A 122,497-nucleotide genomic window follows, 5' to 3' on the forward strand; every position below is an offset into this window, starting at 1 on the left:
CGTGTATACGAGCCAGTTTTCCTTAGAAAGTCCTCCACGAAGGCATCCCTCCTCATAGGCAGATAGCCCTAGTGTGCTTTGCCATAATTAAATAAACCAAACCAAACCTTTCTGAAAAGAAAAGGATAAATGTAATTTTTATGATTTATTTCTTGCGTAATGTAAACAAGACAAGCGTCCCGTAACAAATCCTTTGCGAAAACATCCCTTTGCACTGGTATAAACTCTTTGCTTGCTTTCCCTTAATCTTGTAATTTAAGTTCACATGTATATCGAAGATCATAAACATACATATTTGCTTACTAACGTTATGTGCATTTCGGTCTATATAAAATATTTCCTTTAAATAAACTCCTATTTATGCTGGTACCACAAACTACAATATATGTAAGATGATTCAGAAGACATGACAGAAAATATTAATATTTTTCTTATAGGTGATTATCCCGTTGTATTATTTAAAAACTCATTATCCAAAATGCAGAAACATTTTGAATATAATATTATTGACTGCAATTTTCAAAAATTATCACGATTTCCTTAGCCTATGTCACTGAAATTATAAGGGGCAGTTGTTTTTCTGATTAAATAGTTACAATCATCTGCTGCGCAATTTTAATTAAGAGGTCATTACAATTGCATTGTAATTTTTATTAGATTATATAATTACAGTTATACTGTTTATTCAATTAATTTCACAATTAAAATGCAATTATAATTAAAATGCAATTATAATTAAAATGCATATGAGTAAATTGTATATGTAATTAAAAATTGTTACATTGTAATTGCAAGATAATTGCATAATATTATTCCAATTACTATGTGTTTTCAACTGCATTCTGTAATTACATTTGCAATTAAGATCATGATTTTCCTGGGCTACGTAACTGCTTTTATCAGAAACAATTGCTATCCTAATTACATTATTATAATTACTTACTGAAGTTACAATGACAGTCTAATTGTAATTAGATTATATGATTGCAGTTGCATTGAATATGAAATTCGATTTCACAAATATAGAGTAATTGTAATTTAAATGAAATTACGTAAATTGTAATTGTAATTAAAAAAACAGCTACTTTTTAACTATAACTACTTAGTAATTGCATAATTTTATTACAATTGCATACTACACTTAGAATTACAATTATCATCATAATTTCACTATGTTAAGTAATTCTAATTATCAGAGACAATTACTTTCCTAATTACGTAGTTATAATTACCAACTGCAATTGCAGTTAAAATTACGTTATAATTAGCTAATATTACCGTAGTTGTGATTAGATGCAATAAAATTTTTAATTGTAATTAGATTATATAATTATAATGTTTGTGATTATCATTGCATTGTAATTGTAAGACTTAAGAATTAAAATGCAATTACATACATTATTGTTGCATTTAAAAAGTACTTACTTTCTAATTGTAATTGCGAAACTAATTACAATTGCAATATAATTGAAATCACATATTTCAAAATATTGTTTCAGTTTCTTGCAATTTTAATTTTAATTCCAATTACATTTTGCCAAACTACATCTAAAATTTGGAGAATAATTAGGCTGGAAAATGAAAATTCTCTTTACATTTATATATAAACATTTAAGTTTACTATAGCTGGTATAAGCACAGAACAGCTGGAAGTTTTGAACGAGCTATTTATTTCGAACTGTTATTCAAAACCTAACGATGAAACCCATTTGCCCCTAGCGAATAGATAGTTTCCTCTCCTCAATTACCTCCCGCAGAGAAAAATTATCACCTGTCAGTTTACATTAAGAGCAATGAGGGGAGGGCATTCTGAGACAGGCCGTATATATGCTGCTTTGCCGTTTCGTGCCAAAATTTAGGTTTACGTATATATGCTGCCTTGCCGCCATGAGGGCCAAAATATTTGGACGCATATATGCTGCCTTGCCGCTATGAGAGCCATTATTTTCGAACGCATATATACGGCCTTGCCGCCTGGAGGGTTAATGTTTGCTTACGTTGCAGCGGCTCAGGCAGGGGAGGCATAGATCATTATTGGTCTTATGACTCAGAGATAGATATGCTTTTTCTTGCCCAAGTCCAATCTTGAGTATTTACCTAGTAGTATACCATAGATCATTATTGGTCTTATGACTCAGAGATAGATATGCTTTTTCTTGCCCAAGTCCAATCTTGAGTATTTACCTAGTAGTTGAGAAGGCAGTGGAAAACATAATTAGTTTCTTCTTGACATGTTGAATGTGATTTCCCCAGGTGAGGTTGTCATTAATTATGATTCCGAAATATTTTGCTCGTTTGATTTTCGGGACCGGCTCGTTACAGATGAGAAGTTGTTTCCACGTAGGTTGGGACTTTTTCTTTTGTCTAATGATTAATAGTTGGGACTTTTGTGCGTTGATGCAAACTTTCCATCTCCGGCACTAGTTTTCAATTTGAGGGATGAAATCCTGAAGTTTGCGAATAGCGTGTTTGGTGTTTGCCGACTTGACCGCAATTGCGGCATCATCCGCGTAGCAAGCAAGCATCGAATTTGAATTTGTAGGAGTTGGAAAGTCGGCAATGTAAAAGAGATATAAATATGGGCCCAGGATACTGCCTTGGGCTACTCCTCTCAGGATAGGTGTTTTCTCGGAAGTGTGCGTACTCACAGATACACAGAAACATTGATTTCGATGAGACGAGTGGATGAGCAAATGGATTCTCTTGGGAGATGAAAGTCAACGAGCTTTGCTATAAGCCACTCATGCCAGACCCGATCAAAAGCTTTCCCTACGTCTAGCATAAGGAGTGCAACATTCAGCTGTGTCGTGCTGCACCGATGATTCTCGCGAGTTGCTTGGTGGTTGAAAAGCTGTTGTCGGAAGCCAAATTGTTACGGCGGTAATTTCGTGAAGTAGCACTTTATTCTATCGAGAATAATTCTTTCATAAATTTTTCCTAGTCCTGAAAGAAGGCTGATGAGACTATATCCGTCAGGCTTAGTGAGATCTTTTCCAAGTTTGGGCAGCACAATTACTTTTCCGTTTTTCCAAATATTGGGGAAATCTGAGTGCGTAAGGCAGGCATTTAGGTTGGAGGTGAATTTAGCGATGATATTATTAGGCAGATGTTGGATGGCGGAATTTACTACCACAGCAGTGCAAAAAGCAGAGTAACTGAGTTAGCGCGTCTTAAGGAAACAGCAAGTAGTGCAGTAATCTGCGCAGATGTTCAGGGAGGAACCGGGTGGAAACTAGCATCTGGAGTGGCTTAGACGCTTGTTCCGCGCGGCAACGCTACTCCCTCCGTGATACTCTTTATACTCCACACACTCTGCATACTTTGTTTTATATTTTAACTCATTTTTTATCTAGCCTTTCAATATTGAATCAGATGACACGAAATGATTATCAGATATATTACATTATTGGATGAGACGAAAAATTACCTATTTTCCTTCTTTTGCCCTGCGAGCAGAAAGACGAACGCGAAAAATGTACGTTTTTCGTCGGTCTTGTTTGCAAACATGTTTTAAAATTTCGACGTTTTTCTCGATACGATGCAAAATTTTCCATGTCCTCCAAATCATTTGAAATTCTTTCAAGTGGATAGGGAAAATATATTGAAGAATTATGATTTATTTAATAGTTTCCCTATCCATTCCGTAAGTATCTTCTGTTTTTTTTTTTTTTTTTTTTTTTTGGAAATATTTTAATTTGGAAAGGAAAATGCGAAAGATTTAATCATCAAGTATAGTTTTATTCAAAATATCGATATTTTAACATTAAACTGAACAGTCGTTGATAAAATTCTCTATTTTTAGCCTAAAATTTAGCTAACTATACATGAATTTGCATTATGATGGGATATTTTTACTTTATTGTTACCGAGTAAAGATAAAATTTTTGTTCTTAATGATTATCTGCATTCCCGGTTTCAAAATTTTCTGAAATTTCCATATTTTGCGTGAATTTTCGAATATTTTGTTTCTTTCAATGGTCAAACATCTGCATTTTTATGGATTCGTTGAGAATGGCGAACACTCATCGGTCACTTTACCGTCTTATCATTAAAAATGTTTCTTAAGATGCATCTCATGGAGCGATAGTTTTATACGCAGGAAAACGGAGAAATTCTTTCCCAATTTTGATGGATAATATCCAGGGGAAATATTCAAGGTCTCCCACAACTCTTCCTATATCACCAGTATTTTAAGTGCCTCCATGCTGCACAGACACTATGCAATTACAAATATCTAAGCCATCTCTAGGATTAGATCCTGTTTTCCAAAGAAATGACAGCCAGCGATTCTAACTGTTATACCAATCAAGATAGTATTTTTGAATATGTATATAATAACAGCCAACCATACATACACATACCACCCATGTGGATTTATACACTTTATATTTAACCATCATTTTGCTAATTAATATCTGTCTTTTAATGCAATTTTTTGGTTGTAAAATTTATCATTGGATCTAATGTAGAATTGGGTGCTCTTTCGATTAGCGACAATTTTTTAAAAATTTTGGCGATGAAATCTCACTTCTGGTTACCATGAGAGTTTTAACTTCCTGATTTTATTTAAATGAAAATAGATTCATGTGTACATTTACAAATTTAAGGCAGTGCGCAATGCCTAGTATGTGCAATTCTAGGAATTTTTTTTAAAGTGAAAACAGATCGATGTGTACATGGATGGTGTTTATGCAATTCTTTGACTTCTTATTTTGGTTTTCTGTAGTGGCCATCTTGAAATCGTGCCTTCCTGGCGCCGATCTTTATTATTATTATTATATATGAATATTTATTATATATTTTTATTATTATGTATTATCTGTGAGCAGTAAAGATGTACAAACAAATGTTTTTTTTTCCAATTTACTAAGTCACCAATGAGCTACAGACTTTTCATGGAGGTCAGGATAATCAAAAAATATCTAAATTTCTTTGTTGATATGTACATGTCACAGATATTCCTGTAAATTAACATAAATTTAAAAAATTAATCGATTGTATTAAATAAAACCAATGTAGTCTGTTAAGTCTTATCCTTGTTAAATGGATTATGAAGCATTTTTTATATATTTTAACTGAGATTTCTGTAGCGTTTGTCTTAAATGAGGGGCCAAAAGTGCTTGCATTAAATTTGGCTGTAGAGTCATTAGGTATTTTTGAAGCAGGAAAGATAAAAAATGAGCAGTGTGCTCCCCGGGACTTGAACCCCTGACCTTTCAAATATGTGCCGAGTGCTGACCACTACACCACGAAGGCATGCTAAGAAGGCGGGAGAAATATACCTTATGTACTTTCCCTTTTAAAGGGCAACTGGGATTAGGGGACCCAATTGCCAAATCCTGGTGGTGGAGAATCATCATCCACCACCTTTTTTAGTTTGAGCACCACTGTAGAAACATTAGGTTTTTTTGGATGCAGGAAATGTGAAAAATGAACAGTGACCGCCGGGACTCGAACCACGGACCCTTCAACTACGTGCCAAGCATGCTGACCATTACACCATGAAGGAATGCTAAGAAGGGAGAAGAATTTACCTTATATGGGTGCTTACATATTATTCCATTGACCATGAAAGTTGGCTACCATTGAACTATGGTTATTGGAGATCCCACCAAAGTTGCAGCAGTCATCCCCGTGGAATTGTGAGTCCCTTTCTACAGCTCTTAAATAAGTTTCTTTGCACAATCCACTGAATAGCCACTGCTGTGGAAGTATTTGACTCACTTTTTAAAAAAGGGGTAAAAATGTATTTACGGGTGCCCTTTAGCATAATTTGCAATTTTTGGTGGTACATGAGTTTGTGCAATTCTTTGATTTGTTATTTTGGCTTTGTGTAGCAGGGATTTTGCGCCAAAAATCGCCGCTTCACAAATACAAAATAACAAGTCAAAGAAATTGCACAAACTCAGTATCCATGTACAAATCGACCTATTTTCACTTAAAAAACCATCAGAGATTTGCACAAACTTAGGCATTGCGGTCTCCTTTGACTTTTTCCATGTACACCTCTATCTATATTCATTTAAAAAGTCAAAGGAGCAGCCAACAAAAAATAAATAAACTACATTTTAAATCAAACAATGAAATAACATAAAAACGGAAATTCATCTTAGCACTACACAAAGGAAATATTCACTTACCTTATTTACCAATTTCCATGTCTTCAGTCAAACAAAATTCCTTAACTGCATCCAAAAACTTCCTAAAATTATCTGAACTATAATCTGTATACTGGCATTGCCACATAAATTCACAGAAACAGGAGTCAAATGTATCTTCCGTAATGTCGGCATTCTCCAACATTCAACCGTATGCATTTCCTTCCTATGAACAGGACACTTATATTGGCTCCTAAGTAAACCTCCGTTAACACACGAGTCAATTAATGTTTTTTCCTGTTTCGTTCCAAATCGTACGGAGACTTCAAATTAATCTTACCACATTCAGCCATTTTACAACTTAGCGATAATCCAAGGGGCACCCTTAAATCCTCTCGAACCAAAAAAGGTTTTTGTTGGTGTCTACTATTTTGTTAGGTCCTTCGACTTTATCAGAAGCTCTGTTTAGAACAAACACTATGACAACAAACTTCCCATATGTGATTATTCCAACCTATTTCTGTTTTGTCAGCCATATCCAGCTGTTCCTTCCCATTCAACAAATGTGAATTTATTCAATCAGCAGTAAACGAACCAAGTGCAGTCACAAATGTTATTATACAGCCCTCAGACTCATTTGTATCAAAATGTAAGAAAAAACATTCAGCAATAACAGTTAATTAATATTCTTGTTCATGAAAGCAGAAGTGGTTTGTCAAAAATTAGTCTTGGTAGAAAGCAAATGTTTTGAGTGTAGAATAGAAGAGAAACACGCCAATGTGACAATCAAAATCGGAATAACAACCTTGTATTTAGCGTACATATATTAAAACACTCAATCGATTTCGAGGGCAGCTAAAAGTCTCTCCTCATCAGGAGAACGAAATTACTAGAAAGGGGAAAAAGGAAGAAAAATAAAGCATTGGTTCAAAATCCGGTTACGACCACGTGCAGTGCTGATAAGAACCACATGTTTCTGAGACTCCTTTGCCAATGCTTTATTTTTTTTTCCTTTTTCCCCTTTCTAGTAATTTTGTTCTCCTGATGAGAAGGGACCTTTAGCTGCCCTCGAAATTGATTGTTTTAATATATGTATGCTAAATACAAGGTTGTTATTGTGATTTTGATTGTTATGAATGTGTTGTGATGTCATGCATCTCCATAACTAGCCCAAAATTGCACTACTTGGTGATAGTTTCACTTTCAATGGGACAGTACATATATGCTTAAATCTGTTGTCAAGAAATTTGTAAATAGGATTGAGTAACTAGAAATTGTTTCCATGAATAAAAATATTTTTTGTCTTCAGTTTGATTTGGAAAGCAAATTCAATGTTATCCTGTAAAGAATTTACACATTTTATGCTAAAGAGGTTTTCGGCTGATTTTCATAATGTTTTAAAATTAAATTTTTAATCACTTCTCAGCTCAATTAATTAATTTTAGAAAACTGTCTCAAAATTGTGTATTTATTTTATTACATAATGTGAAAAAGATTGTATTTTTAGATGAACTATATGTGAAAAATCGCTTGAATGGCAAAAGTAAAGTATAAAAATAGAGAGATTATAATTCCCTCTCTAATGTTGGTTTTTTGCACAAACATAAATATGTTAGTAAGCTTATTTTACATAAAATATCCATGTAATGTTGCCATTTTTAATGGATGCAAGTAGTAATAAACATTTTACATAGCTTTATATTTCATATTTATTACACAGCTGGAAATTTTAGCTATTTAGCTTAGTATTTCATCTCGGTAGGATCAATTATAAAACAAAGAAAAGCACAGGAAGGAAATTTTGTGTCCACTGCTAATTAAACTCATCTCTGACTTTTATAAAACTCAAACTGGCAAAAGTCTCATTATTGAGATCTGGAATAAACTGTTTTTGGTTGATAAAAGCTGTTTGTAGTTCATTCATAGCTATGTAGTTCTTCAATGATATGGGTTTAGCAGAAATTTAAGCCAGTGTAATTAGAACCAAGACTCTCTGGGATGTTGGATACACTTCCATAGTTTCTGTCAGACATTGTTTTCAAATCTCTTAATTGAGGCTAAATCTGAGACCAACAGAGTACCTTTATCTTATGATTAACAAAAGCAGTCCTCTAGAGGCACTGTAAACAAGTTCTTTGATAATAAATGAATGAATGTTTCCCAGAGATAAAGAATAAATAATACTTAAGTGAACTTTGGTTCCCTTTTTTGAGCATCATTGGGGATGGACGTGTGTACACACACTTAAGTTTGCAGGGTGTTTCTCAGAAAACATCATGGAATGCTTCCTTGCATTATCATACATTATTATTCTTTTATTAGAAAAAAGGAGTGGTCATTGTAGACTGAAGAAAAAAGAAAAGAAAGCATTGATTATGCATATAATAACCATGAAGTGCCAGGTTGACTTGACAGACAAAGGTGCAATCAAATCTTCCTGCTGGCAAGAAATAGGAATTTTGAATTTGAGCAAATCATTGGGAGAAACATCTGTTATTTGCTGTTAGTGTGGCTTGTAACATATGTAAAATGGCTAAATAAAATGATTTAAGCCTTTAAGAATAAATTGCTGAAAGATTATATGTTTGGTAAATGCAGCCGAAGTGCAAAAAAGACGAAAAATCGAGAAACATTGAAACCACTCTTCTAGAATGGTTTCAAGCTATGGAACTAAAAAATGTTCCAATTTCCAGAGCTCTTTTGACCACAAAAGCTGTAAAATTTGCCAAAATAGCCAATTTTTATAGAGCATTGCTAAAGCACATATTAATGTTTAAATATGAAAGAGCAACTGGTGTTAAGAAATTAAAAGAATGAGTTACTGTATTATTAACATGCAATATGGTTACAACAATTAAGAAGATGGCAGTGATTATTGGAAAGAGCAGAAAACCTCAATGTTTAAAAGGAATCAAGAGAACCCTTAACTCACCATCATAACAAGAGCTTATGGATGATAAGCAGTACTTTTACTGATTGAACTTTTACTGATTTGAAATAGGACAGAGAACTGAAAAACGAAAACATAGCTTTACTGTTAGATAACTGTGCTGCCTACCCCTCTGATATCGTTCCAAAAAACATTAAATAAGTGTTTCTTCCTGTAAATATGACTTTTCTCATTCAGTCCAAGGTATTATAAAAGCTTTCAGATTTAATTACTGAAAAGATGTCATTCAAAGCAAAGATAAACAAAATTGAATCTTGTAAAAATGTGAGCCCTTTGAAGATGTTTTTGCTAGAGACTATGCACATTGTTACGAAATGTACAGGCATGGTAAGATGGCTTCCCCACAAAGCAGGTTTAGTGTTGCCACATTTGGCAAGAAATTGCCCATTTGGCGACAAAATTGGCAATATGCCATGGACTGAGGGAGAACTTTCTGGAAGCCTAGAATGTTCTCGAACACAAGCCAAAAGCTATATAAACCCTGCTGGTACGACGGAGAGTTAGTATCAAGTCAGTTAGTTAGTCCGTGCAGAGTCCATCAAGTTGAAAGTCAGTTACTGAGTGCTGAGTTGGTTGTCGAGTGCACTGAAAGAGTCTCTCAGTGTATCGAGATTAGTGCATTGTCGAGAGAGTGTGTTGAGCTTCGGGAATGACTGAACTGAGGAGACGGGAGCTGTACTCTAGTGTAGCGTTGAGTGTATCGCGAGTTGTAGCATGGAGAGTCTCGAGAGTATGTGGAGTTCCAAGAATGACCGAGCAGAGTCGGGGGCTGTGCTCTGGTGCTTTGCAGTGAAGCTGTCTTCACCGTGATAGCCTGAAGGCTGTGTCGCTGATTGTTCCAGCGTGTTTATAGTAGATCTTCGACGAATATAAAACATGTTATGGAAGCTGTTTTGAATAATACCAGCTAATAAACTGCATTTAGGTACTTGTCATTATTTGCTCCAAATCCACATGAACCCATACCATATGAATGTAAAAGAAGAAAAATAATGTAACAATTGGTGTCGGAAGTGCGATTTGCAATCAAATGCCAGTGACCCGCCTGCAGAGGAAAGCAGTGGCGGAGGAAACGAAGACTGATGGTCTTCTTAGCTGAGATAAGGGCTGAGATAAAAGCTGGATAGGAAGAGATGAGAGCTGAAATGAAAGCCAGAGAGGAAGAGGTAAAGGCTGAGATCAAAGACCGACTGAAGGAGATGAAAGCCATACTGGAAGAGAACGCTGGATGAAAAGAAATAAATGTCGGCCAAGAAAAGGTGCAAAAGCAACTCCCACGGATGAAAGTGGAGCTTACGGAAGAAAGGAGGAGACGGGAGCTGTACTGTAGTGTATCACAGAGTGCATCGCAAGTTGTAACGTGGAGAGTGTCGAGAGTATGTGGAGCTCCGAGAACGACCGAGCAGAGTTGGGGGCTGTACTCTGGTGCTTTGCAGAGAAGCTGTTTTTACCGTGATAGCCTGAGGGCTGTGTCGCTGATTGTTCCAGCATGTTTATAGTAGATCTTCGACAACTGTAAAATATGTTATGCGAGCTGTTTTCAATAATACCACCTAATAAACTGGGTTTAGATACTTTATCAAGTGCTGATGTCATTATTTGCTCCAAATCCATATGAATCCATAACGTATGAATGTAAAGGAAGAAAAATAACATAACAATATTATAATCAATGTATGGGAAGCAGTCTCCCAAAACAAAAGAAACTGCTTTAGAAAATGGAGTTTATATTTAGAAGAAGCCACAGAGAAATTGCAAACTGTTTCTAATATTTTGGCCATCAGTTAGGGAAATTACAAAGATTTGTTTTCAGAATATGTTGCAATTGATGATAATATTGAGTCACCATGGGAAAGGGTTGAGCACGATATAATAAAAAGTGTTAAAAGAGCTGTAGAAACTAAAACTGACAGTGAAAGTGATAAGGAAGAAAGTGATTATAAGCCAACTCAGTTGAATCAAAAAATGCACTGGAAACTTTAAGAAGAACTTGTGAATTGAAAGATGAAGATAAAAAAAAAAAAAAAAAAGCAATCAACAAATTTAGAACTTCAAAGCACAATTGAAAGACTTCTGAAAACAAATAGAAGTAGAATAGTTCTTTGCAAAAGTTTAAAATTTTATCAGGTATATTATTATAAAATTTTGTCATGAAAATTAAAAAAATAAAATAGTAATGAATAGTTTAATTTTAAAATTAATTTGTATTTAGTAACTTAGGTATTAATTATTAGATTAATTTTTAATTATTTTGTTACTAAATAAGTTCTTGCCTGAGTTTATACCGTAACCTGCAATACTCAAATTGCCATTTATTAAACTCAACCACTTAATAAATAAATTCAAATATACTTGGAGCAGAAGTGATTTTAATATGTGGCAAGCACTAGGAACTAGTAATTTTAGAACTGGGAACAAATTATTTAAACATGCAAATTACTGTAATCTAATTTAAAAGCTATTTTATATATTTTAATAACAAGAATTTAAAAATTTATAAAGAGATATGTTTAGCAAATGCAATGCAATGTATCTCTGAGGAGAAACAAAACAAAACAAAACAAAAAGTTATTTCACTATAAAAATTATAGCCCCCCCCCAAAAAAAAACACAACTTAGAAACTTGTTTTTAAAGTCAGCTACTGCACAGGGGGAAAAAAAAAAGTCATCTAAAATAAGTAATATGGGTTAATCCAAAGCTAAAATTTTGGAAATGAGATGCTCATACCATGTACAAGCAAATCTGGCTGCTCAAAAAAGGGTTGTCTGTATGACAGGGCAAAACTGGTAAGTGATTAAGAAAAGTTTTGTATTTTTTCAGCCGTGTCTTCAAATCAATTAGCATAACTTTATAAAATGTAAATTCAAAGCAAGTTGCCCTGTTTGCTTGGTTGGGGGGGGGGGCAAGGAAGCCCAAATTTGAATCACAAGAAGTAATAGGGGAAGATGGGAGGGAGATTCTTGGTTCTCTTCTCAGGAGTGTTCCACATCAAAATTGGGACAGGACTTCTCCTTCTTCCCAGGTATGATTATTCACCTCCTGGACAATGTTCTCAGTGATGAGATGACTAAATGAGTGATAGTTTTGCATTTCTCAATGAAATGTTGATTTGCAAGTATCTGGCTTTTTGAAAGAAGAGCATGTTTCAAACATTGCATTTGAATGAATTAGTTTTTATGTTAATGCAAATTGCAAACATCTAGCATTTCACATTAACACTATTATAACATATTACAATGAAAAAGCACACACAGAAGCACAAAAGAAAGGTATAATCATGAAAACATTATGCAGACAATGTGTTTTGGTATTTGTAAGAAATTTTGCATGACAGAGACTATGGGTGTTTTCTGTTATGCACCTGCCATATATTTTGGCTGGTTTTTTAAGTGTATAGTTTATAGATACACATGCTGCCCAGATGGTAAAGTGGTTAGGGGAGGCTACTGCAGTACCGAAGGGCACGGGTTCGGATCTCGGAAAAGGCCGGGAAACATACCAGGTTCTGTATGTTTGGAAATGTGTAGTATCTTTGCAGGCATGGAAGCACTCTATTGTGAGCCGAAAGACCTCTCAAGTAGTTTGGTGGTAGGGAAGAGGGGTGGGAGACCTTTGGACCACACTTTAGGCTGCTCTTCATCAAAATTGGGGTGGAAGTAGAAGTCCAATCTCCTTGAGGCTCTGGCAAACATTCTTCCATGAAATACATGGACAAGACAACAACAACAACATAGATACACACCCATCTATGCAGCAATTGCACTATTGTTGGGTCTCTGTGTTTTTGGCTTCTCCTTCACAAGTGCCAAAAAGCATGATAGTTGCATAATGGAAGGGTATCATATGAATCAGGTTATGATAATCGAATTAGTTACACTTGCTTATAAGTGTCATGAATAAAAAGTAATGCACTTATGCAAAATGACTTTGTTATGAATCAAAATTATTGATTCATAACAAAGTTTTAATGTTGGTAAAAGCAATTAATTAGGTTTAAATAGAATCTGAGATTGCAGTTTTAAACTATTCCTTTTTTATTTAATTGGTGTGCATCTTTTATTGCTACATACTGTTTTTAAAATAGATGTTTGACTGTCAATTTTTATTATTAGAGCATTCCAAATTGATTTATTGATTCATAACAAAGTTATAAAATTATTTTGTTTTAGGTACATCTTCTAATTCCTGCACCAAAAAGTTTCATTGAGAATTATGAGGGAGTACTAAACTCGGATGATGCTATTTATTTTCTAGCAAAGCAAATTACAGCTGCATCTCTTATTGAAGAAGTATTTCTAATGCATTTTATTAAAAATGGTATATTTATTTTACTCAATCAGTGATCATTTATTGCTTAAACAGCACTATGAATTTTGCTTTTAAAACATTTTTAATGTACCTTTTTTAAGTTTGTTGCTTACATTACATGAACCTCTTAGTTCTGAATTAGTGACAGGTAGATGTTTTTGAAAATATTTTAAAATCTGAGTTTATTTTCTGTCAGCTGACTTGCTATAATGAATTTCAGCATTTTTTTTTTTTTTTTTTTTTTTTTTTTTTTTTTTTTTTAATTTTTGATTAGGCCTTGGTATTGATTTTTGGAGTTGGATTTGCATTACCCATCATTTTGGAGTTGGATTTGCATTATCATCATCTTTATCTGATTTTGCATTACCCATCATTACACCCACCATATTTGGCAGTTTATTTTAAGAAATTTAGCGAGTTTTAACTTTATTTTTCCTATGTTTTCATGACACACAGAAAGGTTTTAGTTTTGAGAAAACTGGTTTTGAAATTATATTATTTAATGCAGAAGTTATTTATATACCATATTTCCTACTGTATTTTTCCCTTAAAAATTATTGTTAAATTGTATTCTGTTGATTATTTTTATTTTTATTTAGTATAGTATTCAATTTGTATATGCATTTTTGTATCAGCATTTCATTCATTTTATTTTCCCATGCATTTATTATTTGAAACATATTTTGTGCAGATTCTTTATTGAGATAGCTAGGCATAGCAGGTGTTCTCACACTTAAGAAACTTTCCAAACATATGATTTCACCTTACTTATTTTATTTACATTTCACCTCACCATAGCCTTATTTGTTGTTAATGCATTTGATCCTTCAAAATTCAGGTCTCTTTATTTGGCCCCGTATTCCGTTGTTGTTCCTCCTGGAAACTATGGTCAAGATTCATTCATGTGAAGTGCTCCTGAAGCATTGCAAGGTAATTGAGCTGAAGCACGTGTATCGAGCTCAATTGCCATCAGATATTGTAATGTTAATATTACTTTGTATTCTTATTGGGATATAGGTTTATTAAAAAAATAATATTGCAATAGTTACCAATAGTTTATCTATGAGTGCTTTCATTTGTCATGTTCTTATTGTAATGTCATTCTTCAGGAATTAAATTACTTGCAAAATCCCCCTCTTGATTTTAGATGATAAAATTAATTAATAAAAAGGGAGGCAATTACGTATTTTAATTGTTACTTTAAAATTATGTGTGTTCTTTAAAAATTCCAAACGAGTAGCGACATGTTTCCTTGATCTGTTTAATGAAGAACAGTTATTATTCAGCATAATTTGCTCTTACTGAAATCTCATCATAAAAAAAGAATTTTACTCATATAAATAATCTCCAAAAAATAATCTTATATATATTTTGTTTTTACTGGACTTTGCTTTTTAATATATTATTTTGTGGGGACTTTTTCTTCTTACAATGTAACCTCTATATCATAGGGTATAATGATAAATCTCATTCCTCCACACTTTTAGAATTTAACTATTATTGTATAAAAAAAAATTTTTGTTAAAACCTTCTCAGAAATTGAATTAAGTAGAAGATTTTTACACATTTGTATTAACATTTTGAATGTATGCACTTTGCAGTTTTTAATACATTTTTGTATACCTTTCTACATAAAATATTAAATGCATCCAGCAATCTGTTTCTGAATTCAGATTATTTTATACTAATGCAGAACTGAGCCATTTCTTTATCCTTAGCTATCACCAATATTTTTCTTGAAAATGTTAGAACCATGCATTCCTTGTTCTTAAGATCAAGATACCATCTGTGTTTACATAAACTTTCTTGACAAAATGTTGTAGATATTGCTGTTTAAATAAATTAGCAGTACATTTAAATGCTTATGAACAAATGTTTTGTATTTAGTTGTGTTCCATCAGCATGTCTATTTAACTTCTGCACCAGGCATCTTTCAGATTATCCAATGAATGTGTTTGCATAATTTTTCACATTTAAACATGCATAGAATGCTGAATGTTATGTAATTCATTTCATGCTTCTTAATACATATAATGGTTATTTACATGTATTTTTGCAGAAATATTCATTGCTGCATTTTATACACAAACATTCATGCCGCCGTGCACATTTTACCCACACTTTTGTATATATATTTTTTTCACCGAAGACAACACCTCTTTTCTACAACATTTTTCTCTCTATTGTGGAATTAGTACTAAACAGAGCTGAACATTTATAATATTTTCTTCTGGATAAAGTTTACAGAGTTTCAGTGTAACACTCATTTGAAATCTATTTCAGAATTTTATTACAGCATTGAATAATAAAATCTAAACATGTAATTTTTTTCCCTCATTACTTTCAAACAAAAGTTTGGCAAAAATGTTGAAGCAGTTTTTGCACACATAAAAGGAATTTTTAAGAAAATAAGTTCTTAATTTCTTGCATGAATGAGGTTGTTTTAAGGTCCCAGCAGTTTTGATGACCTAGGTGATGTCTATAGCATATACTCCTTATGAATAAAGTGTATGATTAATTCAAAACAAAATATACCTTTATTCAGAGGCGTAGCTATGGTTTTCAGCGCCCGGGGACAACTAAAGAATTTCCGCCCTTTCTGTACCAAGAATGGAAAATATTTTGTTTTAAAATTTCATAACATAAATTTTGCATCCCCTGGGTGCTGCACCTGGGGACAGATGTCCCCCTTTGCCACAGCCTAGCTACAACACTGCCTTTATTTAATTCTCATTAGCATAAACAAGCAAATTAAGACCTTCCAAAAGTTAGCACCCTAATCAGCTATCTGAGTTGACTAAACTTGGAGCCGGCCTTGACTTCCTTTCTTCACTCTCTTAAACCAAACATAATTTCAGTAAAATATTTAAAATGAAAAATAAAAGTCTGAAATAAGAAGTAAAAGTGCCAAGTGAACAAATGTTTTTGAAAGTGAAAAAGAAGCACAAGTAATGCAATATTAATATGAAAATGTTGTTTATTAGTACTACCATCTAATAAGCTAAAAAAATTGGTATATGGTATTATTATATTACAGTGCCCCATACAAATACAGTATTCTTATCCCAACTATCAGACAAAAGATATTAGATGTCTGTGTAACATCTTTAAATACTTGCATATTATTATTCAGATGTATCGGAACATAGCTTTAGCATTAGAGTTTCTCCTTTCTGATGGTATCTTTCCTGTAAAGAATTTCCTTTAAATTTACCTTAACTGAATCAATTTATCTTGAGAGTAGTTGCTCAAGTTTAGAAAAATGACTGTGTATGAATACATGTGTATTTACAATTTAAGGAATTTACAGAAAATAAAGGAACATTGGGAAAAAGTGTAAATAAAATGACAGTAATTATAATAAGGCAAACAAAGTATATAATTTTTTTTTTCAGAAATGAAACTTTTCTTTAAATTAAAGTTATAATTCCCTAGTGTGTTTAGTCTGGTGTGGAAAGGGTTAACGTATTTACTTCTGTACAAATTTTGCTACTCCTAATGAAATATATCATAGTACATTTCCAGTTTGATTTACAAACCATTATTCAGTTTTTTTTTTTTTTTTTTTTTTTTTTTTTTGTTTCTGATAATTTAGTCTTGCTGTCATTTTTTATATGTTGATGAATGAAGGAAAAGAAGCTAAGTGCTGTGTTAAATATATGTTTTATTTAAATTTATATAATAGTAAAACTCATCATAATTTGTAGCTAAAGATTAGAGAAGAAATTTAAACAATAAATATGAAATGTTACCCATAATTTTGATTAGTTTTTATTTTCTTTTTATCCAAATTCTAGCAAAATTATGTCAAAGTTGGTAAAAGTATAATATTTGTTTGAACATTTGTTATTTGAACTTATAAGATTTGTAGAATCATCATCTAAATTTAAATTGGCTGAAAATTGAAATAATAAGATTCTGCTTTTTATATTTCAGGTGTCCTCCAGGCTGTGCCACATAATATTAGAGCTGATAATAATTTTATTTCTATTACAAGCACTGGTCAGTATGTTTCCACAATTTCCATCTCAAATAAGTAGTGCATTTTAAAAATTAAAAGCTGTTTTAGGAATTAAATCCACAAAAACTTGAGTGATTTAGTATTTTATCTTAAGACATCATTTTAAATGTTGCCTATATTTCTGCGCTCATCATTTTATCTGTCATCTAGCCCTTGGATTTGTGGACATTTTGCAGAATTTGAATATCATAAGCAATTTGATGTTTAATGTCTATAATTTGTTTAATGTATGTTATCACATTTATTATATTTGTTTTATGTACTGCTCTGGTTAGTATGATAGTTACTTTGTTATTATATTTGTTTTATGTACTGCTCTGGTTAGTATGATAGTCTGTTACTTTAAAATAGGTATTTTAAGGCTGTTGTTACCCAACCCCCATCCCATTTGTGATTATAACTCATGTCATCATTACCACACAGGATTTATTTTGTCTGCTTCATTTGAGACTGTAATTCAAGTCAACCTTCATTCATGAGCTTTTCATGAAGCAAAATGCATTGAACAGAAATCAAATGAAAAAAAAAAATTAAGCGACTTGACCTTTTACCTTTAGTTGTTGTTCCTATAGTTATAAATTAAATCAGACTGAATAAACGCAAATTAATAAAACTTTAGAATGGAATCATTAATTGAAAATTAAAATGAAAAAAGAAAATTTTTTTAAATTGCAGAACATTATACATTAAAAAAAACAAATACCAAAATTATTTTTTATTAATCTGTTCTGTTTAAGGCTTCAAACAGAACTTGTAAGGGAAAAGTGTTTTGAAGCCTTGAACCAAGTTGATTAATGAATTCCAAATACATGTTTTGTTTCTCTGAACCAGTTTAGAGTTAAAACTGCTTTTCATTACCAAACCTCCATTTTAAAACAAATTTCTAATTGGTTTCAAATCCTTAGATCTTTTCCCTACATGCATTTGTACTCAAATTAAACCAAAAATTATATACAAATGCTAAAAAATACTACAAAAACCTTAAAATAGGCAAAACCCAAACTAATTACACAGAACTAAATTAAATCAAAGAAAATTCTAAAATGAGAATTAATGAATCAATTTGTTATTCAAATTTGAAAAATGAATTGTTCGGTTCAATTGCATGTAACCTAATGCAAGGGTGGCCCGATTTCCCGATAATTTTACGTTTTTGTGAATTTCAATTTGTACCAAAACAGAATCAATAAAATATACTCCTGACGTGATCAAAATTAATGAAAAATATGAAAAACATGCCTTTCCTTAAACCTCCATTCCAGGAAAACATTTCAGATGCTTAAAAGAATGGATGCTGATAGAGTTGCTAGAATTTTAACGATCCCATCTTAAGGGCTTACCAGAAAAAGGGGGAAAAGTGTTTGTGTGTAAGATATGAAAATATGAAGGAAAATTATTAACAAATATCAATATGAAGGAAAATTATTAACAAATATTTAATTTAATTGCCAATAGCACTTTAAATTCCTATTTAAATACAACCCCATTCAAAGGATCTGTATTTTGTCAATTTTGTCATTGACATAGTCTTTCCCTTCAGTAAACTGCAGTATGAAAGCTCTTGCCCAATCATCATTTAAAATTCAAACAAAGAATTTCCAACCTATAAATAATCTAATACTTTCTTAGTAAATAATCCTGCTAATACTTTCTCCTCTGCTTTCATTTCACAATCACATAATTAATTCTAATTCAGAAGTCAAACAACAATTGCGGTTTTGCAGCTGAGGATGATGGTTCAGTAAAAACCATCGAAACTAGTCCTGCGAAAATTTTGAAAATATAACGCTGATTTTTGTTGTTTGACTTCTGAATTAGTATTTATTCGGCGTGTTATTGTGTCTTAACATAATTAATTGCTTGGCTCTTTTCATATAGTGTTTTTAAAATTTCATGCATCTTGTATAAAATTGTGGGTGTTTATAACATCCCTAATTTTGTGCTAGTTAAGAAGGTATGTGTAATGAAATTTGTCATCCAGAAATAAAAATGATATTTTAACCATAAAGCTAGGTAAGTCTTTTTTTTTTTTTTTTTTCGAAATTCCGGTTTACTATGCAATCAGTATTTGTGTGCACGCTTCATCTCTCTAGAACATCTAAGCCATGATTAAAAAGTGAGTTGGAGCCTTCCCTTATCTAGTTCTCATTTAATGTCAAGTGATCTACAAATAAATAAATCATCATTAATCTGTTTCAACTGCATATCTGAAATCCCTTTGAAAAAATTTTTGTACTTAGTAATTTGTGAATGAAATATTTTTTGTAACAAAAAATTACTTTTTTTCTAGAAATTATGTGGAATATCCCAATCTCTAAAACGTTCACATCACTAATACTTGATGACCTAATTTGAATCTTTCTCTTTAAAATTTGTAATAATTTGTTATTGACTCACATACTTGTGTCAGGAATAAAAATATCCCACTTTAATTATGTTACATATCTTTTTAACAGGAGTAGATTCCATATTCAGATATAGCATGTTAAATCTTATATTTATGCATCATGCTACCTTTGCTTAAATTATGTGCTAATATTATAATTAAATGTAACAGAACAAGGTTGAACTTATCACGAAAAAAATCCTTACATTAATTGTATTGGAAACGTATAGAGTTATTAAATAAAGTAAATGTGCTATATACAATGCATGGAACATCTGTAATTTTCTTATATAATGTAATTGTTAATATGTATTAATGAAGATCTTTCTGAATTGTGCTGAATTGTATGATTTTGAATGAAAAATTCTCATTTGAAATATAAATTCATAATAAATTATTTTTAAAAAAACTTTATCTTATTCTAATCATTTCTCAAGCATAGCCACTTTCATCTACTATTCTATTATTTATTCTTTAAATGTAGTTTTGGTAAACTAGAATTTCATCTATGTTTTCTTGACGTTATGAAATGAAGTTGTATGATTACATTTATTGTCTCTGTTAATAATACTCATATGGATTTCTTTTAAATTTATATTATCAATATAATAAAAATTTTAAAATCTTATACTGCTAATCATTATATAACTATTATATATATATATATATATATATATATATATATATGATTTATATTAAGTTTCTTTATAGTAAATTAACAAAGAAACTCTTTTGATATAGAAGAGTTTGGAGTTTTAATTTATGTTCATCAGTTTTCGTACTAGCCAACTCCCAGCTACTGTAAATGTGTGGTTTGTGAAAAAAATATATCTTGAATTGAAAGATGTAATTACTTTACACATTTATAAATGTAATCAGAGCTACTCATTGAGTTGGTGATTTAAATTACACAATTAAAACTGTGCTTCATAAATGCATCCATTGATAAATTAAATGTGGAACTAATAATTAGAAATAACCAAAAGTATAGTAAATTAGTAACCAAAAGTATAGTAAGTATAGTAAATTCATAATCACTGACCTTTTTTTCCATAATAATATACAAATTTGTGATATTTAATTTTTATAACAACTCCTACTATTATTACATTTTGCCTAAAAAATATTTGGCTTTTAATGTTCTGTTTTGTGGGATATGTTACCCTATGTGAGTTTAATTTTTGAGCCTGTGGTTATTAAACAATATGTGTATACCATAGCTATCATCACCAAACTTTCTACAATTCTTTTCTGGGTTCTCGAAAAGGTCAACGTCCACTTTTTCCACAAAAAAATTAGCTAAAATCAGAGGTATTAAATGAAAATGCTTAAAACACTAGTTTTTGCCCTGAGTTTTCTGAGTGGCAACAGTGCTGGCTGTTATGGACAACAATGGCAACAGTGATATATCAGCAACAATGGCTGCATGCCATTTTTGCTGATATAATTAGTTGCTGATATAATATTTTTCTATCAAAATTTTTATGTGGATTCCATATCACACAAAATAATTCATTTTGCTCAAAATAATGATCTATTTGTTTTTATTTTTGCTGACCCAAATGGCAATTCCATATCTCATATTTGTATATATATCATATGATTCTATGATTAAGTAGTCTGTTGTGGTACATGTATTAAATATTACTTTGTATCTTTGGCATTTTTTATGCATTACAATGATACATCCCTTATGATGTGTAATATGCTATTATATGAATTTTCAAATGATGTCATGAGTAAAATAATGTATTACTCTCATTCTAACTTAACTGTTATGGGGCACTTCTGCTAGTACTAAAATAAATTGATGTGGTTATATGGTAGTTCATAGCCTGTAAATATCATTCCAAAAGAAATTATTAAAACTCTGTGACATTTCACAATTTTCCTGAAAAAATTGGTTAATGATTTATTATCTAATAAAAATTATTTGGGCAGATAAAACACGTATTAATATGATGAGAGCAAGTTTTTAGTTCCCCAAAATACTAGAAATTGAACTTTTGGAAGGATGTAATTAAATAAGGGGAACTAAAATCTTCACTTGCGCAGAAGCTCACTTTTTTCTCAGTTTACAACTTGCACTTCGGAGAGCATTTTTTTACCCTTGTCACATTCTGCTTGGTAGCTAGAATTATATCGGCTGACATCATGTTGCATATTTTGTATTTTCTTGCATAATGAGCTTTTCTTACTACACATTTGTGTTAAAATTCCCCATGCTTTTTCACTCCAAAATTCCTTCCCCCTTCACATATAAGCCATTGCGAGTCTGCTATCAAGTCTGGTGATTCTTTATCCCTTCAGTACTCCACCCAAATTACTTTTAATTTCTCCTCACCCTCCAGTTAGGGGATATCCCTCCAATAATACCTGCTTCCTCTCCAGTTCTTGAATTCAAACGTATCTGGTTGGTTTTTCTGAATAAAATATTCTATATAGCAATACAGTGTAAATAAGAATATTCTATTTTGTATTATAATGTGCTGATATGATTATAACTGAACTCTATAAAACATGCGTAATATTCAAAATGCTAAGTTATTTGATAACTATCTGCCCATATAAATCATTTTTACAACTTTACAAAATAAAGTAGGATTATACAATGTTATTCCCTTCATTCATTAGCAATTTACACAATATAATAATAATGATGAATGCTTAGAAAATGTCAAATACAGAACTTTCCAGTGAGGTTAAATTTCTGTTTCTGATTCATTTTCTATGATGCAATATTTTTTTTTCGTTTTAATTCTGTATTATACCCATTGCAATGGAATAGTTTCAATTGTAATGCAATCTTATTGCTACAGCATTATTTATCATGTCCCTTGCGAATCATGATTAGAATTTATTATATAATCATTTGCATATTGTATTACTTTTTAATATTAAATTTAAAAGAAAATATTTTTACATGAGCCACCAAAAATGAGCTTATTGGTTGCTCACGATCAAAGTTTTGGTGATCCTTATTCTGTATATTACTTTTCATAGCTTGAACAGGAAAAGTTTTGTTATACATATTTCAGAAACTTGAATCTTGGATGGTGTTCAGGCTTTCAGCTGAATTGGTCATTACCTGTAATTGGGAGAATGCTGTTGGCATACAGCAGTACTTTGAAAAAAGAATAAAAAAAGCACACAAGCACCACCGAAATCAGCAAAAATTCTGGGCTGTTTGAGCTAAGATAATAAAGAAATAATTGAGAAGACCTTTTCGAATCTGATTCATATTTAATATAAAACTGAATTTTAATTAAATAGTCATATTTTTGATTGTACTGGATTTTGACTAATACCAGAGCAGACAAAAATTAGGAGCCTAGCATAAAGGTTGTCTGGACGGAATTTTCTTTACTGACTCATCATCAGGAGCTGACTCATCTTCACATTATACATGTGAAATATTTTGAGTAGAGACTCCTTTGGTTAAGAGGTAACTTTACATGGAAATATGCTAATTTTTCAAAGTAAGGATTTTAAAATTATTATTGCTTTGAACTCTGACAGGTGGAAAGAAACTCTTAACATTTTAGTGCATTATTAAGAGTTTTAATCAAAATTATATTTGTTTAGTAAAAAGAATTTTTTCCCTTTACATGATCAAATTGAAAAACTTTAAAAAGTTTTCCCTGTTGTTGTTGCTGTCTTGTCCATATTATATGGAACAATGGTTGCCAGAGCCTACTCTTAAAAGAGGTTGGACTTCTATTTTCCACCCCCAGTTTTGTGAGAGAGCACCGAGGGGGGAATACAGGGGTATCCCACACCTCTCCCTTTCCACCAATCCACACAAGAGGACTTTCAGTTCGCCGCATATTTATGCACCATGCCGCACCGACACTATACATTTATAAACATCCATGTCTTCTCTGGAATTCGAACCTGGGCCCTTCAGTACAGTGGTAGGCTCCTCTAACCACTATACTGTTTGGGCGACAAATTTTTCCTTACACCTATCAAATAGTTATCTTCTTCCTCTGTAAGCATTTAAAATAACCATTCCCTAAACATTACTCTTCACTAATCGGGTTTGACATTAAAAAGAGAGAAAATGGGAATGAAAAATAAATAATGTCTTGTTACTCAGTGAAAGTTAGCATTGTTTTTTCCCATGTGGAAGTTATAAAAATGATGACATTATTACATTTATTTAACTATCATAAGGAGTAGATGCTTTTGTTACTATTTTTTGTGATTTAAAATTGTGTATAATATGTAAATATATAAGTAACTAAATTAAGATTAGTAAGTACATTTAAAAAAGAAGCTAAGGAAGAAATTTTAATAATTATGAATCGAAATTCATATAAAAATAACTACTAATGATTGTAGATATCAATATAAGCTAGTGATGTGAAAATAGAGGCAGGAGTTAAGAGATGTGGCTGAGAAGAAATTCGCTGAACACTGATAGTTTGACCTGGGTTTGATTCCAAGCAAACGGCTGGCTGCATGTGCATTTTCATGATTTTCCCCATATTTAATGTAGTTACGAGCCAGTTTCTTTTAGAAGATCCTCTGCAAAGGCATCTCTTTCCATAGTCAGATATCCCAGCATGCTTTTCCATAATCAAGCAAACCAAACCCATTTCACTCCTTCTTCTGGCACAGGTTACTGAGATTAAGGGAACAATAGAGGAAATGGTGAAAGGGCACTCCTCTGCAAGTGGGAAGGAAAATTAGGTGAAACGTAATTTTGATGAAAGGACAAAGGAACCATATTTCCTTCCATATGTTATTACTGTTTCTAGCATTCTTTCTATTCTTACAATGGTGCATTAACCATTTGACCTTTTTTTATTCAATTACTGGAAAATGAATGGTCTATTTTTTCTATCATCCTTTGAAATACTGTATTATACTGTTTATTCATGGCTTAAATTACACCTTAGTTTTGGCTAAGCTATTTCTTAGTTTCACTTGTGAAATTGTAATTCCACCCACGGCCCCAAATAAGACAAGATCTGGTATTTTATTTTTTATTCAACTATTCATCATAAATTTAATAATTTATTAAAATTTTGTTTATGTCAGTACATTTTATTGAGTTTTAATTTTAATTATAAATTATATTTATTTATTTTTATTTAGTTATTTAGTTGTTTGTTTTTCTTTTCTGTTGGCCTTCTGTAAGGCTCGGATACTTCTGATTTTAGAAATTAAGCCCTTCTTCAAAGAGATAGCCCAGTCTTCCCGCCCCCTTTAAACTCATCCACACTTAAAAATTAAGGTAAATTTAAATTTGCAATGGTTGTAATTGAATGTTCTCTGCATTTTAAAAGATAATCTAATGTGGACTTGAAATGCATAAGGCATTAATTCATTGTCAGTCTGAAATTTAATTTTGATTCACTTTAAAATTATATGGCATTTTTTCTATTTCTGTTATTATTGCATATTTTGGGATTTAATTTAGCTCTACTTCTTTAAATATTGTCGGATCCTTTTCTGAAGCATATTTGCAATACATCTTTCTGTTAATGCGCAGATTAAGATGAGTTCAATCAATCAAATTTAAAATAAAAATTAAGAATAGAAAAATAAAGTTAATTATCACCAAATGTAAAAAATTAAGTAAAATGTATTATCAAATTATGTATTTTTTGGCAGAGCTTCCAGTTTTTCTCAATTTCTTTATTTCTGCTTTTATGTATGCTTTTCTGATTTTGCATTTTCGTTTTTGTTTATTAAAATATAAGAGCATAACAAGCTGTTTAAGTAGAATAAATTTAGTAAATAATGATATTAAAATTTTGTTTAATATAAAGTTGAAAATTATTTTCAGGGAAACTCATTTTATCATTAAGAAAAGACATTGCTAGTTGCCTTTCTTTAACAAACGTACACTCTGGTAAACACAAGAAGAATGTAAGGGAGGATTTTCAAAGTATGCTGTACTATGATTTCATTTGATTTACTTATAAATATTGTCATTAGTTGATTATATTTTTTAATTTGTATTCATGTAACAGAATTTACATGAATTGGGCAAAAATTAAGTATCTAAATTTAACTGCAGTTTAATATATCACTCGTGAAAGGAAAGTGATCTAAATATAATTATTTTTGTGAACTTTTAAAATTTAATGATTTAAACAGGTTTTTATTTTATTTCCATTTATTATATGTTACTTATATATCAGTGCAACCACATTAAATGTAAAAGCCACATGTTCTCTGGCTATCTTTTATAGAAATAATAATAATAATAATAATAATGACTTTTAATTGCAAAAAATTATTTTAAATGCATGAATAGTGTGCTGTACTATATTGTATTGTACTATAAATACTATTACTTACATATTTTACATTTTAATTAAGTGTTTATCCCAAAAACCAATCAATAAATCTCTTTACAAGCCAGTTTTTGTTTCTTTTGCTCGGGTGAGATTTTGCAGAAAAATATATTTTTGGAGACATTTTACCACAGTTTCTTGCACTGCATACAAATTTGGCAACTAATTATGTGTTATTTATGATTGAATATAATTAAAAAAAGTAGCATACTTTGTCTACAAAAATCCTTTGGAAACTTAAATAAAAATAATAATAATGATAACAAAATTTAAAAAAAAAGAATGCATGTGAAAATGGTATCATTGGTTATTAAAGCCGAAGAATTGTTATGCATTACCAGAATTTTGTTACAGAATTTAGCAGATTCCAAGTATTCCGAATGCATTCAGAATACTTCACAATTTCTATCAAGACTGTTGCACTAACATGTAAATACCATTTAAAATTTAATTTATTATTATTTTATTTTATTTTTTTCTGACTTTAATTTGTATAAAAGTTAAATATTTTTCTCTTTGCTGAACCTCTTGACTTTCCTGTTAACTGCATTGTTGTCTGCACTTCAAAAGTTTAAAAAAAAAAAAAAAAAAAAAATGTGTGTCTCAAGAGAGGGACCTATGTCAGATTGCTTTTAAAATTGGCAGAGTTTTGTTCAAAATCTGTACCAGTTTAAAGTTGTCTCCACCCCTTTCCCTGATAATAAATTTTACAGTGTAACATTGTTGTGTAAATTTCAGGTTTACATTGTTACATTTCCTTTCAAGCAGTAGTATGGTGTGTTTGTTACATTTTCTTTCAAGCAGTAGTATGGTGTGTGGGTGCATTTTTTTTTTCTTTATTAAATACAATATAATGATGCTGCAACTGTGGTTGAAAATCTGCATACATATGTGTGAGTGAAATTTTTGTATATGTACATATATGTGTGTATATATATAATTTCTGAAGTTTTACATGTTATGTTTATCACATTGATTCAATACTTATGTTTTGTTCTAAAAGTATATTTGCATTCAAATAAGGTTTTTTATTCCAAATAATCTAAATTAATTTACATCACATAGGGAAATTCTTGATATGCGTATGGGTATGCTAAATTTGGGGAATTAAATATTTACATCTAATTTCATTTCTACTTTCGATTTGCATATGCATAGCAAGGATGAAACACGATGTTTGAATGATTAGGGGGAGTGTGAAATAAGCTAATTCCCTCTGAAGAATTGGTATTATTTCACTGTCTAATCGGTTGTTTATTTTTAATTATCATTAACATATTTTTATTACTAGTATTTTATATTTATTGGCCATTGCTAGTAAAGCAATTTTTCCATACCAGTTTAACTTTTACTATTTAATACTTTAAAAAAATTAATATTACTTTAAAAATAATGAATTTGTAAATTGGAATTTAAACTTCAAATTGTAATTCTCGTAATTTAAAATAATAGAATTTTAATAAGAGTATTCCCCCTTTAATTATAATTTCACTCGAACAGTTTATATATATATATATATATATAGTAAGAATCCTTAGAGTTATGAAGTTTCAAGAGAAAGTGATAGAAGGAGATTAAATCATAATATTTTGCGATAACCTTTTTGTGGTAAAAATCTGAAATATTCTGCATAATTTCTACTATAGAAGGTTTTTGTCAACAAAATGGACTTCTTCAATTCTGTATTGATTTTCCCTCTTAAATACATTTTCAATGACTAAACTATCCTTAATGTGATTATTTAAATAATTATATGTTAAAATTACCATTTTGAAATATATTTTATAATTGGTACTTTATCATTGAAATTTTAATGCTGTATCAAGAAATTAAAATTATATCTGTTTGAATTTTTTTATTCTTTTGAAGATGCTTATGTATTTATATCTGCATATGTATTGTTTATGATACCCTGATTTTATGTAAATTATAGTTTTATTTATGGTTGTTCAAATATTAGCTGATGCTGTTAGATTCTTTATTTAGTTCTGAATGTTCTTTAGTATCTATTTAGTTCTGTTCATTACCTTCATATCTATATTGCAAGTTTTATTTTTATACTCAAAATTTCTATAATTGTAGTTTATTCATACATTATGCTTTTAATTTAAAAACTGAGGAATTCAAATCTGTACAAAACCATCAATTTGAGTCTTGCAAAGTTTTCATAACCCAAATAAAGGAGTAAGTTTTAATTATTGAAAGTTACTTTTTAAATAATACACTTTACTGCTAATAAATATTTAAAAGTATCAGCAGAGATGAGACTTCATAGGCATAATATGAGCATTTTCTGTTGTCTAGTGAAATATAGTATTTAATTTCTTCTTAAATCTCAAACTCTTTGAAAAGTTTTTTAACACCCCATAAACTAATTACTTTTCAGAATGTTTGATTGTATATTTATTAGTTAATTATAATTGTTTAATTGTGTTCATGTATTATTTTTCTTAATGATTCAGCTATATTTCAGAACTTAAAAAGAATAAGAAAGAGAATGTATTTTCTTGCTGTCAATTTCCCCCCCCTCCCCCAAAAAAGATATAATAATTAAAAAAAATAAATAAATAAAATAAAAATTGCTGAAATGTCTCAGAAGATTCCTTCACTTAGGGCCTTTGAGTTAATCCTCATGATGCATGTATCGCAGTTAATTGTTACTGTCAGGCTCAAGTGTAAGGAAATTTTAAGACTGAAGAGAAAATTGCTGTCAGTGTGTAATCAAGATTCAGCCAATTGCTTTTGGTCATTCTGGATTCTGAATTATTCAGTACTGTCAGACCAAAAATAGTGCAATCACTTCTTTAATAGTTAAATGTAAAAAAGGATTCGTTTTTCACTATGCATTTTGCATGCAAAATATATATAAGGTGTAACCAAATTGATGATCATAACTTTGAATATGACAAAGTAACTTTCATGATATAGTATGCGATGAAATGTGGAATCTGAATGTGGAAACAATATGTGTGAAGAAAATGGGAAACAAAAAGTTATTTTACTCATGGATATTTACGATAAATAGTGTTTGATATTTAAAAGCTTGTTCAAATGGATGACTAACAACTGTAAAACACAGTGACAGTTAAGAGCTGCAGATTGACTCTCCTGAAGAACTTGTCACCAGAATTAACATCACTGCTGCAGAAGTACCTGATATACTTGACATCTTCCGAAATGTAAGCTAATCACTTCATCATTATCATGATGCATGTACTGAAGTTAGTGGTTATTCATTTGAACATGTCTTATAAATATTAAGCATTATATATATATTAAATATTGAACATTGTTTCTTGCAAGTATGCATGATTAAAATAATTTTTGTCATTCTTCATGTTCTCTCTTATGTGTTCCTGCTTTCAAATTTTACCACAGATTGTATTATGAATATTGTTCCTTTGGTAATCTTTATCAACCTTGAAGCTGTTATCATCTGTTTTGTTACATTCTATATGCATGTATCTTGAAACTTTTTTTCTGCAAATGCGAAAAGTAACAAGAGAAATAAAATGCTGATTTAGTACTGCATTTAATTAGAGAAGACATCACTTAAAAATATCTGAAATTCAGATTTTTATTCAGCTTTAAATCCCCCCCCCAGTGTTTATGCCACTGTATTATTTGATTGACCTTTGTAAACATTTCTAATACATTTCAGTACTAAGAAAACGTATATCATGCTATTCTTATAGCTTAACTTTTTTTTTTCTAGCATGTGTAATTGAAATGAAAGATTCAAATTTTTTCCCTGGAAAGAAGTTGTATAAATCAGTTTTACATGAGCTTACTAAAATAGATGATCTTCGTTTTGATTTACTTCTTAGTTGGAAATCAAATGGTAATATTTGGAAAAGCCTGTTTATTATTTTTTTAACATAATTTAAAATTTTTACTATTAATTTTTATTTTTAGTAATGCTTTAATAAAGAATATGCTATTTTTCCAGTGTTGCATAGCTGAGAAATAAACAGCTGTTTTGTTTTGCCTAAGTTAGTTATTTTTTGTTTTGTTGTGCAAGTTAATCAGTCTTCATTTTTTCTATCTTTCATTTGTATGAACACTTTGTTAAACTTTCTCCACAGTTGATTACAGAATTAGCTGTTAAATATAGAAGGAGAATGTTTAAGAGCTTGCTTGATTAATTTTTGTCATTCTTTTTAGTTTCAAAATAATGTCAGGAAAACATGCTTCATTTTATAAGTACAGGGTATTCCATAGAAAACCTTATTTTTATGTATGTTCCATAAAATATGAAATTATTCATATAAACAGCTTTGTTTAACGTTAAAATTGAAGGGATGTTGCTAATGGAAAGACTGTCAATGACTAATCTACTCAGGTGAGAAGGCCTACATCACCAGATACACATAAAATAACAACATTGTCCTTTCACATAAACAAAAACTTTAAGGGCAGGGCTAGATTAACTATGAGGCAATATAAGATGTGCTTAATGCATCAAGGAAAGGGAACACCACAAAAAGGCCGTTGGGTATTCAGGTAAGGGGGCAAAAAATTTCTCATTGCCCTTTTTACCATGGAGTGCATGGTACAGCTAAACTAAAACCTAGAGAGAGAATGAATGAAGAAAAAACTGGTGTAAACATATGTGGGGTCACCAAAATGTTTTAAGTTCTTAAAGCCTCTAAAAATCAATCTGTAAGAAGAAGCTTATTGGTTGATAGATGGATATCAGTCATATTCTTGATATTCAATAAACTGAAGAGTGGCCATTACAAATGCTCATTTTGCTGATGTTTCTTCTTATGAGCAATAAATTGATCACAGTGTAATTTTTGGTCAATCATCATAGTTCAAATAATACTTTAAATTGTGGCAGCAATATATTAGTTATTTTTTCCTTGCTGCTTGTTGATTACAGTCTAGCAGAATGGAATTCCTCCATGCTTTTAATATGTGACCATAATTTTTCTTTTAGTTAATATACATTTTAGAGAAATAATTTCTACTGATTTCCACATTTATAATCTGTTATTAGTTTTAATGTAGCTTTCCTTTTTCACATATCTGCTTCAAACATATGCATGTTCTTTTAACATAGCTACAAGACTGCCTTTACATTTCAGCTGACAGAGCTTCAACCATGCATGTCTGTTTTTTAGTCTTTTACAGGTTTAAATTACTCTTTTTCTGTGTTCATAAAAAACTTTATTTTGAGTTGATATTCATATCACAATAGCATAAGCATAGTTTTGTTATTAATATAGAATATTTTTATAGAAGATTCAGTTAGTTTTATTCTTCATTTATATTCCCCAGTCATCAATAAGCATGAACAGCTTCAATATATTCAGTTTTTAATTTGATTAGTAGAAAATATACATTATTAATTTATACTTAATGAACTAGAAACATTTAAAAATTAGTCACATCTCCAAATATTTCAGTTATCTTCAATGACTGTTCAGATTTCATAACGTTGAAAGAATATTTTTAAATCTCGCATTTTTGAGTTATTGAACAGTGGGTTGCAAAATTTGTGCAAATCTTTGAGAAAATTGAAGTGAAGTTTTGTAGTAAGTTTTTCATTCTTCTAATTAAAAAAAAATCATCAGGAAATGACAATTTTGGTTACATATTTGAAATTTTTTATATTCAGTTTAATTCTTTGATTAAAATTGTGTGGTCTTGATTCCATCTTCTATGTAGCTTATTTTAAAATTATATCACCTTCTCAACCCCCTCCCCAAAGTATAAACTAGATTCCTATTAAAAGTCCTGCACAAAGACATATTTTTTCCTAAGCAAATAGCCTTCATGTATCTTGTCATATTTAATTAAACAAACAAAAGAACATAACTTTTTTCCTTGCTTGTATTTATTGTAATGAAGTAACATTTCTTGATGCATATATGTTCCTTTATAAATATAATCAATTTTGAAATTTACTGTAATATTAATTGTATATTTTATTATGTTAATTTATTTATTAATTTGCATTATGTATTTATTTATATTAATTTATATTTTAAACAAAAGCATTTTTTTAAATTTTATATATAGTATGCAAGAAATATTTTTAAAAAATCTCATTTTAAAATTTATTGTGAAATTTATTACAGGTGATATATGTTCTCAGTCATTAAAAAAGTATTTTGAAAATCAAGGTTATGAATGCATTGCTTTTGAACCCACTTACAGACAGTCATGTAAAATTTCTGTCTCTGTGCCAATAATAAACTTTGAATTATTCGAACCAAGTGTATTGGAAGATGTATTAGAATGGATTGGAGCACACATTTGTGAAATTGATTTGTAAGCAGTTTTTAATATTTTTAATATTGATATTTTTATAATGTAGTTGTTTACATAGTTAATGTCATATTTGTTTTCTACCATATTTTAATATTTATTTATTCGAAAAGATTAAATCATATTTTATTTTTGTATTGCATAAATATGTTGAACAAAAAAAATTTTAATATTTCAGAAATTGTAGAAAAGAAGCATTGTATTATTCTTTTCTTTTGTATGGGCCAATTTAAGATAAAAATATATTTTATATGCTTTTGCAACAAAAAACAATGTGATTTAATTAACAAGGTGCTTCAAATGTCATTATTAAAAACATAAATGTTTTGCTATTTTCATTTTCTTTATTCAACTTCTTTTAGTAGATTTCAGTTTTTGACAATGAACCTGCATTCTGAAACACATTTTTTGTTAACGTTTTAAAAAATTCAGATGATTAGTAAATGAAATCCTTTTGATTTTTTGTGTGAGTGTCTGAAAGTTTAGCTTAATCATTGAAAATTCAGGATAGAAAGTATAACTATTAGGACAGCAGAAAATTTTATATTAATTAGTCATACAACTTAACTGATCACTGTATGTCTTCAATTATCATCACTGCATGTCAAATATGAGATTATATTGTATGTCTATATATTCTACTGTTAATTTTTTATTTTGTTGCTTGTATGGTAATCAGAAGCATTGGAGAAACACAATTAGAAGCTGGAATATTTGTAACACTAAATATTTTGCAAACTTCTATCTGTAGGCTTTTCAAAAGAATACAAAATCTAGCAGAGATTGAATGTCAGCTAGTATGAGTGTGACTGAGCCTCGTAATCTTCAGTAGAACCTGTGAATTGTTGCACTGACTTTGTAGCAAAGGTGTGAGACAACTGTGGGCTGAAATGACTACTGTTTTAAGAATGAAAGTTTATTTGAATGTAGAACATCTAATGTGCAAGCGAAATATTCAGCAGTTTTTGACTCATTCTTTTCTGTGAACAGAAGTCCTGTTTAAATTTATTTGCTGTCAATAAAGTTAAAAGTAGATTTCAAATTAATAAATGAATTATTCACTGAAGAGTCCAGATTAATTTAATCATTGGATGATCTTTTTAAGGAAATGGGGACCTGTTATAATACCAGTAACAGTAGTAAAGGCAAAGAGGCCAATCTGATGATGGTGGAATTATGGTATGGGAATTATCATGCTAAATGGATGCACAGATCTTCACATGATTAGCCATGATAATCCTCCTTCATTAATTCTAGGATATTTTTATAGAATGATTATCACTTCTCATTATTCGTATTGCACTAACTTTTATTCTCTTAAAACAAAAATCAGATTTTATAAATATTTTTATTTGTCTAAATAATGTGATATTCTCTGCTTTTTTCCTTCTTTTTGTAGTAGCAATATTTTTTTCCTTATCAAACTGAGTTTCACTCCATTCTATTTAATTGTTTATGAACTGGTCACCTCTTTATTTATGCTTTACTTTTCAATATCTGCTTCTTCATTGGCTTGATAACACAGGGTGGGGCTTGGCATTCTCCAGGCATCTCTGCTTTTGGTAACTACTTTCAGAGGTGTATTTACTTGTATGCTTTAAATATGTAAAATAAAGTATGTTAAAGCATATCTATTTATAATTTTGGAATGTCCAATATTTATCTTTCTGTAAAGTGTTACCAACAATTGACTTTTAGAATATTTAGGTCATTTTCAACACAGTCAATCCATCTCACTGCAAAGTCTACCATGAGGTCTGGTTCCCATGAGCTCTGCCAGAAAGATTCTCCTATAACACCATTCTTCATGCATTCTGACTAAATAACAAGCCCATTAAAGTCTCTGTAAAGAATTTTACTACATCAGGTTGTCTATAGATCTTGTATAGATCTTATTCTCCATGTTCCATTTACATGGATCCTATCAAGTATGATATGCAATATCCTCTCAGAAATCCCAAAAGGCATCCTCATCACAAAAATTTAGCACCCAAACTTCCAAGACGTAAGTCAGTACAGATGTTATAAGTCTGTTGTAAAGAAGCAGTTTAGTTCCCAACTTGAGAAAGCTGGATTTAAAATAGCTCTTCAGACATTTTGAATTAGAAATGAATATTCATTTAAAATAGCACTTCAGACATTGTCTCATTTTTACAATTCATCTCCACTTTCAGATAAGTGAAACTGAAGACTTTTTTAAATCTGTAGCTACTAATTTCTAAATGACTAAGTGGTCAGTCAGATTTTAAATAAGGCATATATTTAGTTTTATTTTTGGTAACAGAAAAGTTAAATCTTTTTGCACTTTTTTGAATGCCATGAATTAACAGCAGGAACAGTATGGACAACAATGCACATATCAGCTGCAAATGCCGGTAATTGAGTCATTATTAACAATATTTTCTGTAGTATTGATCCTAGAATCTCTGACTGCTTCCTACTATCGCTGCTACAAGACTCTGTGCTGCTCTGTCCATCTTTCTCCCCTTTGTTAGAATATTTATGACATCAAAAGCCTAGATTTCATCTTATTTAGTTTAAAACACTATTTGATTTGTAATTTGGAGAATTTCATCTAAAACAAAAATGATCTGCGACAAGAACTGAATAAAGGTATGAATCTATAAAGTTAAATTCTTCTGTGTCCTCATTTCGCTACACCCCACTCCGCCAAACAATGCCCAGACTGTGATGCTAAGCTTCGTCATTCTTGTGCCTATCTGCAAAATCATCGCACTATATTATATATATATATATATATATAATAACTTTTTCGAGTGCAGAATTAAACAGGAGTCATGCCACTGCATTCCACTATCTCACTCCATTTTTGACTTCAAGTTGTTCTGTAAGCTCATCTTGAAAACGAATTTGTATCTTTGTTTCCTTAAGAGTCAAAGCCAACAGTGCAATGCATTTTGCTAGAATATTTAGATCTCGAATAGCCTCAATGAGTAATTCCCTATTAATGTAATCATATGCAGTTCTGAAATTGATAAAAAGATTGTGTGTGTTTCTATTCCAAATTATCTGTGTTTTTCAAAAATCTGCCGTAGGCTAAAAATCTACTGAATAGTAAATCTTTCCCTCTTAAAGCCGCAATGATTCAATATCAACATCAGGTAAAAGTATGTTTAAAACATTATAGGAAAGTATTTTATAGGATGTGCACAGAAGACTAATTCCCCTACATGTTTACTGCAATCAAATACATATCGCTTTTTGTGTATCAGACAAACGGCACTAAGTTTCCATTCCATTGGGAGTGTATTTTCAATATCAGTAATGTAAAATCACATTCTTTAGTTTCAAAAATTATTTTGTACAAAGTGTTATTGTAATCAAAATTTCTAATTTTTTTTAAAGTATGTAAAATAAACTATTTTAAAGCATATCTGTCTATAATTCTGGAATGTTTAATATTTATCTTTATTATTTTTAAGTGTAGTTTTTAGAAAGCAGATTGTTGATTATATAGTAATTAAATTTTACATATCAAAATAAAATTTAAATAACAGTTTGTTTAAAATTAAATATAAATATTTAATGTATATATATATATATTTGTGTGTAAAATAAAAAGTGTGAATGAAAACTATACTGAAATGAAAATCTCATAAAAACTTTTGTACTAATAGATTGATTTTTTAATATCACAGCCCTGATGATGCAGATAGTTATGTAAGCAAATTTGCTGTCCCTAAACCATCACAATTAGTTGATAGATTATTTACTGCATCTTGGAGAGGTTTTTTCTCTGCTCATCAAGTTTTCCGCCTTATGGAGGAAATGAGGTATGCTAATATAATTATTTTATAATATATAAAAATAATTTTACTCTTCTTGTTGCTGATGATACTTGAACATCTAAGGTATTTTCACGTAAAGTAATGATAGTATAAATAGAAAAACATTCAACTAATATGAATTCTGTCCAGTAATACCCTGATTTACATTTCCTCAATTTATGTCATCTGTCTCAAACCGTAACAAAGGTAATATTTAATCAGTTATGATATTTGTTCTCAAACTGGAATAAAGGTCATATAATTTTATCACATGTAACAGAATTTTTTTGTATATGAATTAATAACATGGTCATAAGTTCATTTATCTTCTAGAATTTGAGAACATAATTATTTTTGAGGAAAAGGAAGTTAAAGAACCTGATCAGTTTTAAAGTTATGCAGATGGTTAAATCTCATTCAAACTATTACAAACATCATTGGAAAACTGATTCCTATGAGCTGCAGTTAGCAATAGCGAGGAAAAAAATAGAAAGCATTCAAAGCAATCTGGAAAGAAGGCTGTTGAAAAGTTTGATATGAGGTTGTTTTAAAGGCAGCTCAGACTTTGGTGAATTTTCAAAGATTAATCATAGTAAGAAGATCATTTAATTTCATATCTGTTATGTAAGTTACATATATATGTGAATTAATGTTTTTTAGTTTGAGGTAAAAATTAATACTCTGGGATGCCCCTCTGAAATATAATATTGTATGTATGATAATATTTCTCTTGACATAACATAACCTTGAATTCTGCCATTGGTCTAGAAATAAATTAGTCAAGTGGAACTGCAGGGACTCACATTATGAGAGCTCTATGAGCATTTTGTTAGAGGGGACAATACTCTCTAGTCTCCTATTTTATTTGATGTTCCAGTGTTTGTTTCGCACCTTACTGCACTGATGAGCTTTAATGCACAATAAGGTGTCGATACTATGAATGTTGTATGATATATTTTTTGTATTAATCAACTTACATCCATACCCAATTTCACAAAAATTTATTATATGGTTCCCGAAAAATAATTCCAGAAATTTCTATAATTTCCGGAATTTTTATAATTTATTTTGTTAATAAAAGTGTCAGTACTTCAGATACAAATCTGCAAATAACACTGATTAAGGTATAAATATATGAATATGAATGTTTAATTATATACGAGTGTATAATAGTTTAGAGATCTATAGCAAATTTCCAGGTGTAATTTTCATTTGCCTGGAACCCTTTGTACCCTCCATGTGGTGCAAACAAAAATTCGTATGAATCTATTTCTCTTAGAAAAACCTCCATGAAGGCACCTTTTATTTTAGGCTGATAGCCCTTTACTGCTTTTCTATAAATTCATAATCTGTCAGATTTCCAGAACAGTTTTTTTTCCTTAATGAAATTTAGCAGACTTTGAAAATATGTATTTCAATACATATTTTTATTGATTTGTTTAAAGAATGTGTATTTATAAAAAGTGTACATCAAAATAGAGTCCATTTTAAAAATTACTTTTGTTTAGAAATTAATAAAATATTTTCTCTTCTTTCTTAATCTTAGTTTCGAAAACTTGCAGTTTTAAGTTAATGCAGCACAGTCAAAAGTCTTTAATCCGGACTCGTCAGGGCTTCGGCGATTCCGGATTATCGGTTTTTCTGGATTATAGATCATCAGTTTAAATCTGGTAAGATGGCATGCAGAAATTATAAAATTAAAAATATGAAACCGTAATTTATGAAATAAAAAGCAATTATGATCTAAAGGGTATCAAAGTGTACAAAAAAAAGCTTAATATTTATTTGTTTATTTTATTAAAAATTTCTTTTAATGCACGCATGCGTAAAGCATACATTACGCATAGTTGAAATTAGAAATTTCAACCAGAAAACTATTTGATGTGTATTCGTGATATTTATAATGACGAGGAATTTGATTTAAATCATATCAAAGACGGAGTACATTGAGAGGAAATACTACATTTAGTAAGGAATTATAAGCCGATTAAAATAAAAACATCTGCCTTGAAGATAAGGATAGTGCTGACAGATCAACTTCTAGTGCATTGCACGCCGGAAAGGTTAGAGAAACAAAGGATATGCCTTTATCCATTTTTTGCAGCAATTCCACTTTTTGTTTGATGGACATCGAAACATGCTTTCGCTTTGTAGATCCTTTGGCAGCTTCAGAATCGGAAATTCTTTTTGACATAATCGAAAGTTCAAGCTTACTTTTATAAAATTGCTCTAACAGTCTGCAAAAAATAATAAGCCGGATCCAATTAGAAGATCCAATTAGGAACAACGCAATCTGCAACATTAACTGTAATAAATAATTAGATAATTTTAGCTTAGCTTATACTGTCTGTTATACATTAAACACGCATGTGTAAACATATTATGTGCATGCATAAATGCATATGCGTTTACGCATGTGCAGAAAGTTTGTAGCTTTGAGGTTCGGATTATGGACGTCTGGATTAAAGACTTTTGACTGTATTTTAAATAATCATTCTGTTTTTAAAATGTTTGGAATTCAGTATGTTAACTTTTCTTAAAGGTTTGTTGCAAACATCATAGAGTTGTGCTCTGTTTTCTTTACTATTAATTCTTTATTCTAAGTAATAATAATAAAAATTCAAAATAATCTTTCATATATTCAAGAAAATGGTTCCATAATTTCTTCTGAAAGAAGCGTGTATGAATAGATAAAACGAATTTTTTATAATTTTTTTTAACTGTGTCCCCATCTTTCCACATGCCTTTCTGGTATAACTGGATAACATATTCCACAAACGGAGATGCCCATTGTTTGATTTCCATCAAGGATTTGCATGGTTTTTACATTTCCTGCCTCAATAAACCTATAAGGACTTATTTAGTTTTATTAAGCAGTTATGTTAAGTTAATTTATTTTTACATTCTTTACCACTTTCTGTTTTCCTGCCAGAATACTAATTTCAAGTTCATGCACATTCAGATGAAGTAGAAAGAAATACTATTTAAAGGAAGCTTATGGATAGTAAAATCAAAACATGTTCCACCTACTGAAGGCCAAGTTACTCGTTGAATCTCTTGATAGCAATTTATATGCGGCTTTGTGTTACTCTTGCCATTAGGCCTGCCACACCAATTTTAGGTCTCGGCCAACTTGCCTGTGTAGGCTTTGGGCTAGAGTTACAATTACTTAGTTAAGTAAATTCTTTATATAACTTATTTTTATTCTTTTAAATTGTAATTTGCCATAAATGTTGCCCAGCTTTGTAAGCATAAGCTATGCCTTCTGTTAAATAAAAGGTTCTTTTACAGCTTTTCCACATCTATGTTATAATTTTCAAGACATGACGATGAGTCCCTTACATCTTACAGAATTCTCGTCTAATTTATATTACTGAAGAGAGTGAGACTATATAAACCTAATGACAAGTGGTGCCCAAACTAAAAGGTGATAAATGATAATTCATCACCACCAGGATTTAGCAACTAGGTCCACTCATCTTCAGTCACACTTTAAAAGGGAGAGTGTATAAGGTATTTTCTTCCTCCTTTCCATGTGCCTTCATGGTGTAACTGAATATCATGTCCAGTTAGCAATCGGGAGGTCCAGTGTTCAAATCTCGTTGAGGGAATTGCACATTTTCCATGTTTCCTGCCTAATGACTTAAGTCTAATGTATAAACCTTCTGACTCATATTTTGTTGCTCATCTTCATTATAATTGTATTTATTTAGAGTATTTCCTCATTAAAGTGCCTGGAATCAGAATGTTAAGTGTTTAGTGATGTTTGAAATTTGCTTGTTATAGATTGGGGGATTTAACTTTCCAGTTAAGCATGGCAGCCATTAAGGAAATAATTTTTAATGCAGATAAATTACTTAATCATCTTAAAATATGTAATTAGTAAATATCTCTATTAAAAACTGTAGATTTGTTATGGATTTTATAAAATTTCCATCTAAATAAACAGTTGCTCGTAAATAGTAATTTTTTTAATCATACCATTAAACTGTCTTATTTATTTAATATTAAGTGAATCAGAGGCTGTAAAGCAATTTAAAAGATGAATTTTTTTTCACAGCTTCCTTATTTACTTTTTATAGCTCAGAATCATTTGCATGTCTTGCATTGTTGGTTAATTTATGTTGTTTCAAAATTAGGTATCTTTTTTATTAACCTTTTAACTGTCATGCCTGAGATTGGTATTTCAAAATGTCATGCCTGAATATTACTCGGGCTAATTTTTTTGGAGGGGTCCATTGTATTGTTATACTCGAATGTATATCGTGAGAAGTTTATTTCGGCTTCAATTCAACAGATGGCAGCATTTTACTGATGGTTTCAAAGGATAAAGTTTAAAGTTCAAAGTGCACGGCATTTTTTTGATTGTGAGGCAAACATTTCATTTTTGGAATAAAAAAAAATTGACAATTTATGCATCTAAATCATCAAAATAACTTGACAGTTAAAAGGTTAATAACTAGCTGCTAGGCTGCCAACTTTTGACTGCCTTTTAAATGTACCATAAAAACCGAACATTAAATTTAAAACCTGCACAGAATTTTTATCAAACAACTTTATCAAAAAGAAATTCAATAAAAATGTATCACATATTAAAAATATTACAATGAAATAAGCAATATCCCTTAATACAAATATTAGTTATCCTAATAAATAAATTAACCAACTTTCCATTGCAAAATCTTAAGAATTCAAATGTATAAAGGAAATTAAGAACTTTATTTCCTTTAAAAAAAAAACATGCAGAATGTTTTATATAATTAAATAAATTTTATATAAAAAATACAATCAAAATAAGCAATAAATCTCATATTTTCAAGAGAAAACAGTCAGCAGTCCAATATCTGAAGTGATTAATGAGAAACTGTTGCAAAACCACATTTCTAAAAGAATGAAACTATCATCAAAAAGCAATAACCAATCAAAATTGTGCTTTGTGGATGACATAATTCAAAATATACAAACCTCTTTGAGAGAAAAAGAGGGGGGAAGGAAATTTTTTCTGCTGTGCCTTGCGAGACACATGCACGTCAAAATAAGAAGATTGCAATGTGTGTGTCGTATGTCCAAAAATCAAAAGAAAATAAGCAATATTTTATCTCATATTTTCAGTAGTCAGCAATCCAGTATACAAATCATTGAATGAAAAACTGTTGCCAAAACCACATTTCTAAAAGAATGAAACTATTCAAAATGATGCAATTTCATCAAAAAAGATAAAATTAAAAAAAAAAAATCTCTTTTAAATTTTGAAAAAAATCACTTCGAGGTGCACTGGTTCTTGTCTAAATGCCAAATTTCGTAGCTCTGAGTTTGTTAGCTTATGTGCAGCACAAACGAAAAACACACAGACAGACTCTTTCTTTTATTATATGTAGAGACAATAATAATAATAAAATTGCCATTTTCTAGTAATAATAAATTAAAATATTTTTAACCCAGATTCTGAAAACATTTTTGAGCAAATTTTTATTGCTTATTTAACAGTAGAATCATACTTACTGTTGTTAGTTGGAATTTGAATAATGTTTCTGTATAAACTATTGTTCAACATTTTAGATTACTTCAGGAGAAAATGGTTATCCTTAAGACACATAGGTAATGCACAGAGTTTATATGTAGAATTTTAGTTCATTAGATAAACATTAAATTCCGACTTAAATCCGTTTATTGGGAAAATTTAAATCATTTATGAAAATGCTTTCATTTATTTCCATCCTCAGATTGAGACTATAGAAATAAAAAATGTACTAATAAAAAAGCTGTAAAGGTGGCATTATGAAGTCAGTTAACACAAAAGTTTTCTCTTTTGCTGCAAAGTTAGGCATTTTATGCTTAAATTTTTATACCAACAGAATGTTTAAATTTCTGTTTATAATTGCAGATTTAAAGCTATAGTTTCAGAAAAACATGCAAAACAAGTAATTAATTAAAAATTAGATAATTCTTCTGTAAATTAAATTTATCAGTGTTGAAAATCTTTTGCATAAACTCATTCCTGTTTTTATTTTTAGATATATAAAATTTTTAATGCTTTTTTGAATTCTGAAAAATAATATGTTCAACTCACATCAGGTATTTAATTGCCTTTTTACTTTTTCAGAAAAATTCTGGAAAAGAATCCTTATTTGCCATTTGTTGCTTCACTTATTAGTGGATTTCAAGACTGTTATGTAATGTACAAAGGATTTGAACATTTAAGTTCTGCTGACAAATTGATATGTCTTATTCTTTCACGACAGTGTAATTATTTTGTTGCAACCCTCAATATTTCTTGATTAGCTTTTGTAAATTTAATAATTTTTGTTATCAATGAATAATATAAATATTTCATTTTGATTTATGGTCTGAAAAATTTTAATTCATTTGAGAAGTAACAACACTTATTATTTTAGGTATTTCTGTCTAATGTGTGATTTATAAAAAATTCTTTTAGAACTTATTTAAAACACTATCTATTTTTTTAAAGAAAATTTTCAGACATTAAATGAGTGTTTTGAAAATATTATTTGACATATGGGGTATAAATATCAAATTAAATAATAACTATTGCTGCTTTCCAGTGGCAGATAAATTCATTATGTAGAGTGAAGAAATGAGGAACAAGAAAGAAAGGGTAAAATGTAGTATGATATAATTTCCAAATAGGAAAATAGACAGTCGGTCTGAGAAAGCTGCAAGAGAAGTTAACATAATTTCAAACATGATTTTAATTTTATTATTTAGGTTGAAAATGCATGCCATTTCTAGCACTAAAATTATACACTTTTCAGACTGCTTAAAATACTAGAATTTTTTAATTGGTGTGATTATGAAAACTTTGTTATTATCAACAGCTTCAAGAATCTGTTAAGAACGTTTTACTTTTGTATACAATTACACTGATGAGCGATGTGCCAAAATTTTATGACTTTTATGACCATCCCCACATTTTTTAATGAACTTGTCTGGAGGGCATGTGATTAAGTGGGAATAGTATTTACTGCTGCTTGGAGAAGGTAAGGAAGCATTCTTTCACTTTTGCGAGTGATGGGAAGGCTGCTAATCTAAGTGAATTTGATAGAGGGCAGATTGTAATGGCCCTAAGACTTAAAACAAGTATCTCCAAAATTGTACGACTGGTAGGTTGTTCAGAAACTGCCTTTGTAAGTATCTATATAAAGTGAATAAATGGTAGCGAAATCAGCAGTAAATGCCAATGTATTGGACAGCCACACGTCATCAAATAAAAGAGATGTCGGAGACTGTCCCGCTTGATACAGCAAAATCGGCACCAGATAGTGACTTAACTGACAGCTCAATACAGTGCAAATGCTTTGGAACACACAGTTCAGCGGACACTGTTGGAAATGGGACTGCACAGCAGATGTCCCACTCATGTGCCTCTGTTGACCAAGCATCATTGTCAACTACGCCTACAGCGGGCCTGAGAACATCGAGACTGGACCATGGATAAGCAGAAGACAGTTGCTGATCCGATGAATCACAATCTCTCATTTATCGCATGGATGGGTGTGTCAGGGTACACCACCTTCCAGGCAAACAGTTACCCCCTATACAGCAGATTATACACAGGCTGATGGTGGTGGTATTTTACTTTGGGTAACCTTCTCATGGGCAGCTCTGTGACCCTTAGTAGTGGTAGAACAGACCATAAAAACTGTGGATTATCTGAACATAACTGCGGATCAGTTGCACCCTTATGTGGCATCTGTCTTCCCAACTGGAAGTGGAATCTTCCTGCAGGACAATGCCCCATGTCGCAAGGCTCAAATTGTGTCTAGTGGTTCGAGGAGCATAAAGATGAATTCCAATGAGCCTGGCCAGCTAACTAACCAGATCGTAACCCAAGATCTCCAAGAGAGGACATATGGGATGTCATGGAGCTGAAGCTCAAAGCTCAAACACCACCATGTCAGAATATCTTGACTTTGCATGACCACTGCTAAGACATTTAGTACAACCTGTCAACAGTTATCTACCAAGACTTGTGGCATCCATGCCAAGGCAAACTGCAGCTGTTTTGCAGGGCAAAGGTCGCGCAACAAATTATTCAGTAGGTGATCATAATTTTTTGGCCCTACAGTGTATTACATAATATAAATTTATTTTTGTGATACGTATATTTATAATTCATTTAGTACTTTTTTAATTGATATACTTTGGGCTAAATAGTAGGCAATAATGCTCTCCATTTGGCATTACAAGAGGTACTGTATTTAAATTATTTTAAGGATATCACAGTTAAAAAATATTTTAAAATCTAATTCTTCATAGGGACTTTAAATGGATTTGGATGTTGAAAATTACTCATTTTGAAACAAATTCATGAATTATATGTTGCATATGTTTTGATGATGAGCCTTTTCAGCTTCACTACATTTAAAACTATCTGAAAGGAGTCAGTCATCTTTGCATTTTAATAACATCTTTCTCTGTGTTAATATGCATAAACTCAAGTGAATTTAAAACAAAACTGATTACCGTATACTTCCACTTTAAAGCCTAGAATTTTTAGCAAATATTTTACTACTGAAGTTTGGAGGTAGGCTTTATATACAAATTCAAATTGGCTGATAAATAATTCAGTCACAATAAATAATTGTAAAAATATTAATAATTGAAATAAGTTACAAAATTACTTTATTTTGTTTAATCCTTACATACATTATTCATATTTGTCAATTTTAGTATCTAACTCGAAATTTATATCAATTCTCAGAATTTCTGTGCTGTTCCATTTGGCAAGCATGGCTAGAGTTTGAGTGCCCAGAGATAACTGAAGATCTCATACACTCTTCAGTTTGGCAACATGCAATGAGGAGCATCAAGTTGGCACCACTTGGATGCCGTGCCAGAGGACACTCCTTCCCCCCCCCCACCTAGCTACCCCACTGTTTGAATGATTAGATGATCATTTCTGGCCTATTTTTGCAATTCATAAGAACTTGGCACTCACTTTCAGCTTTATGTATATCTAATTAAGTTAGATGTCTCAAACTTTTGTGTGTGTAACTGGATTTTTAGAGTAATTTTAAATTCAAACTCTGGTTTTCAATTTCAGCTAAATTTTTGTAGTGAAATCTTTACTCTCAGCTTTCAGTTTATATACAATAATTGAAGTTTCAATTTATATACAATAATTGAAGTTTCAGTTTATATACAATAATTATATCAATTCTCAGAATTTCTGTGCTGTTCCATTTTGCTATTAACATGGTTGTCATCTAGCTGCTATGTAATAGCATCTTAAATTATTTCCATATCACTGTGTGATATAACATTATTTGAATGCAGAAGCATGGCTAGAGTTTGAGTGCCCAGAGATAACTGAAGATCTCATACATCCTTCAGTTTGGCAACATGCAATGAGGAGCATCAATTTGGCACCACTTCGATGCTGTGCCAGAGGACACTCCTTTCCCCCCTTAGCTACCCCACTGTTTGAATGATTAGATGATCATTTCTGGCCTATTTTTGTAATTCATAAGAACTTGGCACTCACTTTCAGCTTTGTGTAGATCTAATTAAGTTAGATGTCTCAAACTTTTGTGTGTGTAACTGGATTTAAAAGGTAATTTTAAACTCAAACTCTGGTTTTCAATTTCAGCTAAATTTTTGTAGTGAAATCTTTCCTCTCAGCTTTCAGTTTATATACAATAATTGAAGTAATGTATAATTAAGGAAAATATTTAATGAATATATGCTGTCTATATTGCATAATGTATTAAATCAAAGTTTTTCAACAACTTTTTTGTTCATTGCCCTCTTTTGAATTTTTTTTTTTTTTTTTTTTTTTTACTTAACACGCCCTTGGGACGCACTATATCTATTATCAAGATTTTGAAAGGTAGTTTAAAAATAAAGTAATTACAATCTAAATTTAAGAGCTGTTTATTAAAGCAGATAAACAAAGTGGAATTACACAAAATCTAATAAAAATGTTGAAAAGAGCTTATTAAACAGAATTTCAAGCCTAATGCTACCAGATTCATCTGAATTAAGGACATGCAAGTTTTATGCATATAGTATATATATATATAAAAACTGGTTATCATTAATTAAGGAAAAATCACAAAAATGACCAATTACTCAAAATGTTACATATAGAAGAATTTAATCAAACTGACTCAAATTATACAACACATAGTAAAGTATAAAATAACTTGAAAAGAAATTGCTAGATAATTATGGTGTTATAGATATTAGCATATGTATAAAGTGAATCAATCGGATGGGTCAGTTTGGAATCAGAAAATTACCTCCAATATGGAACATGATCTCTCCTAGAAGCAATAAACCACGTGCAGCAGCGATGTGCGATGCTGTCACTTATGCAGTCTTTCAGTTCCATAGGAAGTGAGAGCCATTGTTCTTGCAAAGCAGATGCAAGCATGGCAAGGGTCTGAAGAGGACTATTGAGAGCAGCTATAACTCTTCCTAAGGCATCCCAAACATGCTTGATCCAGGTCAGGTGATTGAGCTGGCCCATCCATGTACTGAATTGTTTGCTGCTGAAGATAATCATCTACTGTGCAAACCTTCTGAGTTCTAGCATTGTCGTCTTGTGGCAGGAAATTATCACCTATTGTCCCAACATAAAGGTGAGCATAAGCATTAAGGATGTGATCTCATAGGCTTGAGTATTCATGGTTCCACGTGGAAAGACATGGAATTCTGTGCGTCCACCTAAAGAGATAGCATCCCAAACATTGGCACTGCTCCCTCCATATGCCTCTCACTCACGAATGTTTGATTAATGATAATGGACTCCAGGCTCTCTACAAATCAAATAATGCTAATTGTGCAGATTTTTGACTCACAACTTTAATGTGTCCAAAGCACTAGGTGAATGTACATCATTGAAATAATCTCTGTTTAATACAAGAACAAAAATAAATGAAATGTACATATTATTGTTAGAAGTATGATAAGAAAAAATAAAATTGCATTACTCATGTCAAAGGATTCATACTCATAATGAAACAATGGGTATAAAAGCAAAGTATATAAGCACATAAACACGATAACATAGGTTCAGAAAACATTATGCTAAAATCCACTTACATATCCGTAAGTTACACTTAATTATTAAAATGAAATTTAAATAAAATAAAATTTACTGCTCAAGTGAAAAGTCATGCAATATTAAAAATAAAGTTGTAGTTAAAATTAAATGTGAAGTAAATATAATTAAATATAAAGCTTATTATAAAAATACACACCATACTAATGCTATGAGGCAATGATTTATGGTGATCATATTCACTGTATTTTCATCTAAATTGTACAAGATTTATTATATATATCATTATTCATGTATTTTCTATCGAAAGAGGTAATATTTAAAATGTCATTTTATATTTTTTATGTGGAGGAAGAGTGAATCTCTTCTCTGTTTCTGAATCCAGTTTACTATTAATTGTTACTTTAGAACAGGCAATTCAAGGTCATTTTGCCCACTTGACTTACTTTGTAATCATGGTAATGATAGCAGATGAGATTAGGTCTCTTAATTATTTTTTCCCACTTCATTCCCATTTAGCATGTTTCTTTTTGTAAAAAGTGCATGAATGAAGGCTGACTTGAACTCGTTTCTCAGATGAGGTGAAGAATATTAAGTGTTGTATGGTGACCATAGCATCCATTATGATCGTAAATGAAGAGAAATGTAGAAAGATCTTGAAGTGCCTATTTTAAAATAAAACACTATAAATGAGCATTTTTCTAGACTGAAGTTGCAAATCAGAAAGGTGTATTTAAAAAATCCTGTTTGTTTACAGATTGTTGCTAAAGAATGCCATGCACAAGAATAAAATTTTATAAATAGGGCATGGCATTAAAAGAATAACTAAGGGATAAATGCTGATGTCTAAGTACAGTGTTATTCAAAGTATTCTACATGCAGACTTAACACTGGACATCTTCTAAATGCAACATAGCAAATTCTCGTAGGTTGTTTGTGCACAGGATCAGCTTCGATAACGCAACATAACAGCTAATAAATTACATAATTACAGTCGAATTAGTTGTCTGTAGATGCTTAATAATAAACAAAAATTTTAAGCAGGTTAGAATTCTTTTAACTTTTATTTTTAAAATGTTGGGTCACTGGAAACTTTCTGTCTGTCTTAGTAGACTTAGTAAAAAAACTAAAAGTTGATTATTATAAATTCCAGACCCTTCATTGACTGTGCGACGTTCGGAATCCTGCTGGCCTGTGACTGTTCATTCTGGATCATGCTTACAGTTTGCTCTTAGATTGCGGCCATGTTGGATAAATGCCAACTTCTGCCCTGCTTGATCCCGTACCTCTATAGAGGTCTCTTTTCCGGTGTTGAACACCTGCCGCTCATTTCTGACATACTAATCGATATGTCATGCTGACTGTCTTACCAATCGGTCAATGGGTTTGATTCCCAGAGAAGGCGGCATTAGCCAGCTCGATTAGGGGGATAGAGGTGATGGTAGGGGAAGAGGAGTGGGAGACGTTTGGACAGTCCTCCAGGAGGTTTTCCATCAGATTGTGATTCCTTAGCATACCGCCACATATTCATGCAACTCTTAGCTGGGTACCTGCGAATGTAGGCAATTTAAGAAATGAAATAGCAGATGATATGGCAAAGCAAGCTGCTTTTGGCATTGAATTAAAGGAAATTTTGCCTCCATTTCCAGCTTCACTTCTAAAAAAGAAAAACTATGAAACTCTAATACAATAGTTGCACTGTTGCATGAAACGCGAGCATTAAGTTTCTAAACATTTACTGTATTTAAATACATATATGATAACCTTCTTAACCGGAGATGGACCTTTCCCAGAGTACACTGAAGATTCAAAACATTATGACCACCTACTCAATGCGTTGCGCGACCCTTTGGCCTGCAGAAGAGCTGCAACTCGCTGTTTAATTTATCCGAATTTAGTTTCTAGATTTTCGGCTTTAGAGTTAATAACTCTTACATTATAAAAATTCAGTAGAATTAAAAAAAGTAAAAAGCATTTTCCCTAGAAATTTCATCGGGGGTTTCCTTTGATGTTAAAGCATTATTTACCTATGCTCTAGTGGAAGGGGCAGGGGCGTAGCTAGAGGGGGGTATCTGTCCCCGGGCGCAGAATCCAAGGGGCGCCAAACTGATGTTAGGACATTTTAGAATTAAATGTTTTCCATCCTTGGCAAGCAGTAGGGGGCGTGAAACCTTCAGTTGTCCCTGGGCGCTGAAAACTCTAGCTACGACTCTGGGAAGGGGCACTTCGAGTCTTCGAGAGTTTAATTTCTCGTATACCGAAGCTGATGAGTTAACTCGTGTAATAATTCGGGCACTCGTTTTCTTGAGATGTTTCTTGTTATGCATGTGTATATACTTTTTTCTGCTTGTTTTAGATAAAAATGCAGAACAAGAATAATCGTCCGCATTTGGAAATTATTACTTGTTTTGGCAAAATACATTAATAGTTCCATATCTGAAGTGAACATGGCAAGACACTACAGATTAATGAGAAGTTCTGTTAGAAATTTAACTGTTCTTCATTGTAAAGATGGTAAAATCGCTGGAAATATCTAAAACATTTTTGACGCAAAATATTCAGCCATCTTTGACGCTAGAAAAGGATTATATATTAGGTTATTTGAATACGGCAAAGCACACAATGTTTATTTCCCTGAGGGATGCTTTCGCGTAGGAACTTTTTATTGGCAATTGACTCGTATTCAAGTTATGCATGGGGAAAACAACGAAAATCAGCCATGCAACCAGTCCATTCTCCTGAAAACGAACCCAGATCGAAGTCCCAGTGTTTAGCTGTCTTAATGGCTACTGGTGGTGCCATAAAATGATAGGAATTGTTTAAAATGTTCTGAAGTCCAGATAACTTTTTAAACAAGCATGTAGAAGTTGGATATTTATCCTGAGAAAAATCAAACAAAACCCAAATATTAGTGCTCTAAAATTTACAGGGAATTTGAGAGAATGATTTTCAATGAAAGTTAACTTTAAACTATTACAGCAGTTATTAGGACACATGGATACAATCGGCAGTTAGCAAGAAGAACAATTTTCGTCAACAAAAAGCAAAGAAAATATAGCTAGCTTTCGCAAACATTCACGATAAGCAAAGATTTATCATAATGAAGCAGGTACTTTCATAGACGTAGCCAGCAGGTTTGGAGCTAAAAGGGTGCAAGCGAGAAAACGAAATTTTGATATGACACGAATTCGTCAGTGGTAGAGTAGATAAAATTTCCGAGGACTAATAATTCGAATTGAAAGCGATGTTGTTTTTTTTTTTTTTTTTTTTTTTTTTTTCTTCTTCTTCTGAATACGAGCCAGCTTACCTCAGAAAATTCTCCTCTAAGACAGCTTTCCTTCAGGATAGCACTCATATGCTTTACTGCAGTCGAATAAACTAGCAAATAAATAACAAAACTGTAAATACATGAGTTTAAAACAGATCGTTGAAATATGGAAGATAGGAATAAAAAGACTTCTGAATTTTTTTTTTTACTTGGGCTTTAATTTATATTACAACAATTTTTCTGCTATTTGAACTAAATCGTTCAAAAACTTCTTTTATTTCTATTCTTATTTCTTGAACAAGCTTTCGATGCACACTTAACATACACACCCCATTTAAGCGATTCTCGGCAATTATAGAGCGCCAAGCGCAGGGTACTAAATGAGCGCTCAATACTAGAATACTAGAATGTTGAACTGCGGTGCTTAACGACCAGGGTGCCTGGGCGCCATAGCCCTACCCTCATCGAATAACATGATAAAAGTTTCGAATTATGAGAATTATAACTGAATGTGCTAAATAATTAAATGAGCAAGAGTTTAAATTCATAATTGCTAATAGATAAATACATATTTTTTCCCTTAAGTACCTAATTACTAATCCATACATAATTAACTATTTTTTTAACAACTATTTCACAGAAGAATACATGTACACACAAGAGAAACAAAATACGAAGTGCGACGCCTTAGTGCCACTAGAAAACAAAAAGCAATCAGGAGGAAAAAAGAACAATATACAATAAAGAATCTGAGAAACAATTTGCATAACACATATACAAAATTACACATTACTAACATTTAGGATCGCCCTTGGGCGCTTACTGAAATTGGGGTCCCTAGTATCATAATAATAGTTAACAACCACAGGATTGTCCAGAAGTTCCTGTTTATCATAAAATGCCCTAGATAGGCGGCAATAAAAATCACAAAGATCCTCTATTCTTAACTCTTTACGAATTTGGCTATTCCGAATGTACCAAGGGGCATTACATATCATACGCAATACCCCGTTTTGGGCAGCTTGGAACTGCCTTCTCAAACTTTTGCACGAGTATGCCCAGATGGGGCATGCATAACTAAGAATTGGACGCAACATGGTTTTCTAAATGAGCAACTTATTATCAATAGATAGAACACTGTTTCGAGCATTTAAGGGGAAGAGTGAAGCTTTACTAGCTCGAAACTTCCTGAGAATATGTGTAACGTGTGGGTTCCATGTAAGAGATTTACTGAGGATCACCCCAAGATAAGGGACCTGCTTGACCCAGGGAATGCCCACACCATACATTTGCAGGTGAGTCGGGAAATTCTTCTTAGTAGCAAACAGTATGGCATGTGTCTTGTCGACATTCACTTTGACTTTCCATTTGGTCAGCCAAGTCTCTAGCGAGTGGATGTGGTGTTGTAGCTGTTGTATTGCTGAACTAACAAATGCACTTTGCGTAAGGATCGCTGTGTCGTCTGTATACATGGCTAGTGTTGTGTTGTGTGTAGTGGGGATGTCGTTCACGTAAATATTGAATAGGGTAGGGCCCAGAAGGGATCCCTGTGGTACACCAGCCCGTATAGACCGGTTTGTGGATAATGAACCAGAAACATGAACGACAAAGTGTCTACCGGTTAGGTAGGATTTAATTATGTTTGTGATGTAGCCTGGGAGTCCTAGGTTGTGTAATTCGTATATGAGAGCATCCAGCCATACTCTATCGAAGGCTTTGGCGACATCTAAGAAAAGTCCACCAGTGACACGATGTTGTTGCATCCCACTGCTTATTAAATCAACAACTCTGTAGAGTTGATGCGTTGTCGAGTGCTTACGCCTGAACACAAACTGATAGGGTATGAGGATCTTCTGCTCATCCAGGAAGATGTTTAGTCTATGTAGAATAACTGCTTCCACGATTTTGCTAATTGAGCTTATCAAACTGATTGGTCGGTAACTCTCAGGAGCAGTCGCAGGCTTGTTGGGCTTTAGCAGAGGGACAATCTTGGCAGTTTTCCAACAAGTTGGGAAGTATTGCCATCGTAGTATGATATTCACTAACTTGGTGAAGTAGAGTATTATCTTGACAGGGAAGTGCTTGATCATCTCATTTGGGACCCCGTCTACTCCAGGGCTCTTCCTTTTCGCAATTCGCATGATATAGAGACAGACTTCCGATGGCATGGCTGAGATAATGTTGTCTGTGCATGGCTGTGTTGTAAAATTGGAGTGGAAGTCAGCAATAAGCTGTTCAGTGTCTGAGTCTGAAATGTTAATGCAGAACTGAGATTCCAGATGCTGAGCTAAAAGTTCTGCTTTCTCAGTTCCGGTGTAATGGATCCGTTGAGGGCGGCCGTGAAGGGGCGGAATGGCGTTATAGCATTTTTTGTACCTCTTCACTGCTTTCCATAAGGAGTTATCCTCTGCAGAAAGAGATCTGAGGTAGTTAGTCCAGCGATCTTGTGAGAGTTTATTTGTAAGAAACTTGACCGCTTCGCACATGCGATTGAAGTTCCTTTTATCATCACGCTGTCTGGTGCGTTGATACGCTCGTCTTGCAGCAAGACACGTAGTACATAGTTGAACAAAGCTATGAGATGAGCACGTATATAAGAAATAGAGAAAACATTTCGCTAACTTGTTAGCTGAATTTAAAAAAAAATGAGTTGTATTCATTTAGGGGGGTACAAGAGCGCTTCCCTGCACCCCCTAGCTCCGTCCATGAGTATTTTATACATATTTGTAAGTCAGTCAGATTTATATATTAATGTAAATTATTCTTTATCTGTAAAGAAGTCGAAATTTAACATATTTGATTCCTATGGACGAATTGCCGCGTGGCAAAAACCTAAATAAAATTATGAATAAAATTATCCGAAATTCCTGTTGCTTCTTTAAGCTTCATAAGAAGAACGACGACGAAGATCGTATTAAAATTAATATAATAAGCTGATGTGTATTGTTTGGAGAACAACTTGAAACGAAAAAGGTTATGTTGCTTTAAAGCTAGATTAAAGTTATAAGTTAAATCTAAGTGTTCTTTACATTTTACATGGGATAAAAAGTTGATTTTTCATTTACTGAAAATTTTTTGGTTGATATGTAGAAGTCCATAACATATCATTCTTTTAACTGCCAGCTTGCAGCATATTTGTTTCCATCGGGCTAAAAGATGTAGTGGAAATTTTAGAGTAAGTAATAATGTAAACTGAACTGTGCTTTGAGACTCGCATTGAGAAAGGTAATGGTGTGTTAGGTTTTGCTACTTAAAGATTGTGTCATTTATGTTTTTGATTAGGCAAAATGAAGTGTCATTACGAAGTATTAGGTGTTACTCCAGACTGTACCTCTGAAGATCTGAAAAAAGCATACAGAAAATTAGCTTTAGAATGGCATCCAGGTAAATGATTCTAAAATATTGTTTCTGGATATTTGAGCACTTTTCTGTGACTGCGATCTGTTCAGATGCAAATGTACTACTTTATATTTACTTTCTTGGGATTTTTCGATTGTGATATTTGAATGTTTCATATTAATGAATCTATTTTATTTGCCTTTCTCAAAGATAAAAATCTAGATAGACTAGAAGAAGCAAAAGAGACTTTTCAATTGATACAGCAAGCTTATGAAGTACTTACAGACCCTCAAGAAAGAGCTTGGTATGACCGTCATAAGGATGACATATTGAGAGGAGGTAACAGTTAGTTTTTATATCATTTTGTATTGAATTTGTGCCATTTATGGATAATGAAAATAGGTTATAAGTAAATATTTGTTATAATATTTGCATGCAAAATTTATTCCTCTTTACAATTTATGGTAATGTACGCTGTGCCAAAAAAAGGGGGGAACAGTTTTATATCTCACATTGTACTGGGCCGATTGACGAAATTGAATTTCAGTTTTTCATGTCTTTTGTGACTTTATGTGACTTCGGATATGTATTAGATTTAAAGGTACTATTCCGCTTTGAGGACCGTAAAAAAATTGCAGCGAAAATGCATGTGCAAAAGCGGCAAATCTAGCAAACGCGCCCATTTAACAGTGCACCAAATCTAGAGTACGCACTGATTTCAGATTGCATAAGTTTATATAGTTCTATATTTCTTAAGATGCCATTGAAATACTAGTTTAATTTTTAAATCCTTTTTTGATATCCTATGAATTTAACAGTTTGGGAATTGTCCATGATGAAAAGACTGCAATAGAATTTTGGGTAAAGTGCAGAATCATCCGCTGTTTGACGCGTTTTTTAAGAATTGCACATACTCGGTATCCATGTACACATCAACCTATTTTCACACACACACACACACAAAAAAAAAAAAAAAAAAGAATTGCACAAAAATGGCACTGCACACACCCTTGACTTTATCTATGTACACATCGAACTATTTTCACTTAAAAAGTAAAAGAAAATTGACAAAAATCCAATTGTTTTTACCCTTGTAAAAAGCGGCAAACAAATAAGTGGGCGATTCTGCACTTTACCGAGAATTTTTTCAAAGAAAAGGCATCATTCATTATAGAAAATTATCTTTGAACAACCAACGAGATAAAATTATGCTTTAGTGAACTCGGTAGCGAAATAGCGATGCAAGCATCCATTCAGTTATGTTTAGCAATTTTTATATAAATTATAATAATGATTAGAAATAGTTATATACTCTTATGCTTCCATTCAGTCATGTTTAGCCTTTTTTATATAAATTATAATAATAAAAAAGTATTATATGAAATTAAACTTTCATCTAAATTAAAACAACAGTCTTAGATAGCTACTTACTATTATACTTCCTTTCTTGCGTTAGGGTTGCCGCAATTATTTTTGGCAGCACTGGCATTAACTAGGCAATTTTTGGCGGCTCTCAAAACCGAATAGTTCCAATTTATATATAGCATTGTTCTAATATAAGTATTCTGACTAAAAATCGGACTTTTTCTGAAATAATATACCAATTTTTTTTTCATATTTCAATTCTACGACTCAAATTACACCAAACTACCAATTGCACGAATAGTTTTTAAAAAATTAGCTTTCAAAATTTTAGCTCATCAATGCTAATTGTATTTGGTATATATTTATTCATCTCTCTTTTGTACTAAACTTATTTGATTCTTCCTTTCACATTTTGAAATTCAGGTTCATTCCAAATAAAATTTACTCATTTTTTTTAATAATTTATTTAAAAATAATTTGTATAAATTTTTCAAAAGAAATTTAAATTATAATCTATAAATTTTTAACTATTATCTTAAAGCAGTTGTATTTCTAAGAATAACTGCAAAAAATTGCAGTTTTTTATTGAAAAGTTTCGAAGATATATATGAATTTATTTATTGGCACATTTTGAAATTTGGCATATTTTTTAAAAATGATAAACATCAAATGTGGTTTAGACACTTTGGTAAAATAGGAACGATGTGACTTTTTATCCACTCGTGCACAAAAAAAAAAAAGGTAGGAACGAGGTGCCTTTTTTTCCACTCGGGCATAATGGAAGGGAAAGGAAAATTGGTTGCCATATATTAAAAAGTTTGCCATGTGAATTATTCTTGGTGCAAAGTAAAAAAATTGTGCCATGATAAATTTTTGAATTTCTCTATACATTTCGCCCCAAATTTTACAAAATTTAATATCTAGGCATAATTTAAGTTGTAAAATCAAAATACTGAAAAAAATTATGATGTTATTTCAGAAAAAGTCCGATTTTGTGTCAGAATACCTACGTTTGAACAATGCTAGGTAAAAGTATAGTTTAGGGTACCCCTTGGCGATTTTTGGCAATACATGGATACCGATTTTGTGCAATCCTTTGACTCGTTATTTTGACTTGTGAAGCGATTTTTGTGCCAAAATAACAAGACAAACAATTGGACAAACTCAGTATCCATGTACACATCGACTTATTTTCACTTAGAGAAAGAAAAAAAAAAAAAAAAAACGAATTGAACAAAAATGGCATTGCTCACTCCTTTCACTTTATACATGTACACATCGACCTATTTTCACTTAAAAGAAAAATCCCCAAATTGCACAAAAATGGCATTGCGCACTTTTTTAACTTTATCCATGTACACGTCGACCTATTTTCACAGAAAAAAAAATCACAGAATTGCACAAACTTGCATTGCGCACTCCCTTTACTTTGTCCATGTACACATCGATATATTTTCACTTAAAAAGTCAAAGGAGCACCAAATTCTACAATATAGGCAAACAAAAAATACATAATCTCAATAAAATACATTTTAAACCAAACAATAAAATAACATATAAAAGGAAAAACATGTTATACATTTAAGCACTACCAAAAGCAAATATTCACTTACCATGATTTTCGAATTCGCTTTGTACACCCAGAGCCACGTAAAAATCAAAATATCAATCATATTCAAATGACTTTTTTCAAACTAGGTACTCTTTCTGATCGAACGCTTCACATAGTGACCATCTGAACCTTTCTTCCTACAAACCCATTCAAATCCATCTAAACGGTTTTTATGTTCGACTAGATGCATATCCTTCCTACATACAGGACACTTATAATGGCTACTAAGTAAACCTTCATTTACACACCAGTCAAGTAAAGCTCTTTTTCCCTTTCGCTCGTACAGAAACTTCAAATTAATCTTACTACATTCAGCCATTCTACCGTCTGAAGAATCAAACCAATACACACCACAAAAACGCTTACAAAACATCCCATGATTCAAAATTTCCCAGAATCATGAACCCGATTACGTCACAATAGGGTTTTCATAACATTCAACTACTCAGGTTACCATAAATGAAACAACTTGGCAATAAATCAAACAACAACTTCGCCATAATACAAGGGGTACCTTAAAGTCTACTCTACCCCAATGTATCCCTAATATGTATCCTAAGACACACTTTCGAGACCTTTCTCATTTTAGCCATCTGTTTATCCTGTTTAAGACATATATTTGCTTTAATATTTATGCAAATTTTAGTGATATTATGTGTTTTGGTTTAAGAAAAAATGAAAATTTTTATAGGTTATACATTTTTTTTTTGAAAAATTTGTAAAAATTATAAAATCAGGAAAAATATCTGAATTATATTTATATATACAATTCAGATATAAAAGAAGATTATAAAAGAAGGAATCAAAAAAGTTTAATTAAATGAGCAGTATCGTTTTACATATATATAATATATACAGTACAAAGTCTGAAATCCTAACGCGTCGGAACTTCGGTGATTCCGGAGTAGGGGTTCTTCCGGATTATAGATCATGAATTTAAATCTTGTAAGATGGCATGCAGAAATTATACAATTAAAAATATGAAATCATAATTTATGAAATGAAGAACAATTATGAACTAAAAGGTATCAAAATTTACAAAAAAAAAAAAAAGCTTAATATTTATGTTTACTTTATTAAACATTTCTTTCAATGTAAGTTGTTTAAGATGCTACCAGCAAAAATTCAAAAAGTTCCTTTTTTGTGTCATATATAGTGGACTTTCCAATGCCATACTTTCGCATAATTTTGAGACTGATAGGCCTTTATCCATTTTTTGCAGTAATTCCACTTTTTGTTTAATGGACATAGAAACATGCTTTCGCTTTGTAGATCCTTTGGCAGTTCCAGAATTGAACTTTGAAATTGAACTTTGAATTGAAACTCTTTTTGACATAATCGAAAGTTCAAGCTTATTTTTATAAAATTGTTCTAACAGTCTTCAAAAAATAATAAGCTGGATCCAATTAGAAGATTAAGGAACAGCGCAATCTGCAACATTAACTGAAATGCCTAGATAATTTTAGCCTAGCTTATAGCGTCCGTTATACATGAAACGCGCATGTGTAAACGCATTATGCACATGCGTAAACACATATGCGCATGCGTAAAAGCATTATGCGTTTACGCATGCGCATAAAGTTTGTAGCTTTGAGGTCGGATTATAGATCATTCTGGATTATGGACATCCGGATTACAGACTTCATACTGTATATATATGTATAAAAACTGATAGGTTTCAGATTTTAAATTACGTCCAAAGGGGCTTTTTTTTTAAACATTTTATGTGTTACCTTTATTTATTAAATATCATGTTCTTTGCACTTATTAAGCCATAAAATTCAGTTCAAATAAACATGTTTTTCTTGTACAACGTTGCCATTGCTCGCTTTGAAATTCTTGAGTTTGTTAATCAGAAATTCGTTAAAGTTTTACAATATATGAAATTGATAATAAAACAAATTCCAAATTTAGGTTTCCAGATGCTCATATTCGAAGGAGGATTACGTTATTCAAAATTGGATGGCTCTAGGTACCCTTGTTTTATCATAATGTGAGAAACATACGTACATTTATGTAGATTCTTCATTATTTAATTTCTTTAAATATAATACAGGGCAATCATATTTGGTGCCAACAACTTGAAAAGTGAAACAATACTTGTAGTGAATTGACGCAAAGTGCCAAAATGAAATTAATAGTCCTTTTGGGCAAATTGCCCCTTTGGACTGATAAATACAAAAAAAAAAAAAAAAAAAAAAAAAATTCTGAAGAAAAAAAAAAAAATCTAATCATGCCTAGTATTTTCATGCATTTAAGCTGATGAAAAATTATCAGTAATGATATAAAGTAAGAAATTTAGAACCAAATTTTCACAGAGACCAAAACTTGAAATTCATAAGTAATAAATTTCAAATAATCCTATAAATGCAGCAAAGAAATTTATAAATGTTAAAAACTAAAACTCTTCAAACAAGCATTTAGGGTATCTAAATTAAAAAAAATCAGTGGAATTTAAAGAAAAAATAATAAAATAGAAAAGGAATTCAATCAACTTCAGTACCACTTCATCAGAAGGAGGAACATTGAAATCTCTCTTCTACAAATATCCTTGATTTCTGGTATGCGATGAACCATTTCTATGTATTTTAATTATAATAGTTCACCTGAAAATTTTGGCCCTTCCCCATAGCAAAGAAAAAGAAAAAAAGAAAAAAATTCTAATTAAGATTTTGTACTTTAAAGAAAGAGAATTCTATTCAAAGACTTTAGTGAAAAGTTCAAATCAAAACTTTACCTTTGAATGAAGATATTATAATCCAAAGAATTTAAAAAGTAAGTGTAATTATAAAACTTTAGCGAACAGGCTTAAATAAATACTCACAGCACTTTCATTTAGAACACAAATGAAACTACGAATAAGATCTTTAGAGTAGTGATGTTTAGGGTTGCCATTTTGGCTTCATTAGAGAAACTAAAATACTGGGCGAGAAAGCAATTGCTCAAAAGGCAAAAAAATTGGAACAAAAGATAGAATTTTGAAACCAAAAGAAAAACTTTTTAAAATTTTAAAAATTTTGATTTTAAAAAAGAAAAAAGATTACTTTACTAATTAAAAAAAAAATTAAGTAAATTCAAATTTTTTCTAAAACAAAAAGGGAATAAAGAATGTCATTCAGTGTAAAGCTTTAATATAATTTTAGAATTAATTATTCTTTAAAATTATTAGACTCAATAAGGGGGCTCAAAAAGTGGTTAAACATATTTTATAATTATTTTGTAGAAATGAGTAGAAAAATGCATAAAGTTGAATTTTAGATTCTTGTAGATTTTTTATTTAAAATTACAGAAAAAGGCAAAAGAAGGTTTAAAATAGGAAGTAAAGGAAATATTGTTAGAAAAGTAAAATGTCTTCACATCATGGGCTTATCATGATGACTTTGTTTTAGAAAAGATCAAAATTTACTTATTTCATTTTAATTAGTAATGTAATCTTTTTCTTTTTCAAAATTAAAATTTTCATAGAAGTTTTAAAAAGTTTTTCTTTTGGTTTTAAAGTTGTACCTTTTGTTCCAATTATTTGCCTTTTAAGAGATTACTTTCTCACCTAGTATTTTAGTTTCACCAATGAAGCCAAAATTGCAAAATATATTTATGGCATACATATTTATATTTATGGCTTGGGAAAGGGCCAGAATTTTCAGGTTATAATTAAAATGCAATGTTTAATCTTATAATTAAAATGCATTGAACTGGTTCATTGGATAAAGAAAAGCAAGAAATTTTGTGGAAGAGAGAGTCAGTGTTTCTCCTCCTGTGGCACTGAAGTTGATTGAATTGCTCTTCTATTATGTTATTTTTTCTTTAAATTTCATTAATTTTTTTCAATTGGCCTATTGCTTGTTTGAAGAGTTTTGGTTTTAATATTTATAAAATTCTTTATTGCATTTATAGGATTATTTGAAATTTATTAATTATAAATTAAAATTTTTGCTCTTTGTAAAAAATTGGTTCTAAATTTCTTACTTTATATATATATAATATGTTGTTTCTTCCAAATTTAGAATCATTTATATATAAAAAAATTTTCAAAAAATCTAAATTAAATTTTACTTCAAAATATTTTATTAGTACTTTTTTCAAAAATTTTTTGATTTATATGCATAATTTGTGTAGGGGAAGTTTCTGTGGGCAAGAGTTTCTAAACTACTTTGGTTTTCTACTCTTATTTTTTTAATTTTAATTCTTGTCTTTTAGTTGCTAATTTCTCAAAAGTCCACTTGTTTAAATTTCTTTTTAGTAATTCACCACATTTGGTATTACTTTTGGTTTGACTTTTACTCTTGTCTACGTAAATGAGGAAACACGAATTGAATGATTGAAGAGTTAGGTTTGGAGGCAACTTCCCCTTGATAAGTCTGTCTCCTGCCTGCTCAACAATCATTCACTTATGCATTTTTCTAAATAATTTTTTATGATTAAATAATTTTTTGAATTTTATATTTATTCATGAATTTCATACTTGCACTTGATTTACATATACTCTCAGAATTTAAATGATATTGTAGATTAGTTAGCAACAACATTAATCATTTGTTTGCATTAAATTTAATTTAAATTAACTTTAAATTTGCTTTTTATGAATAGAGAATGTTTGTTAAATTCAAATTTCATTCCTTGCAGCAATGGCGCAAGAGAATTATTTAAAATGAACTTTACTTTATTCTTTTGAAGTAATTAAATATTAATATATTTTGCTTTAGAATTGCATAATAAATAATTTATTAACTCAAAGAGGTTAGAGGTATCATAAAGAGAAAAAAAAATTAAAAGCTTAGGATTGAACCAAATAAGTAATTAGATATCATGGAAATGAGTGCAAAGATGATCTGCAAATTCGCCAGTATCATCAATTTTGTTATCAAGTACCGTATTTGATGACATATAAGACACACCCTTATTTAGAAGGCCACACACAAGGAAAAAAGTTTCGTGCTGTACCACAATAACTTAAAACGTGGTTTCTTTTAGTTCTCATGTTTCGTAAAAGCCAAATAAACAGTCATTGAATGCAATTACCAAACATATTTTTATTAAGGAAAATTAACAAATGGCAAGCTATTTTGGACATGATATGTAAATTTCAATAATGAATAAATGAATGAATGGCAAGCAATCAAACATAATACAAAATAAAGCAGAAACAACAGAAAACGCAGATTCAAGGAAAACGTTGCCTATCATGAAATTAGACTTTAATCACTTTCAAAACCATAAAAATCGTTTTCACCATCATCATCATCGAAAACGAGAATATCGTCACCACTACTGTTTCAGTCATCGCTAGTATCACCTTCTTCGAATAATGCATCGTCTTCTGTTCCGTCAAGAGCATTACTGATTCCGCACTTCTTAAAGGACTTAACAATTACTTCAGCCTTTATGTCCTCCCAAGATCTTTTTACCTACTCGCAGTCCACCAGGAATGACAGTTATCTGGTTTTTTAATTCTCTCCATTTTATTCTTTATGGTTTCAGTTCTATGGGTGCTAAACTGATCCAACACCAAAAGAGAGGGTTTTCTTAAGAGTCCACCAGGTCGCCTCGCCCATACGTTCTGTAACCACAGTTTCATTCCAGTTTCATTCGTTAGAAGTTTTTCTTTTGAGTATGAAAAATGGCAGTAGTTTTGTGCCATCAGCACAACATGTTAAAACTACCGTATATCGGGTTTTTTCATGACCTGCGGTTTTTATGGTTATTGATTTAGACCCTTTAATACTCACAATCTTGTTGATGGTACATCAAATGTGAGTGGAATTTCATCCATATTTCCTATTTGAACGAGCTCAAAAGAAGTTTTTTTGCATGCATTAATAACAAACCTATGAAATGCTAGTATTTTTTCTTCATAATCTGCTGGTATTTCCTGTGCAATAGTTGTTTTTGTGCGCATTGATAAGCCTTGCCTTTTCATGAACCTACTGCACCAGCCCTCAGACCCTGAAAAGTTCTGATTCCCATGTTTTTCTGCAAATCATTTGGCCTCATTGATTATCATTTTGGTTAAAACACTTATCCCAGATTTCCTCTTATCTATCACCCACATTTTTACACCATTTTCAAGTTCAGGCCAAGATGGAGCTGGGCATCGAAGGTTATGTTTTTATTTTTTAGCAGTCTTCAGTTGATCTTCCTGCAGTCGCCAAGTATGTATCATTTTTTCGGTAGGTGGTGGACCGAAATGCCTTGCTGCTGCTCTGTTTCCATTCACTTTGGCATAGTTTAACACTCCTAGTTTATACTGAATTGTATAGCTTAATCTCTTGTTTCCTGTAGTCATATTTTCCAGGGTATTTTTTTTAAACAAATAGTTTTAAGCACCGATACCGACACGTTTATACAGAGTAGCACCGATACCGACACATGTGTCGGCTGAGTCAAAGAAAGTCTATGTAAAGAAGGAAAGGCTCTATAGACGTAATGTGACCGTCGAACCTGTTCGAACTTCGACATCAGCTTCGAGCTTTGGCGCTTTTTGGCGACAGATATTTCACGCATGCGCAAAATAATTATGGCAGATGTAGAAAGAGTTATGTGTGTCTAGACCTTTATCCGGGCTAAAAATAGCATTCAGTATTGAAAGTTAACCTGTGTCCTTCACGTATAAGACGCAGGTAACTTTTTTGAGACCAAATTTAGGAAAAAAAGTGCGTCTTATATGGCGTCAAATATGGTAATCATCTCAATAATTTTGAAACCCAGGAAGAAGACCCGACTGCTTATCACCTGATTTTTGGATGTTGGATTATAGGAAACACTATTAATGCCAGTATCTTAACTCCTGTCCAGCCATTCTTATCTTATCTAATCACTGTGTCTTATCTCGTTCCTTTGCACTTTGGCAGCTGAGGATGATGGTTCAGTAAAACCATCGAAACTAAACTGTTACCTCTGCCCCCTCCAATATTCAGCCATTAATTTTAAAAATGTATGGTATCTGATTTAGAATACTTGCCCACCAAGCAGGGCCTGTTTTGCCTGTCATTACTCTCCTACTTTCAGCCACTCCCATCTTTTCAAGCTAGCACCTGGTCTCTAGCCACATCTTCAAACATCCTGCTTTCAAATTGTATTCACTAGATCAGCCTTGGATGCCTGCTACGATGCTTGCTTTGCCGCTACACGTTCTTCTGAAAGACTATTGACTTTGCAACGAGAAGTATATTACGTTGATTGCTGTCTTTCTTCATAAAGATTTTTGTCTTCAGAAGTCTGAAATGCTTTACATTTCTGCTGCCTATTATTATCTACTGGGGAAAGGGTTCACTTTGAATACTCAATATGATTGACTTCATGGCTTGAGAAATAGCTCAGGCCTTTTTCTCAACTGCTTCACCATCTTTATTAGCCATAAGAAATGCTATGTTATATTCCCCCCTTATGCTACTGACCTCAGGATTGAGCATCGGCTTATATAGCATCGGCTTATAAGTATATTGTCTTGTGTCCATATTTACTGAAACAGAATATTCAGATTTTACCATAAAATTACTAAAAGATTAAAAGTTTTTTAATTGTCAGGATTCAATGTGTTTGTATGAATAGAAATATCTGTGAGAAGCATTAAATCACATAGATTTTCACATTTTTACCCAGTGAATATAATCTCTGCCTTATTCTTCCATACCTTGTATCTACCTCCGTGCTGTATAGGTTACTGTTGCAGACTGTACAACATAGAGCCCAGAGCCAGAGACAGTGCAACCGTTGTGATTGCACCTAATGGCAAAATTTTAAAATTTAGAGAAGTAATGTGCAGCAAAATTTAGGAATGGCAAAATTTTTAGAATTGAGGGAGTTGCTGGGCAGTAGAATTTATCATCCATAGGGATTGTACCAAGCAGCAAAATACTTAACGTTGGCCTCTTGTTGAAAATGCACCTTTTAGTTTGTGCCAAGTGACCACATTTTATGTGGAAAGTAGGACTGGTGATTTTAGGTTATGCTTGCAAAGTAGTATCTTCGTGCGTTATGCATTCAGTACTTTTCCAAATACTTTTAATTTAGTTGAATTTCTTTTCTCTCTCTTAAAATAAATTAGGACCATGAAATGTTCTCCAAAGGAAAATTTTAAACTAACTGTATATGGACCTTGGGTATATCTCATTGTAGCAGAATGAAAATTCCCATTAACTCATTATCTATTAATTAACTAAAAATAAAATTATAAAAAAAACTTTAAAATTGTGTTTGAAATGTAGTTGCTATATTTGAAATTCAGCTGTTCAAAATATTATCTTCTAGATGCTGAAGAAACATATAAAGATGATTGTTTAAATGTATATCAGTATTTCAACACCAGCTGCTTTAAAGGCTACAATGATGAAGAAAAGGTATGGGAATTTTATGTTGATTATATGTCTATTTTTTAAATCATGTTTAAGCAATTTTCATAACCATCCATTTGTAATTAATTTTTACAATTTTAGTTTCATTTTAATTCGTTTTTTAAGGAAACAACAGCACCGTGCTTATTGCAGTGTGTAAACTTTTACTAATGCAAAGCATTTTTGTCATTTCCTTATTATTATGGCCCTTTGCTATTATTTAAATAGTGCCAAGGTAAGTGATAAGTTATTAATATGTCTTACTATCAACAAATGACCCAAATTTGAATGTACGAACGTAGCCATGAAAGAAGGATCTCTATAAGCAACTGTGGTTAAGACTGCCAATCATTTGGCAGTTTATTGATAATCTTGGCACTCTTTAAATATGGGATCATAATAATAAGGAAATACCAAAGTTTCATTTTTAAAATAGAAAAAAAATATATTCTTTTCTCGGCAGGATAATTTTATAACTAAGCATTTAATAAACAGTTTGTATTTTATATTTTGCCATATCTTTTTCCACAAAAGTTAGCATAATGTGTAGTTATGCAATAAAGCTTAAAAGAATTTCTTTTGTTAATTGCTTATTTATACCCTCTCTTACCTTTTCTTATGCCCTCTATGTTTTAATTTCCTTATCATATACTCTGTTACAGGGATTTTATACCATATATAGACAAGTTTTTGAAAAAATTGCAGCTGAAGACAGACCGTTTATGGATGAAGAAGACATCGATATTCCTAGTTTTGGATACTCTTATAGTTCTTATGATGATGTAAGTTGCAGTTCATAGAAAATTTTTATTAATGTCTTAGGTAAAAGTTTTGGTACTTTAACGTTTTTGCCCAGCGCTTCTGCAAAGTCACTAGTCATCAGCGAGTACTTTTTTGCCAACCTAATACGTGAAAAGCAGTAGCCATTTTAAAGTGAAACGAATTGCCAGTGGCAATTTGTTTCACTGTTGGGTGGATAATGCAAAAGTACCAAAGTTTTTCATGAAAATTTAATTATTAATTGATCTTAAAGTTATGTGTGTCTTAACTTCTGTTTAAAAAAGGAAAAGAACAAGCTAATGTGGTTAATACCTAGCATGAGTAAATTCTACTAGAAGTTCAGATTTAATTTTCAAAATCATCCTTATGTGTAATTTTATAACAGATACATTTTCATCAAAAATTATTAATGCAACTGTTGCATTATCCATGCAGTCTTGAGAAGAATTACCAGGCAAAGCACATGTCGCCAAAGTAAGCAACCCAGAATTTAACAGAAATGTTAAACCTATAACATAAAGCAGATTTTCTTTAGGCTTGCTTTCGGAGCTACGAACGATTCCGTGTGACTCAATCGCTGTGGGGAAAGTCCCTGGACACTGGCATTATGTGCCGCATGGAAAACCTATAACATAAAATCTGGAAACCAGTAATTGTTACACGTGCATTATGACAGAATATAATGCCCCATCTCTCTCAGTAGTGGCGGTAGTAATTCACATGGTTTCATGATCGATTCACATGATTATGGTTTGTTTTTGTTGTAATTAGTACAGAGTTTTGTTTTTTCTTTTGATGAATTATAATACTGCTTTATGCAGGGTTGCCACGCTACCTGGAAAACCGAGAGGACCGGGAAAAGTCAGGGAATTCGAAAATTGACCAAAATATTCAGGGAAAAGTCAGGGAATTTAAGTATTTTTGTCAAAATCTGGAAAAGTCAGGGAAGTTCATACAACGATCCCGCCAAAAAAAGCGATTTTTGCGCCGACGTCGGAAGAGGTAACTTTTTTGGTGAATTATGTATCACGTGAGTGTCATTCGGGTAGCTGGCATAGAGCCAATTTTCGCAGCTCCAATTTGATTGTCTTTTAGAAAGGCAAAGCAACTTTCCCACAACTTTTGGTTTCCAATATTCTCGAGAATCGCATGTGCAGTGCATGAACTAAAGAAAGTACCTGTTCTCGTATAAAACAAAATGGGTTTAATCCTAGTATACGGTACCATGGAAGTTAGAATCAAAGAATATGTATTGTAAAGAAGGAAAACCTCTCTGCAACAGACGTGGCTGTGGCTCCGTTCCATCATAGAGGGAAAACAGCTGTGCATGTCTGATATATCTGTTGCCAAAGCTCGAAACCGGTGTCGAAGTTCGAAGGTCACGTTATCAAGAGTTCATAAAATGAATATTGTTTAAAATTTCTTTAACCACTTGCGCTAAAAAGACGTGTTTGCACGTCAAGATGCTTTTGTCTCAAACCGCGAGCGACGTGAACACCACGTCGATAAGCATTTATCGCAAAAATGAAAATAACGTGGTGCACACGTCGACTAACAACGAGATTGTTTATTTCTCGAGTTACAGCTCTGGATTGCACTCGCAGATGTGGAGCGGCGTAAATGAGACACTTTACGGGTTATATTGTATTACTTGTTATATTGTAGCACACGGCACCGCAACCGTGAAGTTTAGTCTTAGCGCAAGTGGTTAAACTCTAAAGGAAAAGAAAATATTTTTTGGCGCAAGTAAATTAATTCATGGATTAGTTATTTTCAGGGGAAAAAAAAAACTACGAAAATCCGTTTTTAAAATTATTGTGAAAAATCCAAGAAGAAACGTCCTTTGATAAAACGTTTCTTCTTGGATTTTTCACAATAACTTAAAAACGGATTTTCATAGTTTTCTTTTTGTCAAAAAGCGTTTCTTCTTAACACGTGTTTCTCAATTTCCTGTACACATCGCGGAGAGGGAAATTCTGGCCGCCAGGTTCCGTCGCCAAATCCCTTGGCAAATTTTCCCTCCGCATTCTAGCGGCGTAATAGCATTTTACTTGTATGGAACCTTTTCTTCTTTACATAGACGTTCTCTGGTTAGATAATAATGGGATTTGGTGACATCTTGATGCGCAGTAAACGGGTCATTTTGGTCTTAGCGACAATTTTCAAAATCGTGCCAAAGCCTTACCGTATACTAGAATTTTACTGCAAAATCTTTTTAAACCTTTTTTTTTTTCTTTTTAATAAATACCTTGCCACTTTGCGGTAAAATAAAAAAATAGTAATCAGTCATCTAGGCTAGCCATGTAATATAACTATATTCCCTAAAATATCGTTGATTATTCTAATTCAATTTTTAAGTAATTATTTGTATGTTATTCATATAATTTAATGTTGCTTCTTCCCTCTAAATTTATTTATTATTAGTAAATAATATTTCCAAATTTCAGGAAATTTTCTCTGGCATAATCCTGAAATTAATTATAGCAGTATGATGACATACCATCACGAAATTTAATGCACATATTTTTTCCTTATGTATGCTGCAAAATAAATATAAAATACCTCAATTTATTAAAATAGATTTCTTTCTTTCGTTTAGCTGCAGAATGTCTGCAAAAAAAGCCTTATTTTATTCCAGATTGGGAAGATTCTAATCTCAATCTTCAGTGGAGAAAACAACAACTATTATAATTATATTTGTGTTTTCAAGTGTTAAGGTGCCTTTTAAGAACATACCTCACGCAAATTAAATTTACCTAAAATCTACCTAACTATTTAGCATTGCGTTGTGATTTATAAGGACCGGATTAGCCTCGTGTTGAACTGGTGATGATCATGAGTAATAATTAAATAAAACATACATTTGTTATCCAATATATATATATCTTAAATTTTATTAAGTTTCTTAAGTGGAAAACTAAACAAAATTATCAAACAAAGTATACCAAGAATAATTAAGAATAAATGTCCTCTGGGATTTATTGAATAATTAAGTGAATTTGCTACACAATACAAGTAATACCATAATTAATTTACCTCTTAGCACAGCCAACGTACATTACGCGGATAGACTGGAATTTTCTTGAAACACACCTGGAAAAGTCAGGGAATTTCATTCTCCTGTTTGAGTGGCAACCCTGTTTATGCCTGTTAATGAAGAAAAAAAAGTGTGTATTTCAGTATGATCAATGATGCATCATTATCCATTATGCATTTTGTCTCTAATGTAGCACTGAAGTAAGGATATTCTATCAAACTGCTGACTGACTTTTCAGATATGTAAGGCTATGGTTTATAGAGTGGCTGGCTGCGTAATGCATGCGAAAACATTGCTCATCCTTAAGTTTTGGACATGTATGTGGGATTATTCTTTGCCTAATCTCATTTCTTGTGATAATACTTATTGAGAATATTAATGGAAAATAATTATGTGTCTTTTAAAGGATATTTAGTAATATGATTTTTTGTTACTTATGTATTATCTCATCAACCATGAAGCTGTCACCAAATAGTGTCAGCACTAATTATGGACAAGCATGACATAACAATGCACTGGTAACATCAGTGCCTTTCTCTGATGTAACGCGAGTGACTTTTTATAAACCACATTTTACTTTTATGAACAAGGATATATAAATCGAGTGTACTGCTGTGTTTTATCTTATATTTAGAAACAAATGATTGATTTAGAAACAAACTTTGGGATCTGCAAGTTATGGGATTCTGGGGGGGGGCTGTGTTTGAAACTGTATATGAATATAATATGGTCAGATAGATATGGCCAACAAAACAGTAATAAATTAGAACACTTACCTGTAGGAAGTGTGTACTTCATTGTGCACATCTGCAGTAATGAAGTGTGTACATTATGAATAGAGTTTCCAGTAAAATTAGAGAATCTAGCAAAATAATAGACATTGATGAGAATATACGCTCACACACACACACACAACAACAACAAAAAAAAAAAAAAAAAAAAACTCGCATAAATAAAGTAGGTTGAATACTGATTTTTTATTAAATAAAGAGGTGTTAATTCCTTCAGAATTCCACAGAATTGAATGGTTTATCTTAGATAGGATTTGCTGAGTTTAAGTAGTGTGTAATATGGACATGTATAGTTCAGTAGTAGTCAATGTTAGAAATGAACATTTCATTTCAACAGCCTACCATCAGATCTAGAAATAATAACTTGAATTATGTATTGTAGACATTTATAGACTTATATATTCTAATACTTTGTTTTAAAATCTAGTGTCTGATTAGCTCTTGCAATTACTGATATGAAACAGTAAAAGTCTGAAATAGCTAATAAAATATTTACTTTGTTGTTTTTTCGCCAGCTGGCAATAATTGTTGAAAATAAAGTATCAGTGTGAGTTTGTGAAAACTTGTTTAAAACAGTTTCAGTGTGGTCATATATATAAACCTTTAATTCATTTTAAAACAACTGTGTGTCTTACCCTTCATCCATTAAAATGAGCCATGGTATAAAAAAGATAAATCAATTTTTAAAAGATCAATAGAAAATAGACAGAACAATTTGAAAGGACTACATCTTCAATTCTAGCTTAGCTGCATTCAAACTCATTTGTCCATGAATGACCTACAATATTGATGTAGAAAGTTGTGATCTTTGTCCAGATGTACTTTATTTTGAGTTATCATCCACTTCTATTAAAAAAAAAGTTTTGTTATTACATGGTATTTTTTCCCAGCTGCTACAGTATTTATAAAAACATATATAGAGCATGAAGAATGTATTACTTTTGGCTGAAATTTTACCTGATTTATTTTGAAATGTGATATTTACCAGCCATGATGTTATCAAATGCACTGAATATAACATTTTGTAACCTATGAAATGTGTATTCCAGCTCCAACAAACCATTTTTAGTACGCTTTACCATTAAGCGTCAGTTTAATTTTTTGAATGATTATTAAGCAGCGGATTATTAATCTATCAATAATTTATTTTCAGTAAAAAAAAACTTTTGTTAAAATTTTTTTTTTTTTTTTAAATCTTGCAAAATAAGGTAGAAAAATTATTATATAGTTATTCTAGCATCGTTTATATTTTAGGAACTTTAAGGAGTAAAAATGTATATTTTTAAAATAAAAACAACATTGTAAAATGAGTCCTGTTGCTAATTTTTGCTATAATGTAGATTTTAAAAAATTTGACTCAGATGAAAATGTATTTTTGGTATTTAATTCAAGTAGAGATTTTTAAAAAAGCTTTGTTTGAACTATGATAGATCAAAATAAATTGTATGAATAAAATAAGTAAATTTTTTCATAAATCAATTCATAAAAAACAAATTTCTGTAAAAAGGGACTTAAATATATTTTTATTTCTTTTATGTAATTTATCTTTTAATTGAAATTTTTACTTTGTGTTGATGTTATGTACATATGAAAGGTTTAAATTTCTTGCAGTAAATCTTTTTTGCTACTAAATGTAAACTGATATGTTATATAATAATTTACATAAATTTTTTAGGTTGTACATAATTTTTATGCATATTGGCAAAGTTACTGTACTTCTAAGTCTTATTCTTGGGTCGATAAATTTGATTTGTATGAAGCACGGAAGTCCGGAGCTGGTCGACAAATTATCCGAGCAATGGAAAAGGAAAATAAGAAATTAAGAGATCAACATAAAAAGATGCGAAATGAGGAAGTTAGAGTAAGTTGTCAATTAAAATAATGTTTCTGTCTCAAAAATAGTGAAAAGAATTAGAATCTTTGATAAAAAAGAAATTATTATTATTTTTATAATGAAACTTTAAAACTTTTATTGGGTTATTCAAACTTTATAAATTTGCTTTTGAAGATTTAATTAACTTATGTAAAATTTATAAAATGTTATGTTAAAATTTATAAAATGTCTTATGTTTTATAATTTTCCTCCTCCCTCCTCCCAGGAATTAGTGGCTTTTGTAAGAAAACGGGATAAAAGAGTCCAGGCTCACAAGGTTGGTAGTTATTTAGAATTTTTATTTTATATCAAGATAAATGAAAACCCATAACCTCCTTATTTTATTTCATCATAGAGGAAATCTAGAAGAATATAGTGTTTGTCATTTCCATGAATAGCATATCTTTTTGTTAAAGATATTTGTAAATAACTATTAATTAAAACTAATTTTTATTAACCTCCCTCATTAATAAAAACAGCAAAAGTTAATTTTAAACAGTGTGAAATTATTTATATATTATAGTAAATATTTCTCTAATTATGTCGAATTTGGAAAAGTCATTTCAGTAACACTGCATTTTTCTTTAAAGGGGCATTCTTTTAAATCAGATTATTGTACATTTACAAAACTTAAATTCCTAAACTATGTTATGCTTTTGTATCATAATAAATTCTGTTTTGTATTCTTTATTGTATAATAAGATAACTGATTGTGGTGTCTTCGTTCTGAAGTGTTGAGTCATTTAATTCACAGTAATTGTCTTTTGATTATTTATTATTAACATTAACAAACATGATAAAAACAAATTATGAAATATCATATGCGGCACAATGCCGGATATATACATCTTACCACATCATCTTTACATTCTGTTCTAACTATATCCAATGACTAACACAAGTAACAAATTTCATTTACTAAAGAAATACTAAATAGATACTTGAAAATTCTGAAAACAATCATTCATATCTCTTTCCAAGTTCCAAATGACATAGCATTTGGATAGGCCTTTTTATTACACCTGAAGAAATTTTCACTGTGATACTTCTTACCTTGTTATCATGGCCTCTATGCAACTCCATCACCTTTCCCAGCTGCCGAGGTAGTTTGTCATCCCCTATCAAAACTACATCATTTATATTAAAATCAGTGGTTATATTAACAGGTTTGAAACAATTTGCACCTTTTAATTGGAGAAGATACTCTCTTTTCCATCATCTCTAAAAATCATTTAAAATTTTCTCCTGATACAAATATCTTTTAATTAAAATTCTTTTGTTACTTGTAATATGTTCTTTAACATGACCAGCCTGGTGCGGTAAGAATGTTAACCATTTTCCAGTTAGGAAATGAGCAGGAGTGAGAGGGAATGTGATGGATCATTGTAAACGTAAGTGGTCTAGAATTTAGAATAGATTCTATTTCTGTCAAAATGGTTTGTAATTCTTCAAAGGAAACTTAAGCCTTTCCTAACACTTTTCTCAAAATACCGTTTGTCGTCTTCACCATTCTCTCCCAGTATCCACCCCACCAAGCTGCTCTTTCGACAATAAAATGTCATCTTATTCTTTTTGTACCAAAATAATTTTGTACAGATGGATCAATATTTACATATAACTTCTTGAGTTTTACATCTGCACCTTTGAAAGTTTTGACATTGTCAGAGTTTATAGTTCGGCAAACACCTCTTTTTGACACAAAGCTACAAAATGCTAAAAGGAAATGTTTGGTGCTTAGGCTAGAAACAATTTCAAGGTAAACTGCACGTGTGACTGCACAAGTAAACAAACAAATGTAAACCTTGTCTCCATTTTTCGTAAACAAAGGTCCAGCAAAATCAACACCTGTGATTTCAAAGGGATTCGCTTCATGAATTCTATCCACTGGTAATGACCAATCACTTGAGTGCCCTTTTCAGCCTTAAATTTCCTGCAAATAAAACAGTTATTCAAGCATGATTTTACAGCTTGTCTGCCTCGGATGATCCAGTAATTTTCTTGAGTTTGATTGGATGTATCTGAAACACCAGCAGGAAGCAAGTTCTCATGTTCTCTTTTGATTAGCAATTCAGTTAATCTAGATTTTTTTGGTATAATCCACGGATGCTTTTCTTGAGACTGAAAGTCAGAATGGCGTCATTTACCACCAAGACGTACGAGTCCTTCTGCCGTCAGGATCGGATTTAGACTGTATAATTTGGAATTGGAACAAAGTGTTTCTTTTCATGTCAATTTAAAAAGATCTTTTTCAGACTTACTTCGCTGTGTAAATCGAATCCAATAGTGTTCAGCACTCGCGAGTTCTTCAGCAGTTAGCGCTCCTTTACACCTTTTAGAATTCCTCTTACAGTTATTAATAAATCATAGGACGTATGCAGTGATTCGAAGAACCTTTGTTAAGTCACAGTATCTGTGCAAATTCAACAAGCTGTTGGTACGTTCAACATATGTTGGTAAAGCAATACAGTTCTTTTTTTCTCCCCTTTTCCGCTTCAAATGTATCAATATTAGCATATTTATTAGTATTTCTTCACTGTTTATTTAGTACACATTAGTTTACACATTAGTATTTCTTCACTGTTTAGAACATCAACTTCTATTAGCCACAATGACCTCTCCACCATGTTTCATCATTAATTAAAGATCCTGCACTTACTCCCCTGGTAAGTTTATCTGCAGGATTCAGCTTGCCATTGCAAAAATTCCAATTCGATGGATTTGTCTTTTCTCTGATTTCCAACACTCTATTGCGAACAAATTGCTTCCAATCATTTGCAACACCTCTAATCCAATGCAGACATATTGTGGAATCTGTCCACATGAAAATGTCACTTTCTTTCAAAGAAGAAAACGTGGATTGCATATAATCAGACAATCATGCGGAAATCAAGTTTCCTAGTAGTTCTAATTGCGGCAAATACATTTTCTTCAGTGAAGCTAGACGACATTTTAAAATTATAAAACTTGTTGCACATTTGTCATGGTATCTAATCTTGAAATATGCGATCGCACCATATGCTTTTGGACTTGCATCAGAAAATATATGCACTTCCAGCTGCTGAATCTCCAGCTTGTCAAAATATGGTTGAGGTATCACAAGCCTGTCAAGCTCAGTTACTTCATTCCACCACTCCTGGAACATAGATTCCAGTTCTGCTGGAATATTTTCATTCCATTTTAAGCCTTTTTCCTAAAAAGAGTCTGCACTATCAATTTAATTCTAACGCTGAATGGTGTAATTAAACCTAATGGATCAAACAACATGCCCCATTTACTTAGAACTATACGTTTTGCTGGTGTCACATATTTAAATTTTGTAAATTGATTCAGATCTATCTTCAAGGTGTCCTTATCATTGTCCCAAATTAATCCTAATACCTTTAACGGTATATTTGTTTGATTCGATGGCGTCCGACATTCCATTTAGGTTTCCTTCCATCTCTGATTAAGGATAGCTGAATTCGAAGACCATTGCCGTAAATTCATGTTTGCTTCACTCAGTATAAATTTAGAGTCTCTTGCAAGAGATACCACTTCTTCAACAGTTGATGCCCCACTTATTAAGTCATCAACATAAAGGTCTTTCAAAATAGAGCATGCTTCATTGTGTGAATTTTCATATTTCTTTAAATGAAGTCATATAGTTGCTGTCAAAATAAAAGGACTGCATTTCACACCAAAAGGAATACATGTCATTCGTAAAATTCTGATATCGTGACCATTGAAATCAAGTTCAGTTTCCCCATCATTTCTCCATAAAAACTGCAAAAACTTTCGATCCTCCTCTACTATGGGAATCTTTAAAAATGCTCTCTGAATATCAGCACAAAATGCAATTAAGTGCTAACAAAATCTTTAAATAATCCTGAGCAAATCTGGATTGGGACCACTATTTAAACAATCATTCAATGACTGTCCATCTCTAACTTTCGACGACGCATCATACATAATCCTAACTTTCGTACTTTCCTTTGATACGCGTACTACAGCATAATGAGGCATAAAATAACCAATTTTCTTATCACAATCTCCATGAAAGGCAACTTCCTCAATAATACCATCCCTTAACTGCTTATTAATTATTTCTTTATAACGAAAATACAGATGCGGATCATGCCTAAATTTATTATTTAAGCTTATCAAACGTCTTTCCGCAACTTCATAATTACTATTCAATGTGTTACAGCCCTCCTTCCATAATAATTTAGTTTCATACCTCCCATTTTTTAAACGTGGTATTTTTTTCAAACATCTGCACGTGATCACGAAATTTCCTTTTCCTGATTTATTCCTATAGCCTCCAAATCACATTAATTCCGAACTCTTTCAAAATCTCTTTTTTTCTTTACAGAGCTATGGTTTACACAAGTCTTATCATAATTTCTATGATTATCCGTCCCATTTCCTTACCTTGGATTACAAACCCAAACAAACTGTCCGTAATAACTAATCGTTTTCCTAATCTTATGTTTCTTTCATATAAAATTTCCCAAATGTAATCTGAGCTGATCAGCATGTGTATCTCCTTCGCGTTTCCAATGTCGGCCAATTCTATTCCCTTACTTAGAGCCATGTTTCTGACCCACTTTGAAGAAACTTCTATGTGATCATATGTAATTGCATCAATTACCACTGCTTCTATTCGGAGTTTTTCAGTTCGGTTGATTTTATTCTGCAAATCAAGCTGAACTATATTATACTGCTGTTTACCTCAAAGCTAAAAACTTTCTGCGCATGCGCCGCGTTGGCACATGCACACAGGCGTTTTACGCGTGCACGTAAGACCTTGACTACTGCGCATATGCGTGTGCGCAAATGCAGAATACGTTTCCGCCTGCGCGTTTAATGTATAACGGACGGTGTAAGCTAAAATTATCTAATTATCTATTTCAGTTAATGTTAATGATTGCGTTGTTCCTTAATCTTTGAATTGGATCCCGCTTATTATTTTTTGCAGACTGTAAGAGCAATTTTATAAAAGTAAACTTGAACTTTCGATTATGTCAAATAGAATTTCCGATGCTGGAACTTCCAAAGGATCTACAAAACGAAAGTATGTTTCGATGTCCAACAAACAAAAAGTGGAATTGCTGCAAAAAATGGATAAAGACATGAAGAATGTGACAGAAAGGTTAGTGAAAACGAAAAAATTTCGATTGACAAGTTAGTCGGTATTCTCGGCACAGCAATTAAAGAGCCTTGAACAGCGGAACTTTGTAACTGAACAAGAAATTATGTCTGTTTATAGAATTAAAGAGAAAGTATTATCACATAAAATGAAGCAACTTAAACAACTTACATTGAAAGAAATGTTTAATAAAGTAAACAAATAAATATTAAGTTTTTTTTTTTTTTTTTTTTTGTAAATTTTGATACCCTTTAGATCATAATTGTTCTTTATTTCATAAATTACGGTTTCATATTTTTAATTTTAGAATTTCTGCATGCCATCTTACGAGATTTAAACTGATGATCTATAATCCGGAAAAATCGATAATCCGGAATCGCCGAAGTCCCAACGAGTCCGGATTAACGACTTTTGACTGTATTTCAAATGTTTCACATCTGGGTGCTTTCATTCCTAATGAGTCAGCAGTTTTCCTTCTTATAAATGCTCTATTAACACCCTTAAGATTGCTCTTTTTTTATGTGTTTTTATTATAGCACTGAATGTTTGTAATAAAACTGGAGGTGACGCTTCTGCGCTCTCAATTTTGTTTACGAATTCTCTTTTATTTCCTCCGAAGCAATGCAATGCCTGTACCACAGATAAATTATTGTCCGTTACTTTACCATTTGATTCGGCTGCATTATTTGTCAGTTCAACCTTATCGCATATTAAATAATTGTGAGGTTTTTTACATATTTTGCAGAGCTGGTCCTTTTTCCAGCAAAATTTTGATGTATGTCTATGTTTCAGACAAATGTAACATCGCCCCTCTGATTTTAACAAGTTTCTTTTTTCTGTTAATCGTAAAGGACATTTATGTGTTTCATGAGATTTATCCGAACAAAAACTACATATTTCATTTGCTACGGCTGTTTAAGCAGCTGCTGTTGGAATGCGCGCTTTTGAAATGTTTCGTTTTGAGTCTACATAATTTTTCTGATAATTTTGACTTTGATAAACTCTATTACTAAAAGGAATTTCATTTTGCTTAAAGTTTTTTAATCTGATAATAAAGAAGATGCTTCTTTTATTTCTACCTCTTTTCTCAAAAACTCAACTAAGTGCTCTATATCAAATGATTCACGCGATTCGCGCTGTCTATTGTAATACAAATTTAGCTCTTCTGGAATTTTATGTAGTATTACCGGACAAAGTAAACCACCATAAGTGCCTGCTGCAACACCTAAAGACTTTAATGAACGAATTTGAATCTCGGTCGTATCATATATTCTTCGCAATTCGTTAGCGCGTGTCTTAACGTAATCAATCAGCAACAGTTTATTCATGTGCGAGCTTATAATCAAATCTAGCCTTCCAAATCTTTCTTTTAACAACTTAATTGAGGAATCGTAACTTTTGTTTGTTAATGAAAATCCCGAAACTGCTGATAAGGCACTACCTCCTAAAAATGTTTTCAGATACGAAAACTTCTCAACCTTACTTAATTGTTATTATGAATAGCTACTTCATAGGAATTCCAGAAATCCAACCAAGAGCTATATCATCATAAAACTTCTCAATACTTAATTTCGGAAGCTTAACTACACTACTTTCGTTTCTTACTTCTTGTTGTTCCAACCTAACATTTTCATTAACCCGAATTTCATTTTGTGAAGCCCCATTAAAAGCATTTTCTATATGCCTATCTAGTTTCATTTTCCTTTGAATACCGCGTTCCTGATATTCTTCACTCTCAGCAGTTTCGTTTTCTGACTCATCTATACCAATTATCACTTCTATTTAACTATCCAAACCCTTAAGATTCTTTATATTTTCAATCAACTGGTTTCTTTGATCATAAAGATCATCAAGTTTTTGTTCTTTACTGTAAATTTCACTTAAAGGTTTATTTATTGCATCTTTAAGTTTTGTAAAAAGATTACAAAAAAGCTGCCTAATGCAGTTTCGTTTCTGCTTTAACCTTTGAACTCGTTTCACCATGTTTGCATAAACAACTTCTGTTTTCAAAACTAAATTTCAAATCAATTTACAGCAACTAAATAATAAAATCACCACTATAAATTCAAAATTTCCTATCACATACAAGATCATAACACTTTAAGAACTTAATGTAAAGGGACGTACCTCAATTCCATGCTCGCAAATCAGAAACTTCCAAGACAAAGAAAGGTTCACATTCCATCAGAAAGTTTGCAGTAATCCCAAATCACGTCCGGCATTCACCAACAATATGTGTGGTGTCTTCGTTCTGGTGTGTTGAGTCATTTAATTCACAGTAGTTGTCTTTTGATTATTTATTATTAATATTAACAAACATGATAAAAACAAATTATGGCACAGTGCCGGATCTATACATCTTACCACATCATCTTTACGTTCTGTTCTAACTATATTCCCTTCCCCCATCGCGGGAAAAGCGAACATCAGTTTTATCTCATTAGGGAATTTTAGTTGGAACACTGATAGTTATAATTACAAGATAAATCTCTTCTAATAAATCAATTACAAACTAGAATTTTTATTGTGTTTGTTATTAATTTATCAAACCAGTTTTTGTTTATAATGTTATGTAGAAAATGGTAGAGGAACTAAAAGCTGAAAAGGCAAAGAGAGCTGAAGAAATGAGGAAGAAGCAAGTTCAAGAAAGAAATAAGTAAGATTTATTTTTTATTGGTACATATTATTGCATTATTTTCATGAAACTTTTTGTGTGATCAAATACTACTTGTATATTCATTGCAAAACGTATCATCAATAGTTTAATATTTTAATTAATACTGTTTATCTGCTAACTAGGTAGACTGATAAGTATACTTCTTTAATTAATGATTTTTACATAGTTATCTGGAATTGACATTTTTCAGGGAAAAAATTGGATGTAAATATTTTCCCTGATATCAGGGAAAAAAGAGAATAAAGGGAAAAGAAAGAGAATAAAAGAAGAAAGAAAAAGTAAATAAAGGAAAAAAATCAGTTTATAGAAAATATCTTAGAACAATTTATTTGTCTGTATATATATTATGGATCATATGTATTAGGACAGTCTTGGCTAGTACAAAAATTCCCTCATTCATCTAGCAGTGCACTCTAAAATTAATATGAAAGGCCATTGTTACATTCAGAGCCATCATAACAAACATAAAGTAAAATGGAGGGAAACTTCAGCTATATGAGTCTGAAAGAGAAGTAATGAGTTTCTTCAATTGTGTAAAATCTTTAAATGAAATTTTGCAGTGTTAAATATGGCAAGTTCAACTATGATCTTGCCATATTTAACACTATGAAGGGTATGAGCATATTAAGCAAGAATCTTCATCAGTCAAAGTAAGGTTGACTGCTTAGTTTGACAGACAAAAGCCTTAGAAAGTTTCACAGAGTAAGTCATATGTAATTACCAGAAATGTTCATAAAAAAATTCTGTATTTATTCTGACATTATTGCCATACCAGTTTTTTGATTTGCAAAATTTGGACTTGATGAAAAAGCAGCTGTAGATAAGCCATACATAAATAATTTAACATGATATAATGTTAGAACCTAAAATGTTAAACGGTGATAAAATGCAAAAATGAAATCCAGCTTTGTATTATGTGGAATGATGACACCTGTTTAAAATTCTGATGGACATGTTTGATTGTGGAGAGTTCCAGCTGAACAGCATTTACGAGAGTGTATTTTTTCTCAGGTTGGGAGGTGGGAACATTACAATATGGTCTTATTTCTCACAGTTTGACTCTGGGCTCCTTATTGATATGAAGGGAGCTATGAAAACAGATGCCTATCTTAATATTTAAGATAATTCAACACTATTCTTGCTGTCACAACAATTTAGCGAGGTATCCTTCTTGTTTCAGTATTCTGTGGCTCCAACCTGTAAGCACGTGTTATTAATATTTAATAAAATTATTTTAAATAAAATAAATTTTTGCTATATTTCAATTGCTTATAGAACCTAATTTGATACCTTCCTTTCAGATCACTAGAAAATTATAAAGAAACAGAATGGTCCTCTATGTCACAGTTTGAAGAGCATTTCAATGAAATTGAAAGTTCGTTAGATAATACATTTGGTAATGATTCTAATGATGGTATGTTCTTAACTTTGGAAGTAAACTTTTTTGTTTGCTTGTTTATGTATTTATAACCATATAGGTTTTTCTGGCCATATATCAAATATAAACTAATATTTTAAAATTGTGAATGTCATCTGTTGTTTGATGATAAACATCTGATTAAATAATAGCCCTCAAATCATCTGTTATTTGATCTGAAATTTACTGGCACATTAGTCACTATTTTTTGTTAGATTCGTGGAAAGTAATCATTTGAATAGTATAAATGTTAAATTATCAGAGTTTGTGGGTTTCAAATGAGGAATATGTTTATGTAATTCTTTTTCCACAGCTAACTACTCCTGAAGAAAGACAGATATTTGTTTCATAGTTTCATCCTTTAAATTAACAGCTTCAAAGTTGTGACAAATAACTACAGTCAAAAGTCGTTAATTCGGACACCCATAATCCGGAATGATCTATAATCCGGACCTCAAAGCTACAAACTTTCTGCGCATGCATCGCGTTCACGCATGCGCAGCGCGTAAGACCCTTACGGCTGCGAATATGTTTGTGCGCATGCGCGCTTAAATTTTAACGGAGTTATACGCTAAGCTAAAGTTATCTAATTCAGTTAATGTTGCCGATTGCGTTGTTCCTTAATCTTCGAATTGGATCCGGCTTATTATTTTTTGCAGACTGTTAGAGCAATTTTATAAAAGTAAGCTTGAACTTTCGATTATGTCAAATACAATTTCCGATATATATTTACTACAAAGCGAAAGTATGTTTTGAAATCCGAAATCTGTTTATCAATTTCATGCTGCTCTGCGGCAGAGGAGGAGCAGAAACGTCATTATTAGATTATGATAGATTAGAAAGATTATGTCAAATAGAATTTCCGATATATATTTACTAATATGTAATTTGTATCTACAAAGCGAAAGTATGTTTTGAGATCCGAAATCTGTTTATCAATTTCACGCGGCGGATTGGAAGTTGATCTGTCAGCACTATCCTTATCTTCAGGGCAGATGTTTTTATTTTATTTGGTTTATAATTCCATACTAAGTGTAGTATTTCATTCTGTCTTTGATATGATTTAAATCAAGTTCCTCGTCATTATAATTCGCTTCCGATAGTGAAGAAAGTGAGCCAGAGGTTATTGAAAACGAAAACATTTCGATTGACAAATTAGTCGGTATTCTCAACACAGCAATTATAGGACTTGAACAGCGGAACTTTGTAACTAAACAAGAAATTATGTCTGTTTAATAGAATTAAAGAGAAAGTATTATCACATGAAACGAAGCAACTTACATTGAAGGAAATGTTTAATAAAGTAAACAAATAAATATTAAGCTTTTTCTTTTTGTAAATTTTGATACCCTTTAGATCATAATTGTTCTTTATTTCATAAATTACGGTTTCATATTTTTAATTTTGTAATTTCTGCATGCCATCTTACCAGATTTAAACTGATGATCTATAATCCGGAAAAATCGATAATCCGGAATCGCCGAAGTCCCGACGAGTCCGGATTAACGACTTTTGACTGTATTTTTACTGTCTAACTTGTTATAAAATTAGATTTATTTTATCACTTAAAGCTTTGAAGACTTGTATTTATAGTAAATGATACAGTATATTTGTTAGTGTATATGGTATAGTACATTCATGGTAAGTGTTACTAGTATATGTGTAGTAAGTATTTATAGTAGTACTCATTTTCATATTCTCAGTAACTTGCTACAAATACTTCTCACACATATTTGTAGAAAGTTATTGAGAATACCAAAATGATCCTTCTTGGTTGTGATGTTATGTGCTTTTCTCCTTTTTGCTTTCCATAAAGCAGCAGTCAACATAAAGTACTCTTTCTTCAACTAATTAAGTTTTTTATGTAATGTTTTTACTGTCTGCAGCATTAGTAATTTTGGTACTATTCGGTTTTGAGGGCCGTAAAAAATCACCAAACTATTGTTGATGCCAGTGCTGCCAAAAATAATTGCGGCAATCCTAATGCAAGAAAGGAAGTATAATAGTAAATAACTATCTAAAATTGATGTTTTAATTTAGATGAAGGTTTAATTTCATATAATACATTTTTATTATTATTATAATTTATATAAAAAAGGCTAAACATGGCTGAATAGAAGCATACGATTAAATAACTATTTCAGATCATTATTATAATTTATATAAAAATTGCTAAACATAACTGAATAGATGCCTGCATCTCTATTTCGCTACCGAGAACGCTAAAGCATAATTTCATCTCGTTGGTTGTTCAAACATAATTTTCTATAATGAATGATGCCTTTTCTTTGAAAAAATTCTTGGTAAAGTGCAGAATCGCCCACTTATTTGTTTGCCGCTTTTTACAAGGGTAAAAACAATTGGATTTTTGTCAATTTTCTTTTACTTTTTAAGTGAAAATAGTTCGATGTGTACATAGATAAAGTCAAGAATGTGCACAGTGCCATTTTTGTGCAATTCTTTTTTTTATATATATATTTAATATATAAGTGAAAATAGGTTGATGTGTACATCGATACCGAAATTGTGCAATTCTTAAAAAATGCATCAAGCAGTGGATGATTCTGCTCTTTACCCAAAATTCTATTGCAGTCTTTTCATCATGGGCAATTCCCAAATTGTTAAATTCATAGGATATCAAAAAAATATTTAAAATTTAAACTAGTTTTTCAATGGCGTCTTAAATATAGAACTATATAAACTATGAAATCAGCGCGGACGCTAGATTTGGCGCTGTCGCACACATTTTCGCTGCAATTTTTTTTTGCGGTCCTCAAAGCGGAATAGTACCATCATTTTTTATGGCAAAAGAAAAAAAGAATTGCCTTGTTGCTTTCTTATATCCAAAGAATTATCTAGATAAGAAGCTGTGAAAAAATCTTTCTGTGACAATAATAGTGCTGTTTGTGATAGAGTTAAGCTTATGTGAACTTAAGGAGAAGGTTTTGCATTCTGTAAAAGGACGGTAGACAATAAGCTATGATGATTTGCATATCGATAGCTAAGCATCTGTTGACTATTTTTGTAACAAACTTTCATAGCTGATAGAATTATTTAAAGATTTCGAGAACACTCTCAAATTTTGGTTCAAGCATAGATATGAACAAAAAGAGTACCCTCACAAAATCATAAAGGATATCTATAACTTCATGCTTTTAATTAGACTAATTTTTCATATCAGTTTAACAATAATAAAAATATAATTTTATAGGCTGATTATGCATATAATATTTAACTTGAAAGAAACTAGACATTTATTCTTTTTATGGAATATGTTAAGTATTTTGAAACATGTTTTCATTTGGATTGAGTTATAATTATTTATGATATGAATATAATAAATACATGGACTTTATCACAGCATGGTTTTTATGTATGGTACATAATTAGATATCAAATAAAATTTTAATTAAGTCTGAATTTATAATTGGGTAGAAGCAGTCATTAAAATTTGGAACATAATGGCATGATAAAAGGCATAACTATGATACATTTTTCATTAACTTGAAATTTCCAGTAGGGAAGAGCAATCTGATTACAGCTAAGTTACTATTTTTGCTCCATCATGAAGTGATTATGTGAACCCTCACTTAGATGACTACCCACAGTTCCAGAAAATTTATGTCTTCTGTTAAGGTAATCATCTTGGAGAAAACAAGTATTGGTGATTGATGTTACCAATCTGCGTAATGATTTAATGTATTCTAAGTTTTTCGAGTGTATTGAAGAAAAATATGAAATATAAAAGCAGTATATCTGAATTGCAATATTTATTTTTAGCTTTTTATATTCTTAATGACCTTTTCCTGTAATTTACATTGAATTATGTTTGTCTTGGATTTATTGTGTAATTTATTCCTTACATATAATTATTATTACGGCTTCAGAATATTTTAAAATTTTTACTTTGTGAATATTATATTTTTGGATTTGGGAATTATTATCACACGTAGCTTTATGACAAAGAGGTCTTTTAGTATGCCTTTGGGTTCTAATGTGAAACTTTTGTTTTCTGAGCTGACTTGTGCTTCCCCCCTTTTTTTATTTATTTTTTACTAGATGAAAAATATCATTTGGAAAATTGTATAACTTTTTATATTCGTTGTCTGTATAGTATTCTAAATTTATTAAAGATTAATTTAGATGTCAGACAACAAAAATCAGTGTTATATTTGCAAATTTTCACAGGACTAGTTTTGATGGTTTTACCGAACCTTCATCTTCAGCTGCCAAAGTGCAGATGAACGAGATAAGATATAGTGATAAGATAAGAATGGCTGGACTAATGTTGCCAGTAGCTTAAGAGCTACTGGCAACATCTAATGATAAAACAAGAAAACTAAAACATAATTTCCTTAAAAGCTGAAGGTAAAGATAGATTGGAATTAGGGTCATTAACTAGAATAGAGAGATTTTTTTGTTTTTAATGTGAAACGCCTGTACAATGTTGGGCAACTGAGGACATGTGTGTTTCTTTTTTTCCTAACATATGCCTCCTGTTCTTTAACAGAAAATTTTAAGTCTTTCCTAGTTTGACCAATGTAAATTAAACCACATTGGCAAGGCATCGTTTTAATACCCCAGGAATTCATATCTGGAATGGAATCCTTAAGTATTGAACTCGGAATTTTATTGATAGGAGAATAAACAACCCGAAAGTTAAATTTCTGTAAAATACGGGCAATTTTATAATTGATGGAAATAAAGGAATGACAACAGAATTCTTATAATCTCATAAAACAAGAGTATGCCTTTTGGTGTGGTGAGGTGAGAATTGTTTAACTGCTTGGTTAATAATGTTGGGTGAAAAGCTTCTGCCAATAACTACTGCTTTTAAATAATTTAGTTTTTGATCAAAAGCCAATATGTAGGGAAAAAACTTGAAGTGCATGGTAAACAAAGGAATAAAATGAAGTTAACTTTTGTTTAATTGGATTACATGATTTGAGGTGTGGTGAAAGGCAAACCGATAAAGGTTTACGGTAAACAGTAATACTGAAGCTGAATATGTTATGTGTAACGAAAATTTTGAGGAATGGAAGAGAATTGCATGTCTCAAGTTCAAAAGTAAACTGAATAGCAGCATCAGTGGAATTCATTATTGAAAGAATTTTATTTATAAATCATCTTTATTACTGTCAAACAGGGTAAAAGTATCATTTGGCTAGTGGTACCATACCGGGAAGTTTTAAGTTTTCGATAATTTTGATTCATAACAATGCCTAAATGGGACTAAGAGGGCTTCTCATGGCTAATCCCTCAGTTTGCTTGTAATACTCATTTTGGAGAACAGAATGCGTTTGTTGCAAATAGTTGAGTAAGGGAAATTATCAGCTCATCAATTTCAATGCAGGAGAAATGATGCACCCTCCACTGGAACGTTGGTGAATACTGATTTTACATCAAAAGAAACCATGAGTAAATTTCTAGGAGAAATGCTTTTAAATTTTTTTACAAACTATTGAATTTTTTATGGTGTAATTGTTATTATCTAGTAGAGTTGAAAATCTAGAAACTAAATATTTAGCTAATGGGTAGAGTCAGTGCAAAAATTTGATACAATAGGTCAGAAAAGAATACTACTTTTATGAATTTTGGGAAGAGCATGTAATCTGGCACAGTTCGCAACAGATGGTATAAGCGACTGTTTTAAGTTGGTTGAAAGGATTTGTCAAGATTTGATTGCAGTTTTTATTTTTGAGAGGTCTGAAGGTAAAGGGCCTTTAGGGATTGGATTATATGGTCCTTCATTTAAGAGTTTACTGACACCTTCTATGTAAGTGTCCTTGTGTATGACGACTATCTGGCCACCTTTGTCAGCCTTTAAAATGAAATATCTGGGTTAGACTGAATTTCACGCACTGTAGCTCTTTCTCTCATGTTTAAATTTGGTTTCAAAGGCTTATTGTTGAATTTCACATTATTGGTGATAAGATGCCTAATCATTTCTTTCTGTGTATCTGAAACTTTACTGAATATGAAAGCTTTTAAGATATAGTCAAAATCTTTGGAATCGAAGGTTTTGAGGTTTGTGAGAAGTTAAAATTATGTTTCAGAATTCTCTTTTGTTCTTCTGATAAACTAACACTAGAAATATTAACTATTGGCTTAATATTTATAATGGGAAGATTTTTTTTTTTTTTTTTTTGAACTACTTAAATTGGAAGACTGTAAAAGAAGCTTTTAGAATTTAGATGCAAGTGTGTTTTTATGACGGTTAACCACATTCTCAGTTCTAGACCAGGACTTATGTTCAATAGCAGTGAATTTTGGATATGAATTAGTGAGTTCCAGATGAAGCTTATGTAGCTCAATTTCAATTTTGGGTAACTGTTGACGTGTATCCCTTATGATGGACCAAAGCAAGGCAAGTTTGCAGTTTGCAATATGAGAATTCTTTATTTTTACCTAAATTATTAAAGATGATTCTTAATTTAAAGAGGTTCAGTCAGACAGCATTCATTAAACTGCATAACAGAATGACATATCTGAATTTTTTTTTGTTAGGAATACAAGTATTTCTTATGATACTTTATGTTTCATATCGAGCTCATTTGCTATCATCTGTGCAAACTTCTGGAAAAGTTAGGTTGCTCAGACACAAAGCAGAATCAGACAGCAATCATGATTAAAACCATCATCTTCATGTGCAAGTGTGCAGAGAACTTGAGAAATGAAAAAGCAACTCAAAAGTGAAGAACAATATTTTATTCCTCAAAATGAGTTAAGAGAAGTCAGAAAGTCTGAGGTTTTGGACACCAATTTCAATACAAGACTTGACATCAGTACCACATGAAATAATGGGCATTTTAAAATATTCTTGTGGCATTCACTGGATGGCCACGGCAGCTACACAGATACATGTGACAAGATCCTCTTCGCTGTCCATGGGTGTGTTATATACTAGACCTTTCATGTAACCCCAAATTGATGGTAGGCTCTCTTTTTAGTTTAAAGAGCTGTTCGTGTGTAATGCGTGGGATAACTAATGGAAGTGTGAGGAGGTTGTAGAAGAAATAAAACAAAACAAAAGATTTTACAAACACACATATTTTATTTTAGTTTTTATTACATTTAATCATTCAAAATAATCCTATGTAAAATTGGGCAGTGATATGAGAAGATACGTAATTTGAGATGTTTTTCAGTTGTATAGTTTACTTAAGATAGTTACTTGGCATCATATTGAGTTAAAATTATGTTTCATAAAATCAAATGCATTTTCATTTCATTTGACGTCTATATTGAAATCTCCCATCATAATAATAGGAACATGTGTATCTACAGTAATATTTTACAGAATATTTCATCAGTACACTAAGCAAGAACATCTTCAAAGAACCTGAATTAACAGTTGGATGAATATATATATGGTTGCTGGAATAAATCTTAATAATAATCTGTCCATTAACAATTACATCAGCCATACAAATATCACTTGCTTCTGAATACTCTATTCTCTTATGCTTTTTAACATTAAACTCTATTGGTACACAATATGCTACACTCATCAAATTTCTATAAATCGCAATACCACTAGCTTGGGGAAATAAAATACAGCAAACATTACCTGAATACACTGACTGTCTACTAGACGACCTTGCCACTGGCATGTGGTCATACATTTGCACCTAGCTATTCTTGACATTTTACTATGTGTATATCCTTTGTCCATTTTTTGGGGGGGAATTTGCTAATGTTCTCTTTCATCTGTCTAATGATGTATTTACATTGATTGTAACATTTGTAGTTTTGAAGATATAAGCATTCATGAACATGCCAAATAGCATCTTTAACATAACCCTACATTAAAAATTACAGGGAAGGTAGGTCTGGTGATTATGCAGGCCATTGAATGCGGCCATCATGTTTAATCCACTGTTATCCAAATGTTGCACAAAGTTGCTCCCAAATATCATATCTGAAATAGACCTAGCCCTCATTATTCTAGAACCACATAATATAGAGCAGTGAGTGCTGGAAATGTTAATCATTCAGGCATCCTCCCCAAAAAAATCTTATGATAATCATCTGTACAAATGAATAATGAAAAAATAGGGGTCTATTAACCGCTTAATGAGCAAATTTATATTAAAAATTATGCCGAAAATCCATGAACTTTTTATAACATTTTTATTATCTACAGATATAGCTCACCAGATGTAGCTTTGTAAGGTGCCAAATTTTTTTTTTCGAGGGGGAAAACAAGATATTTATTATGGTTCATGACATTATCCTAATTAACTTGGGCTTCAGTGAAACAGGGACAAAAAAAAACACAATCTAGCCAAAAGTAATACAAAACTGTAGTCTAGGTAATAAGAGCTAAAGTAGAAATCCAATAAATACATTTTACAATCTATAGATACCATTGACAGTATGCTACAGTCTGAAACATGGTATAACCCATAGTGGCACATCACACAGTGTGCAACAGCGTGATAATCTGGTAATCTGCATGGACTAACAAAAGAAACTGAATTTACAATTCAGTTCTGCAGCTCAGGGTCATAGAGGAACCAATTACAAAACCTGCTTGGACCCCTCCCACAGCTAAGAAAACATAAGAATGGCAGAGTGTTGATTGCCATATGATATTACAGGCGATGGCATTAAGTATCCATAAAATTTTCAGTGCCCGAGTTAACCTGTCCATAGGAAAATTGAAACGGTGTCTATTTCCAAGATATCTCGGGCGCGGTCATTTAACGTTTAAGTGGTCTTCCACATTGCTGGACTGTATACTGACTGCAAACCAAAGTTGTGTTGCACATGTTTGTGTAGTATAGATACTTATCATTACCCATACATGCAAGTTGTGTGTATTACAGCAACATTCCCTCATAAAGTATGCTTCATCAATGAATAAGATGCAAACCAAAAAAAAAGGGGGGGGGGACTTTTCACACTCTTTTGCAGATGATATCATTGAGCAAAAGCAAGCCTTTGTTGATAATCAATCACTAGGCAGCAGCAGCTGATATGCTGCTCATGGTGTAAGGATTCATTTATTCAAGTTCAGGATCCTCCAGACGGTGGTTTGGGAAAGACCAAAGCAAGTAGCCATCACTCATGAACTGTCATGTAGAGTTTCTTCTGCATGATGAAGCAACTATCTTTTTGTTTTAGAAGTCCATGCCATTCATCCCAAATTCCTGGCACATCTTAAAAAAAAAAAAAAAAAAAAAAAAAAGAGAGAGAGAGAGAGAGAATCCATTTTACGTAATCTTTGACATCATGCAAACCAGTTTACCATTACTGCTGCAACTCTACTGCATTACAGTTGCATTTCTGTTCCTGTATTACTAATTGATCTTATTTCTTCTGTGAATGATCAGCCCTTGACAGAAGTTTATACACATTGAAATGACACAAATGAACTCACTTGTGAATTCACAGACAAATGAATCATTAAATATATGAGTAGAATACAATATAAAGCTTAAAGATAATTTTTATTGAATGTAATAAAAATTAAATGAATTGAAATATCTAAAAAAAAGCTCATATCTGCCAGTTTTCATTTTTGAAATATATGCATTTTCATATTTTTATGAATTGACTGATAAATTAAAAATTTTTAGGTGTCATTATTTATTTGAATTAGAATTTTCTGAGAAAGAAAATATGTTGTTTATAATTGCATTCTTTAATGATATTAATGATATTGTTTTATATTCACAATAAATGTCGGTATCATTTACTTGGTGTATAGAAATTATTATGTAAATGGATGTATAAAACTTGACTTATAAACGCTTTAAAAACATAAAACATATCGGTTAAAATTTAACCCCCCCCCCCCGCCCAAAAGTGGAGACTTACTTTTTCTTTTAAATCAGCATTTTTAGGATGAACCTGCTAGTAAATTACAAGGTAGTAAAATTCTAGTAATTCATCATGCTTGTATCCAATGTAAGTGCTGTTGTGCAGCATGAATGCAACTTGAATGCTGATAAACTGCAGGTGTGATTTTTAGAAGTAATTTGAAGCATTTTGCACTTGCTTCAGGGTCAGCATTATGTAGCACTATTCTATAGAAGAAAGTAAAAATATATTTCTATGGTCAATCGCTCTGAACTACTGAACTCAATCTCTAATGTACCTCTGAATAATTTTATGGTCACGCTTTATGTAAACAAAATTAGCTGATTGGGTTAAAGATAAGCCAAATTTGAAAAACCTTGCTGGTATAAGAAGTGGAGAATGATGAGGAAGAATATTTAATTAATTCCCATCTCATTTCTCATTCTGGAACTAATATTACTTGCTGTAAGGGTTTTTGAAGTGTTAAATATATTTATAAAATGTGCAGAGTATAATAAACCAGAAAGCATTCGAGAAGGAAATTTTTTTAAATTTTCTCATTAACAGTGTTTTGACATTTGAACTGTGAAAAGTTTTCATACAACAGCAATAATGTAGATTCCAGAACATAAATTTATAAAAACTAATTAATTAATCATATCCAATAGTTTATCATCTAGTGTAATTTTAATCATTAAATGTGTTCGAGTTATTCTGTGTAAAACTTTATGTAAAATTTTGCATTTTTATAATAAATTATGTTGCTAAAATTTGTTATTTGCTGCATTATATTGATAAGTCCATTAATTCTGCATCTGATTATTCACCATTACTGGATTTCCGAATTTTTTAATTATCAAACTGTGTCTCTGATTTGGATGAATATAAAAGTAAAATTCAAGGTAGTTTTGAAAAACTAAAAGATTGCACTGTTCTATGACATAAAAAGAAACATGTCTTTTTAAGTTAAAAATGGATTTTAAGGTGGTCAGCTCTGTAATAAAATGGTTTGTTATAAAGTTTATATTTTATATATTTTTTGCACTAGTTTGATCAATTTCTGAAAGTATTTTAATGCAGTATTTGAAGTTCATATAAAATATGCTTCAAAGAAAAGGAAAGTAGTTGATAGTCTTCGAATAAAGTGTGATTTTTCCTTCTGTAGTTCATTAAATGTAATATAAGTGTTTAAAGTACATAAAATATGAAAATTAAATTTTCTTAGTTTAAGATGCACATTTATAATTTAAGATTATTTGTGTAAATTTTATCATACAGTATTATTAAAATTTTATTATATCATTTTTTATAGTTATTTATTTATTTATTTATTTTTTTTCAAAATTTGTGCACGTTAAAGGGATTACATGATGTAGTTAGTGGCCATCACCTGACAAAAAGATTTAATTTATTTAATATTTTTTGCATTAGATATATTGAAAATATTTCCATTATAAATAGTGCATATATTTTCAAAGATTGTATGGTATCTATGAACATGAAATGCTCTTTGTTATCTTACCTAATAATATTATAAAAATTTTTATTTGTGTTTATTTATTTATTTTGTATTTTGTTTATTTTTAATCTCTATATTCTTGTTTTCAGATGAGAAAAATATAGACTATAATGAGGAATTATATTGTGTTGCATGTGAGAAGGATTTTAGATCTGCCAAAGCGTAAGCATCTGCTTATATTCATGATTGAAAGGTTCAGAATATATTTTAAATTTATTTTGACTTATCTTTACTTGTTTTCCCCCCATTTATGTAGAATGAAAAATCATGAAAACTCAAAAAAACATAAGGAAAATGTTGCTCTTTTAAAATTTATGATGGAGGAAGAAGAGGCAATGGAAAATAGTAATGCAGCTGAAAATGGCATTGAAGAAGAGGATGATAATACATCAAAAAAGTCTGATTCAGATGAAAATGTATCTAGTGAAGCATTGCTAGATGTGTTGATAAAAAGGTAATAAAATTGGTTAAATTTTAAGATAAATTGTGTTATAATAATAAAATGCCAAAGCTTATTCGAAAAAATTTTTTATTTCTTTTAAAATAACGTAAATGAATTGTAATAAATATTTTTTGATAATTTCTTTTAAAATAAAATTGTTTGAAAAAACTAAATTATGTAACTGAGTTGTTCAGATCTCATGTTGTCAGAATTATGCTTTGTTGTTAATTTAACATTATTATTGCTGGTACTATTAAAAAAAAAGAAGAAAATTAAAAAGAGAAAAGAAAGAAAGAAAAGGTAATAAATTTTTACTGAAATTTTAGTCTTCCTTAAATAAATAGCAAAAAGTTATTCTTGTCTTCTTAATTAAGTCAAGAATATTCAGTCAAATTAAAATTATTAAGAATTGATAATTTAAAAAATTATTGATTTTTTTATTATTATAATTTTGAATACAAATTGTTTCAGTTTTAAAAATATCAAGAAGGTTTCAAAAAGACAAGAAAGGGGAAAGGAAAAATGATTCTCTAAAATAATTTTTATGGATCATTTTAACTAAGTACTTTTCCATAAATTTGATTTCTGTTTGCACAGAAAATAGCAGTAGAGAATATTGAGCAGAGAATTAATATCAAATTTTGACCTTACACTGAGGCAAAGTTGCATTAAGGGTATGGGGAGGAATATGTGAGCCATCTGGAAATTTATGAGTGATCTAAATGTTTCCCAGATGGCCAAGAAGATATTGAAAGTGATAAATGTCACAAGAGATATGTAGTCAACAAAACTATAAGTAAAACTGAAAATTATTTTTCTTTGTTGATTTAGTTGTGTTATTTTGTGGGAAAATTATCGAATTATTGTCTGTGAGATATCCAAAGAGCTTAATATTAGTTAGATTCCTTTCTATTTCTATCCTTTCTTGTTAAAGACGTGGGTATGATATGTATGTTTGCAAAGTTTGTGCCCAAACTGTGTTGAGAGACGAAAAAGAAAACTAGATTTCTGCTGCTATAAATTTTCACTGTGCCAAAGTGGCAAAAACTTTTTGAAAAATGTTTGTAACTGGTGATGAATTATGAATATATGGTCATGATTCTAACCTTTCTGAGACCCAAGAAAGCACAAGAAGATATTATTAGTAGTTTTCTTCAAGAACCTCAAGCATCATAAATTTACTGCACCTGGCCAGAAAGTAACCAAAAAGTACTGTTGTGAAGTGTTGGGGCATTTGAGGGAATGTGTTCATCTTAAAAGACCAAAATTATATGTAACCAGTGAACTGAAAGTTCACCATGACCACACCCCTGCCATTTAACTCAGCTTATACAGTAGCTCTTACTGAAGCACAAAACTCCATGGATCAGTAGCTATGATTATCCCTCAGATCTTCTCTCTTGTCACTTTTTTCTCTTTCCAAAAATCAAGTCCATCCATCTCGCCTTGAATTGCGATGCATACATGTCTTCTTCTCATGCTGCAGCAAGTGTTCTTATTTGGCACATTTCCCATATTACTGCATACTCTTGAGCACGCATATCACGAATATATGCAACTACTTTTTTCGAAGTTCGGAAACTTGCGTTTCGAACCACGAAGAGCACGTCTTGTTTTGTTCGTTGCCGCCAGTTGATCATGATGTTTGCTCCAATTGCGTGCATACGTTTCATCAACATCTTGCTGCTGCTCTTTTTCCATTTTCCTGTGCAAATTCTATGACTTTCAGTTTGAAAGCTGCTGTATTTTCCCATTTCGAGCACGCTACTTGCCACAAGACTGATGGCTTAGTGGCTAAATGTCGGGCATTTCTATAAATAAATAATTAAAGAAACATTATTACATTTTGTTGTCCATATTTTAACATTATTTCTCTATGGCCATCAACCTTGCCATATGCTTGGTCAGAGAGGTAGTTCTCAGCATAACTCAGTGTATTGCCAATATTTTTTTTGAGTCAACATTTATCTGTAGTTTCATGCAGTTCTTTTATGCAGAATGATCACAAATATGTGAAATGTTTCATATCTATTGAATATATGTATTAATCATGCACATACTTTCAAAATTTGCTCTTACGTATTTTATAGATTACTTTTTAGCTGGATATATTTTTGTCAAGTTTTTCCCCCATTAACTGAAACTATATGATAGTAAGATAATTTACATGAAGATATTGCTTTTAAATTCATTTGTAGAATAAATTGTGTAGTTGTTTTAGTTTATTTATAGCAAACAAAGTATCTTCAATGCTTATAAATATTTCAAAGTTGCACTTGTACTATTTTAAGGTGAGAGAAAATGACAAATTATGTCCATGGTGTGTGAGACTTCTTTGTGGATTGAAATGTTAAAATCATTTTCAGAGCTTTTCCATCAAGAATATATTTTATTTATTTTGACAGCTTTATAATGCTTTATTGTTTTTTCATTCCTTATTTCTTCAAATAGCATGACCATTATTAATTGTCAAATATTGCTCATTCTCCAGGTTTCCATTTTTTAATTAATATCAGCTACTTCTTTTATCGTAAAATGCTAGGTAAAGTAAATGTTAGTAGAAGGAAGGTAATTTATAGTCACTTAAGCTGCTTTCCATTTTGTGATATCAAATTAGTAAGGTTGTTCATGTTAATGCTACAGATAAAAAACTCAGTGGCGCAAACAGCCCTAATGGGCCAATGCCTGCAGTGCCCTGAAATGTGCTTTCTTGACCGTGGGCCCCGGGTGCATAAGCATATGCCCTGAACAAGTGGTCAGCTTGTCGCAGGACCCCCAGTGTTTAGTCCCCAAGCGAACTTGGTACTCATTTTATCGACCCAAGGGATGGAAATCAAGGAACAAAAGGCTGAGTCGACCTTGCCCAGCCCGGGGTTCGAACCCCGGATCTATCGTGCTGCTGTGCAATGCACTAGCCACTGCGCCACCGGGCCTCTAATGCTACAGATAGACCAAATAAAATATTTTGGAAAGTTAATTAGAGTATCAACTAATCCCAGGATCTAGACCAGGGCTTTCTCAACCTTTGATAGTTTCAGAGGGAGATTTGGTCAGCCTTCGTTTAGCTGCTAAGTATTTACTGTTAGTTTATAAATGTAAAAAAACTACTCTTTTTCAAATTTTGGCATTTATCAACATTTTTTATACATTTTATTGTGTCATTTATAAAACACATTAAAAATATCATCCAAATCTAGATAAATAATTATTTTGAAAAGGAGGAAGAGTGATCTAGCATTGGTGAAAGGGGTGCATTGAACAAAAAAGGTTGAGAATCTTTAATCTAAACAGAAGGTTCCATTGTATTTAGTAATGCAATTTGTTTACATACATGTGTTTTTATATTGACTGTCCATCTTATAATTGCTGTGGGCATTAGAATGAATTAAATAAAGAAATTTCTACATTAGCTTTCCATATTTAGTTCCTGAAAGAATCCTTTAATTAATCCTTTAATGCAATTTGTTTGCTTACATGTGTTTTTATATTGACTGTCCATCTTACAATTGCTGTGAGCATTAGAATGAATTAAATAAAGAAATTTCTACATTAGCCTTCCATATTTAGTTCCTGAAAGAATCCTTTAATTTTCCCTCCAGTTGTTAATCAAAACATCTGGTATTTAATGCAGTCTTTTATACTATCATTTTGGTAAATGGTTAATATAATAGTTGATCATTCAATTATATGATTTTTATCAAAAGAAATGTTTTGTCATCATTGTGTTTTCAAAGAATACTAATAACAAAATGAAAAGAATATCTTTAACTTAAAGTATCAATTTTATAATTTTATTTCTTCAAGTTATTTGCATAAAGGAGTGTTCTCCCATGCAATAAATTTTGAAAAAAATTGCAGCTTACAGTCCCGAGATTTGCAAAAGGAGCAAGTTTCTTTTCTTCTCCCTTTATTTTCTAACTGTATTTAACAGGTGTGGCCAAACTTCATGCTGACAGGAGCCGCATAGTAAATTTCATGAATGTTCGAGAGCCATAAATCCGTATTTATACTGTTTCAAAAATAATAAGACATGTTTTCAATGGAATGAAACTTTTGAAGTAAATTAATGAGAATTTTGCATTTAATGTGTGATTAACATGGTTACATATAAATGTAAGTAAATATTTTTTTTCTCTGCCCTGTATTCAGAAAAGTAGATCACAATAAAATATAAATTTGAAATTACTGTATTATGTACTTTCAGACAGATAAAGCAAACATTTTCTTTTTGTCTCCTTTATCCTCCTCATTTTGCAATCGTTGTTTGATTTTAGTAGAAGTAAGCTAAAATCGGAAGAATATGTATTGGTCTTTAAAAATACAGTTATGTAAAACGTTTTTCGTTTGAGTGAATTATAAATAATTAATTTAAAAAAAGAGTATTTTTTTCTTTGAGTTCAAACTCAAAAGTAGTCTTTTTTAAAAAATAAATAAAGCAATGCAAGTCAACACACATTGCAGAGAAACTTTTATTTCAGAAAGAAAAAATATTTTAAAAAAAGCTATCAACTTTTTTTAAAATTAAATTGAAATTAATTTCCTAAATGGAATCTTTTATCAACTTTTCTTTTTCATAAAAATTAATAATTTATTATTATTATTATTATTTTAGCATACCGAGACCAAATGTAGCGTTAAATAATTGAATTAATTTATTAGATGCAAAAATGGATTTCAAGTTGCATTTTGATTCTTCTACAGACATTTGAATCCTCAGATCTCAGAAATTTTCAGGAAGATTTTAAATTCCAAACATCAAATCTTGGAGCTTTTATCATCATTCTAATGTTTTGAATCCTAACCTTAGAAATTGTTAAAAATTTTAACCCAAAACTTTAGAACGACTAATTAAGTGATGTCCAGTGTAGAAAAATTAACAAAAAATTAAACACAATTGCTATGGTGTCTGAATCATCAGTGTCACTCTTGATGGTGCTAAGTGTTATATTATTTCAATGTAGCATCCAGCAAAATCTGCCAGAATTTTTATCTAATCATTACACCTGAGCATCCTTGAAAATTTTCGAAACTATCCCAATAATTCTGAGCATAGATGACTTATTGCTAATAAATCTAGTGGTTCATAAAATATATAAATATTTCATAGGCCACATATTTCAACTGTCTACTTGTCGATTTCTTCAGCCGTGGATGTTGAATTTAGGGCTAATTTCAAATACAAGGGACATAAAAACTAATAGTACAAAAAGAAAATATGCTTACAACTACTATAACAAATTTATTTCACAAATGCAGATAATGCATATATAATAGGATAGTTTAATTCTCCAAATTTCTATAGAAATGCACAGACATGCTAGATGTCTACACAATAGTTTAGATCCTGAGTTCCTGTTATACTTGTATATTCGTATTCAAATTGTTAACTGTTGGACCCATAAATGCTATCAATTGATTTACCGTTTTATCTTAAATTTCTAAGTGAAATAACTCCAACAGAGAAAGGATAAAATAAAATGGGAGGAAAGAATAAAACACATTTTTTTAAAATTTATTCTTCAGTGTAATGGTTACACAACCTGCATATAGGAAAAACAATCCTAAATGGAATTTGAATTGAATTTTTGAAATGGAATCTGTAGGCGTATGAGGGTACTATGATTGTAGAAAATCAGACTTCCAACTGAAAATTTATAGAGGGAAATCCTGAAAAGTTTCACATTACATTGCTTGAAACTTGCAATGATCAGGCAGAGGCTCGTAGCACTACAACATTCCTTTAGGCTATAGAGCTTTCATGGAGAATGTGGCTGACATACATAATGATCAAAGATTAAGAAGATAAAATATATCAATATATTAAAGAAGTATAATGCCAGTACCAGAGCTGGGTTAACTGGTGCTATGTCACTGAGCGGCAGAACTAAGGGTGAAAAATTTTAGAAGTACTGGGGGTCGGAAAGTGTCTATCCTACTGCTTTATTCTTGTGATGACATAGAAAGAAAGAAGTTCGCTAAGCAGCATACAAGAAACTAGCACAAGCGATTTTATCTGTATCACTATGCCATATTTTGACAGAAGTTTTGTAGAAGAGAGATATTTGTATCCAGTTCATCCTTCATTGGTTAATGCAACATGATGAAGGTGAAAGATTTACATCTCGAATGACAGCAGTTGACAAAATGGGAATTGAGCACTTTGAGCAGAATTGAAATCATTGTCAAACAATTGGTCCTCCCTCAGATCTAAAAAAGTTAAGCATGCTCAAACATTGATGAAATAAATTATGATTTCTCCCCAGAATTACCAAGGAATTAGTACAGAAGATAAAGTTTTGCAAGAAAAATGTTTTAACTGCAGCATATTATTGTGAGATGTTGCAAAATATGTGAAGAAATTGCATAAAAATGATTTGCCTTCCTTAGGGATGTGGAATTAATTTTGAAGGACACCCACACATGAGATAATTGGGCAACTCTCCTAACCAAATAAGAACGGGAAAGTTTATTTTGCCAATCCTGCAATCCCCAGATTTTGAATTTCTCCCCAAATTGGAATAGCCATAGCAGATTTTCCTTCTTGAAACAGATTTCTTTAGTGACCCAAGTCATTCAAGGACTGAATAAATGTAGTATTCTACAAAGAATAACTAATCTTCCAACACGTTGGATTTCAACTGTGGTAAAGCAATGAAATGGGGCAATGTAGAGGGAATTACTTTTTAAATTATCTTGTATTTGTAAATTTTAGGCTTTTTTGACAGCCCATTATCTGTTCTAAAAGTAATATTCTAAGATAGCTATTAATGGAAATAGAATTTTTTGCAATTTTGTTTGCTACTCTGACGATAATTCTACGGCAGACAGTTTGAAATTGATTAAATTATTACACACATGATATAAGAAGTTAAATTAGCTATTAATAAAGAAATGTGTCATTTCGTGGTTTTTATTTCAAAAAGCAATTATATTAAAAAAATAAACAACTGTTTGTAGCAAACAAGTCTCATTTCAGAGAGCAAATTGCAGCAAGTATCTCACGAGCCACAATTAGGACATTGGAGAATTTATTTGAACTTGTATATTGAATACACATGTTCCACAACAATCCATTTTCATGCAGAATGTTAAAGTTAATTCAAGTATTTTAAACAGTATTGTCCTACTGAAGATAATGTAATTCATTTATGTTTTTAAGAGATCAACAGTAGTTTTTTATTTGTTGTTAGTTATCATTTAACAGTATGCTTTCTTATTTTGCATACAGTTCCACAAAATCCAAAAAGAAGAAGAAGAAAAACAAGGTGGCTGTACTTGAACCTGAAGAATCTGTAAGTTCAGTTTTAAAAATCCTTCATAATGTTTCACATAGCTATAGTTAAAAACTACCTATTGATTACTAGCTGAACTTTAACATTTAAATGATTTGCTTATAATTTATATATTCTGTGTTTAAATATTTAGCATGTAAACATGATGAAGATATATTTAACCCTTTGAAAGTTGCCAAAATCAACTGTCATTGCTTTCCTTTTACTTACAATATCCCGCTGCAGCACCGTTCAGAATTCTCTCAGTTGCTTATACTCGATGATAACTTTTTGTGTGTTTTATATTTTTAATTGAATTTTAATTGTTGTAAGTAGAAGTTTTAACAAACACTATATACATTTTGAAGTAGTTAAAGAATAAATGTTAAAAGATAAATTAGTGTAACTTTATGTAGCATTACAGAATGTATTTACTTAAAGAATTTTTTTTTTTTTTTTTTTCCTTGTACTTCTTCAAATTTAACTGTTAACAAACATTGCAGTAAGTAGTGTTAATACAGTACTTACATTATTCTCAGATTAATAATATATTCTGAATAGTGTAAATTCTTGAAATAATCTTTTCAGTCACATAGTGATTCAATTCTCTAGAGATATGATTTACAGCTTCATTAGGTTGAAGTATTCTAAAGGAACAATTATGTTTATTACTTGTAATTTAAGATAATTTGAATGATTTTCATGTCTTCTGTTCTTAAAAGCTTAAATAACTATAGCTTTACAATGGCCCAAATGTGACAGGCAATAATTCATAATCACTTATACTTGGTGGCTGGATGTCCTCCTTCCCAAGTCGACCTGTAAGTATGTGCGAATGTAAAAATTTTCCCCTTTCCCTGTCTATGATATAAGTGGCATTATGTCCACCTAGGGATCAGAAGATCCTGAAATTAAATCCCAATGTTCAATTTAGTACCGCAGTTCACTTTTTTCACATTTCTAACTTCAAAATTTCTTATTAAAAAAATCTTGTGAATGTCTTTCAACTAAAATGTGGCAGATGATATTTTGTCAGCACCTAGACATAGCAACTGGGTCTACTTCCCATCCAGTCACAAGTGAAGGAGAATATAAGAACGTATATTTCTCCACTATGTGGGTTTGTGGTATAAGTGATGCATATCCTACTAGCAATAAAAAAAAACCTGCACTGAAATCTTAACAAGGGCATAGGTGAATTTCTAATGCTTCTTATATGGGGGGGGGGGAGACAAGAAAACTAATAGCTGTGCAAACTAACAAAGCTGATATCCAAGTTTCCATTAAAGTGAAATCTTTAATTGCTGAAAATGCTTTATTTTTCAAAATCTGTTTATTAGTAGAATGAAATTTATTTATTCTTTTGGGGAACGATTTGAGGAAATAAATTACTATTGAAATGAAGAATGATGATGCCACAATGTTGCAACTAACTTCCTCTTCATTTTGCAAGAAATTATACAGTATATGTGACTTATAATCAATTAGTTTCTGTGATTTATACTTGTTTGTAATGCAAAGAACATTGAACTATTTCAAGGTTGTTATTCTGATGTTAGCTTGGTTTTGCATATTGGCAAAAAATTCTATGTTGTGAGTAGAATTTGTGTCCTTTAAGCAAACATTGTTAATGTAACTGAATTCATTTGCATGCACTCGACATTCATTCATGAGCAGAACTCGTTCGCAACCAACAAAGGGTTAATAAGCCTTGTTTGGGACTGATATTAGAATTAAAAGTATTAAATAATGAAAAACTTCATTGAAATTGTTTCGATGAATTCATTGAAATTCAAAATAACCAGTATTTGAAGTTTTGTTTTTTAAAAGTATTGAATTTTATTTAAGACTATTTTATGTTTTAAAATGTAGAAATATGTCAAAATACATTGTTAATAATTTAGAAAACATTTATTTCTGTAAAGATAATACAGATTTTTTTAGTTGAATTTATTTATTTATTGTGTTATTTATTTTAAAAATATGCCAACTATATTTTGAAAAAGTGTCCTTAATGGTTATTGTGCTCCTTTTTAAATTTTAGATTGATTCGAGCACCTTAGATTCAGAAATGAGTAAAATTAAAATTGAAGATGATGATCTAACAAATGAAAGCCAAAAAGATATCCCCGAAGATAATGCTGAACAGAATTTGACAGCTAAAAGGTAATCAGTAAATTATATAAGCAAAATTTTGTAAATTGCCCAATAGACAGGAAAATGGTTAGTGACTCTGACTGGCCACACTGAAGGGCCTGCTTCTGAATCCCAAATAAGGCATAGTTGTAATTTTTTCATCACTTCATAGGAGGCAGTGGTAGCCCACTTATTAGGTGACAAAGAGACCACCTATTGGAGAAAACCTTATAATACCAGCAGCTAAAGATATCGTTTTAACATTATTAAATAAAAATAATTATAATTTTTAATCTAATTAATAATATTCCATTAAAAATGATACGGTAAGTCAACGAATTCATGAAATGGCAAATTCTTTAAAAAAGGCACTTATTCAAAAAATAAAACAGTGAGTATTTCCATTGCAGTTGAATGAAAATACTGATAAAACAAACTTTGTTCAATTATTAGTTTACATATGTTTTGAAGAAGTTAAACGAATTGCTGAAGAGTATTTATTTGTGGATCTCTTCATGATAGAGCAACTGCAAATGAAATTTTCAAAGTAATTGACAATTTGATATATGAGAATAATATTCCTTGGAATAAGTGCATTGCTATATGTAGTTACGGAGCTCGGGCTATAACAGGAAAACATTCCGAGTTATTTCTCAAATAAAGAAAGTCGCACCTGAAACTAAATTTACTCACTGCTTGATTCATCATGAAGCTTTAGTAGTCAAAACAATCCCCGAAAACCAGAAATATCGTTTTGAATCAAGTTGTGAAAATGTTAATTTTATTAAAAGCCTGGCTTTTGTTACATTCCAAAGTAAGGTGGTTAAGCAGAGGCTAAGTTTTAAATAGTTCTTTAGAACTTCAATAAGAAATTAAAAATTTCCTCTAGGATTCAAAATTTGCTTTGTATAAATGTTTATTTAGTGAATTATGGTTGGCATTGTTCACCTCTATTGTGAAGGGGGGTCAGAAATTGGACTCCACATTCATTAAAATATCAACGCCGCCATTCTGAACAAGACATTTATTCCTACTCACTGTACATATAGTATGGTACAGAAAAACTAGAAAGATTATACAGCGCCATCTCTTGGCGGGCAGGGGGGGTCATGACACACTGGGCCCCCATGATCTCGACATCAGCTCAACTAGAAATATAAATGAAACACATAAAAATTAAAAAAACTGTAAATATAATTATAAACATGAAAAAGATAAATCAATCAGTCATTTATAGGAAGTCTGACCCGTTTATGTATTGGTCGTTTCATTTCACCCGACACAGTTTTTAAGTTGACTGACCTTACTCTTTGGTCAGTTCCCTAAGTGCAAGTTACTTTTACCATGTTCCACTTAAGTGGTGGCAAGTTCTCATCCTTGATTAGCACCAATTCATTCACACGTAAATCGCCACTGGAAAGTTTTCGCACTTGCAACTGAGTCAAGTAGTCTTTTGACCATGATTTCGAAAACGATTGGGTAATCTGTGTGACTAATTTCCATGGTTCACTGATGGGAATTTTCTCATTTGTAACATCAGGCTCAGGAATACTTTTTAACTCGGATCCGATAATAAAGTGACCCGATGTAATGACAGAAAAATGATTTGGGTCCTCAGAAGCACGCACTAAAGGATGGGAGTTACGTATGGCTTCAATCTCCACTAGACACATTGAAAATTCTTCTTGTGAGAGGATCTGCGATCCTATAACACGTCTCATGTGAAACTTCATGGATTTAACGGCAGCCTCTCAGAGGCCTCCAAAATGAGTGCTGATGGAACATTCATTGTCAATTTAATGCCTTCGTTGGTCAAGTAGGTACCAAGTGCCTCCATCGTACATGCTTTTAAGTAATTCTTTGCACCGATAAAGTTTGTTCCACAATCACTGAATATTTCAGCTGGTCTTCCTCGTCGTCCTCCTACATGTAGTATGCCACTGTTGTCTAAGAATGGATTTAGAGAAATTAAAGAACTTTTCTTTAATACTCTCGCTTTCTCTAAAGTAGGTATTTCCTTTTCATACTCAGTTCTTTGGACTAGTTTGATTATAATATCATGTGCTTCTTTTAGTTCACTTGTTTTTAACAAAGGAGTCAAAATCCTATTCCCCCTCACATTTCTTATAAACCTTAAACGCCAAGCGACAACTCTCTGCAACTTGCTCCAAACTGAAAATTTGTTCCAAAACTGCTCAAGTAATTCCAACTGAACTACAAAACATTTGACAGAATTTTTTTTTTTGCTCTCTTAGTATTTCCGCACTGTCTACATTCGGTAACCCTCTAACCCACTGCTTAGGCCAACTCTTAAAACTTTTTCGAAGCCAAATGGGACCTGACCACCATTTTTCATTAAGTACCAACTTCTCAGCCGAGATTCCTCTAGTAAGCAAATCCTATCGTCAGACGAACAATAATACTTGGATTTGATCTTTTCTGAGTTTCCACAACCTGGATGGCAGCAAACTGTTTCCATCTCTTTGCACTTCCCTTCACCCAATGCAATGCAATAAAAGAATTACTCCAAAACACTATTCTTCCAATTTTATCCTTGAAAATACTCTTAAGTTAATTTCCCACTCTAGCACCTATTACCTTGGTCATTAGCTCCAACCGTGGCAGTGTTAGTTTCTTTAACTGTGACACTCTACTCTTGGACATTATATAAGATACTCTCTTCGACATTATAAAACAATATCTCGGTATAGTAACATTATAAAACGTACTCTGTAATTTCCATTATTCTCACAATATCTAAAATAAATAACAGTTCCGTAAGTATTTGGTGAGGCATAGCAAAACACATGTACTTCCGACTGCTCATTCTCACAATCCAGAAAACAATATCTCGGTATAGTAACATCTAATAATTTTCCAGTTTCATTACGCCTTGTTATCCACTTTTGCTGCAAGTCCTCGGGCAACTCTTCATTCCAGTCACACACTCTCTTCCAAATTTCCTGTAACAATAACTTTATACGCATCACAAATGGCGTAATCAAACCAATAGGGTCAAAGATTCTTGCAGCTGTCTGTAAAACACGCCTTTTAGTGCGTCACAATATTTTCCATGAATTCACCAAAACCTTCACCTCCAACGACAACTCATCTCTATCAGGATTCCAATTCAACCCTAGGACTTTCAGCTGTATAACTCCCACTATCTCACTGTCACTAAGTCCATTTTCTATCCACAATTTTTCTAATTCTCTACTGTTCGACCCCAGTTTCCTCAAATTAAATACACCACTTTTTAATACCCGATAACAAATGATTCTCTCACAGTCTCCACCATAATACAAATCGTCTATGTAAATTGATGAATTTAAAATTTCAAATGACTTCGGTTTACTTTCCTCATATTTTTTTATATGATGCTTTATCGTAGCACTCAGAATGAAAGGGGAACTTTTACATCCAAAGGGTAGTCTTTTCATGCTCATAATTTTATATTCTTCACTAGGGTTATCTGAATACCAAAGAAATTTTAAGAATTTTCTATCTCTTTCAGAAATTTTTATCATGAAGAAAGCCTTCTCTATGTCACCATTAAACGCTATTTTATAATTACGAAATTTTCGTATCACATTAAGAATATTTCAAAGTAACAATTTTCACCCAGCTCGGAATTACTAATCCCAACTCCTCAGCCACGAGCGTCAACTCGTATTTTTTTAATGACTTAAGAGACTTCAGACTTATCTTAATTCAAAGAAAAATACAACAACCTTGAATTGACAACTAGAACACAATGAGCACAAAAATGAACACATCAAACTCAAAATAGACACTATCAACTCAAAGTATCAAGTAGGAACGCCTCAATACACAACACTAATAAACAGAATTTAACACTAAACATTATTTCAACAAACCGAAATAACTACTCGCCATAATCTACACAATGGAATCATCATCTTCACTTTCGATTTCCGCACAACACGTATTCTCATATCACGACACTATTTTTTCACACAAAATTTGATGATACACATTTTTACCACCACATTCTCACCTAATCCCTCTTCCTGACACCAAAAAAATTTTCACCTCTTTTGTGGGAACGGAATTTGGGCTTCACACTCATTAAAAGTTCAACGCCGCCATTCTGAAGAAGACATTTATTGCTACTCATTATACATATACTATGATACAGAAAAACTAGAAAGATTATACATTGCCATCTCTTGGCGGGCAGTGGAGGTCATAACAGGCATGTTTAGCATATTATGCTGATATTTTTTGAAAGTTAAATTAATTAAATTTAGGATAACAAGAGCAAAGTGTTAATTTGTTTACCATTTGAGATAAAATAATAAGCTAATAATCAAGTTTTGGATTATAATATTTTAAGCTTTTTACCACTTTTAGAAAGTTTTCTAACCAAAAATAAAAGAATTAGCATCCAGCACTAAAAATCATTGTTTTTCATTGGTAAATAATTTCAAAAAATACATGTTGAAATTATTTACCAAAGTGAATTATCAAAGAAAAAGAACAATTGATAGAAATTTCCTGCGATTAAACTCTAACTGAAGATTTCAAAAATAACACACTTTAACTTTGGCTGAACTGGAAAAAAAAAAAAAAAAAGGCATTTCAAATAAAGCTGTTAAATTTTTATTGGCTGTTTGTCTGAACAAGGATTTTCTTCCATGTTATGCTTAAAAAATAAATACAGAACAAAATTAAAACTGGATCTAATTTGTATTTAAAACTAAGTAAAACTAGACTAGACATAAAGAAAGTTATCTCTCTTAAACAGGCCTAAATTTCATACTAAATTTTAGAATTAAAGTGATTATAACTTAAATTTTCATAATTAATATGGTAATCAATTTTTAATCTAATATTTAATACAAACAACAAATAGGATGTGCAGATGGCAAAACATTTATATATATATATATTTATTTAGAAACTGAAAAATAATCATTGTAAAATGTAGTGGTGGTACTAAAAGTTTTTAAATTTTTGTTCAAATGGTACATATTAGTCAAAGGTTAAGAACTGCTGCTTTAGAGTATCATTGTTTATTTCAGATGAGAAACTAGGGAAAACGAGAAATTTTTGTCCTGGGTCAAGATACAAGTACATGGTTTTCGAAATAAGACTTCACAGATGGTGAAAGGAGGAAAAATATTTCTGAGGCCAGTTTTAGATGCAAAACGTTTCTCTTTGGAAGGGGAAAAAAAAGGGAGAAAACAAATATTCAAGGTTTTTTTTTTCCCCTATATTTACAAATAATTAAAAAGATGCCTTTATGGGGCACAATAATCGAAAATATGTGGGCGGGCCAGTCTTACTATCATAGCTTGAAGCATACTCTTTTTATATATTATCTAAAACATAAAATATAGTAACTTCAAAAATGCAACTTTATTTTCCAGCTGAGTCATAGTGTTTCATTTTTCATTTTTGATACCTGAGTTACATCTCCTTGTAACATTATACTATTTCAATTACAGCATGATACGGTTTATTCATGCAGTGTTATATTTGCTTAATTTTTTTATAAAATAATAATATTGAATTTAAATCACTTTCAAAAGCTTTTTCGTCCATATTTTGCATTAACAACATGTTCAGCTGGGTAGCATCATCAAAGTGCATAAAAACATACATTTTATTTTTAAAATTTTAAATTTCTGGCAGAATTAAAAAATTTTTGACTTTAGACTTATATAACTATATTCAAGCACCCATCTCTATAGATGCACATCAAAAGTATCCAAAAATAGATGAAAAAACAAAAAATAACAATTGGCAGCTCCTAAAAAAAATGTTTTAGAGGGCACCAATATAAAATATATACCTGCCCTCAAAATTCAGGATTTCACTTTAGATTTTTTTGTGTCAATTTTGTGTTCTTAGGCTGCGTTCAGATAGCGAAGTAAATGTCACAGAGACATAATCACAAGGAATAAAATGTGGGAATTCCATTCACACCTGCAGCACAGAGTCTAAGCCTTCACACTTAGAGAAACTAAATTTTTGCATGCATGGATGTGTCTACAGCTTTCCCATTCAGATTTCATGCATTGGCTCTGATTGGTCGACGCTTATCCCAAGTCAGCATAAAGTTGGAAACTTGGAACTTTATGCCAAAAGCCCTAAACCAGATTTGTGGTATAGCACAAACTGGTTGCCTGGCAATTCAGCTTGCCTTAAACCACTTATGCCCTTTATACTGTCGTATGAACTCAGCTTTAGGTTCCATAAGTTACAATTAATGCAAAATTTTACCACAATTTAAATTATTTTATAGACCACCCCTCAAAGGGTAAGGGGTCGAGACCACGCAATCTAGACGTTAGTGGGTAATGACTCTCATTAACGCGAGAGGTACTTTTCCATTTTGCCGGCGCATATGATAAAGTCGCCAATAATGGTACACCTGATGCCAAACAGAATATCCTAGCTGGTAACCTTTTACGCCTCATTTTCAAAACAAGTCTCAGCCATTTCTTATCAGATTGATTGTTTCTTTCAATACTGGCATACAATTACATGGAATTTTTACCAGATAGTTCAATTTTATGCTTTAAGGTCATTTGTAGTAATTAAGTCAATTAGGATGCAATCACACCGCTCACTCGAAGGCAGAGTCAAGGGTTAAATTCCTCAATTCTACTGAGAGAATATAGAAAAGGCAAAGTTAATGGTTAAATTCATCAATGTCTTTTTAATGTCTTTTACAAATTTACAGTCTTTATTTATTGGCTTTTTACAAAATTTTAAACAATATTAAAATGTTTATGCCTTCAAATTAAAGAATTCTTAGAACTAACATTTTTTATGTGTATACTGTATGTTGTCACCAAATAAAGTCTGCTTGGTGAGATTTGCGCCGGTGAAACGGAAAAGTACCGCATGAGAAAAAACTCATTAGTGTTTCATCAAAAGCCTTACACTGGTTCCAGTGAAGCAAGAGATTTATTGCCAATTAGAAAGTGAATGTATATAGGAGGAGAATTTAAAATGCCTGTTTCAGAGCAGTTTAAGGAGAGCCAAAGGGTTTTATAAAAAAAGCTTTTATGTAAATGCCATAAAATCATTTATGAATTAAAAAGAGAAAAATAATTTATCATATAGTTCCCCACTGTATCTGATAATTCAGATAGTGAAATGATGAGAGTTTTAGTTTATTCATTAAGCAAAAATATATGAGAAAAATCATTTCAACATTAAATTAAAAAAAAAAAAAAAAAAAAAAAAAAAAAAAAAAAACCTAACTCAAGTTTTGAAAAAAAAAAATCACTTTACTACATTGTATGCCCATCAGCAATTAGTGTGTGTACAAAATTTGAACTTGATAGCTTATCAGGTACAGGTAAAAATAGGCGGGACACTAGAAATTCATCATTATAATGCCTTCACACTAACTGTACAGTTCTACCCCAATTTTGAGAGAGGACACCCTGGCAGTCCGAGGGTGTCATTAAAATTAAACCTTACACTGGTGTTCCACTGTAAGGCTAGTCTGAGGGTGTCCCACCCCTCTTCCCTTACATCAACCTCTCCAGAGGACTTTTGGCTTACTATGTATTTTGTGTGTCCCCTTAGACACTGTACACTTAAAAATATCCATGCCTTCTCCTTGCCCATCAGCATGGCAGTCAACAACCCCATACCAGTTGGACAGCTTCGATACCTAATTAGGAAATAATTTAAAAACCAATCACAAAATTTGACCTTAAGGACAGAAGAACTTTTGCATATTTTTAATTATTTGAGTTACATATAATTATCCCAGTAAAATAAAAACAATGAATCATGATCTTTTCTGCATGAGGTCTGTGTAATGATGTTTATAATCTCAAAATCAAAGTGGGAAAACAGGTTGCTGAAGCCACGGAACAATCATAACTCTTGTCAGTATCTATTTTCAGCGAGAGAATAGATTAACAGCATAGAATTTTGGTGATTTTTTCTATGTGTAAACTAAATTTACACCCAGGCAGGCTGTAATCTATTTGGCATCTTTTCCCCAAAACTGAAACTAGCAAATTTAAAGCAGAACATTTTACAAAAGATGCTTTTTGATGTTTTAAAAAAATTTTGATTATTTGCACGGCACTTTTGTGCATTCTTCACACTGAACAGCCACCCTACCTCATTCCCTTTTTGCCATCTAAATTAACCCAAATGTAAACTGAAATAAAAATAAGCACATTGAAGAATGTAGGGAAATAAGCAATGTGTTACGAATGTTTTGTTTCCTCGTTTTTTTAAAAATTAAAGTACAGTCAAAAGTCATTAATCCGGACTCGTCGGGACTTCGGCGATTCCGGATTATCGATTTTTTCCGGATTATAGATCATCAGTTTAAATCTCATAAGATGGCATGCAGAAATTCTAAAATTAAAAATATGAAACCTTAATTTATGAAATAAAGAACAATTATGATCTAAAGAGTATCAAAATTTACACACACACACACACAAAAAAAAAAAAAAAAAAAAAAAAAAGCTTAATATTTATTTGTTTACTTTATTAAACATTTCTTTCAATGTTTATGTGATAATACTTTCTCTTTAATTCTATAAACAGACATTGTTCAGTTACAAAGTTCTTGTTCAGTTACAAAGTTCCGCTGTTCAAGTCCCAATAATTGCTGTGCCGAGAATACCGAATAACTTGTCAATCGAAATTTTTTCGTTTTCACTAACCTCTCTGTCACATTCTTCATGTCTTTATCCATTTTTTGCAGCAATTCCACTTTTTGTTTGTTGGACTTCGAAACACGCTTTCGTTTTGTAGATCCTTTGGAAGTTCCAGCATCGGAAATTCTATTTGACATAATCGAAAGTTCAAGTTCACTTTTATAAAATTGCTCTTACAGTCTGCAAAAAATAATAAGAGGGATCCAATTCGAAGATTAAGGAACAACGCAATCATTAACATTAATTGAAATAGATAATTAGATAATTTTGGCTTACACCATCCGTTATACATTAAACGCGCAGGCGAAAACGTATTCTGCACTTGCGCACACGCATATGCGCAGTAGTCAAGGTCTTACGCGCACGCGTAAAACGCATGTGCCAACGTGGCGCATGCGCAGAAATTTTTAGCTTTGAGGTCCGAATTATGGGTGTCCGAATTAATGACTTTTGACTGTGTATATATATATATATATATATATATAGACCTGTCACGTCTTACACACATGATAGTTGTTAAAGTCCCAAATTCCACAGACACGTATAATGACTCTGTGATGTGTTAATGCAAGGATGAAGATGATATGCCAGTTTTACATCATAATTAGGTTAGAAAAATATATTAGCTTAGCACATATGCAAAAATAACAAAAATAAACTTCACTCATAAGTTATTCAACATAATCAAAGAAGAATTAAAGGTGAAATTCCACAGTGCTAGCAAGTATGTTAGATCAAAAGTCAGCACACATGAACTGGGTCCCTTCAATGCTTCATTCATGGTTGCTAGAGAGGGACTACCCTGTCCAGTCACAAATTCACCCTTACTGTATGAGATATATATATATTGAAATAATGTACAGTGCACAGCTTATATCATTTTGAAAGAAAATTGGCCATGTATTGAAAATTTAGAATTGTTTTATCATTATACTATTCATTATTTAGAAGAATTTTATAACTAATATTGAAGATCAATAATTTGAAATTGGATCCATAACGGTACAGATGTGGAATTTACAATGAAGTGAATCATTTATTTATTTATACACATATATAGTGAAAACAGGTGAAAGAATTCAAGATCACCTGTGGTTGGTTAGTTGGGTGTTGCGCTTTTTCCCAGTCACCTTTCAAGTCGAGAAGAATGTAAGGAATTCAGTGGCGTAAGTTGTATAGCAAGTCCAGCTAGCACTGGAAGATCGGTGGTTCGAATCCAAGCAAAGGCAGTGTTGATTTAGCCTTAATGTATTTGATTTTGTCATTATATAAGAAAGTGTCATTCCTAAAAAATATTACAATTAATCACTTCTAGTGTGTGTGTTTGTTCTTCAAAATATTGGTCATTTGTCAGTGTTTGCCATGAAAGGTTTCACTACAAACCATGTGTTAAATTCATATAACATACTTAAATAAATAATATTTAACTTAACGAATCCTTAATGTGTGAATTAGTTTATGTTTGAGATATTTCTTTTAGAAAAATAACTGTCAGAATACCCAAATCTTTAATATGCTTTGCCTTGAAATCATAAAAACATAGCTACATTATTTCTGTTCCTGTTACAATTAAAGGCTGATATAACATAACAATGTGTTGAATAGTGGGTGCATTGTAAGAATATTATGTGTGTGACTGAAATGGTTTGATTATGACATTACTACACACTGAGTGATATTTAGTGTGGTTATTAACCCCTTAACTGCCGCGGGCGTATATATACGCCTTGCTCAGCCGATGCGTTAACTGCCCCAGGCGTATATATACGTCCTTCCAAACTGCTATCATTTGCTTTGCGCTGCTACACCTAAAATTATTCGCAAAGTTAACGCATCGGCTGCGCATCTGGGGCAGTTAACGCATCGGCTGAGCAAGGCGTATATATACGCCCGCGGCAGTTAAGGGGTTAATGTGAAATTTTTATTATTTTTATATTGCACATTTTTAATTTTAAAATTTCACATTTAATTTTGAATTTTTATATTTTAATATAGCGAACCCATTAGGAAAAAGGGAAAGAAAGAGAAAATTCAAAAGGACGCAAGTTCTTCTAACACCGTATCTCCAGTTGTTGAAGAAAAAACTGAGAAAGTATGTTGCATCATTTTTGTTGCTTTAATTAACTGAATATATTTGCTTATTTTTTTAAATATTTCATGGAGAATTTAATTACAGTAATCTCCCTGTTTAAAGTACATTAATCATTACAAAAATGTGTGAGGGTGCTCACACATTTTTGTAATAATTTTACAAAGATTTATGTATAAACAAACCTTAGAATTTTATTTTCTAATATGTTCAGTCTGATGGCCCTTTTGTTGAACTATAATATTACATCTTGATTTCCAAGGTAAAAGTCATTTTATTAAAACATTATGGTTGATTTTATTCCACTCTTCCTTCTCAAACTTCCAGAGTCCATCCAATGTTTTAGGATGCTGCTTTTAGAAAAACTTTCCTTGTTTTCTCTGAACCAACATATTACCATATATACCCGCGTATAAGTCGATCCCCCATTTCCGAAATCGATCGAGAAACTTCGAAAAAATTTTTCTTTAAGTACTACATTTATTCAAAATCATCTGAGGAAAAAAAAAAAAAAGTAAATATACGATAAAAAATACCTTGGTAAATAAACAAGATCAAAGTCCTTCAACGTCCGATTCGTGGTCAGATTCACCAAACATTTCATAGAACTCGTAGCAGAATAGAACACAGCAAAAGCATCGCCAACATATCCAAAACGCAGGATAATTGGGGGAAAATGATCGTATATAGTAAACTTCTAGAATTTGTTCCGGAAAAGATTCGCATACGTAAAAACTATCTGCATTTCCCCTTTTTAAAAGTTAAAAGAAATATTCAAAACTGTTCAGTTATTGTGTGGGCTATTTTTTTAAATTTTGACGCGTTAACAAAAGTGTTTCATGAATGAACAATAACTATTATAAAGACTTATACGTACGTAAAAACTATCTGCATTTCTCTTTTCTTGGCGTGTTGGCGAAACTTTTTTATTGCTCAATATTGATCGGTTGTTCGGGGGCCGAAAATTCTTTGGTTTAATCGAAACTTACTCTAGTTAAAGTATGAAACTCTGTGATTAGTTCGTCACAATTTAAGTCATGAAATTACTTCAAGTAAGTGACTTATGTGATAAGTCATCCAATTTGAGTGCGGGAAGAAAACAACTGCATTATATAAAGAAATTTTTGAACTTCCGATTCTTTTAATTTTTTATGGCCCTGCGTATAAGTCGACCTCCCCAATTTGAAGTCTTTTTTTGGTCCAAAATATCTCGACTTATACGCGGGTATATACGGTAAATCTTTTTCTGCTCTTTTTTGGTAGTAAATCAATCTTTTTCGATTGCAATCAAATCCAAGCCTCGTCAATTGTAACTATATATTTCCATTTTTCACCTGCCAAATAATTGTCATACAAGCAATCTGCACTTAGTCTTATGCTGAGAAATATGTTTTGGCATTAGGCGATGAACATCATGTTTTTTTTGTTTTGATTAGCTTTAAATCAGATTTTATAATTTTGTTCACATTTCCTACAAAGATGTTTAACGATTTTGCAATAGCTCTTTTGATGGGGGACTGAATTTTCCTTTAAAACATGAGATGCAACTTTAAATTTAATAAGTGTTGTACATATCTTTGTTTGGTATGCATTTTTTGCCTTTTTCCCCAGTCAGATGTAAATTTTGTCATTTCTTTCCTTTTGTATTAATTATGTCACTAATTTTACATGTAGAAATATTAAAACTATGCTTTTCACATCTTTTTTTAATAATTAAATAATCTCTTTGGACAGCATAAAAATATAGTCTTCGATACACTGTTTAGTTTTCAGCAACATTTTAAAGAAAAGAATATTTTTAATGCTACAGATGGTAATTAAACCTTTTTCCAATTTGATGCCAGTCATGTTTGTATTTTAAAATTAATATTTAAATTCATAGAGAAAATGTGTAAATACTTTCTGTACATTTAGTAAATCTTTTAAAATCACTGTTAAGTTTCTCAGATTGCAGGCTGCAATAATTTCCATGGTTGATAAAAATTTTCATTATATTTCTAATGATTATCTTTTATTTACTTTAAGGACTCAGTGAAAGAATAATATCTAAAAGCTTTCAAGCCATGCACATTCATATTCCTATTTAAAATTTGCATATCAAAAGGAAATTGGATAGCTGGTTTGCAGTATAAAGTTTATGTGGTAAAATGTTACTGTGCCTGTATTTTCATTTTTGTATGATTGTGATAATAAGGTGAATTTAGTGCATATTCATGTTCCTATTCAAAATCTGTGTAGATTTTACAATTTGATTTCAAAAAGAAATTAGATGGCTGGTTTGCAGTATCTTGCAATATAACATTTATTTGGTAAAATATTACTGTGCACGTATCTTCATTTTTGTATGATTGTGATAATAAGGTGCATTTGCTGTGGTATCTAGTTAAGTTGTATGTAATCCTGAGAAATTTCTGTTTTGTATATTTTGTGTACCTTACCTGTTCTAATTATTTTTTAGCCTTCCACATTGTGTGAAACCTGTAATACTACCTTCAAGTCAAGAAATAAACTTTTTGAACATCTTAAAGAAAGTGGACATGCTGTATATAAAAATGAAAATTCTGTTAATCGACACTCCTCCGGTGATGGACATAGTAAAAAGTTGCGAAGAAAAAAGTTATAACTCTTGCTTAATATAGTTTTTAATAATCCTGTATGATATTATTATTAATAAAGTATGTTAATTTATTGTGTTATCATTCCTTGAACTTTACTTAAATATGATGTTGTTCCAAATGCCCAGACACTTACAACTAAATGCATTCATTGATAATAACCAATACTCATCCATTATTTGTCTCACTGCTAAGAACATTGCTAGAGCTACACCACAGGAAGCAACTGATTTACAGCCATTAGAAAGTGAAAGTACCTTTTAAATTTTGATGAAGAACACTCCGAGTGAGGGACCTGAGGGTCTGTCACCCCTCTTCTCATATTATCCAACAATTCAAGAGGACTTGTGTCACATATTTTGCTCAAATCGAATGGCTTTGAATATTTAGTAGAGTTGCCTTCTTAGAGGAGAAGCAGGCTTGTATTGCCATTAGATGTTGGAAAAAATAAAGAAATTCCCATAGGGTCAGCCAGTTTCATTGATATTTAGTCTCAGGGCCAGTGCGGTTGTATCAGGCAGTGGATTTTAATTTGCGGAGGCACTGGAGGGCAGAATTTAGGAGCCACAGAATCGCACCAGGTGACAAAAAGCCTAACGCCGGTCCTGTTTAGAGCACAGGCAAAACTACTAGAGATCAGTGGATTTAATTCTTCAACTAGGGAAGAACCTTAACCATGAAGGAATTTTTTGCAGACATTTATTTATTTAGACATTTGCCGCACTAGCATTACTGGAGGGAAAAAAAAATAACATAAAAGGTACTTAAGTATTTGAACAATCCAGATTCCGTTATTGCACAGGACCATAACAACACATAGTGGTTGCTGAACAGAATTTCGTTATTAGTTTTTGGCTTGAGCATCTGAACTAGTTGTCGATATTGAAATTTCTGGTGAAATTTTCCAAGTAGGAATTCAAGCTCGGAATATGACCAAGATGCTCCAGCATTCGTGGCCAACCTGGCAGGAACATCTTAGTCATTGTATGGGAATTAAAGATACAGAAGTATCTCATACTCATCAAGAAGGATCTCTGATCCGCATCGAGTAGAGTATAATCTAAGGCAAGATTGTAAAAGTCTTTGTCTATCCAAGTTGCTGAAAAAATAAAAACAGAAATACGCTTAGAATTTGATTATAGCGTCTGGTAGGGAACATCTTTTGATATTTCAATGAAGTCGTTTGAGTCTTGCCTTTGTTTCTTACTGGGAGAAATGGTGATAAGTTGTACTGTCTTGAAAAAGCTCTAGTGCAAGTTTCTGCTGTGCATTGGATGGCAGACTTATGCCTTTGGCTCTTTTTACGAAATTTCCCTTGCAGTTTAAGATGAAAACACTTTCTTCAATGTCGTTTCTCTGTTTTTCTTCACTTTTCAGATATCAATATACCTTTGCACAAAACGCACGAAAATTTAGTTTGATCATCTTTCATTTGATGGTACATCTGGAAAATATTTATCATTTAACTGGTATAGTATGGTTCCTGGGACTTAAAGCATCATGTTTTAAATAATAACTCTTTGGGAAATATCATTTATATCTCATTATACTCATTATTTTCATTGAAAATATGAGGTACATTTTATATTAAAATGAATTTAATATTTTCTGTGTACAAACGATAATATATTTAAAATATATTTGAGTAAATTATATTTTTATTTACGGATTCATATAACCCTCGTATACCATTTGTGTAAGAATTTTCATCATAGAATCAAAGTGAAATTTTTAAAGACAAACACACATTTTCTTATTTGAATCGGAAAAACTGTCAGGTGAAACAGTTCAAAATTTCAGAAACTGAAAAAAGAAATACAACAAGTGTTTCAGTGAAGCTTGAATGTTAAAAAGAGAAAATTAAAACAGGCAGTTTTGTGACATGCACACTTTCATGTTGCAGATTACTAAGAATTTTGGGCAAATTCGTAATCTGCCTATCTATTACCTTTTCTTTAATCTAATATTTTTCTATGACTTACCAATGGCTAAGTATTAACGCCATTAAATACTGCCATTTCGATTAAGTTCAAATACTGGCTAGTAAGCGTGCTGCATGTATCTATATATAACTTAAATATGAACTGCTTCATATGAAACTTTCATCCATGAATGCATCGTTTCCTTTAGGCAAATCGTTCTTGTATACTTTGCAGCATTCAATTAAATAAATTGTATTTCTTGGTGATAATATCTAAAAGTAAAAAAGCTCATTTAATCGAAGACAGGACAATATTTAAAAAAAATATATTCTACATGGCTTTGGCGTAGCACCATTGGAAAAGGAGCTTCTGATATTCCAGTTTTAAAGACAGAACATGAAAAGTGCAGCAAAATTACACTATAGTTGTGTGCATACTGACACCGATTCTGCGCATGCCTGATTAGCGCATCTTTGATTTGCTTTAATAATCTTATTAATTGTAACTGCAGGTTGCTCTTAACAATCAACGAGTATTTTTGTAAAACAAATGCATATTTTTGTTCTCATTGTTTTATATAAATCTTAAGATTCCGCAGTATTAGTTATCGATTTGTGTATTTTACTGATAGATCCTGATCTGAAACATTTAAGTTTTAAGGTCTTTCCTGAGTTTGTACGCAATATGTGACTTAACTTACTTGTCCTGTTTCCAATGTTGTCAAATGGTATTGAGTGAATGATCCATGTGGCAGATTACATGCCAGGCTTACCACTCAATGATTAAGAAATGCACAAAACATCGTCTCTGGCATATAAGCAACGTATTTCTTCTTTCATATATGTTACTGCATCAGCTAATGCTTTTTCATGCTCATACAGAGGCGAAGAGATCCCATGATTTAAATCCGCCAGTTTGTGTTTGCAGCTCTACTTAGTGGGTGTAACCAAGATATCTAACTGGCACTGATGTGACCTGCATCCTAGCATTTGCATAGTTTTGCGATTGAGGCACAGGTTCTTTTATGTGCGCTGATTCCATTCATGCCAGTGCATTTTCAGTGTGTAATCAGCTAATGCACTGAAAGCACTACATCACATATGAAAGCAATAATTTTTTTAATCTATAATATAAAGTAAATGCGAAATTATGGGAGATTTTGAAAACGTAAAATATGTATCGTTTTTGCACATGTAAATGTACTAATTTTTAAACATCACACAATTTTAGTATCTTCCCCGAATTAATATTTCAAAGTCATAAATTCAACCATTCATAAAAAATTAATAATACATCCTATAAACCTCAATGATCATCAAGGATGAAGGAAGTTAATTTAGAGTGCGTTAGGCTAGGCCTTTAACTCCACAGAGATAAAGCAATTACATCAGAAGAGGGGTTCATCTAATACGGGAAAAATTGGAAAATAAAATAAATAAAAGCTTTCCAGATAATGCCTTCCGCATGAGGAAAAAAAAAGGTTAAAACTCAAGAAGGTCTTTTTATTTAAATTTCGTGTCAAGATAAGGGCTAGAAACCAATTTTGATAGGGGCAGTCATCATTCATAAATTTAGAATAGAAATAAAAGGGGCAAAAGATTTCCTTGATTCTTGATATCCACAATAAATAGAAATATCTTAAGTCACAAGCAGACCGGACAGAAGAGAGCTAGCGCGAGGTCAATAAACTTGAACTCGCACCCGCTCGGAGTAGCTGGGCGAAAAAGGCGGGGGAGGGGCGTTAGTTGAGTCTTAGAAGCAAGTCAGAAGAATCATCTTAGAGGGAGATTTTGGCCGCTAATCAATGCGACATTTAAAGACCTGATGGCAATCGATCCCTTGGGAGGGAACCACTTAAGCCCACTTTGTAACTTTATTACAACATCAAAACTCCATATGCTAAGTGAGCGTAACACAGTATGTTGTCATATCATGTAATGGCTTATAACAATTAGCTATTAGATTTCTTCATTTTTAGTGACATTTTTACTCAAATAATAAAGATTATGAAAAAAGGGGGGAAATGCTTAATTTCTTCTACAAAATAATAAAAACTAGACAACAGGCACGTTCCACATCATAAAATTACATGCTTTAATGCTCTTTTAATGTAAAAATAGACTTAAAAATTTTTAATTTAAATTACAAATGGCCAAACAGCTACATTATTTTGAACCACGTGTGATTCTTTGGATCTTTGGTATAGTAATCACCATTTATTAAACTCACTGGTTAATAAAATTAGTCGCTTATTACGTTCAAATTTTCAGAAGCCAAAGCAAATATATACTAATCAATTAAAAAAACATGCTGTTTATTAAATTCATATCCGCCGCTTATAAAACTCGGAAACTAAAGACTCTTTCTTCAGTGCCAGAACGTCTTACTAATTCCTCTCAAAGCTGTTTCTGCTTCATTAACTTATTGTAGACTGTGGCTTGTTTATCATTCAGATATGTAGAGCTTCAATAAAACGGGTTTTACGTATTTTTTTTTTTTTTTTTTTTTTTTAACCCGCGGCTCCCTGTATTCACGAGGCTATGTTTTCAAAGCTCTTTGCCTGCACTGGAGGTATGAAATCCCAGCAGATGAATAGAATAAAACGAAAAATGTGTAACAAACGTAGTTAGTTAGATTCATGCCAAAACGCATAAAAAATGTAATTTCAGCTGAAGGATAACTAATGGAGCTCTGGATGCCCATTACTTTTTTTTTTTTTTTTTTTTCTAAATCCCATATAAACGACTAGTTCAAAGTATTCGAATACTTATACGACCTCACTCACTTGCAAAGCACTCTTTATGTATATTATAATGTAGACATTTAAAATTTGTATACATTTAAAATGTAAAACTGTCGAAAGGAATTTGAGAGAGAAACGTATTGATTTAGGCATTAACGCATTAGAGGCGTGACGTCTTGGATAACTTTTAGGAAGATTGTTTTCGGACGTCACCACATTTACCACGTTTTCAGTTGTGGCATCATAGCTCAAATTTTGAGTTTCTCATTTTCTTAAAGAAATTAGGTAGTAAAATAAAAATGTTATTCTCTATCAGGCAGAAAGACGCAATACAAAGTTCGCAAAGTTTGCTTAGCAAAACCGTTGCCATGGGAACAAAGAAACTTTTCTGAAGATTGGGTTTGTTTGGTAATATCGACTTTTCAAACTAAATATCTTCATTTTTAACTTTTGTGCCTGCAATAAATAAACTAATAATCTTATTAATTGTAACTGCAGGTTGCCCATAACAATCAATGAGTATTTATGTAAAACAAATGCATATTTTTGTTCTCGTTATTTTATATAAATTTTAGGATTCCGAAGTATTAGTTATCGTTTGCTGATAGTTCCTAATCTGGAACATTTAAGTAAGATTAAAATTACTAATATTGCTTTTCAAGATTAATTCCAGTAATAAGCTGTACTTTAGTTAAAGAAGCATATATTATATACTCATTCTATCTAAACACATTTCTTAACAATTAAAATGAGTTATTTTCAATAATTAAAAACAAATGTGATGATCGATGCTGACTTATGTTTTTCTTTTTTGTAAATAATTAAGTTTATTTTTGTGTTTTAATTTTATTAGATGCTAAGGTTTTTTTTTAATTTTAATTAATTATTTTATTTATTTATTTGACAAAGGATATTTCTTCGAATTTTCTGGATATTTTAATCAGGACATTCATTTATATATGTTTTCCATCACTTACAGCAATGCATTCTAATGTAATTATTTATATTATTATTTTAATGTAATTATTTATGAAATATTATATAACTTTATTGTTTATCTTAAATTTCTTTTAATTTTAATTGAAAGAAAAAATTTTAATTATAAATGTAATTTCCCAATTTACTAAAGAAGTGCAAATTTTTTTCATGTCTTTTTTAATAAACTTAACAGGAATGAGAATTTATTTTAATATGTTGAAAAAAGAACAAAAAATTTTCCATCTTATTTTATAAAGAAGTGACTAAAGCTACTTTGTACAAAAAATAATTAAATTCATATGTAGAGAGAAATTCTTAAAAATAAATAAATAAATAAATAAAAAGAAGTGTTATCTAGTAGATAATTATTTATAACAATAATATTTTTTATGTTTAATTTGTAATTATATATTACTATTACCAGGAACTTTATTGTCAAAATGACTCTGACAATGGTTTCTAAAGATTTTTGTTGGGAATCTGAGAATTGGGCATTTTGATTGTCTCTTTACTTTAGAAAAATAATTTCTTGAATATAACAGTTCCAGTCAATAACAGATTTATATCTCATATTCAATGCATTTTGAAAAAATTTTGCCAATTTTAAATTCTTGCGACAAACGTAAATGCACTTTGTACTTGTTTTAAATGTTTGAAACCAATTTCATTCTCTCATTTTTGCTTATCTCCCTACACTTTCTAATGCTGTATTTCATGAGAGATGTTTCTTAGATAACTTATGGTTTTATTAGAATATTCATAACTGTCTGGCAGTAATCTGTAACAAACAAACACACAAACAAGAAAAAAAAAAAAAGAAGAAGAAGATGAAGGGAAATATACAGTATATTTATTGTCTTATTATTTCAAAAATGTCATTCATGAAGAAAATAACAAATAGAAAACATGTTGAAGCTTTTGAAACAAGACAAAGCATAATTACAGAATGAAAGCAGACATTAACAGAGTGATTAGTATACCTTGTTGCATCTGAAACTTTTGTAGCAATAGTTAATATTCAAATACCATTTCATTTTCAGATAAAAGACAAAGTCTGGATAACAACTCTCTTACAACTTTATATTGTAGAACACTATTATTAATTTAGAATTTTCTTCACTTTCTAAATATTCTTTTGCTAATGTTTGATATGATTCTATATTGCATCCTAAACATAGCCATAGATAATATATATTGATAAAAGTTATTATTTGCATAGACAAAGGTAGATTTATGGAATCACATAATTCACAGTTGTGAGGAACCCCACATTCCAAAGGGTCTTCAAATTAATTTTTAAATATAAAGATACCACTGTATCTTATGACCACAAAAGTTCATATGGGTTATGATTAGCTCCCTATTTCTTAAATATTTTCTGTTAAATATGTTCCACATTAAATCTGTTGAAGTCTTAATTATTTCTTATCAGTTAAAAAAAAAAAAAAAAAAATGTTCTAATTTTCTAAAGAATCGTAGTTTTTTTAAAAAATATTTTAAAGAGGCCATATTTGTTTACGACCC

General features: G+C 31.4%; 2 protein-coding genes across 4 annotated transcripts; both read left to right on the top strand.

The window, feature by feature from the left end:
* Positions 1-3,446: 3,446 nt before the first annotated feature.
* On the top strand, positions 3,447-42,478 carry LOC118201515 (ribonuclease P protein subunit p40-like). 3 transcript variants are annotated; one of them, XR_015040912.1, is made up of 9 exons: positions 3,447-3,643; positions 13,219-13,366; positions 17,294-17,359; positions 25,562-25,663; positions 29,791-29,916; positions 32,162-32,354; positions 36,011-36,145; positions 36,473-36,731; positions 42,243-42,478. XR_015040912.1 is itself a non-coding variant. In XM_035373630.2 (8 exons), exons 1-8 carry the CDS (start codon positions 3,539-3,541, stop codon positions 42,415-42,417), a joined length of 1,050 nt encoding a protein of 349 aa, XP_035229521.1. In that variant the 5' UTR covers positions 3,448-3,538; the 3' UTR covers positions 42,418-42,478. The 3 variants fall into 3 exon arrangements, 2 of the variants coding, with proteins under 2 accessions (XP_035229521.1, XP_035229522.1); XM_035373630.2 differs by lacking the exon at positions 36,473-36,731 and having other exon boundaries at positions 3,448-3,643; XM_035373631.2 differs by lacking the exons at positions 25,562-25,663; positions 36,473-36,731 and having other exon boundaries at positions 3,449-3,643.
* An 11,119-nt stretch (positions 42,479-53,597) lies between these two features.
* LOC118204828 (dnaJ homolog subfamily C member 21) lies at positions 53,598-115,411 on the top strand. The gene is made up of 14 exons (XM_085816225.1): positions 53,598-53,817; positions 53,983-54,111; positions 64,997-65,085; positions 65,742-65,861; positions 71,363-71,548; positions 71,787-71,837; positions 79,265-79,344; positions 80,667-80,779; positions 92,198-92,270; positions 92,365-92,562; positions 99,779-99,842; positions 101,866-101,987; positions 112,622-112,718; positions 115,174-115,411. Exons 1-14 carry the CDS (start codon positions 53,721-53,723, stop codon positions 115,336-115,338), a joined length of 1,584 nt encoding a protein of 527 aa, XP_085672351.1. The 5' UTR covers positions 53,598-53,720; the 3' UTR covers positions 115,339-115,411.
* The last annotated feature ends 7,086 nt before the right edge of the window (positions 115,412-122,497 follow it).

This window comes from Stegodyphus dumicola, chromosome 4 (genome assembly GCF_044657685.1).
Source record: "Stegodyphus dumicola isolate Sdum_Otavi_A_Nest chromosome 4, ASM4465768v1".
NCBI classification, from domain to species: domain Eukaryota; kingdom Metazoa; phylum Arthropoda; class Arachnida; order Araneae; family Eresidae; genus Stegodyphus; species Stegodyphus dumicola.

What these genes read in the sequence shown, in the direction of transcription:
- LOC118201515 (XM_035373630.2), top strand. Translation starts at nt 3,539, where the DNA reads ATGCAAAATTTTCCATGTCCTCCAAATCATTTGAAATTCTTTCAAGTG. An exon ending in AATGCATTTTATTAAAAATG is followed by an intron (nt 13,367 to 17,293) that starts GTATATTTATTT and finishes TTTATATTTCAG; the next exon opens with GTGTCCTCCAGGCTGTGCCA. An exon ending in TGTAAGGGAGGATTTTCAAA is followed by an intron (nt 25,664 to 29,790) that starts GTATGCTGTACT and finishes TTTTTTTTCTAG; the next exon opens with CATGTGTAATTGAAATGAAA.
- LOC118204828 (XM_085816225.1), top strand. Translation starts at nt 53,721, where the DNA reads ATGAAGTGTCATTACGAAGTATTAGGTGTTACTCCAGACTGTACCTCT. An exon ending in TGCGAAATGAGGAAGTTAGA is followed by an intron (nt 71,549 to 71,786) that starts GTAAGTTGTCAA and finishes CCCTCCTCCCAG; the next exon opens with GAATTAGTGGCTTTTGTAAG. An exon ending in GATTTTAGATCTGCCAAAGC is followed by an intron (nt 92,271 to 92,364) that starts GTAAGCATCTGC and finishes CCATTTATGTAG; the next exon opens with AATGAAAAATCATGAAAACT.